Consider the following 144,179-nt stretch of genomic DNA (forward strand, 5'->3'; position numbering starts at 1 on the left):
TCTTTCCAAAGCTCCTTTCTTATATAACCAACTACCAATTGGATATTTCAAGCTATGTGCCCTGTAGGCATATTAAACTCAACATATCCAAATCAGAATTTATTATCTTTCCCTACAACCTATCCCTCTTCTGAACTTTCCTTCATCTATCAAGGGAGCCATCATCCTTTCAGTCTTCCAGGATTGCCTGGGAGGTTGGATTCTTTGGAGTCAATCTTTTTTTTTTAATGATAAATTTATTTTTTTATTTTTAGTTTACAACACTCAGTTCCACAAGTTTTGGGGTTCCAAATTTTCTCTCCCTCCCTCTCCCCCCTTCCCCCCCATACAGCACGTAATCCAATGTAGGTTCTACATATACCTTCGCATTGAACATATTTACATAATAATTCTTTGGAGTCAATCTTGATTCCTCACTCCATATATTATCCATTCAGTTGACATGTCTCCGTAATGCTACCTCCACAGCCTCTCACATCCCCCCATTTTTCCCAACTCACACGGCCACTACCCTTGTTTAGACCCTCGTCCCCTCTTACATTAGCCTCCTGATGGTTCTCTTCCCGCTCCAAATAATTCATCCTCCACACAGCAGCCAAAGTGTTATTCTTAAAGCCAAGGTCTGATCACAACACTCCCCCGCTCAAGAAAAGCCCACTGGCTCCCTAGGATCAGATACCAACTGTTTAGTTGGGTATTTAAAGACCTTCACAACCTGGCTCCAAAATACCTTTCCAGGCTTATTACATATTCGAGCATCTTAGTCTGCCCAAACAGGCAGTCTTGCCCCTCCTCGTGATTGTTGTCTTGTGCCTAGAATGTCATTAAGTCATTTTCCAGTGGTGTCCAACTCTTCTTCATGACCCCTTTTGGGGTTTTCTTGACAAAGATACTGGAGTGGTTTGCCATTTCCTTCTCCAGCTCATTTGACAGATGAGGAAACTGAGGTAAATGGGGTTAAGTGACTTGCCCAGCGTCACAGGGTTAGTGTCTAAGATCAGATTTGAACTCAGGAAGCGTTCAGGAATGACCTTCGCTTATTCTTGTACATGTATATTTCCCCCGACGGAGTGTAAATTCCTTGAGGACAGGATTATAATTTTAGAGCTAAAAGGGAACTCAGCGGCCATTAAGACCTTTGTATTTTGTCGTGTTATGCTCACGGACCAGCACACTGCTGGGCAGACACGTTTTATCGATTGATTAGCCTCCTAATTGGTCTCCCTGCATTGTTTCTCCCCTTTCAAATCCAGCCCCCACAAAGCTGGCAAATTGGTATTCCTAAAGCACAGGTCTGACCGTGTCACTGCCGAAGCTTCGGCGGCTCCCCTTGACTAGAGGACCAAATACCAACTCCTGTTTGGAATTTAAAGCTCTTCCTAACCTGGCTCCAGTCCAACGTATCAGGCTGATGCTTCAGCCAAAGCAGCTTGCTCGTTGCATACGTGTGTGTGAGAGTGCATGTACATGTATATACCTCTGTGTGCGTGTATATATAGTGCTTACACGCATGTATACCAGTGTACACACACACACACACACACACACACACACATGTTCCATCCTCTGTCTCCATGCTTTTGCAATGGCCATCCCTGGAGAGTTCTTCCTCCTCATCTCTTGGAACCCTCACCTCCCTTCAGGGCTCCTCCTTCAGTGTTTTTTGGAATTGTCCCAATTGTTAGTGTTCTATCCCCCTTCCCCATCACTCTGCATTTAATTTATATGTTGCATTTACTTATATAAATATAATGTATCACGTTTGTACAAATTCTTAACCTGGGGTCCAAACATAAAAAAAAAATCCACCATACATAAATGTGCATATGCATATTCAAATCTATCTATATATTTGAAATATATACTTTAAAGTATGTAATTTCAATCTAATCTAATAATAACTAACGATATAATCAGTCTCCTTTGTAACCCCATATATTTTATGTGTTTGAAAGCACTATCCTGAGAAAGGGTCCATAGGCTCCACCAGCTCACCAGAGGGGCCCATGATGAACAAAGGTCAGGCCCATGCCCTCCCAAAAATAGAAGCTGTAGAAAGGCAGGAGCTGTCTCACTTTTGCATTTCCACTATCTCTTAACCACACAGTAGATGTTTAGTGAAGACTTGTTGATTTCAAGCTCTCTAGGGCTCAAGTGGTCTGACTAGCCGTTGTGGTCCCCAAATTCATCATCTGCAACCAACCTGGTGCTCAGAGCATCCCTAAATTTAGCTGGGCTGGTCCTCAGCCAAGACATACTTGAAGGCTTTCTGGCTTAGTGGGATCTCCTTGTGCTGAGCTGGCTTAGCCTCAGAGAAGCCATTCACCCACATACCACAGCCACTGTCTTTCCTTCACATCTTTCCTCTAATCTTCCTTTCCCCTTTATCTCCTTCATGTCTGAAAGCTAACAGTATCGCCCAGGAGCACTAAAGGCTGCTTGGAGCTGAAGAGGCTGCTAACTCTCAGTCTATGGAAAATTACCTTTCATTAAAAAAGTGGCTTCTAGTCACTGCTCTGCAATCGCCTGAACTGTGACCTTGGGCCGTTGTTTACCGTTTCTGGCTCTATTCCCCCATTTCATGTGAGGAGTCACTAATTCTGGGTACCTGCTTCTCATCATCATCTTTTTATTGGGGGATGGGGGCATGGAGAGGTGATTTGGTCACTGTGGGTACTTCCTATTGTGGAAATTCCTTCCACTGAGGCATGTTCTCGGTTCTTATGGATGTCGTGAGGATAAAACAAGGCGCTAAATACCCAAGTGCTCTCAAAGGAAGAGAGCTCTAAAATGCAAAGATTATTACTCCTAGAGACAGATGGTATTCTCCCAGTAGGGAGGGTTGGATGATCTTGTGGAGGCCCAGGACAGTTTTTCTGCCAGGGCATTTGAGGCGAGTGACCAGTTGTACCTCATAAAATGTAAAAAGCTGATTAATCAGGACCAAAGGAAGTGGGAAGGCAGAACTCCAGGGGAAATGAAGGGCATGCAATGTCATCCTGGGTGTCTGACCATCATAGAAGACGCTGTGAATGCTGAACTAGGAATCAGAAATCCTGAATTCTAATTCTTGCTTTTCCACTGACCTAGAGAAAATTACTTAAATTTTCTGGGTCTCAGTTTCTTTATCTGCACAAGGGACACAACAAAGTCAACTCCTCTCTACCTTAAAGGGACTTTACAGCAAAGGACATTATGCAGTTTTCAATGATCGCCTTTTTGGTTATCACATATTTATCTGCTCCCAGGCTGGTTTTCCTAGATTTTGTTTCCCCACCAATACCCTGTAAGTCCACGGCTGTAATAATACTCAAGAAATTCACTCGATTCAACACTAATCATAATCAGAAAAGCTGGGGGGGAAGGGTGGGGGAATCTATACAACTCCCACAAGCAACCATCAGATTGAAGATTAACCATAGTGCCTTGGGTTCCCTTCCAGCCTAGAGAGGGCCACAGGTGAAGGCGTTTTTGATTTGCAAACCTGATGCATTGTCTCCATACCTCAGGGACTCGGCTGTGCAAAGTGAGATCTCTGACCCGGACTGCTTAGCATTTGAGGCCTGTTCCATGAAGAGTAAACAAACTTGGACCAAATTAAAGGTTTGATTTTCTGGTAGCAAGACAGAACCTTGCCACAATGGCCCACGGGTCACTGCTCTCCCAAGCAGACAATAAATGTTTTCTGTGATTGTGCTGATCAAGCCCCTGTGGTTCACAAAACTTGGTCCCCAAATCGGATCAGAGACTGAGTGAGAAGGGATCTTAGAAGCCATTGAGTCCAACCCCCTTTTAAAAAGGAGGACATGGAAAGTCAGAGAAGTTAAATTACTTGCCCAAGGATCACACAGCTAGTATCTGAAACCAAGTCCTCCTGACCCCCAAGTCCAGTGTTGGACTGCTCTAGATTTCTAGAGAAGTCTGGGAAAGAGAATCCAGATCAGTTCTCTCTTCTTCCTTCATTTGTGGACCATAAAATACCTTTTCCTTCCCATCACTCTGAACCAGCCCAGGCCACCATGTTCGTCTCTCTCACAGAATATAGCTGGTATTCCTTTTCCATTTTAATTAGATGCATGCTAGGAGCTGTCCTCCAGTAGCAGGGAGACATCATGCTGAGCCATCCACACTCTTGCCCGGTAACCCAGTGATCAACAGTGGGCATTTTTTCAAGCAGCCAGTTTTTCTTAGTGGTGAGCTAACTCATCTAGGTGGGAACCAAATCAAAGGCTGGAACCTTGTTAACAACATGCTCTCCCCATGTAGGATAACCCATCGGAGAAGCTAGGTTTGGAAAGGATCTTTCTCAGCAGAAAGAGAGCTGATTGATGCAAGCTTTCTGAATGAAGAGAGCTGAGGAAGAAGGAAAAAGGGGGAAGGTGGCAAAGAGCAAGATGGGAGCAGATGTACACTACAACTCTTCTTCTGAGGAGGTGGAGTTTAAAGGGAAAGGAGCCCTTTGGGACAAAACTACAGAAACACCCCTTCCCTGCCCAGGGAGGGAGATTAATGAAATCTGAACCAGGGCTTGAAAGGTTGGCCAGGGGGAGGTGAAGCCACCGCTCAGGAAGGAGGCTGGGCTCCCATCTGGAGAGCCAAGGGGCTGGGGCTGCTGAACAGATGGAGTCAGAGAGGCAGCTGGTGAAAATGCACTTTCATGTGTAAAGTTTGCTCTTTGGAGGATTGCGCTCTCCAACTTTGAAGACAGCACTGGGCGGGAGGCTCTCCTACACACACACACTCACAACAAAACTTCAGTTGGGGCAACATGCCAGGGCTTTTTGCAAGTGCCCCCTTCAGCAGGCAGAAGCTGGCACTGTGGCACCTTGGCAGAGGACTGTGTGACAGAGGGCTGTGAATCTTTAACAGCTATGGAGAACAGAGGAAGAGGAAGAATGAATCCTGCTGTTCTCCCTACCTCCCTACATCCCAGGAGAGTGGGGGTAAGAAGGTAGATTAAAAGCAGGAGAGAGCAAAAGAGGTAAGCAGGAAAAAGTACATTCACACACCTTCCCAACTCCCTTCCCACACAGGCTGGGTTTCCATTTTGGAAAGTCGTCTTCTCTCTTGGGGGAGAGAGGTGTCAGAAATATCAAATTCACAGCAAGTTCTGCAGCTATGGATGCATTTCACCCCTATCACAACAAAAGAAAATCCACGAGGAGACAACAGTTGCTTTTACTTTTGCTCACAACTTCTCGGACACCAGAAAGATAAATTATTGGAGAAGGAACTATCTGAAGTGGTTATTTTGAGACTCTCCCCAGAGATGTCTGACAGACAAGCCCCCGCCTAAAGAGAAGGGGCTGGCCAGATCCACTGAGCTCTCAAAATCCTACCCCTGCCCCCATTTTCACACTGCCAGCAAATCACTTGCCTGACCCAATCAGACCCAGATAGAGGAAGAAATCTGGGAAACTGATCAAAATCTCTCCCTTCTTTTTATTGAGGTAGGCTAGATTATTGCCCCCCTCCATCTCATCACAAACAAAAGTCATTACTCATTCCTGTTAAAAAAAAAAAGCAAAACTCAACAATATCACTGTTTTAGAACCTATGATTTCTTCCTTAAAAACAAAACAACAAAAAACCTAGAATCCCCTCCTCTCCCTTTGTTGAGTCCAGTTCTCAAGGAGATACTGAGATTCGAGAAAATAAGTTAAATGGCCTTGGAGTGAATCCCTGGATCTTCCTAGAGGGATGTCTTCTTGGAACCTTTGCCAAACTTGGCATCCAGGCCGAGACCTGTGGGAGAGGAAGAGAGAGAGAGAGGAAGAGAGGGGGAGAGGAGAGGGAGAGAGAGAGAGAGAGGAGGGGAGAGAGGGGGAGAGAGTGAGAGAGAGAGAGAAAGAGAGAAAGAGAGAGAGAGAGAGAGAGAGAGAGAGAGAAAGAGAGAGAGAGAGAGATATGAACTAATGAACTTAGCTTCCCCAAGGGAATTTGAAATGTCAGAGAAGATAGGCCTCAAGACCAGCCCTATAGATCTATACATGGTCAGGATGTGAAAAAAACTGGGTGAGGCTCAAAAGAAACCAGAGGCTTTAAATAAAATGGAACACACAACATGGTATCAAACCTTCCTTGGGAGCACAAGCTATGCTCAGGTGACAACTTAAAACAATCATAAAATACAGGCAAAATGTAGGAGGGTCAAAAGCTATTTGGTATCAGTTTTAAAGCTGTTTTGACTCAGACCATGGTAGGCTGAATTAATCAGGCATAAGAGGAAAATCAGTAACGAAATGTATTCCCCCCACTGGATGGGGTGGTACAGATCTGTAGTCTCTGCTGCTGGGGAGGCAGATTGGTGGACTGCTTGAGTCTGGGAGGCTAATGCAAATCAGATTTGGCACTAAGTCCAGCCCCAATGTGGTGAGCCCCTGGGCTCCTTGAGGAGACACGAACAGCCTAAGCTGGAAAAAACCAGAACAGGTTAAAGCTTCTGTGCCAATCAGTATTAGGATCAGGCCCATTAATGGCCAATGCATTTCCAACTAAGATGTGCCTTCGAAACAGAACCCATAATACTTAAGTTTAAGCCACTGCCAGAGCCCAGCGAGGAAAACTCACCCATGAACACCAGCACAGTGCCCACCCACTGCATGGAGCTAATGGGGTTAGCAAAGAGGATCACAGACGCCAAGATGGTGAAGAACTTGCGGGTTGTAGTAATGATGGAGCAGGTCAGAGGGCCGAAGTACACAACCGTCATGAAAATAAAGCTCTGGAGAGAGAAACATAGAGATAAGGTCAGGCCAAGGACAGGCATTTGATTCCAAGACTTAAGCCTTCCCCCCCCCAAAAAAAGGGAAAGAAAAGCAGTATGGAAGTTTATGGGTGACGTGACCATCCCTCCCCGGACAAGCTTCATTCTGGGGGACTCACCTGGCCCAGGGCACTGGTTAGGCCAAACAGAAGGATGTTGTAAAGGACGCTAGGATATCGCTCAGCAAAGCTAAGGAAGTCCCAGAATTCCCCGGTGAACAGGATTCCTGAGGGAGAGCAACAAGACACCAACGTTGATGTGAGGAAGGAGCCTGGATCCTCCCCCACAAATGTTCCCTTCATACATGTACCAGGAAGCCTGAACCCCTAGAGGGTCACTCATATCTCTGCAGAATTAGGATGGGGAAAGAAAGCATATGGAGAAAAAAAGAACTTCAAGGCTTGGAAATTATTCCTGTCCCACCACGCAACTTGCCCTGCTCTGTCTCTTGACTTTTCATGATTGGATAAATTAGAATCTCACACCTTGGCAGTTAACTAGTTAATCCCATTCAAGCAACCAGAGAGTAGAAACCAGTACGTAGAATTGGGTTAAATTTACATCTGCTTCTTGTTTCCCCTGGTAGTCTAGATACTTCTTGAAGGCAGGCTGTCTCCCCACTCAAGACTGTAATCTCCTCTCAAACTTCTGTCTTCTCTGGAAACCTTGCCTAGGGCTTTGCACACAGCAGGTACCCAATCAATGCCCGCTAACTCAATGTGCTGAATACAGATAACAAGCAGTGAAAATGTGATGGGAGTATAAGGGGTTTCTCCGTAATTCAGGGTCTCTGATATCCGACATCTTGAAGCCAAGGCTGGCTGATGAGCACGATGAAAGGTTGGCATTAGGAATGTGAATCTGTGGCTGACCTAGATCAGGAAAGCCTGCCATCCAGGGGTAAATGGTGGAAAGAGCGGAACTGGCTTCTTACCAGCTCCCAAGAGCAATGTGGACCAGAGGTTTATGTTCAGCATCATGTGGTTAGAGCCTGTTTGGTAATGAGCTCGCATGTGGTCCTGGGAGACACCTGTCAGTCCATCCAGTGTCAGGGACAGCAGCTGAGGAATGGAGGGAGCAGCATGAGGGGGATGGGTCAGGGAAGGCACAGCTCTCCCCCTCGGGACTTCTCTCAGAACGGCTGTCTTAAGGCAGAGGCCGTGGTTCACAGCATCACGGATTTAGAGCAGGGAGGGACCCAAGAGGTCACTGAGTCCAACCCCCTCATTTGACAATAAGGAAACTAAAGCCCAGGGCAGTTAGGTGACTTGCCCAGGTCCAGCTCTTCCTGGCTCCAAGTTCAGGGCCCTGTCCACCTTGCCAGGCTGCTTCAATAGAGGCCCCATCTCAGCTCTTTAGGTCATGCAAATCATGCTTCTTTCTTAGCCAACCTCCAGGGCAGTGGGGTGATCTGTGGGATGGGTGATTTAGCACTTTCCAGAGAAACAGGCAACCTCCCTCCCCACTAATGCTTAACCACTACACAAGGCTGACCAGGAGGGTTAGCTAGAGAACACCAACCCTGACTCAGAACATAACAGGCTTCTTCCTGTTTCTAGGGTTCTCGGAACCCAGGTGTGATTAATCTCAAAAGATATTCTTTTTCTCTCTCTCCAGTCCTTGGGCTTTGGGGATTTTACACCACAATCTCTAGTTATGTCCTGCTACAGGGTCCAGGAGTTAGCAGGAAGCTTCTTGACCCAGAGCTGACCACCCTTGGCTATAAACCTCCCACGCACCCTCTGGGGAAAGAGAGGCAGCTCAATACGAAGGCTTTCTCCAACAACCTCAGCAGGGTAAGGATCTGCTAGGGGAAAAGACAGTGAGTGTTTCAGAACAAAGAGGGTTACACATCCCCCCGTCGGTAACTTCATACCAGAAGGAGCTCTCCATAGCCAACCAAATGCTCTTCCGTTCCAACCCCCTTTTTGGGCTTGTACATGAAGAGGGCCACTCCAGCCACTATCAGGAGCACACAGAAGTATTTAGCCACCGGGTATTTCTTCTTCAGGAGGGTCACTCCAAGGAGCATTACTGCAGAGAGGAAGCAGGACCAGAGATTCAGCCACCTTCCCAGGAGACAGGAAGAAGCTGAAGATTTCATGGTAGAAAGGTGTTATCTAGAGGGAAGGGCACCAGGAAAATGAGGAGAAGGTCCTAGGGCTAGCATGGACAAAGGGCCTATTAAGTCATGAGGCAGAGCAGAGCAAAGGGCGTAACATGCTGGAGAGAAAGGGCAAAGGTGAAGTCAGTAAGAAGGTATAGCACAGGGTCTTGGAGGGAAGGGAGAAGCAAAGTACTGTAGTAGGTTGACTACTGGCAGCTGACAGGTATGTAATTCTAAATATTACATAAAAAGAAATATGTAATTCTAATAGAATTGATTATCTGAAGGAGGCCTCCAGCTTCTAGCCCCTAGCTCCCATTAGGAATGAACCTAGAATGCCAACTCATGACTATTCAAAACAACAGAAATATAAATCATGTGTGTCGGGGGCTGAGAGAAAAGAGAATATCTTGAATCTTAAATTGAGATTATATTTAATACAATCTAAAGGCAGAATCTCTTAAGTCTGAATATAATGATGAGTGGGACAGCAGAAGTCATGGGGCAGGGTGGAGTTAGATGACAGAACAGGAGGGAGATGGAGAGTTGGGATTATAAAAGACCTGAGATGTAGCTTCAAGCCACAGAGGGAATAAGAAGGAGGAAATGCAACATTACTTACCTGGAATAGGTTTACAGGATTTGCCAAGGACCTTTAAAAAAGGAGGGAAGGTACAAATGATCAAATTCTATCCCTGTATGACTTAGAGGCTGCCAACATTCCAGTTTTTTGCTCACTTTTCAATTGTTACTTCCCATCAAAATGTCCCTCTTTCACTGAGCCCAACCCCTGTAGCCTCATGTTAAGATTATTCTTTTGCAGTGCAGAGATGCACATCTAAGGAAAGAACTCTAGGTAAAAACCTAAGCATCTGCTCTGGGCTACCCCTCCAGCCCATTCCTTGGAGTTTCACCTGAGTTGGGTAGTTGACAAACTGTAATGCAGAGTTGCTGGAGACCATGGCACCCAGGTAAGAGAGAGAGCAGGCTGCATAAAGCCAGCTCCTGGTCCGATCCACCCTGGCAGTGTCAAAAAACTGGATCACTGGGAGAAGACAAAAAAACATACAAGAGAAGCCTGGGAGGGCTAGGACTGACCACAGGGCAGAAAGGCATGGACACTCTGAAAGAAATGTTTTTTCATTAAGACAGGAAGCTCCCAAAGGACAGGAACAGTTTCTACTCCCATTAAACTGTACACTTTCTAAGGGGCTATGTGTTCTCTTTTCTCTAAGTCTACTCTCAGGGCCTAGACACAGGCTATTTGTTTCCCAGAGGACATTCTGTCCAGATCACACTGGACAGTTAATCCTATAGTAGTAGTAGGGGTAAGGGTGGGGGAGGGAAGAGAGAGAAGATAGGGGTGGCTCTAAGGGGAAAAATCATTTAAACTCACTGGGCCAACAAATTCTGAAGTTGATAGAGAAGAATTAGAGCAAAGAAATACACAAACATCTTCAGCAATGGTGTGAAATACACAGGATGCCAACTCTCTTCCTTTCTTACTTCTGACATAAGGATTTGTCTAACAAACCTCATCGCAAGCGAATCAGCCAGTTCTAAAGCAGAATGAGAGGACTGAGAGACCACCCACGTGGCTCTAGGCCTTTAAACCTTATGGGGCCAGGCAAGGATGAGCCAGCACCCAGGGCCTGAATGTGGTCTCCCCCTGAAAAAGTACTCACAGATCTTGGCAAATACTGCATTGAACACACACTGGATGAAGACCAAGGTTAAGGCAAATGTGAACTTCTCTTGTTTGGCACCCTCCCCATATTTTCCCCTCGTGCTGAAAAGGAGACAGGAGGAAAAAAGGAAATAAGCATAATTACAGGCGCAGCTATTAATACCATGCTCAGAAGTTTGCAGTGCACTTTACAGACATCTCCTTGGCTCCTGACAACCAACCCCAAGGGGGACGCAGATGCTATCATTGTCAAAATTATTCACATTTCACAAATGAGGAAATTGAGACTTAGAGAGATCAAACACCTTGCTTATGGTCAGGTAGCTAGCAAGCCTGAAATGAAATTTGGCCTGGGTCTTCGTGACTCCAAAGTTTAGCACTCCAACAAGCCGCTTCTCCAGAAAAAACTGGGAGGACCCCAAGATGATCACTGGTCTTGGGCAGTGCTGGTACCAGGGAGAGAATCTTGGCCTCGAGAGTACGAAGATCTGAGTTCTAGTCTCCCTTTTGCCACTTACTCAAGCTATGACCTTAAAACAAAGGTGGGATGTGGGGTGAGTCTCCAGTAAATGCTTTACTTACTTCCCTACCTACCCCTACAGTGCAGAGAGCACCTGAACCTGGAGTCGGTAAGACCTGAGTTCAAATCGAGTCTCAGACACTTACTAAGGGCATGTCCTTGGGCAAGTCCCTTAACTGCTCCCAGCCTCAGTTTCCTCATCTGTAAAATGGGGGTATTAATACCTCCCAGGATTCTGGTGGGGGGTCGATAACACCTGCTAAGTGCTTTGCAAACCTCAACGCTATGTAAGGAGTAGCTATTAGTATTGTTATCAGCTGACTCCATGCACCCTCCCCGGCCCCACCCCCGCCCCCTCCTCTCAGGTGGGCCCGGCTGTCATTCCCTCCTGTCACAGAAAGTTTGGAGGGTCTGGACACGAGCCACGCCACCCACGTGGCCCCAAGTCCCGCGAAGGGCAGAGGCCAGGGATGAAGTGGTCGCGGGGACCCCGGGCTCGTGGAGCAGGGGCACCGGCGGGAAGCCCCACCCCCGAGAAGCCCCCCAGCTGGGATGTGGGTGGGGGGCAGAGCCTCCGAGGAATCTGGCCGGGCCTGAGAGCCCCGGGGGTCGGGGTCCGGGTCGGGGGCGCTCACATCTTCTCCTGCAGAATCCCATAATAGAAGTAGCAGATGAAGACGCCGAAAAAGCAGAGCGGCAGGCGCAGCCGATCGGGCACCAGGGCGCCGCTGGCGGCCATGAGGCGCGGGGCCGGGCCGGCGCGAGCCTCACTCAGAGACCCCAGGGATGACGGCGGCGACTGAGGGGGCAGCGGCAGCTCGAGCCGGACATCGCACACCGGCGACGCGGCCCTCATAGGGGCTGCCTGCGACTGCCGGCGCCGCAAGGACCCGCGGCTATCTTCGCAGCTGCCAGATCCGGGCGGAGGCGGAGGAAGGGCCTGCGGGCTCTCGCGGCATACTTCACCGAGAAGGACGCACCTCCGGGCCTTGACGTCTATCTCGATGGCGGGAGACGCCCAGAACTCCACGGAAGAGGCACAATCCTGGGTCTTTTCAACCAGGCGGTCTTCCGGACAGCCCCAACAAGAACCCTGCTGGGGACCTTGGGGAGCGGGGACGTTCTAAGGTGACGTAACTGGATGTGGAGGCCGCCGATTGGCCACACTCTTGAAAGGCTGCCGGAGGTAGGGGGCGGAGAATCGGGGAGATAAAGCCGACCGAAATAGCCTTCTTCCAGGCTTCCCCTGGATCCTAGCGCTGATCCTCTCCTATAGTTTTTGTGCTTTGGAACCCTATTGCGCCCTCTAGTGTCCACAACCTTACCACTCAGCCCCTTTGGATTCCGAATCCTTAGGCGAGGCAAGCGTTGAGATCTAGGGGGTACCCTTTCCTCCCCTGGCTTGGCAGTAGGCCTCCAACGGGGCAGAGCAGGGAGAGTAAAAAGAAAAAAGGATATGACTCCCCTAACTAGCCATACAACCTTTCACCTCTGGTCCTCAGTTTCCCCATCTGTAAAATGGGAATTAATAAAACCAGCCCTTCCTGCCACACAGGATTGTTATAAGGACCAGATGTGGTAAGGCATAGGAAAACACTTTGGTGACTGAGAAATGCCCTGCAGTTGCAAATATAATTATTACTCCAATCTCAAAGCACTTTTCCACCTATTTCCCCATAATCCCTGGGAGGAAGAGAAGAGGTGCAGAGTGAGGTTTAAATGACCTTAAGGATCATGAAACTGAGCCAGACTGTAAAGTCCAGTGCTTGCCTGTCTGGTTCCCATGACTGCCCAAGTGAGCTTTCAAAGGTTCCCTTTCCACTAGCCTCTTTGTAGAATCCTCCCCAAACAAGCTTCCCTTTGGGGACATTCAGGTCAAGGGTCAGAGAGAGCAGCCTTCGGGTCTCTATATTCTTGCAGAGCAACCCCACCCCCCAACCACACACATTTTCAGTTGATCTAAACCTCAGACAGCCTGATGGGCTGAGAGCCGCTGCAGCCCCAGTAAAGGTTTCTCCACTTGTAGCCGCCTCCTCCTTTGGCATCATCTCAACCAAAGGAAGGAAACACTGGGCAGCACCACACCCATGACTTTAGGCCTGACTTGCACTGAAGATTTAGAGCATCATGTCACTTTATTTTTCAAGAGCAAAGGGAGGCAGCCCATTCTTCCTGCTCCTCCCCATTCCCCACCAACCCCCCTTCAAGGGCCCTCTCTGCACTCATTTGCTATTTTGCTTGTTCACTCTCAATGAATTTGGCTTCCATCTTTGCAAACAGTCTCCCACAGATGAAATACAAATTACTGGAATAAGGGGCTGTTTATCCCCTCTAGCCCACCTAATTTGAAAGATAAGAGATGACAGAATTAAGAAGCCCTAGAGTGTGGGGAAATCTGCCTTCTCCCTCTGGCTGATTTTACAAATACAAGAAAGGAGGGAACTATTAGTGTATCTAGTCCAGGTGACCCCTTTTTACTTAATTGCACAGTAAAACTATTTCAATAAACTCCCATCCCACCAAGTTTTCCTGGACAGACCACATTTCAACATTGACCAACCTACCATTTGTCAGTCCACTAGCCCCAGAAGTCTATTCTTTGTTATGGCACCTTCCTAGACCTCAGCCTACTCCAGTATGGCTGACAGACATCTATCACTGTCTCTTTATGGAACTGCTTTCATGTATCTATTTGTTTTCTCTGGGCAAGAATTCTATGGGTCACAAATATTTGGGGCTAGTACTGTTTAAGCTCAAAGCTAAACTGGACTGGATCCAGTCCCTGCTTATGCCCTGGGCTTCCCAGCCTCTGCCCTGGTTGCTTTTCTATGCCTGGAATGTCATACCTCTCTGTACTTACTGAATGCCCATCTTTTAAAGCCTAATTGAAACACCCTCTCCTTTCTTACAGTTAACACTTTGTTCAGCACCTCTGTAAAGCTGTTATCTGGGAGTACTGTGCCCTCCCAGAATAAACGTCATGAGGCTAGGAATTGCTATATCTTATCTAAACCCTACCTCTCCCCTCCACCACGCCCCCCCCCACCAGCATTTGGCACATAGTTGGATCATAAAGCATTTCTTAAGTGCTTACTATGTGCCAGGTTTACTGTGCTAAGTGCTAGGAAATAAACAGTCCCTTACTTTCACGGGGCTTACATTCTAGCAGGGGAAAACAACAGAGAAGTGAGCTGGAAAGAGCAAGCTGAAAGGGACCTCAGAGGTGTGTTAGTGTAAGTCTCGTTTTACATATGGGGAAAGTGAGGCCCAGGGAAGTTACCTGACTTGCTCAAGGTCCCACAGTGGGGTAAGCATCAGAGACAGAATATGAACCTGGGACCTCTGCCTCCAGTGTATGCTTTTCCCACTGAACTACACTACCTTTTACTAACCCATAATTTCCAGCTTACCTTTTTGACAAAAATTATGAATGTGCAAACCTCTAAAGTATAATAAGCAGATTCTCTCAGAGTCGAAATTGTCCAGTCCTTCATGCCTCAAATGAATGGTGCCTCCCTCCATTAATGGTAGTGTGGGCTAAGAGACTAGTGAGTGCATTTCATGCCGTGTTCCCCAGTGTGATGGAAATGAGAGGATCATTTGCAGCAGAGGCGGGCTTCTGTGGGCCTAGTCATTTGTACACAGTTCCTGAATTTGAATGTGATGCTTGATGAGAAGGATGACAAAAGAACCTCTCTCTCTAGGATCCCCCAACCCTCCAGAAGAATCTACCAGGCCCATGGTCGATGGGAATATTTATTTATTTGGACTATTAACACCAAGATCTGCAAAAAACAAAAACAAAATCCACCTTTAAACACAGGACAAGGAAATCCCAACATTAACATTCCTCTTCAAATTCTCTGTGTAAGCTCTGCGGTACGGAAAATATACAAACTTCAAACAGCTGCAAAAATAGTGTCTTTGGGAGAAAATAGAGTTTCTACATCAATACAAGAAAAATAGGCATTTTTCAAATCCAACCTGAACCTGGGAGAGGCAAGAGGGTAGGCAGCAGCGTACATTCAGTCATCGCGCCTCGCCTCGAAGGGGAGGTGCCAGCTCTCCCTCCCCCCACCCTTCCACCTGCCTCCAGGGGTAGGCAGGCTGGACCTCAGCTCCCAACCATTTTCAGTCAGTATGAAGGCGAGATGAAAATGTCACCAGGAACACTCTCCATTCCCCTGTCTGCCCGCAGCTGGGCTGGTCCAGGCTTTGGGACTGCTTGGATCAGCTCCTCCAAGGAGAAGGGCGTGGATGAGGAAATACACATGAGGGATGGGGTGCAATGAGGGGAGGCAGTGAGTTTTCTCTCCTGGGCTTTTCTTCTCTGCAGGGGAAAGGGAAGGGATCCTTTCAAGGCCCCTTCCTCCCCCTCCCCTGAGGCAGGGCAAGCTTCCTTGACAGCTGAGAGGGACAAGTGTCTCCTATGGGGTCGTCTGTACTCACATGCTTGGGATGGAGGGGCCAAGGCCTCGATGGCCATTTCTCTTCCAAGGGGAATCAAGAATGAGGACACTGACTTGAAGAGTGGTGAGCTGCCCAGCCCAAGGGAGAAGGCAGGTTTCCTCCCCCTCCCAAGAGCTGGCACCCGACAGAAGCAGGAACCAGGGCATTTCAATGTGATAACAGGAAGAACCTCAAAGGCCAAGAGAGGATGGGATCCTTGGTCTCCATCCAGGGGTGGGGGGAGCCAGCCACAAAGGCACTGGTCTGCATGGTAAGGTGGGAGGGATTTGAGGAAAGACCTTCAAACTACCAGGGAACTCTGGAAAAGCACAGACTCCTCAGAGGGCGGAGTGCGCTGCCAGGGTTCGAAGGGTAGTGGGGGTGCTTTGGGAACATCAGGGTCCTTTCGGGGAGAGGTCAAGAAAGGACTTGGAGCTGTTGATGGACAGGGGGACCCTGGGGTGGTGGGGCAATTTCGGAAGAGGAAGCCCATACTGGGGAAGAGGGGCTTCACCAAACTGACAGGACAGAAGGCAGAGCCAGTCGGGTTGAAGTGAACTTTGTTCTTGTCAGGGCAGGAAGGCAGGAAGGTCAGGTCAGGACTAAGGGACCTAGAGGGCAGAGAAAGAAAAAGAATGAGAGAGACAGAAAGGCATGAACAAGCTGAGTGAAGCAACAACAAATAGAGAGTTTGGGGAGAAGGGAAGCTCATTTTTCTCTCTGAGCTGACTGGTGCCTTGGTAAAGATACAGAGACTTTAGGCCCTTCTGTTTTCCATCTTCCCAGAGGCATGACTGAAAAACAGGAAATAGACTCTGGGTAGGATCAGGAGGGAATAAAGTTGGACAGGAAGAAGAACTTCCTGAGAAAGTGAAAAATGGGGGCCTGGGACCATAAGTGATCCCCTCAGGTTCAGGAGGCCTGAAATCAGCGATATGGACAAATGCCCTCATCGAGGTCTGCTCATTCTAAAAATCATCTATAAAGGGTGAGGTACACACAGCCCCATCTGCATATTCTTCAGAATCCCCAAAGGGAACAAAGGAGAGGCACCTTGGGACAGTGGATAGGCTCTCTGTACCTAACCCCCGATTTGGAGCCATCCCATTGGCTACTTACAATACAACCTCTGTGCTCTGGGAAATGTCATCTTGGACAAGTTTCCTAATTTTTGAACTGTAGCTTCTTTACTCCCCCATAAGGGGAGAATCAGCTCTACTCTCTTGGCCTCCCAAGGATGGTGGAATGATGAAATGAACTCAGATGAGAAAATGTTAATTCAAGGAATGATTATGACAAGGGATGATTATGACAATGTACTTAAAATCCTCTGAGATCCTGAATGTGAAGCAACTGAGAAGGTTGGGAAGACTTTTCTTTGAGAAAGGAAAATCCAGGAGGGAAGAGTGAAGTTCTCACACCCTCCATAATTGGCTATTGTTCAAATTTCAGAATTATTCTTATTAATATCAATATGTACTCACATCTCTATAGCCCTTTGTGGTTTTCCAAAGTATTCTCTGAGATAAGGAAGAAGAACTGAGCAGGAGAGACAGGAAGGTCCCAGAGTCTGTGGGCTTGAGGGAGGGGAACAGGGAGTCTGTGGCAGAGGGGACTCCACTGTAAGCTTGCCATGATTCCTGCACCCTCTTATGTGACAGCCCAGGCAAGGGTCTTCTCAACAGAAAGGAGTTGGGAAAATTCCACTGGTAGGGTAGGGATGGGAGAATAAAAAAGGAGCAGCTGTATACATTGTAGTTAGGGGAGAGGAAGGTTAGACTAACAGAACTCAGTGCCAAGGTGTCAGTTATTACCAGCTCAAGTGTTTCTCTGAAATATATGGCCAGGTTTTTCAAGAGGAAAAGAATCAAGTAATTAGCAATTATAACTAAACAGGAGAGAAAGAAACAACGTGGAACTTCCTCAAGAAAGGAGTGATGAAATAACCAAAGGAAAGTGTAGAATCTTTGCCTTGAGAGATCTTGACTCATGGTTGAAATGGAGGCTTGCCTAGAAGCACAGAGTCAAACCAGATAACTTTGAGCTATCTTCTAATTCTGTGAGTCAATGAAAAGACCAAGAGAATCAACAATCCAGTATCCCAGTGGGAGATCTAGGTCTCTGTACAGAGTAACAGCTATATACAATTCCACACTCTAATGTTATTTTACTGAATTGTTTTCAGGGAATATACACTGAAAGAAAGTCAACTGGGAGTTTCTGTGCTGTATTGAAATAAAATTTATCAATAAGATTAAAAAAATTAACCCAAAAAGGACCTAAAACAATTTTCATATCTGCAGGAGCTAAAAGCCCCCAAGACATCAAGGGGCAGCCTATGCTAGAGGAATAATCAATCACTCAATCCCATCAGCCTGTAGGAGATGCCTCACAACAGGAAACAGCAAGGTCCTAGGGATAGTGGCTTTTGCTTCCAACCCGTCTTCAGACTTTATCCATTCCCCTATTATGATGTTCCTCCAGCTATTACCACATAGGAATATTATAAACTCTTCTTAGGAGAAAGTAAAACCTTTTAACAAAGAGAGAGAGTACCAAGTCCTAAATTCCTATGCTGGAGAGCTCTCTTCCCTTACTACAGTGGCCACCCTGAGCACCTCTACTTCTTATCTCTCACAAAAACTCTAAGTCCTAGCATTCATTATCTGCCCCGTCTCTCCCTGCCAGGGGTTAATTCCCCATTGGTCGCTGAATCACAAGGAAACAATGGAGAATAGTAGAACAGATCTGGAGCCATCCCACTCTGCTGCTACTCACTGGCCTCAGTTTTCTCATCTGTAAAATGACAGGCTTGCACTAGAAGACTCTTCCAGCTTTAGATCTAGGATTCTGGGAATCAAGAGTCAATGCTGGGGCGCCTGCTCCAAGGAACAATACAGGAGCCTGACAAGGCAGGACAAGCCCATCTCTCAATCCTCCTGGCTAAGAGAGGGATGCTACAGCACAGATCATCCACAAATTCCTAACTCAACTTTGGAACCTGCTGTGTTTATTTGTGACTAAGTTGGCTGCTTTGAGAAGTCATGAGACTTCAAATAACATGGGTAGGTGAAGAAGCATCCAGGAGGGGCTGGAAAGCTGTCTAACTCTGCCTCAACTCCTCCCTGCTAGGAATGAAAGGCTCCACTTTTTTGGCTGAGCAGAGCAAGCTTCTGTATTCCATACAACATCTTCACTGGGGATAGAAGACTAGAAGAAACAAGAATCTTTCCCTTTCAATGTCTACTGATTAACAGTAGACTTAACAGGTTTGTACAGACTAAAACATATTCAGAGAGGAATGACAAAGATTTCCATAAGTCAAGCAGTACAAAGAACAAAAAAATTGGCCACAGAAAAAAATGGCAACTTGGATGAAGTGAGGGCTCAACATGAGAACAGGTGCCAAGATGAGGCTGAGTGGGCTTCCTCTTCCACCTCCATCCCCACCCCCATCCCCACTCCCACCCCTAGTGTCTCTCCCTCCTTCCCTTTCACTTTGAACAACTCACGGAGCTTCTTCAAAGGCCCGGATTTTCTCACAGCCCTCTGGGGGCTCCCGCTTAAACACATAACTGTGGTTGGGCCGAGGGGATGAGGCAAAGGCCAGCACTGGAGATGGGCCCTCATCCTCGAGCAGAACTGTCCGGGGTGGAGAGGGTGCTGAAAGAGAGGAGGAATCGGGCCAGCCAGTCAGGCTTTGAGGGAAATGGCACAAATTCTCTTCTAACTCTTAGAAAGACGTAAGGGGGTAGAGAGATAAAGATGGCAAATCTGTACCCACGATAATGCCAATTTTGCCCAGCCCAAGGGGACCGTGCACTGGCAAACCTCTGCCTTCTTGTTACCACCCAAGACTGGCCTTGACTGCCAGTCTGACATCTTTTTTTCCTTTCAATAGCTCCTGACATCCACCCCCTCTTCTAGAAAGTATTCCTCAACTTCTCAGAAGCAACTTTTAACATAAAATCCATAATCCAACTTTAAACATAAAATTCTATCCAGTCTCCCCAGGCAATAAACATGGCTTACGCACCTACTGTGTGCCAGACTTTGCCTGGGGATGCAAAGAAAAGGCAAAAGGCAGTCCTTGCCCTTAAGAAGCTCACAGTCTAAGGGGGGAGACAACATGGAAACAACTAGGTGCAAACAAGCTATAGACAGCATAGACGGGAGACAGTCGACGGAGGGAAGGCACTAGTATTAAGGGAGATTGGGAAGACTTCTTGGAGTAGGTGGGACTTCAGCCAGGGCTTGAAGGAAGCCAGGGAAGCCAGGAGGCAGAGATGAGGAGGGAGAGCATTCCAGGCCTGGGGTCAGGAGACCCCAGCATCTTGTCTGAGGAACATGGAAGGAGGACAGCATACATGAGGAATGTTATAAAGGGCTTTGGACACCAAGCAGAGGATTTTTTTTTTTTTTGCTTTTTGGCAGGGCAATTGGGGTTAAGTGACTTGCCCAAGGTCACACAGCTAGTGCATGTGTCAAGTGTCTGACGCCAGATTTGAACCCAGGTCCTCCTGACTCCAGGGCCGGTGCTCTACTCACTGCGCCACCTAGCTGCCCCCCAAGCAGAGGATTTTATGTTGGATCCTGGGGGTGATAGGGAGGCAGTGAAATTTATTGAGGAAGGAATTGAGATAGTCAGACCTGAGCTTTAGGAAAATCACTTGGCAGCTGAGAGGAGGAGGGATCAGTGTGGGGAAAGACTTGCAGCAGGCAGGCCAAGCAGGGGGACATCACCACAGTCCAGGTGTGAGGAGATGAGGCCTGCGCCAGGGGGTGCCATTATCAGAGCAGAAAAGGAGTTGTACTCAAGAGACGTACAAAGGAAAAACTGACAGGCTTTGGCTACAAGTTGGATATGGGAGCTAAGAGAGAGTGGGGAATACAGAATGACTCCTATGTTTGGAGCCTGGGTAACTGGACAAGTGGTGGTGCCCTTGATGGTAACAAGGAAGTTTGGAAGGGGAGAGGATTTGGGAGAAAGACTGTCCAGCTATTCAGAATGCAAATACACCTATTTGTCTTATGTTTGTTAACTGCCTGTCTTCGCTATGTTTGTCCACATAGTATGTTGGACTGTATATTCCTAAAAATGTAGGATAGACACCGATTCTCTTTATGTAATAATCAGAATAAGTTGATGAGTCATAAATACCTTCTGATTGGTTGATAAGGCAGAAAGGCAAGGTTTTAAGCGAACTGGCAAGCAATGAAAGAGACTTCTGCCCCTCTAGCCTCTAGACCAGCTTTGCTGTTCCTTACCCTGTCTACTTACCCTTTTCCTTGGGGTTTGGGGTCAGTTCCTCAGTTGCACCTCGGAGTTCAAAACGGCTGGCTTGGCCAGCGGGTTGGGGGGATGCCAGAGGCAAAGAAGGGGAGAGGGAAAGGTTGCCCAGCTCCAAGGGAAGGAGGGAAGAATCTCTGTTGGTACCCTGAGCAGGGGCAGGGGCGCGGTGACCATCAGGGACATCTAGGATCTAGGAGACAGAGAAGCAATGAGAAAAACTTTCAGTTTATCAACCCAACTCAGCCACCAGCCTATTACAAAAACACTCTTGCCCTCAACACCTGAGTAATTTTAACATCTTGATAGCCCTTCCTCACTGCTACTATTTCAAATAGGATTTGGATCGTGTCGTTTCTGTTCAAACCCCTTTTTACTCCATTGTCCTCTTTCCCTGATATCTTAGCCTTATTTCTTACCATAGCCCACCATATACTCTCACCTCCAAGAAAACAAATCGCTTCTCCAACCCAAACCAAATTCTTCCTGGTTAGGGTAACTTCCTTTCCTCATATCTTTTTCTCACCTCCAAAAAATTCAACTTGCCACCAGGAAGCCTTCCCTGATTATAGCCGCCCTGATTCTGACTTGTTCAGAATTCATTTGCAATTGTTTTTGCATGTTGCTTTGTAAGCACTCTCCTTCCCTATTCCCATGCTAGGCGATAGAGGACCAAAACTCTGCCTCATGCCTTCCCTCACAGTCTGACCTGGTTTCCTGTTATCATTCCCCAGAGTAATTAAGTTTTAGTCAGGCGCCCAGGAGGGAATCGATCCCAATTTTGGACTGACAGTTAATGGCTCCTGAATGTCAAGGATCAGTTCATTGCTCTTTGAATTCGGATACTCCGGCTCTTCCCCACCCTTGGGCTCAAGCTTGCGGGGCTGGAGGATGCTGAAAAGAACAGAGATGCTACTCACTCTCAGAAGCTCCTCTTCACCTTGTTCCTTCACAAATACCTCCTCCAGTTCTTGGTTGAGTCCCTCCAGGCTTCGGTGCAGGCAGGGGCTAAGTCGAAGGACTGGGGAACCTGAGGGAAAACTGGGAGGGGAGGCCTGAGGGGGGAAGACAAATCAATCCAATGAGTTAAATAAAGAGGGTGTAGGTAAGGTTTCTTCGGCATCTGGACCTTCTGATTTTTCTGCCTGGCTGGGCATCAAAGCTTCTGAGAAGAGCCAGTGGTACAGCTGCCAACATCTGGTGATATGGAGGATGCTGCTGAAGGCCCTGTGTCCATTTGAAGTAGCTCAAGGGCCCAGAGAGGCCAAAGCCTTGTAGAAAGGGCAGCATCATTACCACCATTTTATAAGGAGAGATGAAAGTTCAAAACAAAGGCAAAGAACCTTTCCAAAATCACCCACCAAATCAGTGGCAGGACTAAAATCTCCATCTTGGTCACCTATTTGGCCACTAGCCCTCAACAAAGCCATGCAGTATGGTAGAAGCAGAATCTGGACCAAACCCAAAGCCAGGCCTAACTGTGACCATGCCCATAGGGAGAGAGAAGTGGGTCAGGAAGGGACCCTAATAGGCTAGCATTGGCACGTACCCTCAGTGTTCCCCGGACAGCATGGTCTCCTTGGATTGGGGAGCCCCGCTCCTTCTCTTTCCCATTGCGGCTCAGTTTTGTCCTCTGCAGCTGTTGCTTCAGCTTGCTGATCTGGCAGCCCAAAGTAGACCAGAGGAGAAAAGTAGGTCAGAGGTAGCAAGAAGAACCAAAGTATCCCTCCCACCCATGTGGTGACTCCTAGAAGAGGCCCACGAGGACTGGAATTGACTCCCATCTCTGCCCTGGGAGCTCTTTATGGCTGGGATCTTAGCTTTGTATTTGAGAGCTCTGCTAAAGTGTCAGTCAGATGGACTACAAGGACGGATTGAAGGGCCTTCAATCTCAACTAAATCAGCTCTTGTGAAGGGAAGTATTATTAACAACGATAATAAAACAGTAAACTGTCTATTCTCCCACATAATCTATTAACCAAAATATAAAAATTAACTCCACAGTTGCTTTACCGAGCATCCCAATAACCAGTTTTCAAAGAATGAGAACACCACCAAATACACCTGGCACTGACGTCATAACGAACAGAAGTGTTCTCTGACTAAGCAGGCAGTGTGGGGTTGTTACCACTGTGAACATCAATGATCAATTACCCAAGAAGCGCAAAAGTTCAGACTGAGCTTTCCAGCCAGCAGACTGCAGGACAACAGAGTCCTACACTCTGAAGGGCGTCAAATAATTCCTTTGCAGGAACGTGGCACTTTTCACTCCTCAAAGTATGATCACATCCAGTTCATTTTGGTCTTTGCTGTAGCCCTTTCCTGGGGTTAAATAGGGTAAAATGATTCTCTGTGTCCAACAGCTGGAGAACCTAAGGCCCAGAGAGGTGTCTAGTACAGTGGATAGAGGGCTGGATTTCAAGCTAAGAAAAAAATGGGTTCAAATCCTACCTCTGACATTTACTGTCATGGGCAAGACACTTAAACCTCTCAGGTCCTAGGTTCCCTCATCTGTAAAGTGAGGAGGCTGCATTCAACAGCCTCTGAGATTCCTTCCAGTTATAAATCTAGGATCCTAGGAGGCAGTGACTTAATAGGAGAGTCTGGGCTACAACTCCGGTTTTCCAAATTCCCAGTCCAAGGCTTTTTCACTAAATCATGTTGAGAAAGGGACAGGTTCTCTTTCTCAAGAAAGAATTCAGGAGATGTTTCTGGCTTCCACTATCCCTAATAGTTATGGATTGCAATTATCTGTCACAAATGTGTTATACTTGGACTGCTTTCCTTTTGTTCGCCCCCATTCTGCCCAGTACATACCCAGTTCCATACCCCAAAGTCTCCAAATTGTACTTACTCAGCAAATGAGTATTTATTTTAATATTAGCCCAAGCCAAATAGAATTCAGAGGCTAAATATAGTGCCCCAAAGCCATAGAATGCCCTCCCAAGTTCTTCTAAAATGATTATAGATCATTTATTATCTTGAGATCTCTGTACCATGACTTCCCTCCCTTTGTATAGGTGACCAAAGAGATTTTACTGTGATTGGCTCTTTTGAGTGAGGACAAATCCCTCACTTACCTTGAAAATTAAACACTGTTAATAGATAAAACCATGCCTTTCCATGTTTCTTGGACTTTTAAAGTATTTTCATCTCTATTATGCTGTATCCTCCACCTTAATAAAAAGGAGGAGCTTGCTAGTGCTTTGTTGGAGAGGGTGGAGCTGGCCCTAGAACCCTAGAATCCTAGCCTAAGGCTCTTTATTTAAATTCACTGCTTTTAGCTCCCAGGGGAGAGGGTGGGCCAGAGAAAACAGAGCTGGAAGTGCTTTTAGCTATTTCTTTTTAATACTAGATACACAGTTAAGTAATAAACACCATGGGGGCTTGTCAGTTCCCAGGGCCCTAATTCCTGCCTTTCTCCAGTGCTTAGTTCTATGAAGTATCATCTGGCTCCAGCTGCAAAGTCATAAAGGGAGAACAACTGGGACTCAAACTCTGTGCTTGGCTCCTGGAAAGCATTAGCTGCTTTGGACCAAGCCTATGCTTGGAAGGAGGGTCTGAACTCCTGGGTCCCATCCTGCCAGTGGGACAGGAGTCAGCTTGCAGAAGTTGGTAGGTGGCCTGGAGCAAGCTGACCAGAATGGGGGAACACACTGGAGATACATGATGAAGGCACGGCACCATGGGGCAAAGGCAGTGGGACAGAAGGGGCAGATCCCCTGGCCAGAGAGGAAAGGTGACCATTACCTCTTTTCTGTGGTCTGTGCTACCCCAGGAGGCAGAGCGCTTGTGGGTGCAGGAGCCGGTTTGCTCACCTTCCAGCTCATGCCAGGACAGGGGTGTCTGGAGGGAGAGAAATGTAGTGAGGTGGACCAGCTCCTATAGCAGACTATGGGGAAGAAGAAGAGGCAGAAAGCTCTTCAGCCTTGGGCATCAGGCAGGCCCTTGAAGCTGGCTTCAGGATCCACTGAATATCCTCCCACTTGAGTTCCCCCAGCCTATCCTTGGAACCTTCCCCATCTCCTTCCCAAGCCACCTCTGAGAAGCCTTTTCTGATTTATATCAGCCACCTCAGATCTTTGGGACTCTAAATCCTCTCCTGCACCAGAAGCTTCAGCAGTTTGCACTTAATACATCTGAACTTGCTAAGTGTACATTTTTATATGTTCCAATTCCCCAACTTGTCCAGGAACTCCTGATGATAGAGATAATTAGACTGTGGGTAGTTCCCTAACAGGAGGGGACCACGTATGGTCTTTTTTTCAGTTACTCCCGGGGTATACTGCCCCAAAAAAACACAGGAAATGCCTGTCAGCTACTTTGTCAAGCTCTGCTAATGAGTTCTGGGTACCACATATCCAGAGAAAAGCAACCAGGATGGTGGGGGAGCCTGAAGACATCCCATATAAGGATCTGGTAAAAGAACTGGGTGGGGATATATAGCATAAAGAAAAGGGACATTTGAAGAAAGGGGAAGACATGACAGCCAGAATCTGTAGGGCCTGTCGTGTAAAAGAGGTACCAGACTTGTTTTACTTGGCTCCAGAAAGGTGGAACCAGGAGACATAGCTAGAAGTTGAAAAGAAACAGATTTTAGCTCCCCATAGAGGAAAACTTCCCCAAAGCACTATCAGAATAGAAGTGGTTGCTTAGGAGGCAAGTTGCCTCTTACTTGAGGCAGGGGTCAGAGGACAACTTGCTGGTAATGCTACAACAGGGCCACAGTGCCTCATGCCCAGCCTTTTCTATCCCCAAAGGTCTGATGACAAGATTTTGGCTCTCTACATGGGCCCTCCACTTCCCATTTTAAAAGAAGGGTTCTAGTGTAGCCATATTTCCTCTCTAGTTTCTATGGACAAACTGCCAAAGACATGAGAGCCTGGGAACCACCTTCTTCTAGTACCTCTGCTAACCTCCCCCTAAGAAGTTGCTGCAAATTCAAAGAAAGGGAGAAAATAAAATAAAAACAAAACATCCCACAACCCAACAGCCACTGAGTCACTCAATGAAGACATTCAGACGCCATCCCCTGTGACCGCAGTCATGGCAGGTAGCCTTTTGAGGCAGAGCAAGAGAATGAAGATGGATCACAGCTTCATAGAGAAGGATCTTGCCTCCTCTCCTTTTCATTCCCCAGACATTCATCTATCAGGAAATCAATGAAACTTGTTTTGGAGAGGACACTTTCCCTAAAACATATGGGCATCCCCCTCACTGGTTAGTATCTAGAAGCTAAGGATGCTCCCCACCCCCACTGACCTGGAATTAACATAATGCAACAAATATTTTTTTGAAGCACCCACTACATAAAAGACATCGGTACAAAGATTTTAAAATGACAGCATTTGCCCTTAAGAAGCTAATACTCTTATGATGTGGGTATATGTGTGTGTGTGGAGGATGAGGCATGGACGGATGCATTTAGTACGAGATAATGTGAGGCAAAGGAATATACCAGAAAAGGAATTCTATGAAAGTCTGAAGAGGAGAGTTAACACCTCCAGTGGCTAGGAAAGGGAAAGGTTTAGGGTTCAGGGGAGAAGAAGATAGGGCTGGTATCAGAGAAGGCATGGCACCTGAGCTGGCCTTGTGAAGAGGTGGCAGATATCTTGAGTTTGGAGAGCAGCCAAAAGTCTAGTTCGGTAGAATGAAGAATGTGTTAAGGGAAATAATACTGTCTAAAAGAACGCTGGAAAGGTTAAGTCTGGCCCAGCCCTGTTGGGCTATGGAACTTATATTTTATCCTAGTAAACAATATCGATGTTTTTCAAGAAAGATAGTGACACAGTCAGAATTGTACCTTAGGAAAGACTGGCAACTGTGTGAAAAATGGGTTAGAGAGGACAGAGACCGTAAGAAATCAGTGGGACATTCTGGAGAAGATGCAGAATCCTGAAGTTGAGGTTAGACTTGAATACTTAGGGCTGGAAATGAGGCACATAGGACATAATCACCCTGACACTTCCAAGCTCATACCTAACGGCCCTGATGGCTGGACTTTTTGTAAATTAAAACCTTGGAACTCATCATGCCTCCCAAAGCTTCTTCCTCTCTAAACTAGGAAGCTCCTTTAAGGTGTCTACAATGTCTACAAATGGCACTTATGAAAGGAAGTGCTCCCTGAAAAGGCAGACTGGGCAGCCATTCTCTTTCCTGCACCCCTTTTATCCCTGCCGGTATGTGACTGTCCCTTCCCGAGGTCCAGGAAGTTGGCCCACTGACTATGGAGTAGGTCAGCAGGAACCTTGAAGCTTCCCCAATTCCCTTATACCTGGGAAGGTAGCAATGGCTGCAGTGCATGGCCTGGTGAACACCAGAGCTCCTCCGGGCAGCTGTTCCAATAGTAGCCCATTTTGTGCTCAATGTCTACTACCATCTATCCTTCTTCTTCTACTTTCTTTCCTGGTACATTATGTGAGAGAGAATGGAAGCAGACGTGAGTTATCAGTAAGAGTTCTGAAGTTCCAAAAATACAGAATCATCTCTTCCCTTAAGCACTTTTTTGACCCCTCTCTACTCTCTGCTTAGGAACTAATGATAGCTCCTAATGCCAACATACAATCTCTGTTCTTCCCACTCAAGATTCCTTCCTTTGTTCTTTTCCATCTCTTCTTATTCTTCCTCCCCTAGCGCACCTCACTTGGCTCTGATGGCTAATTTATTCCATCTCCCTTTTGTACCAACAGACTCGATGAGATCATTTTCCTGCTTTTGTTTCAATTTTATGTATATTTGCTCTTCTCCAGCTAAACAGGGAGCTTCGAGGGCAGAAGTTCTCTTTCCTGGATGGGGAATGATGTTCTTCAGGCTGTTACCTAGTTCATCTGGGTCTCATGCCAGTGTCCAACACAGGGAAGTAATGAACTGATTGTTAAAAGTACAACAAAATCACAGCTAGGAAAGAGATCCAATTCGGAGCCCTGACCGCCTGGCCACAACAGAAATTACCAGGCCTCCAGGCCTTCTCTGCTTCAGAGCACTGTGAGGAGATTCTTTCTGAACAGTCCTAAATCTGCTGGGGTTGGGGGAATAGCACAGCATGGCTAAAAAGATCTTCCTCATCAAGGGGGCCAGTGCACTAGAACAGACTTATTTTTAACACCAGAGCGCAGGGGAGAATTTGGCCTGATCACAAATGTGGCAATGTCTGGCAGTGTCGTCAGTGACTGCGTGCAGATGATGCTTAGATTATGCAAAGAAAGACGTGGGTCAGACATCAGAAGCCTTACTTGCAGGTTAAGAAATCCCAGAGGTGCAGCAGCTCAATAATTGTCTAGGGCATGCAGGAGTTTTGACTGGGAGAAGTCGGGGAGGAGGACGAGCCTCTCTGGGAATAACCCAGAAGGGACACAAAGAGGTTTGGGGAGGGGGGTGGCATCAATCAACCAATATTTATTAAGTGTCTACTATGTGCCAGGCACAGTGCTAGGTGCCGGAGAAACAAATACGAAGAACGAAACAATCCTCACTCTCAAGAAACTTGCATTCTAACCGGAAAGACCACAAAGGCATATACACTCTATTCTGGACTTGATGAGAGTTTTAGATGTCACGGGGGCACCCGGTTTGGAATGAGAAGATGTCTCCAAGACCCACTCAGATCTGTTTCCCTGTAACAGGTGCCTCGGTCACTGAGCGCATTTAGAGCCAGAAAGGACTTAAGAGATAATACAGTCCCACCCATTTATTTGACAGGGGAAAATAAGGCCCCAGAAAGGTTCTAGTGCCTTGTCCAAGGTCATGAAGGCAACACAAAGGGCCCTGTTCCTCACCTTGTTTATGATTAACTATGGCGGCAGAGTATGTCCTAGGTATAAAGCAGCAGTTGGGCCGGCTAGGGGCCAACACAGTTTGATGCAGAGCCAGGTGGCCCAATGAAAGTGGATAGTCTGAGAAGTCCGTGAGCCAGGAGTCTTCTCGAAAGTATTAAGGTACCCAGGACTCTTAAGTCCAGCATGTCACATGCCTAGATGTGCGCACGTGTGTGTGTGTGTGTGTGTGTGTGTGTGTGTGTGTGCGTGCACACTCGAGCACACGTGCATACACACCAATGCACGCTCTCGTAGGGAAGAGCAGAACTGGAACTGCCAAAAAGTCAAAAGGCAAGTTAATTAGACCAATAATGCTTTGGTTTTTTTCATCTGGCCCCACTGCCTTTATTGCCCCCTTATCAAAAGGCCGAATCCACAGAAGAGTTGTCAATGCTGCTGCAGCGCTAAGAAAGGGAGGGCCTTGTTATCTCTTTTCTTGGTTTCAAGCAATACAAAAAAAAAAAGATTAAAGCAACACTGGTTTGGGGGAAAGAGGTGCTATTAGGGTTGGGGCTGGGTGGAAAACAAGGTAAAAAGATGAACAAGGGAAGGAGCATTTCCTCAAGCAAGCCATATTGAACTTTGTACCTCTGGTCTTCCCCTCCCCTTGTGTTTGAGAAATGCCAGCTAGATCTGTTTGCAAGGGCCAAGTCAGTCCAGAAGCAGCCCAACTGTGGGGAACACATTCACATCCTCTAGAAACAACTGGAAAGAGGGGAGCAAGCCTGTGCGGGATGGGGAGGGGCAGGTACCCCGGTGTCTTGTCTACAAAAGAAGGTGGCCAACAGAGGAACTTTCTGAAATAGTTGTTTCAGCTGTGGTGAGACCGCTTCCTCTCTCTATAGAGTACAAGAAGACAAAATGCTTTGCACAGCAAGAAGGCAGAGGGGGTAACCACAGCCACTGGCATAGGCTGCTGCCCACCCTGCCCCTTCACCAGGCAGGACTAATCCACAATGGCTGGCTGGGCAGCTTCTCCTTAGCTAGTAACTGTTAGGAGGAAGGAGGGGCGAAGGGTGGAAAGAGATGACATGGTTACTGCAAAAGAGAAATCCTTGACAGACACTTCAAAGAAACCTCTACAGACCAGGACGGCAACAATGATGGTACAATTCTATCAGTCACTCAGCCAGTGATTCCCCACTTTATTATTTGTTTAGCCAAGATGTGTGGGGGAAGAAATGGATTTAGCTGCAGATTCACATGATGCAGGTATAAATCATCTAACACTCCTTTTATTAAATCTGTCTGCTCCCTGCTCAATGCTTGCCTTTTTCTGGTTTCTAGTGACCTCACTGCATCACATCCACATGTGAACAGCCTTCCAAGGCTCTACCAGCTGGACACAGTCCTTTGCCACGTGCCCTCATCTCCTGCTTCATCCCTACCTAGTCTGTCTGCTCCATCTAAGCAGACTTCTTAGAATCCCTCGTCCTCCTCATTTTCCTTTGCCCCAGTTGCCCCACAACTTTGGAACAATTCCTCTTTTTCCCCTCTCACCCTAACCTAACCCACTCTTCTAGGCGCACAATTTAAGGCAATCCCCTCCAAGAAACACTGACTCAATGCTATCCATTCCCCTGGCTAACACGCTTTACCCCCATGAACCTATCCAACCTGGTATCATTATTATCATGTAATTATTAACAATCACTTCATCCACATATGGTACTCTACTGTTTACAAAGTGCTTTATTCACAATCACCCTGGGACAGAGGTAGTGAAGGTATTATTCTCATTTTATAGATGAGCTAACAGGCTCAGAAAGTTTAAATGAGTTGCCTAAGGTTACATAGGTATCCTAATTCTAAAGACCAGACAGTCTCTGCTCTTAGGCAGTTTAAAGTCTAATAGGAGAGATGGAACCCATTTACATGAAAGCCAGTGTGGTAGTGGAAAGAGTGATGAATTCACTCTGCACCCCAAATGTCTAATAACATAGAACTTTGCTCCTGTGGGACCAGGCAGGAAATACCTGCTGACTGTTTTATTGTAGCCAAAGTCAGTGGAAAGTTTTTAACCCTGACTTCTGCTCTCAGAGCACGTCTTAGCTACATGATGTTGGCAGCTATGCATACAGCAAGGGCTCAGTAAATGCTTGCTGCCCGTATCAAGGTTGGGTCAGGCAGAACCCTTAGTTGCTTCAGAAAGTATCTACATTAATAGGGATGTGAAGAGGGCTGGGCAACCCAGGCCGTAGCCATTGCTTCAGGCCTCACTGCAAAGACATGTAGCAGCCAGGAAAGCAGAGGCAGATGTGTTCCAAGATACAGGGTACAGCTGCTTCCTCTTGGGTGGCAGAGGTAAGGCCCTATCCCAGTTACAACGAGTATAACAGATGACAAACTGTATTGGCATGGGTAGAAGTGACATGGTAGGGGGTGGCAGAGAGATTTGGGGTGGAGTGGTAATAGCCGCTAGATTGGTTTAAACAGTGTATCCTGGCATCATCCCCAAATTTTAACAGCCTTTGGCTTTCAAAGAGCCTCCAAAGGTTCATGGGCACTGCCTCCCCTACTCCATCCTTCTCCAAACGATTTCTTTTGGGGACCATGTCATTCAACAGTGATGTGAATGCACACCCATTTCTTGGGGAGAAACAATATTGATAGACACTGTTGCCACCTCTGATGGGTGTTCACATTCCAGTGCCAAACTCAAGCAAGCTAAGGCCGTTTGGTTAAAGGGAGATCCAAATTCTTTTCCTGAATGGAATGGGACCCTTTACTACAAAGAAATTCTGAAGAGGCCAGAAGTTCCATGGGTAGAGCAGATCTTCTGATTTAGAGACAGAAAGGCGGGGAATGGATGCCCATAGTTTCTGAATTCTCCTTTGCTGCTGCTGCTGCCACACAATATTTACAGGTTGCTACGAGTTCCTAGAGGTCTGGAGCCCATCCACAGGAAAGAAGAGAACCGTGTGGCCCTGGATCCGCCAAGCCTGAGGAGAGAGCATCTCTGACCTCTGCCTCACTGTGGCAGTGAGCCCGGGTCTGTTATATAAAAGATCTGGCCTACAGCTGCAGCTTGACCAAAAACACAGAGAGGCTGGAGCCCAGACCTTCAGACCCAGCCAAGGAAAATCTAACTCAGCCTTGAGCTGTAGAAGAAAGCTGCAGCTAAGGAAGGAGATGAGGGCTTCCTCGAAAGTCGGGAACAAAGGCTGAAAGGGTACAGATCAAAGTACAAGGAAACCTGTAGACTAAAACAAGATATTGCCCAGAGCTAACAGACTCTCTTGCCACTTAAAATCGCATTCTTCCTGAAAGACCTCTCTTGCTTGGGCAAAAGGAAATGTAGTATCTAGATTCCTGCCTGAACAATGTGGAAAATGCCCATGGATATGGGGTAATAGAAGGCACCCTTTTCTAAGGAGTGAGGAACAGCGGTGGCTTGAATCTCTGGACAAGGCCCTGTGACCTCGCAGTGTAGAGATCTGTCTCCAGGTCCCACCATCCTGCCTCACTGTTCTTCTCAAACACCTCCTGTGGTAAATCACTTTGTAGCCAATTCTCCTTGATGACGAGAGCCTGATTTCTCTACCTTCTCTGCTGCCCACCTTCTGGCTACACCCGATTCTTTGGATATATCCTCACTCATCTTCTCTGAACAAGAACACAAGCTTTTTGAGTTCCAAGCCCAATCTTATTTCCTTCATCCCAACGTGCGCAAGGTAGTGCTAGACATTCAAATACTTGCTAATGACTATTAGAAATATATCCTGTAAGAAAAAGTGAAAATTGGCATTATGTGCCCTGGAGAAGAGAGAGGGCTCTGGAGGGGTGTGAAGAAGGGATTTAAACCTATGAGGAAAGGGGTAGAGAAGGTGGTGACCAACTCCCAGGCTATTTCAATAAGGACAAAAAGGAATGGGTATAACTTGAGCAGGAAAGATTTCAGAGTGGCTATTGGGAAAAAATAACCCCAAGAAGCCCTGGCCCAAGTTGCATGCAGGCATACTTTGTTTTAGTGTTTCACTTTAATGCACTTTGCGGATATTGCCTTTTTTTTTTTTTTTTTTTAACAAATTGAAGGTTTGTGGAAACCCTGTTGAACAAGGCTATCAGTGCCATTTTTCCAACAGCATATGCTAACATTGTGTCTCTGTGTCTCATTTTGGTAACTCTTGAAATATTTCAAACTTTTTCATTATTATTATATGTTATGATGAACTGTGATCAGTGATCTTTGATGTTACTATTTGTTTTGGGGCATCATGAACTTCACCTATATAAGATAGTGGACTTAATCAATAAATGTCATGTGTGTTCTGACTGCTCCACCAACCAGCCATTCCCCTGTCTCTCTCCCTCTCCTTAGGCCTCCCTATTCCCTGAGACACAATACTGAAATTAGGCCAATTAATAACCCTATAATGGCCTCTAAGTGTCTAAATTAATGGAAGAGTCAATCAATGCAATAAACTTCATTGTTGTCTTATTTTAAGAAATTGCCACAACCACCCCAACCTTCATCAACTATCGCCCTGATCAGTCAGCAGCCATCAATATGGAGGCAAGCCCGATGGTGGGATTCAAATAAATTAACAACCAGTTCTCCACAGAACCAAGCCGAGGAGGAGGCACCACTGCTGTGGCAGACGCAGGACCCCCACCCCCACTCCCAACAACCAGTTCACCGAACTCAACCTAAGATTAGATACAGGTTCTACTGAACTGGTGCAAACTGGCTGAATCCCACCACTGGGCAAGACCCTCCACCAGCAAAAGGATTATGACTTGCTGAAGGTTTAGATGATGGTTAGCATTTTTTGGCAATAAAGTATTTTTAAATTAAGGTATGAACACAATACACAATACTACTGCACACTTAATAGACTACAGTCAAGTGTAAACATAACTTTTATATGCACTAGGAAACCAAGAAATTCCTGTGACTTGCTTTATTGCAACAGTCTCTTTATTGCAGTGGTGTGGAACCGAACCCTCAATATCTCTAAAGTATGCATATAGTATGTATTGATAATTTTAGTTGATAGATAACTCTCTGGGGAGGGTTATACTATCAATTAAATTCAACTAACAATAAGTGCCTAATGTAAGCAGACCACTGTGCTAGGCACAGACAGGGGAAGGGGAGATACAAAGTTTAGAAAGACAAGATACCTGCCTTCATGTATGAAGCTTACATAAGAGTTGGTCATATAGGGGGAGAGGGAGTCTAGTCTAGCTGGACCACAGAGTATATGGAAGATAAGTAGGATAAGATAAGGTAGTAGGGAAAGGTGGTAGAGGGCTAGTCCTGCAGGCTATATATTAAGGCGTTGAGATTGTGTTCTATAGAAGCTAAGGAACTTTTAAGAACTTGGAGGCTATAGGACCCTATCCGTGAATAAGGAAGATAATTCTGGCAGCATGAGGAAAGACAGGGAGCAGGAGGGAGGAAAATGGAGGCAGGAAGATCTGTTTCAGTAGCCCAGGTGTGATAGGGTCTGAACAAGGATGCATAGTAGCAGTAGATAAGAAAGGATATATTTAAGATAACTGACTATTATGAGAAAGGAGAGAGAAAAAAGAAGGAAAAAAACAAGGCTTCAAACATGAGACTGGGTAAATGGTATTTTCACAGACAGAAATAGAGGAGTCAATACGAGGTTTTGTGGGAAGATCTGTTTTGATCATGTTTAGTTTGACATGCTGACAGGACTGTCAGTTCCCTTGACCTTTTGGGTGTGGGTCTGGAACTCAGGAGAGAGGTCAGTGCTAAAGATAAAGACTTGGGAGTCATTTACTTAGAAGCAATAGTTGGAATTTTTGCAAGTCAATGAGGTTGCCAAAGTGGGGATAAGAAGAGGAGCGAATAAAAAGAGGAGAGATGACCTTGGGGAACATTTCCCTTAAGGAGACAGGAAGATGAGAAAATATCAAGTGATCACAGGGCTCCAGAGCTGACATGAACCGGAGGTCATCTAGTTCAACATGCTCATTTTGTAGAGGGCCAGAGATCACACAGGTATCAAGTGGAAGATCTGGGATTAGAACCTAGATCTTCTGACTCTGTCAAGAGAAGAAGGTAAAGAAGTTTGAAGGTATAGTGTCATAGCCCAAAGAGGCATGGATGATGTTCTCTGGAGGACATTTCTAGGTTTATTAATCAATAAGAATATTTTAGGATAATCAAAATCAAAGTGCTTGCCTTCTCAAGGATGAGGAGAGAAGGGAGAGAATTTGAAATTCAAAAGTTTAAAAAATGCTCGTTAAAAATTTTTACACATGATTGGGAAATGTTTAACAAAATAAATAATAGGAAAAATAGGACCTTTGATACTACAGATATAAAATCTATCACCTTCTCTACAACTAGAAGTCAATTCTCTATTCTCCATGAGCAAACTTTCAATTCCAGTCTGATTTCTCCCTTTTTCACACTCCCAGGTCACCATACCCCTTTCAGTTGGGGCATATTCAAGGAACACAATCTATTACTGTCCTAAACATATCATTAGGAAGGTAAATTTACTTTTAAAATAATCATAACTAATTCCAAAGGCAAAGCAAACTCAATTTGGGTATCCAAACAGGAATTATTCACAGTAAAATTTAAAATCCCAAGATGACTGTTATCTTCCACCATTTGGGTGGGTATTCAGGAAATGCAAATCATATTACTATTAATCTAGGTAGACAAAACATTACGTTTGAATATTATCCCAGTACATGGCAATTATATGAGCCATTGCTCTTTACTATTAGTGTGGATGAATTATGTTATTGATCAAATGCCCCTTAGCTGGATCACCATCTGAGTCCCACACCTGCTGGGGAAAATGAGGGAAAGCTCCATTACCTGGGTGGCCTTGTCATTGGTGTAGCAGGTGAAGGTGCCGTCAGCATCTTTAGGCCACTGGCCCAGTAGGTAGGAGCCAAGGATTGTGTCCAGGGAGAATGTGCGTCGGACTCGGGGAGGTCGGTGTCTACATATGGACTTCTCTGGGGCCACTGAACACGGGACACTGGCTAGAAGAGAGCACAGCCCACATACTGATGTCAGCACAGAGAAATCAAATGTAGTAACCACCCTCAGCCAGCCAGCTTCCCTAACTCTATAAGACCCTTATCACTTTTTCTTCCAGAATCATCTGTTATTTTTTACTATTTTGGATAAGCTGCTTTAAAAGTAAAGAAGGAAGAGGAGGAAGTAAGAAAGAGACACTTGAGCAAGGATGGGGACCCTTTTGTCATTAGCCATCATAGCATGGCTTTTGTTCTCAGCTCTCACCTCCCTCCCGAACCTTGGATGTGGAGCCTCTGGCTTCTCTGGTTCTGATAAGTAAATCCTCCTTGCCAGCCCCTCTCCAAAACCCTTTAATTTGTTGTTTTTCCCCATTAGGATGTAAGGTCTTATTATTTGCTTGCATTTGTATCCCCAGGCCTTAGTACAATGCCTGGCACAGAATAAACATTTAATAAAAGCTCAACCTGTCTAGAGAAGGCCAAGTCATTCCAAGGAGACCACATAATTATACATGCAGTGTTCCTGATATCGTGTCAAATCTCGTTTGTTTAGATGAAAAAAAGGTCTTCGGGTTCTGCCCAGACCTGTGTTTCTCTAAGAAAAGGGACTAGGCCTCTCCTACCCTTTAGATCTCTCAGTATCTAGAGTAGAAGGTCTTGAGTAGACTAAGTAGTCAATCTATATTACTGACAACTCATACTTTTCTCAGAATTCAATTCCAGGGAAGCAAGACAATCAAGATGAAAATAATAATGCCTACTTCAATTGTCTGGGGACGAAGAATACAAATTGGGTAATATCCATGACTTTGATTTCTTTCTGTCCTTTCAGGCAGACATATTGGGCAGTGAAATTGAAGCAGAGGGAAGCTGGGAGCCAATCGAATTAATTCATTTCAATAGAATATACAGTATGATGTATAGTGAAGGCAGAGGTTGAAAATAGTGGTAAATTTTTAATTTTCTGAAATCATCTAAGTTTCGATTATCCAAGCTATCCCAACAGTCATCAATAATTGAATCTTAGCTATAATATATTCATTAAAAGTGTAACAGAACAAAATGCTTTCACATTTACAAACAATTTGATGTCCCACAATCCAAGGCAATATTTAATCCTAGATGGATTTCTACCTGCCATCCAGAGTGGTAAAATGGAAGAGTAGTAGATCTAGCAACCGAAAAGGAAGAAATATGCACCAAATCTATAGTGATTAAAGCTAAGATAGAAATACCACACGAAGTAGAAGTCTTATGAAATATTCTCCCCTCCCAACTCCATTAACGCTCTGGGTATAGACAACACAAGCCACTGATTCTATTCAGCCAAGGAAAGTCACTGGTGCCACTGTTGGGAATTGGTGGGGAAGGGAGAGGATAAGACAACAAACCAGCTAGAGGGGAAAGGAATCAAAGGAGTTTCCATGACAGTGGAAAATTAGGGTCGGCCCCTTCTCCCAACAGTCTACTCTTGGCAGGGGATTGGGTGGGTTGGGGGCGGGGAGTGTTTCTGAAACAGTAGAAGTGGTGGGAGCCAAAGAGAGAAGAGGAAATTCATAGACAAGGTACTGAGAACTTAAAAAAAAATTAAAAATTAAAAAAAAATTTTTAAAGCAGGAGAAAAAAAGCCCATAAGAGAAAGGCTAGATTCAAAGCAAATGAATAGTAGTAAGAAAGAAATATGGTAAAAAAAAAAATTAATAAAAAAAATTTAAGGCCATAAAACGTTGAGCAAGTATGAAGGAAAATGAACTAAAAATCCCTAGCAAAAAAAGAATTTTGCAGGCTCCCCAGAGCAAGAAACTCCAAAAAAGCAAAAGGGCTAAAGTCATAAGCAAAATAATATGTGTTGCAAAGCTGAACTTAATCATTTATGAAAAAAGATGAACCTCCAATGAAAAGAGGCATTTCAGGCCTCCTTTGAGGCCTTCAAATTTATCACCCAATCTAAATGCTGGTAGCCTAGTGAACAGTCTCCCTCTCCACTTCTATACTCACACTAGGGGACTTCAGCATAAACGTTGATGTTCCTTCAAACCCCCTAACTTTCCATTTCCTCAGTCAACTCATTTCCCAAGACCTATTTTTCCTCTACTACTTTTCTGCTACTCACAGAAATGGTCTTGCACCACATACATGTACACACAAGTATGTTTCACTTCGATGTTCATCAATTCTAAAATTCCAGTATCCAATCGTAATCTTTTATCATTCCATCTCTCCCTATGCCTTTCAACCCCTAACCCTACTTTTCATCTTGACCATGACCTCCAAATCCTTCATTCCTCGGTACTTTCCCAAGTCATTACCCCTGCTCATCACTTCCCAATCTGGACCCCATGGTGGTGAGCCTGTTCACTCTACATTCTCCTCTGCTCTTGAATCCCTTGCCTTCTTGTCCTATCACCAACTGCACACCTTGCCAAACCCTAAATCTGAATTATCCCACCATCTGCCTTCTTTGCTCCTATTCTCATGTTCCTGAACAGAACTGGAGGAAGTCGCAAAACCATGAATAGATACACTAAAAATTTATGCTATCTAATATCATGTAAGCCCTCAATGCACCAAGGTAATCCTCCTATACCTCCTTAATTGACTGTTTAGCCCACTCACAAACAGCAGCTGTTCCAAACATTATTCTCTTCCCTCAAGCTTCCTATAGCAACCCCTCCCAGCTGACGACCTTCACAAAAAAATGGAGGCAATTCGCCAAAAACCCTTATTCCTCCCCTTCTCATCACACGGCATGTTAAAATCATTACCCAGTATCTCCTCCTTTACTTCAGTCTCTAATGAAGAGGTGGTCCTTCTTCTTTGCAAAGGTCAACCTCTATATATGGGCCCTTGGTGCTATCTTCTCCAGCAGACTGCTGCCATAATCATCCCCACTCAGTCTAATCTTCAATTGCTTCCTGTCTAATGCATCCTTCTCTGACTACAAACATGCCTATGTTTTCCCCACCCCTAAAACGACCCATCATGTATGCTACCATCCCTGCTAACTATTATCCTATCTCTCCTCCTCTCTCATTTAAACTCCTTAAAAAAAACTACTACACACTGAGCATCTCTAGTTCCCTTCCTCATATTCTCTTCTAAATCTTCTGAAATCTGACTTCTAACTTCATCATTCACCTTCAAATGTCCTCTCCAAAGTTACCAATGATATCTGAATAGCCAAATCTAATAGCCTTTTCTCAGTCCTCATCCTTGACACTTCTCTGCAGCCTCTGACACTATCAGTATACACCTGTATGTTCTCTCCTTCCTGGGTTTTTACAACACTTCTCCCTCCTAGGTTCTCTTACTAGTCTGACTGGCCCTCCTTAGTCTCCCTTACTGGATTTCCATCCATGTCATTCCCACTAACTGTGGATGTCCCCTAAGGCTCTTCCCTTTACCCTCTTTTATCTCTATAGTCTCTCCCTCGGAGATCTCATTGCTCCCATGGAATCAATTATCAGCTCCATGAAAATCCCAGATCTATATCCAGCCCTAGCCTCTCTTCTGAATTCCATGCCTATGGGGCATTTCAAACTGGGACCCATCATGAACTGTCAAGGGCACCAGGATCCTTCTAGTCACTCAGGGTTGTAACCTCTGAGTTACAAAGCTCATCTGAGTTGTAAAGCTCAACTTTTTGCTTGTCCATGTTCCATTATCTCCACTCTCACCCATCATTCGGGCCCTCATCATCTTGTCTCAACTACTGCAGTTGTCTTCTAAGTGGTTTCCTTGCCTCAACTTTCCTCCCCATTCCAATCTATCCTCACAACTTCCTAAGTGATTTTCCTAAAGCCCAGGTCTTAATTAAGGTCACTACCTTTCCCCATCCCCACGACTCCCTTCCCACACCCTGCCAACCAATAAACTCCAATGACTTCCTATCACCTCTAGGATCAAATATAAACTTTTTTCTTTGGTATTTAAAGCTCTCCTCAACCTGGCTCCTTTCTACCCTTCCCAGTTTTCTGACATTTTACCCTCCTCCTCCCCACCCAATCCATCCACACTGGTATATAGGCTGGTCCTCACACATGACACTCTCTAACCATGCCTCTGCCCTGGCTGTTTCCCTAATAACTTCCAACTCTTAGGATCTCTGCCTTCAAGACTCAGATCAACTGCAGGAGTCTTTTCCTGGTCCCCCCAAATCTGGTAGCTAAATGTTACTTCTCATGAAAGCCATAAGAAAAAAAGGATATACAGCCTATGAATCACAGAATAGAGTTCATAATAGACTAGATGTGACAGAAATAGGAGGATTCTAAACTTATTTTTAAAAAAAAAAAAGGCACCACAAGAGAATGCTACTTAAGCTAAGTGGTTTGGGGCAGACAGAGGGAGTGGAAAGATTTTTAACCACAGGTTTATCTGGGTGGAAGAGGAAGGGTAGATAATTAAATACACATATAAATAGGGAGAAAGAGAAATTAACAATTTAAGTAAATCTAAGCAACTTGGTAAATTTGTAGGGATAGACTAGCACCAAAGTGGTCTACTAATAGCAAAAACTAACTGTAAGGACAATGTACTGACTATAAAAAAGAACGGTATAGACAAAACAATATAAAAGAAATACAGGAAAATACAAAACTTAACTATCGCATCTTAAATGTAAATGGATTAAGTAGTCCAATAGAATGAAAGAGAATGGTAGAATGGATATGAAAACAAAATCTAGCAATTTGCTGCAAACGAGACAAACATGAAAACAAACATGCACAGAATAAGGAGGAGAGGCTACAACAAACTGTACTAGGAAAGAAGTTATAATCATCTTGTTGCTGAACAAAGCAAAACAAAGCTTCACAATGTCAAGGGAGAGAAGCAAGGAAACACCATCGTGCAATACAAATTCATTTTTAAAATTAGCCTAATAAATTTAGGAAAGTAAATCTGCTATTAATCGAAATGTATTATTCTAAAGATAATACTTTTAAAATTAGTGGCTCCTTAGCTTTATCAGAACCAATGGTCTCCTCCCTTGGTAAAGATAATTTAAGACTTGATTATATTAATTTTTGCTCACTCTCCCTATGAAACAGGAAGGGGCAGGAACTACTTCCACCATTTTATAGGCTAAGGATGTCATTAGTTTGCCCTCAGTTACAAAGCACACAAAAGCAGTTCCATCTCCTGGACCTTGGCTGTATTTCCTCCACACTGCCTCCTCGCATCACTTTCATTTTGAGTGTAGGTCAAAGGGTAGATCTGACTCTTTTAGGAGCTTTCACCTCCCAGAGCAGCTTATTAACAAAATATTGTCACCTCAGTCTCCTAGAATCATACAAACCCACACATAAGGCACAAAGTTCTGAAAGGCAAATTTATGTAAATTACATATCAAGGAGCAAAAAGGCAGGCAGAAGAGCAAGGCATAGAACACAGGGCAGAGGAGAGATCTGGATGTCATAATTCTCAAGTCTATTTCACCACAATCTGGAAGAAGCAGTTCTCAAAGAGAGAAAGGGGAGCTGCTTCCACCACCCCCTTGGGCTATGCTTCGTTGTTGTTCAGTCATTCAATTGTGTCCAACTCTTCATGACCCTATGGAAGATACATAACATGCCAGGTCCTTCTGTCCTCTACTATCTCTTGAAGTCTGTCCAAGTTCATGTTCATTGTTTCCAAGACACTATCTGTCCATCTCATCCTCTGCTGTTCCTTCTTTTCTTTTTGCCTTCAATCCTTCCCAACATCAGAGTCTTTCCCAATGAGTGCTGTCTTCTCACTATGCGGCCAAAGTATTTAAGCTTCAGATTTCAGTACTTGACCTTCCAGTGAACAGCCTGAATTAATTTCTCTAAGTATTGACTTATTTGATCTCTTTGCTGTTCAAGGGACTAGGACGCTTTATCTATGTGGGTTTTGTACCAGTCATACATCACTTCTGGTTCTATGCCGCCTTTTTCAATAACACACACTGGATACTTATTCTCTGTAATAGCTAATTTTCCATTCACTACACTCATGAAAGATGAGGAGTACTTACAATCCTGGAATACATGAAGATACAAGTACTTCCTAGTCCTTCCTTAGTGCTTTGTGACCAGCAATTGACTGGCATCTTTTCGCCTTCCTAGAGAGCAACACTAACAGTCAAAAGGCAGAGAACAAGGAAAAAAATCAGGATATTCCCCAGTCAGAATCACTGGCCTCTCTGACTGAATTCACCTAGAGAAAGAGTTCTGACCTGAGCAATCAGGCATAAATTCTGACTCCTTTGTCATCAAGAACTCATGGGTCTACCTAGTTTCTTCTGCTGAAAGATGGGGAAAGCTGGCTCCTGGTCCCTGACCTCTACAACAACCACCCTCCTCCTCTTGGTGCAGCCCATAGTCAGGTACAAGATGAAAGAATTACCTTTCTCTGTCACCTATTCTTTTGCCAGTTCCCCCCTTCCCTTCAAAGATTTTTGGCCCAGCTAGGCCCTTTTCAGGGTAATGCAAACAACAGTAATACCTCCTTTGGGTCTGAAGGAGAGGGGAAGAAGACTGGACTTTGTTGGGAAAAGCTCCTGCCTCATAGGGTTCAAATGAGGAGCAAATAAAAGCATGTTTGTGGAGTACTTTGCAAGCTTTAAATGCTATATGTGAATTATCATTGCTTATGTCCCCTAGCAAAAAGTGGAAATGGCAATTTATAACTCAGGCCATGATCCTTGTGGAAGTTATATGGAGTCCTAGTTCTGTTAGGAAGGCCATGCACTGAGGAAAGGCTGAAGTGAGGTGGACTGTCCTATTTATAGCATGGTAGCTATAGGTATTACGACTGTTATTATTGTCAAAAGGGAATCAGGACAACCTTTAATTCAAAAAGGGATCAGCAGGAGCTACAGAGCTACATCTAAGCATGCTCAGCCAACTGGATCTTGGCCCCAGTTAATTAACCTGAGTGGGTACAATATAAGCTTGGGGGTAGGTTGCCCCCTGTTTCTATCCCCTTGGGTTTGTCAGACTTCCCAAGGAAGATTTTGACAGAGTTGGGTGTTGGACACCACCCAGCAGAGTTTCTTGTCTTAGGAAGAGGAAGAAAAGCCACAAGAGGAAGTCACCACAGCTGTCTGTGGTTAAGAAGGCTACTAGATTCATTTAGGGAAGGGATTGGGTACGTTCTTTCAGATTTGGGATGGGGGAGGAGGACAATCAACATGAGGGGAAAGAAGCATGCACCACCAGAAATGAGATCATGGAACCATCAAGCCCAGGACCAGAGTTTTAGACCAGGATAGCCAGGACAGGCTGCAGGGGCTGAGGCTGGGCCATTGAATAAGGGTGGAGTGTCCTGTTTACAGCACCCTCATGGTGTTATCGGTCCATCGCAGGCACCAGCCTCTGAGGCTCTACCACCTGGCTGAGAACCCTGGCAAAAGGCCAGGCCACTTCACCCTTTAGCTGAGCAGTGGTGGGGGCTTTCAGTTCTTGGGCAATGGTAAAGAAAAAGGCACCAGAGATAAGAAGCCTCAGGTGCTATCTTCCAGGACCACTTGGCTCTGTCTCCCTACTGCTCCCCCTTGTACAGCTTCCTTGCTGGGGCAAAGAATAGTTCAAACATCTTGCTGTCTTGGAGAGATACTGTAAGGAAGGGAATACAAATGAACAAAGAATCACACAGAAAGACATGGATAGGCCAAAGCCATCGGATGTACAGAAGGCCAGCACCTTGCTCCATCCTCAGATAATGAGGATACTGAGGCCAGATTCAGCCAAACAAAGGTGAACCTCCAAACTAATCAAGCAAACCCAAGTGGTAAAGCCACTTGGCAGGTCTCAAAGGGGGCTCAGAGCAGCTCTTCCCTCTCTCTGCCATGACAAATTATTGCCACCCAACTTTGGGGGGGCAAATACCTTCTCAGGAGCCCCACCTGACTCCCCACTGGCTTCCTCCTAAAAATTCTATCAAGGTCCACATGGCCCTAGCCTTTACTCTTATACGGCTAATTCTCACTCTTTCACTCATTCCTGCCCTGGAGAGAGAGGGTGGAACAAGGGACATGAATAATGTTGGAAAGGGGAGAGTAAGAGCATAGAAGACACAGGAAGAGAAGAGAGCTCTATGGCTGCTGTTTTCAGCTAGACTAGTGATTCACTGATCAGGGATGGAGCCTGAAGCAGGAGTGGAAAACTAGCCCCTGGCCAACCTAATTTGGGCTATAACAACTAAAAAAATTTTTTTACTTCACCTTCATTTCTGAATATATCCCCCCATCCTTGTAACTAAAAAAGATAGGAGAAAAAACCCAAGCAGTTCAGCAAATATAACACATTAACTGAAGCTGACAGTATAGGCGATGGTATAGACTATTTCCCCACCTCTGCAAAGAAGGATGATAGGTACATATTCTTATTTCTTCTCTAGTACCAAGTATTAGTGTTAAGTTTTGGAGTTTGAGGTTGGTCTTTTGGAGGCATGGTTTTGATTTTTATAAAGAGATAAATTTTAATTTTTTCCCAGGGGGCTCACTTCACTCTACATCAATTCAAATAAGTCTCTCCATGCTTGTCTGAATTCTTCAAGTCCATTGTTTCTTATGGCAAATGTAAGGATTAAACTAGGTAATCTATAAGATTCATTCCAACTCTAAATCTATAAAGCTCGTCATCTTACCCACAACAATTTAGCCTAGACAATAAAAAGTGAATTATTTTATTTACTATTTATTTACTATCCTCAGAGCTTTACACAAATATCAGTTTACAAAGATTACAAAGTGGGTCTCCTTATGTTCCCCCTCATCCTGATAGCACCCTTAAAAATCAAATGGGAAAATTATGTTTAAAATGTCCATACCCTTCGACCCAAAGATGTACATACTTTAAGGACATCAAAGGAAAAAAAAGCACATATATATATAATATGTATATATATATATATATACACACACATACATGCACACACATAAATACATGTATATATATGCACATGTTTTGTGTGTATGTAGCCATAAAGACACATATACACACACACACACACACACACATATATATATATATACATACACACATAGCAGCACCATTTATAATAGCAAAGAAATGGAAAGAAAGTGGAGTTCATTGATTGGAAAATGGCTAAATAATATGATTACACATTAAAAAACATGACAAATGTGAAGAATCCTGAGAAACCTGGAAAGACTTGTATGAATCCATCATGCAGAACAAAGTAAGCATAACCAATAAAAAAAATCTATACAATAAATACAACCATTTAAAGGAAACAAGCAAGAAGAAAACGAAACTAAATGCAGGTGCATTTGTAATGACCAAGCTTGGCACTGGAGATGAGCTGAGAAAACATAGGTGCCTCCCCCTTAGCGGGGGCGGGCAATGTTGCATATTTTGTCAGATCTGGTTGGGGTGTGGGTTTGGTTTAGTTCAACTGTTTTTCTTTTTAAATCTTTGTTATAAAGGAACAAAGGTAAGGTGGGGGAAGGATATATTTGGAAATGAATGTGATATGGTGAGATATAAAACAAAAGGCATCAATTTAAAAATAGAAATCAAAATCAAAGGAGAAGATAAAGGAAAAGCCAAAAAGATTTTCCTCCTCTCACCTCGCTACCTGATTTCTCCTAGGCCTTGGGCACATGGCCCAGACACCTATCTTCAGAGCACAGCTTTGTCAAAAGACTGGAGGTGGCGGGGGGGGGGGGGTCCCCATGCTTTCCCACCTCCCTGCCTTTCCTCACACCGTCCCTTCCACCTTGAACGCTTGTCTTCCCTCCTCCCCATCCTTCAAGATCCAGCTCAAATGCTCAATCCCCAAAGAAGCCTTCCTTCCCTGATCCCTAGGCAGAAGCAATCTCTTCTTTCTCAGATTTCTTACAGCACTTTGCCTGCCTTACAAGCCTTTACTCCACGCTATGATCACTGCAAGTATGGATTGTTTTATTCATTGTCTTTGTATCTTTAGTGCCTGGGACTTAGTAGGTACTTAGTATTTGTTGACTGATCATCCTGTACAACCTGGATAAGGCACTTAGTATCTCTGAGCCTCAGTATCCTCATTTGTTAAATAAGAGGATTGGACTAGATCAGAAGTTCTCAAAGTGTCGTTCAGGGACCTCCGGCATCTCCAAGATCCTTTCAGGAAGTCCACAAGGGCAAAATTATTTTCATAATAATACTAGGATGGTAGATATCGTCCACATAAAGAAAAGCTCTTTGGTGGGGCAGGGTCCTCAATAATTTTAGAAGGGTCCTGAAACCAAAAAGTTTTGAGAATCATCAGACTAGATAATCTCTAATCCACAAATAGATAATTCCTTTCCTGGTCTAAACCCTATGATCTAATAATACTTATCTGTACTGTGTGTCACAGCAGCCTGTTGAACTGTAAGCTCCATGAGGGCAGGGATTGCCTTATTTATCTCTGTATCTCCAGTGCCTAGCACGATGCCTTGCACAGAGTAGATCCTTTAAAAACACACCATTTTGGCTGTCCAGAAAGGCATGTGCCTTTCCAAGACTTTTGCAGGACTGAGAAATAAAAGCAGCTAAAAACATCAGGGAAAGGAGAAGCCTAAAGAGGGCTGGGGGAAGGAGGGTGCAGTGAGGGTAGTTCTCTCCTGGAGAACACTCTTTTCCCCTAGACACTTGCAGCTGGCAGCTGTGATGGAGATGCAGGAGCGAGGGCATACCAGGGGGTGGGGTTTGTTCAGTGTCAGACTGCAGGGTCCTAACTAGGAATTTTAGTATCCAGAACAAAATCGGTGTGAGAGGAGAGGGAGCATTATTCCCCAGGGTTACCTTTGTTCACTCGGGACAAGGAACATTAGCTCTGGAAGGGATATTCTAACCAAAAAATGTAATAGAGGGGGACTGGGGGGGGAAGAGAGGGGAAAGGTCTGTCTACACACATCTCTTCCTTTCCCCCTGACACCTGTTGCAGCTACCCTGTTCCTTCATTACCTCACATGCTCTGCAAGTCAATGGAGTAAGTACCCTCAGGTACATATAAGGTATAGCAACAAAGGTCTTCAGAAGTATGCCTCGAAAATGTTGATGCCTGGAATAAAGCTCCTGTTGCCCTGCCCTAGTTTGGCTCTGGCAAACAGCAATTTGGAAGAGAGCAAGGAGTGATGCCTAGGGATTTGCAGCAAGCAAAGAACAATACCACCAGCAACTCTGTCTTTTGTTCTGTTTTATACAAATGCTGGGATAAACAAAACAGTAGGGGTTTCAAAGCCCTCATGGTCCAATTTGGGAGGGGGATGAGAGTTGAGGAGGAAGTGTGCTCTAGGGAAATTGTGTTTAAACTAAAGTCTCCAATTTGACCGTCTACTCTTAAGTGCTCCTTGAAAACAACACAAGGAGTCCTTATGTTTCAGATGAAAATACAAAGAGAGGCTTCAGACATTTCCTTCAGCAACCAGTAGTTACTGAACTCAAACATCATAGAGAGAAAATAATCAGAAGAAGGAGACAATTCCCTTTACCAAGAAGAGTTATAAATAGAGAAAGAGAACTCACATTTGTTGTATACTCACATGAAAAACTTCTCTGAAGGGTCTGAACTCATTACTAACACCATGTTATAGTTTATAGCTCAGGATAGGGAAGCCAAGTGAAAGAATTCCTGGCTTCACAGTCATTCCCCTGAATAAAGCTTGCCTCTGCAGGCAGCTGGAAAAGGGGCCCAAGGAGAGATCCATCTGGAAATGTCATTGTGGGAAATCGCTCAATATGAGGAACACTAGAGCATTTGAATCCTGCAGGGAGGATAGCATCAACTCCAAAGACAGTATGCATATTCAAACCGACATTTGCTCAATTCTCAAGAAGTTGCAGTCAGAAGAAAATGAAGTGGTGTGAACTTTTCACCTTTAATCTAAATTCTCTGCAGCATTTCAACATCCTCTCTCTCTGTGACTGTCTCTCTTTCCTTCCCTCCCTCTAGTGCTTGCTTGCTTGCTCTCTCTCTCTCTCTCTCTCTCTCTCTCTCTCTCTCTCTCTCTCTCCCCCTGAGAGAGTTTTCCTTTGGAAATTGCTGGACCTTTGCACTGATTACCATAAATAGCATAACAGAATGGTTTTTTAATTCTCTACCCCATAGGTATTTGCAAACAAGGGACTTAGGGTGGTCTATGGACCCAGAGAGCTCCCCGGCATAAATGTTCTAGTACTGTTCACTATTTGTCACTAACTGCTTCCTATCAAAGACATCAAAAAAAGTTTAAGTTGACTTTGGAGTCAATAAGTGGTGTGAGAATAGGCCCAGTGAAGGGAGATGATTATACTACCATCTTGGATTTCTGTTTTGTAGGTTAAAGCATTATCCCACACATTTTCATCTATTCTCATGTAGTACAGAGGAAAGAGACTGCTGTGGGAGGCAAGGCAACCCATAAAGTGGAAAGAACACTTGATGTAGAGTCATAGGACCTGGGTTTGAATCCTGATTCTGCCACTTACTGTGTGACCTCAGGCAAGTCACTTGACCTATTTGGGTCACAGTTTCCTCATGTAAAAAGAGAGAATTGTACTATATGCTCCCTGGTCCCATTTAGCTCTAAACAATCCATGAGTTACAGACATGGCTCAGGGAGAAGAAGTAAGTTCTGAGAGATCACACAATAGCTGAGATTCAGGTCTCCCTCTTCTGAATTGGTCTCTTTTGAAGAAGTCCTTGTCCTCTGTAGCCTCCCTTGAGAAAGAAGAGGAGTAAACCACATCCTGGGGACCACATGGAAAATGCCCAGGTCTCAAAGAATTCTAAACTGCTCAGGTATGTCTCAGGGGGAGAAGAAGCCAAACAAATCAGGCCATAGGGCTTCCTTTTCTGATCCAGAAGAATGTGGAATAAAGGGAAAGAAAACAAATATTCCTTTAGGATTGTAGGCAACTCACCCACATGTGAATTACTGGCTTTGTGGCCCAGTCTGGCTTCCCCTTGTGTCTCTCCCTCCACTCCCAAAGGAAACTTCTTGGCCACAGCGAGTCTAATATATGCTTATATAATGCAAACATGTACTATTAATTAGAATAAAACAGAATTGGGAAAAAAAACTTTTGGTAGTGTAATGCCACTGCTTTCTCTCCACTCTTAAAAAAAGTCACAATACAAACCCAACAGAAACTATTTTTAGATTATGCATCATATGGTATTGTTCATACCACTGCCCACTCTCATTAATGTGGATAATGCATAATTGCATTTCAGAAGGCACATATTCAAACCACTTCCCAGCTAGGATCTTTGAATATTTCTACCTTCAAAAGCTCTTGCTAACTTTGAGTGAATACAAGGTAAGCTCAAAGATTGAAAGATAGAAGGTACCTTAGAGGTTATGTAACACTACCCCTTCATTTTACAGATGAGGAAACTGAGGCCCAGAAAGCTAAACTGATTTGGCCAAAGTCATACAAATAGTAAGGTAGAGCTGGAATTTGGACCTGGGTCCTCGATAAATTCAACATTCTTGTTGTCAGACTATGATTTCTAATGGGGAAAAGGAGAATGAGAGAGAAAAGAACAGAACAGAGTGAATGAAGCTTCCCCCAGGTAGAGTCTTGAACACACAAAGAAGCAACAGCCCACGTGTGGGTTAGATAGTGACAGAATTTAAATGGAAAGGGTGGCGATACAAATTAAGACAAGGATCCTCATTTCCTACTTACCCTTACCCCAAGGACAGTAGCAAAACACTAAGTCCAAGAGAGGGTATGACTGTAGACAGAACTTTTAAGTAGTTATTATAGTTAAATGGACCTGCTATGCTATGTATTAGTTCTTCTCTTAAAGGGGATGTGGGGAGACTGATTAGAGGAGAGGGTCAAAAATGCACAAAGGAATAATAAATTACTCCCATGGGGAAAAGCTAAAAGAGTTGTGCTGCCTAGCTGGGGAAAGGGAGGAACAGCTAGAATGTGATCTTAATGCTGTCTTCTCAGGATCTGAAAAAAGGTTGTTTTTTGCTGTTTCATTTTTTTGAGGTGGCTGCTATGTCATTTCTTTTATAGGATGAAGCAACAGAAATGGGTTTCAATTAAAACCGGTAAGACTTGAGTTGGCTTTGAGAATTTTTCAACCATAAAGATTTCATATCAGAATGTGGGAGAATCAGACCCTGGAGGTATTCGAGAGAAATGGACAACTATGTGTCCTAGATGGTTAGACATTCACCTGACTGAATTGCCTCCATCGATCTTTCTAACTCTATAGTTCTAAGATGGTACTTAAAAGCAAAGAGAAGTGGTAGATAAAAAATGGCCACTGACAAATTCAAAACACTGAGCAGCTTCTCCTTTGGGAAACTAGGGCTCAAAAAGAAGGCCGAGGCATTATTTGAAGAAGGATTTAAAAAGATGAAAAACACCACATAAGGTCACAGAGAGAATTTGCCTACCGGAGTGTATCAGACAGCTGTGCCACGGTCTCTCCAATGGTGCCCTCCCCTCCCCCCCCAACAGGTGAGAAGCATAAATAGAGCTCAATTTACCTGTGGCTCACCACAAGCAGGGATCAGCAGGGGTCATATCACATGATCAGAAAGCTCTGCTCAGGCTAGGATTAAATACTGCATAGGCACCATAGCCCCAAGTACAATGTTTTATTCCCCTGCAACACCTCAGTAGGCTTGTGACTGTCAAAACACCAGGCTCTGAACAAGAACTCTGATTCATTTACCCAGGGGGAAGGTAGAGGGAGGGGAGAGAAGCATGTCTCACAGTGCTGCTAGAGTCATGTACCCACATAACTTTCTCTGTCCTCCCTCAGGGCATGTACATAACCTATTCTTCCTATATACATACTCTATCTTTGGCCCTTCCCCAGCCTCATTTCCTTAGCTAGACAATGAAGGGCCTAAAGTCCAACATCACCAGGCTACCTCCTCATTCTAACACTGTATGAATTGAGGCAGCTTCATTTCCTTCAAGGCCCTGCTTAAGATCTCCCTTCCTCTAAAGGAAGTCGTCATCTCTGATCACCACCACTTCTTGGTGCTTTTGTTTCCTCACTATACACTTTTATGCTGTTACATTCATTTACATTTGTCTCAGTTTCTGTACCTCTGTTCCTCATTCAATTGGGAACTCCATGAAGATGCTATACATTACACCTTTAACCTATATAGCTCTCAGAAGATGGGGCTATTCATAGAAGGTGGCCAATCAATAATGTTATTCAAATCGGTGCTTATCTTGTTCTAGTCTGTAGTTTCTATGTCCCATTCTATATCCCTGAGTTTCCATTCCCTTGCCCCCAATACTGTGGAATTGACCCAGGACGACCTCAAAGTAATTGCAAAATCTCATAGTCTGCTCCATCCATCCCCACATCTTAATTGATGCAAACATATAGAAGAACAAGAGTTATTCCTCAATAGATAAGCAGTCAAAGAATCTGTTTGGTCAGTATTCAGGGGAAGAAATACAGACAGTTAACAGGAATCATACGCTCCAGATCACCATAAGGGAAATGCAAACTAAAACACCTCTAAGGTTCCAGCTCAGACCCAAAGATGACAAAACACTAAAATGGTAAATGTTGGAGGGGCTGTGGAAAGAAAGGCAAACCTGGTCCAACTATTCTGGAGAATAATTTGGAATGATACTAACGAAGTCACTAAAGTCACTGTAGAAACCCTATAACCTAGCAATTTCATTAGTCTATACCCCAGGGAGGTCAAAGACAAAGGGAAAATTTAAAGTTTAGCAAAAAAGAACTGGAAGGAAAATAGGTGCCCATGTTTGGGGAATGGATGGACAAATCAGTATGAGTATAGTGGATTATTATTGATTATGCCATATGAGATGCTGAAAACAAAAGATTCACAGAAACTTGGAAAGATATATGAACTGTTGCAGAAGCAAGCAGAATCAGAACAAGTTACATGAAGACCATAATAACATAAGAAAAGCAATACTGAAAGACTTAAGAACTCTAATCAGGGCAATGACCACTCAGGACATCAGAGGACTGATGGGGAAGCATTTCTCCCACCTCTCTACCAAAAGGTGGTGGACTATAAGGTGAAGTATGCATTCCCAACATGGCCAACGATTGGATTTGTTTCGACTGACTGTATTTCTTTGTTACAAGGGAGAGTTGAGGGTGAGGAGAGTCAATGGTAAGGAACAGGAATATAAAAAAGAAAAGAACATTAATGAACCTTTTTATAATTCATAAGTTTTTTTCGGTAATATCCCAGGGTAGCTCCTATCCTGAATTCCTAGTTTTGCCAGTTATTCAGATATCTTGAGGGAGGCTCAAACATCATGTGGTTCCTCCAGGTTAAGTCCAGTCCAAGAAACAGTCCTGATCAGCCCCCTCAGGAAAGAATCTTTTCTTACAATTTGTGCTCCAGATCATCAATGGTATCTGAGCAGATGCTTGTCATTTTTGTCCTTCAACACCTGCAACCAGAGGAAAGGGAGGAGACAAAGCAAGGCGTGGCACCTCAGCATTAATGGAAGACATTTTCCACCATCTCCTGCTTCATAAGACAAGCTGTGGACCTGTCCTTCCTTAAATTAGAAGCCATGGCTAAGACTTCACCATCTTTCACACACCTGGTAAAACAAAAGCTTATATTCCTGAGAGCAACAGGGAATTAATCTGATCCAGCGAAATCATTTGGGATGTCAGTTTCTAAGACCTCCCACCCTTCCCCCACAGCCAGTCTCCAGCGCCAAGTCTCTGAGAGCCACTTGAGGGCAACTGCTCAGTTCACATGGCATACTTCAAACAGAGCGGTTTGCACAGCTGCTCCAACATAGGCCTTCAAGCTGCAATCAACAGGGGCCCAGCAGGGAATTGGGGTACTGGGCACCCTTTCATGGTTTTGTCACTTCTGAGAAGGATCAAAGAAAAGAATGAAGCAGCAATAACCTTTAACTTAAAACAAAAACAAAAACAAAACAAAAACAATGTACCACTTCCATGCATCAATACAAATTGTCTGCAAATTAAAAACTAAATGTTTGTGGCCTTCCTTGGTGTGGTCAATGGGAAAATACACCTAAGACTAAAGAGACTGGAATCTACTTTCATCCAGGATAACCCATGATAGGATTTCCTAAAGAAAAGATGCACAAAGTTGAAGCTTTGAAGAATAACTATTGTGAACATATAGAAAAGTGGGGCAGAGAAGGGAAGGAGAAGGGGAAAATAATGAAACTGCTACTTTTTAGAGCAAACGGCATGTTTGAGAAGTACAAAATGGTGCCTGACATGCTGCTTTGGGGACCAGATTGCAACGGCAATGCCCCTGTATACAGATGTCTAGCAATGGCTACCAGAAATGAAATCCATTGTCTTGTGTCCTGTGGCTAAGGCAGAGTTCTCACTAAAACCATGCTAGTCTTTCTATATGGAGAGAACTCTCTTGACCCACTACGTGCAGGACATACTGGCTTACATTTATAAGGCATTTTCTTGCTGCAAAGTACATTATGCAAATTAACTTATCTGATCCTTCCAACCCCCCCCCCCAAGTAGTAGATTAGGAAACTGAGGCTCAGAGAGGTTGTGCCTTGCCCATACACCCACTAAGTGGTAGTGCCAGAACCTGAACTCAGGTTTTCCCACTCATCTAGAGCTCTTCCCAGGACACCACAGTGTCCTTTTGGTCACAGTTATTTTTCTAGTAGCGGGAAAAGGGCTGTTACCCACAATCCCTTACCTGGTTTCCCTTATGTCCAAAGAAATACATTTGCAAGACAGTTGGCTGGGGTAGTTTGCAGCCAGAGGATGGAGTTTCTCTCTGCGTAAACCTGAGTCACCCAGCAAGACTAAGATCAGACCTACACACTTGGCCTCATTAACAGAATTTCCTTGACCAAATGATCTCCCAGGGACTTCTATGAGCACCACACCTTTAATTACTATTTCTCAGATCTCATTGTAATAAAATGCAAAGTGGTATTATTTCATAGTTTCCACACAAAGGCCCCTGTTGTGAACTTACGGAAAGACATGGATGAGAGTTTATGGGCCAGCATGGATGGGCTGTGATCTGCATTTCTGGAGCTTAAATCACAGAGTAATGGCCACAAAAGATCATTTAACCTCATCTTCCACATTAAGAAATCTACAATGCATCTCAAGAGGGAAACAGGGCAGTACAGAATGATTCTTGGAAGAGGAAGTCAATAAGGAAACTGGTTTCCCAAGAAGATACCTGGACATCCTGACAGCATTCCCTGAACTTCAGCTGACAGCTGCAAATCTCCCTGTGACTGAGCTGCTTCCAATGCTAGACCAAAAAGGTTCAAATCCAGTGCCAGGATCTGAGGCAAACTCTGTCCACGTCAAGGAGCAAAGACGAGGGTGGAAGGTGGCCTGCTGGGCTGAGAGGCAAGAGATCTGGGTTCAAGTCTTAGCTCCACCCTCTTTTGCTCAGATGAGTCACAATGTCTTTGTTTCTAGGTTGTTTTTTTTTCGGTTGCCCCATCTGGCAAATGGAAAGATTTAAGAGCCATTGTGATAATACATATTGACAAAATCCCATCAAAATGAACTCCACGAGCCCTTAAATTTGTTTTGTTGTACTAATGTTTGGTTATAATTAATTGCAGAAATCACCTGCCCAGTTTACTGGACTTGAAGATGAATCAAAGATGAAATTCAATCTTCCTGAATTGAGTTAGCAAGCGAAAAAGAAGTATTCTATAATACGGAAATGCAAGAATTGCCCTGCATACACATCTCACACCCACTTCTCCCCGTCCTGTACATCTGTGGACTGTTCTGTTCTGGTGGGAATTTAGATATATAGGTGGGTGGGATGATTAAGGGTGAAAGATGGGTATGAAACTAATGGGCCATTGCTACCCGATGGTCAGTCCAAACTTTTCTTTTCCTATCAACAAACACACCAAGAATACCATCAGGTCCCTTGGTTAAAGAAAAGCTAATCTACAGAGATTAGAGAAAGTACTTGTTCTATGAGCTTGCTTACTTTTTGGAATTTTTTTAAAGTCCTTCTCTGATACTTCACTGCAGATCTGGTCAGTTCTACCAAGCTACAGGGATCTTTTTTTCGTGTAGGCTCAGTGATGAGCTGCACATCTATCAGCCTAAGTTTGGAGGGGTTCATTAACAGAGTTAGCTACCAGATAATTTTTTTTTGTCCATAGTAACTTATGCAGAGAATTTACTAAAACATAAAGGGATTATGATCCACAGAAGTAGAAGGAAAAACGCACCATATAAAGAATATAAACTTCTTTCCATTCTTTGAAGAGGGGGAGGAGTATGGTTAAGGAATACTGTATATATAGTCAGACTTAGTTGTTGCAATACCTAGTTTTATTTATCTGCCTTTTAAATTTTTTATTCTTGATTGTAAGGGATGGCTCTCTGGGTGGGCAAAAGGGAAGGGACATTTTTGGAAAATGAAGGTGATGATAAATACTGAAAAAAGTGGCTACATAAATATGACTGAAAAAATATTCTATATTCATCCTACATTGGTAGTATGAGCTGTCTACACTAGAGCACCTATCATGGGAAGACCAGATACCCTCTGTGAAATAAACCAGGCAAATACAGAGGCGAAATTTCCTAGGGGCTCAAGTCACTGCCCCCCCCCACCTCCTAGGCAAATGTCTGAATGATCTCGAGTCATCTGTAGCCCAATAAGCCCAACCCTATCTCTGTAACCTAAAGCTAGCAAAGGGATTGTTGTCTGTCTGACCAGCTTACCACAAGGATATATGAAGGGGAAGTTGGGGGTGGGGAAGGCAGTACTGGGCCCTGCTGAGGCAAGAAGGAGATACGTACCAAGCTTCTTGCAGGAAAGGAGTCTAGGCCATACGGCGAGCACGCTGTTCTGTATCACTGTCCTCTACACCTGAAAAGTTAAGGAGCTATTCCTATTTAATGCCAAGTTTTGTCTGTTTTGATGTTTTTCCTCTAGGATTCTCAGTGTCTCCTATGGACATTCAGCAAACACTTCTGACTTTCTCCATTTTAGACCCCTTCTCCTTTTAATAAATCTCAAGCCAGATATGTAACAGCATCTGTCTCCTTGCTCCCCCTTCCACATAGGATGGCTAGTGAATCGCTCTATGATAGGAAATGAGTATCTAAATAAAACACAGGAAAGAGCTCAAGCAGCTCTCACATGGTCTCCTCATGTCACTCATATTCACTAAACATAGTTAACTCTCAGTTACTTGTATTCAGAGAGATCCTTGGCATTGGTCTCAAAATCACTTCTATTAGGCTTTAAAGCTTTATTAAGCAACCACTTGATGTACCTGTCCTCAAAATGCTTCCAATCTAGTTTGGGTGATAAGATATGTATACAAGTGACTTTCCCTTATTAAGTCTGTTTTGCTTCAGCTGTTCAAATGCATTTCTATTTGCTGACCACACAAGATGACTGGGACTACTAGACCTGAAGTACTAGAGGAAAGCCAGTTTGGACCACTGGACTACTAGAGTAGGCATCGAGAGCTAAGTCCTAATATTGGCTATACCACTTGTTAATAACTGTGCCTTTTAACATAATCTTTTTAGACCTCATAAGTACCATTTTACAGATAAGGAAACCAATATCTACCCTACCTGCTTCTTAGAATTATTGTGAGAATCAAGAGATTCTGCATGTGAAAATGCTTTAGAAGTATGGAGCACTATAGAAATGGAAGATATAACTCCAAATTGGTCATATTTTCAACTTTGCTGTAACATAGCTAAGTTTGTAGGTCTTCTAGAGGGTTGATTTATAGAGTTTTCCTGTAGAAGCAGCTGTTTTAGAAACACTGAACTACAAAATTATGGTTGTAGTGAGAAAGGTTCCAGGTGCTACCCTCTACATCTCAGACACATACACACCAATCTCTAAACCCAGACCATGTGCTATTTTGAGATCACTCCCCAAATGCTAAACATCCCCCACCCCTAAACACTGTGCCAAATCTGATTGGGATTGGCTTTCTGGCTCAGGTCTAAGCCTAAATGGAAGTTATGAGGCAGTGTTTCAAGCAGCATGCAGCTGTAGGGAAGGGCACATGTGTGTTATCAGCAGCGGTTCTATCAATATTGTGTAGGCGATCAAATATGCACAAAGTGAAGAAAGCTCTTAAGAGAAAGGGAGTATGTGGTAGGGGTGGGAAGGGAGGAGGTGGCTGAGAGAAGTGGCTTCTCTTCCAATCATATTTTCATTCTTGTCAAATGTTACACCCAGCCTGGCAGGCTTAGAAAACCACTTCAGTCATGCCACCATAGGCCTGGCTTCTGCCTTCACCTCTAGTGGAGACAACTGAAGGCAGGGCAATACCAAAGGGCAATGAGACACATCAGATGCAGGGAATGATTTCTACTTTTTATATTTTTGTGAGAGACAGAGAGACAGAGAGAGAGAGAGAGAGAGAGAGAGAGAGGGAGGGAGGGAGGGAGGGAGGAAGACAGAGAGACTAAGAGAGACAATAAGAGTTAGGATGGCAATGGATGACAGCAACAGCCTGGGCCCCTGGATACCCTGCTCAGTGACCTGATGTCACTAGACTATGCCTGCTGGGTTTTGAGAAAGGTATGCCACCCTGATCACAACCATGTTAACCTGGACAATTAAGCTGAATTCTGATTCCTGATTAGGGGTTATTTTAGGAAAGTCACCAGTTTAATTCTATCTCCTTTGCTTCCCTCAACCACACAGCTCCTAGTAAGAATTCAGTACTAACCTAACAGGAGCTAGAAGAAACACAGCCTCTTATTTGTTTCATTGCCTAAGTTTAACAGTCAGGTAGCTTTGCTGTTTTACAAGAGCAACTAAATCCCAAACATTTGTGGTTTCCATGGATTGACCTGGTTACTGCACAAGCTCCCACCCCTCCCCTCCATGAGCTTAGAACATGTAGGAAAAAGAACCTCTAGCCCGAGCAATGAAATCTATGGAAATGCCGTGGCTCAGAACTAGTTGGGTTTCAAGCCCAGAAGCCAGAATGAATAAAATAACATGCCAGTAATCTAGGTGATAAAAGTAAAACTAGCACTTGGGAAGGTAGAGAAAGATGTGTAAGGAGGGGCTAGGAAGTTGGGAGTGTGACTGGAAAAGGGGATCAGCACCCAGGGTGACTGGGGTAATGGTACCATGCTCTTCTTCCCCCTCCACCTCCCATTCAATCCACTGAACAGTAATAAGCACACTGCCCCAGCCTGCCCTCTACAAAAACATTAGAATTTGTTTAAACTGTGGGGTAAGCTCCTCTGCTCTTGCATTCAGAAGCGTGCTGGGCCTCCTTCAGAAAAGGGCAGGCTGCCCGCTGTCCCCAGCATGCAATCTGAAAGCAGGGCAGGCAAGAGAAGAGGGCTAAAGTTGAAGGAAAGCAGGGCCAACAGCTGGTCAGATAAGGCCAGAGCAATCACAATTGGTCTAGGGGAGGGTGTTGGTAGAGAAAACCATTTCAACCTTAGCTAAGGGGGACTGACTGCTAGCCAAACAAAACCCTGCTTCATGCATCTCCTCTGTACCTAGCCCCACTTGAGAACTAAGGTGACCAGGCAGGTATAGCAGAGAAAGTACTGGGATTGAGAGCTGGGAAGACTAGAGATGGAATCCTGCCCCGGGCACTTACTAGCTCTGTGATGCTATGAAAGGCACTTAATCTCTCAGCCTCAGTTTCTTCATCTGTAAAATGGTGTTAAAAATGGCACCTATCTCACAGAATCAAACGAGATAATGTAAACCCTTAAAGTGTTCCATGAGTGTTAGCTCTTATTATTCTTTAATGTGTCCCCTTGGCACGCACATGCTCAGTATGTACTTTATTTGTGCATTAGCTGTTGATTTGTTGATTCTTTTAAAAGCCTACGGTCTGTCTCCCTAGTTTTATCTTTGCTATTTAACTAAGAGATGCTACAATACCCACCTGCCATCTCTTCATTTATATTCAGGTACCAGATGATTCAGCTGGCAGGGCTGGCAGGCCAAATAGGCTGGGGCTATTAGAACCCAAAGCCTCCCCCTAACAAGCAAGTTTTCCCTAGACTTAGATATGTGGGAGAAGCATGATGGAGAGATGAGTGACAGCAAAGAGGCATCTCAAACCATCACAGCTGCCCTGCCAAATGCTGTCCATCAGCTAATAAGCCATATCTAAAAATAGGAGATAGGACTTCTAGGCAGCCAACAGGAAGAAAATTCCCATTCTCCTTAGGAAAAGCTTGCTGGTTCTCCTACTAGTGATCAACAAAAGCTCTTTGAAGATGTCTTTCTAGGCCTCCCCTTACCCCTTTTATTAGGCAGCTGAAAGCAAGAACAGCTAATCCACAAGCAGGCTGTCGAGTTGAAGGAGTTCCATCCATTTCCTCCCCATACCCATCCCAACCCCCATCCTCACCCTACCACCTCCCCAACACCTGTCAGCTCTCTGGTGCTCATGAGCAAACCATCAAACCTGTATGCTTGCCTAAGGGTGGGGAAAGAGTCTCTACAAGGCCTGGATTTCAGTTGCAGGGTCTCTAGGTGATTGATCAAGTTTTCTTATTATGAAATACCTTGTTAATGCTCCTTTAAATTAAAATCACCATTAATTTGCAGTGGTGTTCCCACACACAGAGAAAGTAAACTGAGGCTTAATGTAGGTCAAGGGATAAAAATTTTAATGACTGCAAAGCTGTCTATTCAATAATAATCCAAAAAGAAAAGGCTACAAATGTGGAAAGAAAAGGTACTAGGAAGTGTTAACAAGCAACAATTGTGTAGGTAAGAAGGGCTAGTGCCACGACTCATCTCCTGTTTCATATGACAATAGCAATTTTTAGTTCCTCTGGCATAGATAATCCATAAATTGTGGATAATCCAAAAATCTTTTGATTCGACTTTAGAATGTTTTCCATCTTACATATGAACAGAGTATAGTTAGTATTCTAGGAAATAGAAACTCTAAGTCAGACTGAGGATTCAAATCAGGGGGTTGAAAGCAGTTTGACTTTTTACACGCTGTCCTTGGCTCTAACATCTGTCTCCCACCAGACTAGAGAAAGAATGTCATCTTCCAGATACCTATGTAACCTATCCTGAGAAAAGTTGTTCTATCACCTGCTTGGCTCACATCTACTACAATAGGGGCTGGAAGGGGAATGGAAAGTTCTAGCTCTTTACTGCTTTACAAAATGAAGACAAAGTACAGAATTATACGTAGGAGGGGAAAATGCAAACAAAAACCTGAAAGCAAGACCCGACCCATAATGAGGGGGAAAAGTCAAGAACTGGTCCTGCCCCATCCTAAACAAAAAACCTGCTGCATCCTCTTGCTGTGTTGTATTCTTAGAGAAATATTAAGATTCTCAAAGAAGACACCCCATTCTCAGTGATGCCACTTGGATCAAGGGCTGAGACAAAAAAGCAACACCCCTATGCACCAAAACAATCCAAACCAGTGATGCCTTTGGGCATATTTTGGGAAAATACTAGTTGCCATTTAAGCTATGGGAGTTTTGTAATTCTTTCCTATACCTGGAGGCTAGGGAGACTAACATTCCCTTTCCCTACATTCTCTCACCACAAATCCTCACCCAAAGATCCTGTTACCCAAAATCTCCTGGCAGGCTGTCTGTAAGGCCTGGCATGCATCTCCTCCTCACCTTTGCCTCTTGGACTCTCTAGCTTCTTCGAGGGCTTAGTTTGTGTACCACCCACTACAAGAAGCCGTTCCTGATGTGATCCTCTAGTTGTTAGTACATTCTCTCTCCTTCCTCAAATTATCACGTATATACTTCTCTAAGTACATACTGAATCCAGGGCTGTTCTTTATTTGGTTTTTGTATCCCTGGTACCTAACTAACAAAGGGCCTTGAATATATTAGATGTTTAGTGCTTGTTGTCTTGGATTACTACTTCAGAATTTCACAGCCTGCATTCTTTCTGCTATCCAAATATGGAGTAACCATACAAAACACACACATATACACACACAGAGAGACACATACACCCCTCAAACAAGAGGACAAAGTGATTATGCAACGTAGTCCCAAATTCCAAAGGTGTTCTCACTGGCGATAATATTTAAAGGGTTGCACACTTCAGTAGTACCATTTCAGGCTACAGAGTGCTCTGTGTTACTAAAACTGTTTGGAGCAACAGATGAACAGAGACTGGCTGGGAATGCCTTGTTTTTAAATGCTCCCCTTACTACAGAAGCTGCCTCAATACCAGGCTTTGGAAGGGACAATTGGAGCTGTTCTGAAGGGAGACTTTAAATGCACCCCCAAGCCAAAATTACAACAGGGCAGTTTCCCAGAATAGAAAAACCATTTTCTATTACAAACAAGCTATTCCATGAACAGGTTCCAGTACCAGCAGCTAGAAGGATTTTACACTAGAGGTTCCTTTTCTTCAGACCTATGATCAATGCGTTTCAATAAGCAGCCACCCTCCTTTATGCAGTTCTCCAACACCTATGATGGGAGTTTTGAAGACAGTGCACAGAGGGTGACGAAATAATCATTATTGCTACTGATAATAACCATGCTACCTCATATTCAGATGATCAACCCAGGCAGCCCATCCAACTTCATATACAGTAATTCTTCCTATGAGGGAGCTGAGCCTTTAGGGCAGCTATCAATATAGTCAACTCAATTTTGTGCACATACAGACAAATGCTAATATAGGTAAATCCTATATTTGGCTAGCAGACTAGCCAAAAACAATTTCCTCGAAATGCACTTTATTATAGGATGGGGGAGGGAGGGTTAGGAAAAGAGGAGAAAGCAGGAAAAGAGGTAGAGTGAGAAGGAGACCAATTTATTAACATTGTTTCAATATGCCCTATAGACAAGACATACAAACACACACTATAACTGATACCTACAGGGATAATAAAAGTAACCCCTAAATGCTAGGAAAGAGTGGGGAGCTGAACTTTCATTGTGGATCATCCCTAAGCAGATGGAGAGCTAACTGAAAACAGATGCCCCCAATCCCCTAAAACTTGGCCGAGTGATTATATATGGTTGGCTTTTCACTAACCTCTACAGTAAAGTTTGGTAGTTTATTAAGTATATTAGTCACTGCTCTTTTATATCAAAATGATGGCTAGTTATCTTCCAAGTAAATTTTGGTGGGCAGAGGAAGTAAACAGAAAACACTGGCTACTCTGGAGCCCAGTAATCATTCACAGGATTGGTAGATTTGAGGAAAATTATTTACAAAGCTGAATTAAGTGTTATACTGATTTTGTCTTTATGGAAACTGAGGCATCAACTAGTGGTTTTACCCAGAATGAGTCAGGACTAGAATCTAGGTCAATTCACCTCTTGATCTAGCTTTGCCCATCATTAAAGCTCCTGGAGAAGCGTAAGAGTTAAGAGTTTCCAGATGGTATAAATGCACTAGAAGAAATGGAAAAAGGGGGTGGGAGGAAAAGATGGAAATCTGCTCCCTTAAATCCTCTATCTTGGGTCCACATTCCCAACTAGTAGCTTTTCTGCCTTTCCTGGAATTTGTCTTAATTTTCCTCTCTAGCCTGCCTAGTTTGGCCTTCTTCATAGCAGAGACTGGATTTCTAAAATAAAATGAGGCACTGAGGCTAACAAACCGATTTTTTTCTAAACTTTCCACATGACTTAAAGAAGACATCCCATACAGATGAATGGCAGCCAGAGGTAAATCCCCTTCTTTACATAATAACCTTTTTACAAGCTCTGATCTATCTAGTCAAGAACAGGACGGGGTGTGGGGCAGAAAGATAACTGCCCAGCCTGGAGTTAACGTTACATCACTTGGAGATGGGAGACTGAAATACTAACACTAAGGACACTTAATTGTTCTTGAAACCCAGTCTCAGGCTCACCTGGTTTTTAAACAGATGGGTTTCAAAACCCTGTTTAAAAATGTTCATTTTAAAAGACAGAGAGTAAGAGAGTGCAAGGGGAGGCCCTGAAATTCTGAAACCTGCAGTACTGGTTTCCTACCAACCTGAGTTTGCTCTTTGAAGCCTGAAAAGGCAATGGGGCTCCGGCCAACAGTGCTCTCAACTTGGCTGGGGGGAGGGCATGGGGAAAGGCAGTTTCCAAATGAAGGGGGTTTCCTTCTTTAACACAAATCCCACAGTCCTTCATTAAGTCATCTTTGTTGCTTCTTAATGTGAAAGTGGTAGTTTGAGCAGACACCGGGGGGACACATACTGGAATTCCCAATGTTTGGGAACTACAGGGGGAAGGGAAAATTATCTTCTCCCATCCCAAGGTAGAGCAGGCACATGTACAGAAAGCTTGGCTACCAAGTTTCAGAGGCCCTGGCCTTTGCTGTTGTTTCCTCCTCCCTTTTCCCTTTCCCAAGATTAATGGACAGGTTATCACAACAGCCACTAAGCAAACTCTTTAGAGAAAATCCTATCCTGCCATTTTGGAAGTCTCTTCCACTTCTGACTTCATGTTTTTAAAAACAAAAAATCCAATAAACCTCCCTGATCAAGAGCAGGGGTGATCAGCCCCGTCAGGAAACTTTACAAAAGTATACAACTTGTTCCAAATCATCTGTCAAGTTATGAGAGCTCTCTATTCTTTGTGTTTTCTCTAGGATCACAGGGCAACAGGAATTTTAACTGGTGAATACCAAGTAAAGAACCCAGGCACGGAAGTCCGTTCCCTCACCCCTATCCCACATTATCCACCATCTCTATTCCATTAAGGTCCAGTTACTGACCACTCCTCCAAAGGATATGCCAGAGGAAGTTGTATGAACAGTTGTTCTAAAAACATGTCTCCCAGCAGGTTTCCAACTACCATACGGGCCACACGTTTATTGGTTTCCAATTAAAATGACTAAGGTTCTAATACCTGCTATTCCACTAATTTCCTTGGGCTCTGAGTTTGGAGAAGCCAAAACATAACTAACAGGTTTAAGCTCTGTGGTTTGTTCTACAAATAGTAATGAGCATGAGTTAGTTTGGGTATTGCCTTTCTCTTTTCCATTGGATTCTGGACATATTTTTACGACTGGATTGCCATCTTGCTTGCAGATGTGATAAGTTTCTTCTCCATTCTAAGATTTGACGGTCACTGCTGAACATAATCCAACCTAGAGTATTTCTAGGAATAGAATATGTCTACTTCAGGGAACCTCTTAATTCCAACAGAGAATCTGGCTAGTACCTATACTACAGAGGGTTAGAACATGAAGTGTCAGAGGTGTAGCATTTAAAAATCTAGAGAAAATTGTTAATGCCTAGAGGACAAGGTTCACAACTGTATAGGCCCTGATATGCCATAAGTGTTCAATGATACTCAATCGATGAGGATCTCCACTCACATCTGGTAGGAATCAAATGCAAGGCAAATCACTTTCAACTCAAAGCTGATCACCTTGTGAAAGTGGATTTTTTTTTTCAGCCTTCCTAGCTGACTGCATTTGTGGGGCTAGTAACAGCTCTGGGTATGAAAGAAAAGTTGACTTATTACTATCTTGCCTTCTATAATTTCTTCCACCCCCACTTCTCCAATTTCTTCCCCAACTCATGCTATTCATGAGACACCACTTTGGGTGCTGTGCTCAACAGGAAAACCGAGTGGGCAAATATTTGCCACAGTGTATCAATAACAAAATCAGCATCCTCGATACTAAGAGTGAGAGGAGAGTGCCATGCAGAGGTTCCATCACACACACACACACACACACACACACACACACACACACACACATACAGTGAAAATTGGCAGCCACACTAGGCAGAGAGATCATCCTGGAATTAAAAACTTCTAGGCCAGACTCCACCTAGAAGAGGAAGAAGGGAATCAGAAGGAAAAACTTGGGGAGGGAGGTGAAAGCAGCTAAATAAATTAACCTAATCCAGCCATTTGGATGGAATTAACTCAGGGCTGCCCAGTGTCAGGAATGGGGAGGAAGTGGCATAAAAGGAAGCTCAGATGAAGTGGTAAGCAGGGGAACTGTAGTGAAGGAACTGGCTGGGCCAAACTGGAGTTTGGAGAACCCCCCCCCTCCCCGCTACCCACACACACACCGGTCCAGGGTGCTTTAATTACACGTCCCTCCCCCCATGCAAATCCCCGACCAAGCAACCAGACCTCTCCCCATCACTCACCCCTTCTCCAAACCCCGCTATCCTATGACCCCCCTGCGCCCCAATCCTCCAACACCCCCTCTCCTCACCCCACAGAGCCACTCTTCTTAATCAGGCTCCTCCACCTAACCAAGTCCCCGTGGTCACTGCGCCCCACCCCCCCACCACGCACGTCTTCTCTCCCCCTCCTCAAGTTTCCCCTCCCCCACTCCCGTCACGCGCCTCTCCCTCAACGGCTCTCCTCAGACCCCCGACTCCGGCCCCGGCCCCCCGGCCCGGGCTCACCTGCGCGGCCGCCCCCGTCCCGGCGCTGGTGCGGTGGCGGCTGCAGTTGGAAGGGGATGGTGGCCCTAAGCGGCTGCAGCCCGGCCCGGGGAGAGCCGACGGGGGCCGGGGGAGAACAGCCCCGCCGGAGCCCCCCGGCCCCTCCACGCCCCGGGCCCCAGGCCCCTCCGCCTCTGCCGCCCGCTGCGGCCCCCGCCATCAACCCGCCCGATTCGGCCCCGCAGCGAGCCCCACACCGTCCCCCGCCCCCGCCGCCACAGCTTATCAGTCCTGCGGGGCGGGGACCGGCCCCCTCCAGTCCCGGACTCTCATTGGCCCGTGCCCACCAGGCCCCGAACTCTGAACCCAATCGCGGCTCTCATATTCTTTGCCCAGAAGTGATTGGGCGAGACTTCCGTCCATCCTCACCCAAGACTCCGCCTTCCCTTCATATTGGCGCTTCTGGGAGGGGGCTGGTCTTTGGCTGCTGCCAATGAAAAGACGCAGAAAGGGGGAGCGTCACGCCCAGCCCCAGGTAGTATGCAAATGACTTGTGTGACATCAAGTGATGAAAGGAGCGGAGGAGGGCAGGATGGCCAGGTTCTATAGTGACATCATGACATCTTTGCAGGTGAATCTTGAGCATCCCAGTGAAGGCTGTAACATTAAAATATCCTAGTTGAGAAATTCTTCAGTTTTATCTAATGACATCATCTGAATCTGGGTTCTCTGTACTCTCTGGGATCTCACTCAGAAGTATGCAAAAATATTACATAGTTTTCATGTTATCTGCATGAAAATAACAATGAACTAAATCCACCCAGCCCCCCACCACACAGCCTGTTTTTCTCCAAATCTGCTCCAGCTCCTCCATTCCTCAACCTAAAGTTAAACATTAAAGAACCAGAATTTTATAGTTGGAAGAGACTTCAGTGGTTCTCTGGTCCAAGCCATACCTGAAAAGAAATTCCTACCATAAACATGACCCTGACAATTGGCAATTGGTCATCCTTACTCTGCTTTAAGTCCTTTGAGGAGGGGACATCCATTGTCTCCAGAAGCAACCCATTCCAATTTTGGACAGCTCTAATTATTAGGAAGTCTTCCTGGCATCAAGTCTGCATCTGCCTTTTTGAAACTTGCAACCACTTCTGGTCTATTTGGCCAAACAAAACAAGTCTTCCACATAGCTCTTCTTGAACATAACCATCATGCTGCCTCTGAAATTTTTCTTGAACATAACTATCATGTTGCCTCTGAAATTTCTCTAAACATCTCCACTTCCTTCAGATGATCCTCATGTATCATGGACTCAAGACCCAGCATCACTCTGGTTGTCCTCCAGCTTATTCAATATCCCTCTAAAATGCATTGTTGTACTATACAGAGCACAGTGAAGTTGATCTTTTGAACTCTGTTGAATTTCATCTCATTCAATTTGGTCCAATGCCCTAGTTTGTCAAGATATTTTTGGATACTGACTCTGTCCACTTTATATCACCAGCAAATTTGATAAGCACGCCATCTATCACTTTTATTCAAGTCATTGATAAAAATATAAAACAGCAGGAGATGACCAAGTACAGAGCCCTGGATCACCACACTAGAGACTACTTGTCAAAGTTGACATTGCACCATTAAAGACTACATTCTGAATCAAGCCATTCATCTAGTTCCAAATTCATTTAGTTTTATTGTTGTCTAGTCCACATCTGTGTGTGAAAGAGAAGTCCAGGGGAGTCATCGTTCCATTTGATGAGTTCTCCAGTTCAAAGGATGAGATTAAAAGGTATATTTGTGGGGAAAGAGCTAAGATGTTCCTCCCAGTGGAATATGGGCATGCCCACTGGTGCCTTACCAATAGGAAGCAGGAATGAGACTCAAGATGATTGGTTGACTGGAACTCAGAAGGACAGACTCTACTCAGAGAAGCCACCCCTGCAAATAAAAGTGTAGCGTGAGACTTGTTTGGCCCTTGTTTTCCCTCTCTGTCTTCCAATCCACTTTCAGAAGGTGGAGAAACTGGCTTTTCTTTATTTTTCCCTCCCTCCCCTGCCCCCACCAGAAGTAGTTAATGGAAATTTGTGGCAGAAGTACATGGCCCACTTCAAGTGCTTGCCGAGGTGGCCTGGAAAGATGGCCTAGACCTCAGATTCTCAGGCAACCTCTTACATCTCACCAAATGATTTTGCCACAAATTGTCATTGACTGTGCTTTTGGGTAGATTTCCACATTAGGTCCAATGCTCCTCCCTCCCCCTGAACAACAATAATCTGTACTATTGAGGAAACTGGGGCAAAGGAAATTAGGAGACATACCCAAGGTCACAACTCTTGCAAGTGGCAGAGCTTGGTTTTGAACCTAGGCTCCCCAGTGACAGATCCGGTGACCTCTCCACTGCATCATATATCTATTATACACCAAAAGAAATGAAGAAGATGACATGAAGACTGGCTACCCACGTTTGCCATGGAGGATACTGTGAAGGGTTTTTAATGGATCTGAAGTGACTCTTTCAAGGCTTGTCATTTGGAATATTTTTAAACTGACCAAGAAAATGAAGAATTTTTTTTTTCCAAGAAAGATGGAATAGCCTCATGACAGGCAATAAGGAATAAATTAGTTCTTCTCCCTTTTCCCTTAAGCTCTTTAAAATTTAAACTCAATTTTCTTTACCTTATTCTTATAGAGCTCCTTCATTCTGAACAGTGTGCAGTGCTTTCCTTGCTGTTCTTTTATTTATCCTTGTGATGGCTCTGGGGCAGTCTAAAAATGTGGAAATAAGCCCACAGAGGTCAATTGAAGTTTATATATTCCCAACCCAGGCTGGGATGAGACGTCATATGTTGCAAAATACAACTTCCCTTTCACTATTACATTTTGGGCTCTTAGTAAGTACTGAGCCAGGGCCAGAGGTGTTAGGAAACTCACCTAAAGTAGTAAATAGTAGAGCTGGAATTCAAATCCAGCTCCTCTGACCCCATATGTACTACCTTCCCCAGTGGAGTCACTAGATAAATAGAACATTGATAGCTTATGAGCAGGCCTTGACTTGGTGTGATCTGGGTGTGATAAGACCTTGGGCAATATATATCACATCACTGGACCTCAGTTTCTACATTTTAATATGACCAGGCCATCTCTACTTTGTCTGCTCCAGGGAGGTTTTTTTTTTGGGGGGGGGGGGGAGAAGGCAGGGCAATTGGGGTTAAGTGACTTGCCCAAGGTCACACAGTTAGTATGTCAAGTGTCTGAGGCTGGATTTGAACACATGTCCTCCTGACTTCAGGGCTGGTGCTCTACTCACTGCACCACCTAGCTGCTCCCCAGGGAGTTTTAAAAAAATAATAATAACATAGATAAAGCACTACAAAATTAAAAAAAAATTAGACAGACTCATGAAAGAAGCCCAGCCTTCTGCCCCAGAAGGAAGTTGAGCTGAGGATATTTGACTGGGCCTCCGGACGAATGGGTTTCAGATCTCTGTACCTCAGATTGGATGGAGGGCATCCAAGGCCTATGAAGTGGCATGAACAACCAGTCTATTCTGAACTCTCTTCACTTTTCCCCTTTATACTGTTTCACTTGGTGATGTCAGCTCCTATGGGTTCAGTTATTATCTCCTTGCAGACGATTTGTGGCTCTATGTGTCCATCCCTAGTTTTTCTCCTCAGCTGCAGTATCTGCATCACTAACTACCTTTTGGGCATCTTGAACTAATAGCCACTAGGCAGCTCAAACTCAACCTTTCCAAAACTGAACTCATTATCTTCCATTTCCAAAATGAAACCCTCTGCTAAACTTCACTCTTACTGTTACCACCAACCTCGCAATCACCCAGGTTCGAAAACTGTATCATTTTCCACTCACCCTCTCAGTCACCCCACATAGCAAATCTGCTGCCTCACCTTGCCATTTCTAACTCCACATCACTTCTCTCCTCTAACACAGATGCTGCCCTAGTCTGGTGCCTGGACCACTGTGATAGCCTCCTAAATGGTCTTCCTGTTTCAAGTCTCTCCCTGCTGCAATCCATCTTCCACCAAACTGTCAGAGTGATTTTCCTAAAGCATGGGTCTGAACTTACACATACCCCAACTCCAGCAGTTCCCTATTACCTCCAGGATCAAATATAAAGTCCTCTTTTTGTCATTTAAAACTCTTGACAACCCGGCCCCTTCCCACCTTTCCAGTCTTCTTTTTAATTCTTCCACGTTCTCTAGGATTCAACTAAGTAGTCCTACTTGTCCTAAACGTGACACTTCATCTTCCTTGTCCCCCCCACCCCACACCCTATCTCCATCATGATGCTTAGAATGCTCTCTCTCCTCTCTTGGTCTCCCCCAGTTGCTAGTCTTTTCCCTTCAAAAATTACCTACCATCTATTCTGATATATCTTGTATGTACCTAGTTATTTTCATATTCAATTAGATATTTCATATCCATAGTCAATATATTTTCATATGTTGCCTCCCCCATTACAATGTGAGTTCCTTGAGAGTAGGAATGATGTTTTTTGCCTTTTTTGTGTCATCAGTGCTTAGCGCAGTGCCTGGTACATAGTAAGTGCTTAATAAATGATTATTGGCTGGCTTGCTGACTGATACCATGAAAGAATTGGATCATGTCCAGATTAACATGGTTTCTCTTGATAAACTAAGGAGCTGGCAAAGGATGCAGAACTCTGCCACAGCTGGAGGAGCAAGGAAGAAGGCATAAAGGATAGGGGAGAAGAGGCCTCTCCCTCCTGGGTATCAAACTAGCCAGCTGCTCCTTACTCTCTTTCCTATCAATAGCCCTTGTCCCTGGTGTAAGTATAAAGAGAGGGTGACAAGGTTTTGCGAATACCAACAACTGTCCTCATTCTTCGTCAATAGAGTCAATGCTGAAGATGGAAGAAAGAAAATCAGACATCATCATGACAGACAAGCCATCTTTATCACTATCGTCATCCCCATTTTTGGGGTCCCATCATCATGACCACTATCATCAACTTTGTCAATTTCAACAAGTCATTAGGCCCTTGTCTGCATACAGCATGAAGCTGGGTGATATCCAAAATGAATGACCCAATTCCTGCCCACTTAGGTCTTTGAGATTGAGACAGACACAGAAACAAGGATGAAAATGGAAGGGTACTATGAAGAGCTGAACAATAAACCCTAAACATGCCAATATATAATTTGATCTGTATCCCATCTACTTTGTGTATCTGTATAGTAAAATGTCCAAATCCCAGGAATATGTCCCCATCTGTCCTCTGACACTGCCACAACTCTAGTGCAGGCTATCACCTTACGCCTTGATTACTGCAATAGCCTGCTTTTTTTTGGGGGGGGGTGTCCTTCCTGCCTCAAGTCTTCCCCACTCCAATCCATTCTCCATTCAGCCACTGAAGTGGTTTTCCTAAAACTCAAGTCTGATCATTTCATACACCCCCTCCCCCAAATCTCTAAACTCCTATTGCCTCTAGGAGCAAATAATAAAATATTCTGTTAGGAGCTCAGAGCCCTTCATAACCTAGCCTTCTCCTGTCTTTTAAGTCTTTTAACACCTTACCACCCCCCCCCCCCCCCCCCCCCCCCCACACACATACATAGTCTTGGCCTCCTGGCTGTTCTATGAACAAGACACTCCATCTCTTGGCTCTGAGCATTTTTTCTGTTTGTCTTCCATACTTGGAACGCTCTTCTTCCTTTGCTCCAACTAATGACCTCTCTGGCTCCCTTTAAGTCCCAACTAAAATTCCATCTTCCACAGGAAGCCTTCCCTAGACTCTCTTAATTCCAGTGCTTTCCCACTTTAAATTATTTCTTATTTATCCCGTAGATGGCTTGTTCTGTATATATTTCATGCATGTTGTCTCCTCCATTACATTGTAACTTCCCTGAGGGCAGGGACTGTCTTTTACCTCTATTTGTATCCCCAGTGCTTAGCACAGTGTTTGGCTCACAGAAGGCACTTAATAAAGGTTGATCTATTAATTGACTTCCCCCCACCCACCCACCCAACAGTGATTCTAGGTTAACTCTTCTTGTTAAGCACCTCTCTGTACTCAGGGAATGTAAATGATGAGCAGCATGGCATAGTCATTAGAGGCCTGGACTTGGAGTCATAAAGACATGGGAATAAATTCCATTTCTAATACTTTCTAGTTATAGAACCACAGGCAAGTAACTTAACCTTTGTGAGCCTCAGTTTGCTCATCAGGAAAATGGAAATATCAATATACCTGTAGCACCCACAGTATGTATCCAACAGAGTTGTTTCAAAGTTCAGATTGGATGAAATATGTAAAGTGCTTTGTTTTCTAGGTACATGTAAACTGGACTGTGAATTACTTATCCTATAAGTCTGAGTCATTGGGTGCAGCTACTGCTTACTGTCCCAGAAAGGCTTGGTTTTACAGACCAAAAGGCTACCAGAGAGAGACCCAGAAGTCAGTCACCAGCAAAGACAGTGAGTATAGCACTGGAAACTCTCTACAATGTTGGAGGTTTATGGTTCTAGTAGAATGTAAGCTCCTTGAAGGCGAGGGCTGATTTGTCTTAGTATCCCCAGGGATCGGTACAGACTCTTGCACATAGTAGGTGCTCAATGAATGTTTGTTGAATTGAATGGGTGGAAGGGGCCAAGATGGAAACATTTCTTCTCAGCCCTTGAATTAATGAGGTTGTGATCAATGCAATAAAGGGCAGCTTTTTCGTATGAAGGCATGCTCCATAGTCCTTCCAGGTTGTACACAAGGCCCTTCTCTATCAGCAGCCAACCTACTGGAATCAGCAAGCATAGTTTTACATCCTCATTTGTATCTAACCCAGTACCCAAATTCCAAATTCAGCAAAGAAAAAGAAACTGGTTCTGTTTTGGTTAGTTCTTTATTCCAGGAATTATCTCTGAATTTCCTAGTGAATCTTCAAATGTCTAAGTCTTTGGTTAGTTACCAAATGGATGAGGCTTCCTCCAGCTACCCCTGAACCCCATAATTTTTAAATAAAATGAAGGAGGTAATGAAAGACTTTCTCTACTCCTAGCTTTCCCCAGTCTGTCTCCTCTACCTAGTCTCTGTCTGAAATGCCAGGCTCTGCTCCTCAGGGAATGAAATCCTGAGGAAATGGGGTCAGAACTGAAGGAACTGAGCAAAGAACAGGGATGAGAGACCCATGGAACAAATGAGGTTAAGGGAACAGCATCTCTTACAACTCTGGACCGGCAGGTTATGGCTCCCTGCGCTGCTTCCTTTTACTCCCAAAGTAACCAGATGACGCACACTAGGGGGGACAGTTTTGAATTCTAACCTCCAGTTCCTTATGATATTTGTCTACCCCCCACTGACACATTTTTCTCTCTGCTTCTCACTGGGCTCTGTTCTTTTCTATCTTCCAACTCTCTCTCTCTCTCTCTCTCTCTCTCTCTCTCTCTCTCTCTCTCTCTCTTCTACTGTCAGTATCTATGTTTCTCAATGAGTCATACTTATTTGCTAAGCGACAGGCCCTTTTAAAATTAGTACCTCTTAGGCTACAGAGAGGAAGGATAGGGGTATGAGCCAGATAAAAGAAACTGACTTTTTCTGGTCAGTTCCTAGGATTAAACCTGGTCATTGTGAACCCAGAGACTTTGGGGAGACCTAGGACTATGAAATAAACTTTAAGATACCCAGACATAAAGCCAGGAACAAAAATTCATTACATATTCTCCTGAGATTACTTCCTTTATGCCTTTGTACGTACCATTTATTCTATCTTCAATATCTTCTTCCCGTTCTTTCACCTAATCTTTGCATGTACTCTGGACTACTTTCCTACACTTCTATTTGCACTCAAGCTGGGTCCCCAGAGAGTGGTTACTTTATTTCAGGGCTCAAGGTTATCCTTGAGGGGTTGGAGGTATCTCTCTAATGCTTATGAGAACTGGTATCCTTCTGGCCATCATCATCAGTGCTATCAATGAGTCAACCATACTTAATTAGCTTTTAGAAAGGGGTATTCATTATATTGGCATAGTTGGTTACAAAACCTTTCCCTGAAAGTCTTTGATGTACTCTTCCACAAGTATATATGGAGTCCAGGGGGAAGTGAACTCAAACTTAGAGACCACCTGTAGCAAAGTGGTAACTCACAGTTTCTAGAAATCATTTTGCTGGAATCCTTAAGGTACGATGTAGCCTTTTCTGTTGGGCTCTTCGGAGAGACTAAAATTTGCTTCCTCATCACATCCTATCTATCCTTAGCTCCCTATGAAGACAGTGCTCTCAGCTGTTCCAGGGACACTTCTGGGACACCAAGGGAAAAATCCAAATTCTTCGGATCCTTTGAAGTTTAAGAGGCTCCTAGAGGCTAGGTGAGGGGAAATAGGAGCCAAGTCCTTCAGCCAATCAGAGAAGATTTTCTATCACACCTATGGAGGTATCTAAGCCCTGTTCACATGTTTTAAAATTAATTTAATTTATTTAATATATTTAGTTTTCAGCATTGATTTTCACAAGAGTTTGAATTACAAATTTTCTCCTCATTTCTACCCTCCTCCCCCACTTCAAGATGGCTTATATTCTGGTTGCCCTGTTCCCCATTCAGCCCTCCCTTCTGTCACCCCACTCCCTTCCCATCCCCTTTTCCCTTCCTTTCTTTTAGGGCAAGATAAATTTCTATGCCCCATTGCCTGTGTATCTTATTTTCTAGTTGAATGCAAAAACTTTTTTTTTGTTTTTGAAAATCTGTTTTTAAAACTTTGAGTTCCAAATTCTCTGCCCTCTTCCCTTCCCACCCACCCTCCCTAAGAAGTCAAGCAATTCAACATAGGCCACATGCGTATCATTATGTATAACCCTTCCACAATACTCATGTTGTGAAAGACTAACTATATTTTGCTCCTTCCTAACCTATCCCCCTTTATCCAATTTTCTCCCTTGACCCTGTCCCTTTTCAAAAGTGTTTGTTTTTGATTACCTCCTCCCCCATCTGCCCTCCCTTCTGTCATCCCCCCTTTTTTATCTTCTTCCTCCTTCTTTCCTGTGGGGTAAGATACCCAATTGAGTGTGTATGGTATTCCCTCCTCAGGTCAAATCTTATGAGAGCAAGATTCACTCATTCCCCCTCACCTGCCCCCTCTTCCCTTCCTACAGAACTGCTTTTTCTTGCCACTTTTATGCGAGATAATTCACCCCATTCTATCTCTCCCTTTCTCCCTCTCTCAATATATTCCTCTCTCATCCCTTAATTTGATTTTATTTCTTGTAGATATCATCCCTTCATCTTCAACTCACCCTGTGCCCTCTCTCTCTCTCTCTCTCTCTCTCTCTCTCTCTCTCTCTCTCTCTCTATATATATATATATATATATATATATATATATATATACACATACATACACACACATATACATATGTATACATATACATGTATATATATATATATATATATGCATATTCCCTTCAGCTACCCTAATACTGAGATCTCATGAATCATACACATCATCTTTCCATGTAGGAATGTCAACAAAACAGTTCAACTTTAGTAACTCCCCTGCAATTTCTTTTACTTGTTCTTTTTCTTGATTACCTTGTCATGCTTCTCTTGATTCTTGTGTTTGAAAGTCAGATTTTCTATTCAGCTCTGGTCTTTTCACTGAGAAAACTTGAAAGTCCTCTATTTTATTGAAAATCCATATTTTGCCCTGGAGCATGATACTCAGTTTTGCTGGGTAGGTGATTCTTGGTTTTAATCCTAGCTCCATTGACCTCTGGAATATCATATTCCAAGCCCTTCGATCTCTTAATGTAGAAGCTGCTAGATCTTGTGTTATCCTGATTGTGTTTCCGCAATACTCAAATTGTTTCTTTCTGGCTGCTTGCAGTATTTTCTCCTTGATCTGGGAGCTCTGGAATTTGGCAAAAATATTCCTAGGAGTTTTCTTTTTGGGATCTATTTGAGGAGGTGATCTGTGGATTCTTTCAATTTCTATTTTGCCCTGTGGCTCTAAAATATCAGGGCAGTTCTCCTTGATAATTTCTTGAAAGATGTTATCTAGGCTCTTTTTTTTTGATTATGGCTTTCAGGTAGTCCAATAATTTTTAAATTCTCTCTCCTGGATCTATTTTCTAGGTCAGTGGTTTTTCCAATGAGGTATTTCACATTGTCTTCCACTTTTTCATTCCTTTGGTTCTGTTTTATAAGATCTTGATTTCTCATAAAGTCACTAGCTTCCACTTGCTCCAATCTAATTTTTAAGGTAGTATTTTCTTCAGTGGTCTTTTGGACCTCCTTTTCCATTTGGCTAATTCTGCCTTTCAAGGCATTCTTCTCCTCATTGGCTTTTTGGAGCTCTTTTGCCATTTGAGTTAGTCTAGCTTTTAAGGTGTTGTTTTCTTCAATATATTTTTCAGTATTTTTTTGGGTCTCCTTTAGCAAGTCATTGACTTGTTTTTCATGGTTTTCTCGCATCCTTCTCATTTCTCTTCCCAATTTTTCCTCTACTTCTCTAACTTGCTTTTCCAAATCCTTTTTGAGCTCTTCCATGGCCTGAGACCAGTTCATGTTTTTCTTGGAGGCTTTTGATATAGGCTCTTTGATTTTGTTGACTTCTTTTGGCTGTATATTTTGGTCTTCTTTGTCACCAAAGAAAGATTCCAAAGTCTGAGACTGAATCTGGGTGCATTTTCACTGCCTGGCCATGTTCCCAGCCAACCTACTTGACCCTTGAGTTTTTCAGCAGGGTATGACTGCTTGTAGAGTAAAGAGTACTATGTTCCAAGCTTGGAGGGATGCGCTGTTGATTTCAGAGCTATTACAGCCAGCTCTGTCACTCCTCCTTCCCCAAGAACTCCCAACCCGGACTGGCCTTAGATCTTCAGCAGGCTCTGCACTCCTGTTCTGATCTACCACTTAATTCCTCCCACCAGATGGGCCTGGGGCCAGAAGCAACTGCAGTTGTAGTTCTGTAGCTGCCCCACCTCTGCTGCCCCCAGGGTGGTGACTGAACTGCAAACTCTATCCCCCTGTCCCCAGCAGCTTTTCCCACTAACCTTCTCTGTTGTCTTTGGTGTTTGTGGGTTGAGAAGTCTGGTAACTGCTGCAGCTCACTGATTCAGGGCGCTAGGGTACGCTCAGCCTGGCTCCTGGTCTGGTTGGTCCACACCGCCCACGCTGGGCTCTGCTCCGCTCTGCTGTACTCTCAGCTCCGTGCACGAAAGACCTTGCCAGCAACCATCCAGGCTGTTCTGGGCTGGAGTCCTGCTTCCCTCTGATATTTTGTGGGTTCTGCAGTTCTAGAATTGGTTCAGAGCCATTTTTTATAGGTTTTTGAAGGGACTTGGCGGGGAGCTCACGCTAGTCCCTGCTTTCCAGCCGCCATCTTGGCCGCCCTGTTCACATTTAAGAATAATAGAGATATGTTCTCACTGGATGCATATATCAGGACTTGGAACTGTAATTATCTAAGCTGACCTCGCCCCACCTCTCTTTACACCTATCACTGATTTAAGAACCAGTTCAAAACTTAGCTCCTCTTGGAAACTTTTCTGAATGAACTCTAGTCAACTCTGATCCTTTCCTTGGCACTACCATACTTAGTTTGTAGCAAGTCATTTCACAGATTTAGAGCCAGAGGGGATTTTAGATGTCATCTAGTTCAACTCCCCCACACACACACACACCGCCACCCCCATCATTTTATAGTTGACAAAACTGAGGCCTAAAGAGGTGAAGTGATTTGTAGAAGGTCAAAGCAACATTCAAAGTCCACTTACTCCGAAGTTAGCTTCATCCTCAATTATTGTTTTGTTCCCAATTATTTTGTCATCATTCTCAAGTCATATCACACAGAGTTCTAGGCTTGGGATTCAGGAGGGTTCTGAGCTCCAGCCCCAGCATAAACTAGCTGTGTGACCTTGGGCTCAAGGAAACTCATCTGTTTCCTCATCTGTAAAATGGAGATGATAATGATGCCTTTGTTCAATTGTTTCAGTTGTATCTAACTCTTTGTGACCCCATTTGGGATTTTCTTGGCAAAGATACTGGAGTAGTTTGCCATTTCCTTCTCTGGCTCATTTGACAGATGAGGAAACTGAGGCAAACAGGCATAAGTGACTTGCCCAGGGTCACACAGCTAGTAAGTATCTGAGGCCAGATTTGAACTCAGAAAGATGAGACTTCCTAACTCCAGGCCAGACACTCTATCCACTGTGCTATCTAGCTGCCCCAATGTTGCCTATACCACATGACTGTTGTGAAGATTCACTTAGATAATATACATAAGGCACTAGATAAGTGTCAGCTATCATCATAATCTCCTCAACTCTTTGAGGATAGGAAACACCATGACTGCCATGAATTTTTTCATGTTTCCCAGAAACCTCAAGTGCATGGCCTTGCACAGAGCAGTAATTGAATAGGTATGATTTACCCAAACTTATCAACTTTTTCCTCCAACTGACATTTCTGTCTTATCTTGGAAGCAGAAGCCAAAATTCTCACTGGCTGTTGTGAGAATTTTTTTAAAAATGGAAAAATTATTTACCCAAGTGCTCAGCTCCTTGGGGAGGGGTCTCCGGCCAGCAGGAACCCCTATCAGGAACAATGAAGAGACAGGGAGACAGAGGTGGAGAAGTCTCTTTTATTTAAGGAAGCAGCAAGGCTTTCATAGGAGTTTTAGCCAATGCTAGCTCGGCACCTGCAAGGAGGCTTATTGCCAATCATGTAAAAGGTCTGGCGGTGTGTATGCCCTCGTGGATCCCCTGCGCACGATCTCATGCTCAGGTGTTGCTGAGAGTGTGGAGACCCGATCCAGCCTGTTTGCCCTTGATTGGGAATGGAGGCAGCTCTCTTTTCCCACAGGACCGGCTGTGAGCCTTCGACAGCACTTAACACCCAAGAAAGAATCCTCTTCCAACCCTTAACCCCTAGCCCAATTGGGTAGAAGATTGTTCCTGTTCTTTGGCTTTCTCCAACTCGAGATGGCTTCAGGGCTACGAGATGGCTTCAGGGCTACGAGATGACTACAGCCGCTAAATCATCTTTATGGAAAGATCCCTGATGACAGGGCTGGCCCTCTTCCTCTTCCTCTCCTATTGGCCTTGTGGTATTTAGAGCTGTGCTTTTTCTACAGCAAATGATTCCCAAGATTATATACGTGGCTGAGGTTAGTTAATAGACCCACTTCTGTTAGCCCCGCCATGGGGTTCTGAACTTAGAGGAGCTGGGTAATGGAGTGGGAAAGACAGGGCTTTTGTAGCAGGTTCATTAGGATGCTACAGATGGCATCTGAATCCACATGTAGACATATTCAGAAGAAAACTTGGGTGTAATTGAGGCAGCTAGGTTGTCCAGTCCATAGGACATAGGAGTTGGAGTCAGAATAACCTGATTTCAAAACCTGCCTCAGATATTTATTAGTTATATGACCAGAGGCAAGTCATTTAACCTCCCTGAGTCTCAGTTTCCTCATCTGTAAAATGGGGATGGTAAAAGCACCTACCTCCCAGGAATCAAATGACATTATAAATATATATGTATATATATGATGCTTTTCAAACCTTAAGGTGTTATAAGAATACCTAGCTATTATTATTATAATTATTATTATAATACATATGTGGGGTAGTCTACATTTTTCTAGGGTAGAAATACTGGGACAAGTCAACAAGTATTTATTAAGCATCCACTATATATCAGGCACTGTGCCAAACGTTAAGGATACAAAGAAAGGCAAAAGCATCCCCTGCTCTCAAGCAGCTACAACTAATGGAGGAGACAACATACAAACATCTCTGACACCGGCCTCTTCGCTATTTCTCCCATGAGACATTACATCTCCTGACTCTGGGCATTTTCACAGGCAGTCCCATGTCTGGAATGATTTCCCATCTTTGCCACTTGGCTTCTCTGGCTTCCTTCATGTCCCAGTTAAAACTTCACCTTCTACAGGAAGCCTTTCCCAGTCCACCTTAATTCTAATGCCTTCTCTCTGTAATTATTTGCTCTTCATCCTTTATATAGTTTATTTGTAAATAGTTATTTGTATGCCACCTCCCCCATTAGATTGTGGGCTTCTCAAGAACAGGAACTGTCCTTTACTTTTTTTGGTTCCCTTGTGCTTAGCACAGTGACTGGTATATAGGAGACATTTAATAAATATTTATTAACTGACTAGCAAAATGTACAAACAAAATATGCCCAAGATCAACAGGAAATAATCATCAGAGGGAAGCCACTAGCATTAAAGAGGATCAGGAAGTGCTTCTTGCAGAAGGTAGGCTTTTAATGGAGACCTGAAGAAAGCAAAGAGGCAGAGGGAAGGAGGGAGAGAAGTCCAGGCTTGGGGGACAGCTAGAAAAAATGCAGAGAATCAGGAGATGAAATGTCTCACTCTAGGAATACCAAGGAGGACAAAATTCTGTGTTAAGTAGGGTGGAAACCAGAAAAGTAGGAAAGGGTCATGTTATAAAGGGCTTTAAAATCCAAACAAAAGATTTTACGTTGATTCTGAGGGCAATAGAGAGCCACTAGAATTTATTGAATGGGAATTGACATGGTCCTGGTGTTGGTAAAATCACTTTCAAAGCTGACTGGAGGATGGACTGGGACAGGGGTGGGGAACTTGCGGCCTCGAGGCCACACATGGCCCTCTAGGTCCTCAAGTGCAGCAAAGAGCTGAGCTTTTGTGGCCTCGAGGTCACAGGTTCCCCACCCCTGGACTGGGGTGTTAGGAGACTCGAGGCAGGGAGGCCTTACAGAGAATGAAAGGATCCCTACTTGCAATGAGCTTACATTCCAATGGAAAATGAACTGCATTTGCTGACTGATGTAGGACTCTCTAGGCCTCCTAGCACCCCAGATGAAATCTTCTCCTCCAGCCTTATTTCATCCCCACATTCTGTGGTACCTGTTCTGGGCACTAGAATTATTGGTTATGGCTACAGATACAGCCATGACCCAGATCCTTTCATTTTCCTGATACTACAAGAGCTCCAACCAGTGCCCTGACCTCATAGAAATAGTGATCAGTGTGCTGAGTCAGGATTAAATAGAAACTTGGCAAATGAGTGAACATATGGTCAGAAATCCATGTACCTCTAAGAACAGGGTTGAAGTGATTGTATCTTGGACTTGTGGTAGGGCTGGATTCCTTCTTAGAGAATCCAGTTAGCTCCCATCGCCATTTAAATTTTTTCCATATTTATAAAAAAAAAGGAGGGGGGGTGGACTGGTGGAGTAGACATTTATTGACCTTGTAGCTATACTAGGTCAGCTTAGAAAAAGAGACAGCAACTCAAAGGTGCCCAGACTAGCCCTTTCCACTCTTTGTTCTAAGTTTTCTCTATTTGAATATTGAAGGTCAAAATTGGGACGGCAGTCACATTGCAATTTTTGGGACAGCCATTTATTCCTCTACCCCTGTTACATTGCTCCTGCTACCCCTCCGCTGCTGTAGCACCCTCAATTACCTCCATGTCCTGCAGTCTTATTTTCCTGAACAATTGCTTTCACACATATATGCATTCACCAGCTGTTTATTAAACCCCTACTACATTCTGAGCTCTGTTTCTAGGCACTAAGGAAGCTATCCAAAGATTAGATAGGATGAGTGCTTCGCCTTCTTGGAGTCTATGACCTAGTCATGGTTTTTGGTTGCTGTTTTTTTTTGTGTGTACAAAGATGGGGTGGTGGATAATAGATTTAGAGTCCTTAAAGGTCATCTAGTCCAATTCCCTAACTTAACAAGTGAGGAAACTTTAGTCTAAAGAGGTTAGGTGATCTGTTGGATGTCACAGGGCCTTAGTACTGGCCATTCCTCCTCCCTGGAATATACTCCCTCCTCACCTCCATCTAACAAGAAGCCTTCGAGACATAGCTCAATTTTCCTAACAATTTTTACCAAATAATGAATTCTTATCCCCAAATCTTAAGTATACAAGGTTATCATATTTATTTGCTGCTGTAAATTGTGTGTCTACTCTGTTCCATTGATCTACCTTTCTATTTCTTAGCCAGTACCAAATAGATTTGATAATTACTGCCTTATGATATAATCCAGAAAAGGAACTGATAAATAGAAGTGTGTATAAATTAATTTTACAAAGCCTACCTATTTGTGTCTAAAATGATAGCCATTTTTAGGGTGGGGGAGGGAGGGAGGAAAGGAAGAAAAAAAGGAATTTCCATGATAACTTTATTATATATCTAAAAGAAATATCAGGTTGTACATAATAAAGTTATACTTTCATGTGCAATCATTTTTATTTATTATACTGTGTTAAAGAAATGCTTGTTTTATTCCATAAAATAAAAATAAAATAAATAAAAATACATTTTTTTTAAAAAAGACACAGCTCAAGCATTATTTTCGACATGAAGCCTTTACTAATTTCCTCAAACTGCTACTGTTCCTCTCAAATGACATTGTATTTAACTACATGGTGTTGCTTTGTATTTTCCTTTATATTTATTCTGTATATACTTCTAGCCCCTTCCCCTCCTTTCCCTTTGAATATAAACTCTTCAAGAATAGGGTTTGCTTCATTCCATCTTTTTATTTGTATCTCTAGTGTCTGGCATATAATAATTACTTAATAAATGTGTGTTGATTGATAAATAAAGGAACCAAGATTTGAGCCTGACTCTAAATATGGCAGTCTATACCACAGACAGTATACCATTGGATCGCACTTCCCTCACACTCTGTCTCCTCCCAGCTCCTTCCCCTCCTCCCCTCCTCCCCCGAAACAAAAGAAAGAAAGAAGAAAAAGAAACCCTGAAGGTGTGTCTGCTCATAAATCTGTTCCTGGTCTCAAGGCAGAAGACTCTTGGAATTGTGTAAGACACACTCCTGAATGTAAGAATCACCCCTTAAGGCTCTGACTCTAGGGTGTCTGTTTAGCCTATGGCCTAATACAAGCTGGTCACAGCCCATGCATGGCCCTTTCCCCGAGATTATAAGTAAAATTTTAAACTCTTAGAATTTACAAAAGTCAAAGCAGACCTTAGAGACCAGCTAGTTCAGCTCCCTCATTTAACATGTAAGAAAACTAAGTGACTTTTTCAAGATCACACACTTTTACTATCACCCTCTGGGAAGCCATCACCTTTGAGGAGACACCTAGGACAGAGGGAAAATTGCTACAGAATATAGAGGAGTGTTGTGCTTTAAGAAACCCTCCCAGGGTCAGGGAGCCAGGGACCACTTAAGCAGCCTCTACTCTGTGCCAGGTAGAGTAAGGGAGCATTTTGTCTGTTGTCTGGAAGGAATGTATCAGGGTCAGAAGTAGCTAAGGGAGAAGACACAGAATTAGGTGGAAGGCGGTGGGTGAGGATTTTTCTGGAAGGGAAATTAAGTTTTAATTCCAAACCTAACACCCCATCCTGTTTAATAGAGTGAACGATCACTCCTCTCTCCTCTTTGCCTTCACCCTGCCTTGAGGTCTCCTTCCTCTCTGTCTCCCAGGGTAGGGATGGGGGGGCAGGGTGGGGAGGGTGGGAATAATAGGATGAGGGGAAAGTTGTGCTCTGCTTAGGCTGAGGTTAGGGGGTTGGTGGGGGAGGAGTGGGGAGCTTTGCACTGACTAGCTGGACTGTGTTCTCTACTGCCAAGAAATGCTGGCCCCATCACACACCCAGTCTGCCAGCTCCCCACTGGAAAGACTGACTGCTGGGTTTGGTTGGTAATTGTTGGGCACTCCTGTCTGCTGCCTGCTCTCTCCCTTCTTTGCTGTGAGTTTTGGGCCTTCTGCCTTGCAGAGACCCCCAGGATAGGGTTAAGGGAAGAGAAGCCATGTAGCATCTTCCAAGGTTTTAGTTTCTGTCTAGACTTCCTACTACTTGACACATAGTCATTTGTGAGGCTGGTGGTGGGAGTGGGGGGAAAAGGAACGCCTTGGCCATGTTCCTACAGACCCTCCACCCACTTGGAAACAGGCAAAAATGTCCATTGTTTAAACACCATTGAGTTCTCAGGCCCAGCTTGCCGACAAACCTAACCCTCAGTCCATTTGAGGCTCTGGGATCACAACTAATGGGATCCTAAGATCCCAAAGCACACAGCTTTGGGCCTCCATTTTCTCACCTATAAAATGAGAGAGTTGTACTGGATGACCTCTAAGGTGTCTTCCAGCTCTAAACCCCATGATTCCTCATTCTTGTGGGACAGAACCCTGGGCTAAGGTGAAGTCAAACAACCGAACCACTTCTACCCCCTGCTTCCGACCACACGACCCCTTATCTCCTGCTTTTCCGAGATAATTGAGGTTGCCTCTTGTGAGCTCCCTCATCTTCCCTACCCCATACCTCAAAATCAGCCTAAATAAAGATTTCCTATAACCTTTCTTTCCTCTTGTCACTGAGGAAGAGGTGACCTATCTTTTTGCTGAGGCTAAAGCTCTCTAGTTATGATCTTATTCTTATCCCTTTGTGTTTCATGATCATTCTAGATCTCTCTCATACTCATTAATTATAGTCCAATGACAACTTCCTGCTGGACATCCCCAGCTGGATATTCTGTTGGTATCTCAAACTCAATGTGTCCTAAACAGATCTCTTTATTTTCACCCAAAACCCACCCCTCCTACAGATTTTCTGATTTCTGTTGAGGACACCACCAATCTTCTAGTTAGCCAGGTTTGAAACTTCAGAGTCATTCTTGACTCTTCTCTCTCCCTCATTTCCCCCTGGAGCCAATCAGTTCCAAAGTCTTGAAGATTCTGCTTCTATATCTCTCCAATCCATTTCCATCTTATCATTCACGTGCTAATACCTTTATCACAAATTGTTTCTCACCCAAACTATTGCAATAGCCTCCTGATAGTTCTTGCTGCTTCTTCTAGTCTCTCTTTTTGATCCATCTTCCACATAGCTGCCAGGAAAATCTTCCCAAGGCTTACTTCTGACAATGTCACTCCCTACTCAGAAATCTTCAGTTGATTCCTATTTCCTCTAGCATAAAAAAAAAAAATATACCTAGGCCTAGCATTTAAAGCTATCTACAGTCTGACTCCCACCTACCTTTCCAGACTTATTTCGTATCGGCAAGAGATAAAGTCCCTTTGTCTTTGGTTATTTTTGCCCTTTACATGGTCTATGTTATCTCCAAAGAGGCTGGGGTGGGAGTAATACCCTAAGGCCCTACACACAGGCTAGACAAATTTTTCCTTAAAAGATATTAACTAAGGCTTCAACCATTGACTAGCTTTCTGGTGGCTGCAGTACAAAAGTCAGTATGTGAGAAGTCAGGAGCTCCTCCCTGAAGCTTCTGACAAGAGTACTGGATCATCTAATATAGAAGCAGGGATGTTTTTTCTCAACTGAAACAGTGCTGTATCTTTGCTGAATGCCCTTTCCCTGCTATGGCTAACTAGGCCTCCTTTTGTTAACTGTTGGATGAGCTGTGAATGCCTTATTTCATTCCAGTTCTAAACCTGAAGTACCAGACTGTCCTGGATCAGGCCCAGCCTACAATATTGGTAACGGTTCACACCACTGGATCAGAATTGCCTTAATGAAGTGAGGAAAGATTAGAGAGAGGGGATCTCTGGATAACCTCCATGCTTCTGTTAGAGTAGGCCATTGTCCTGGGGGGGCAATGGGATAAGAGAATAAACTGTTTGTGGGCATTCAACCACTTCAGACTGATGTAAGTATGTTTTTTTTTAGAACCATTTCCTGAAGATAATAAGTGCTGTAAACTGTTATTTGCAAATTTGCATAATTTTTGTTTTGGGGAATGATATTTATCTCCAGTCCCACCAGCTGTGGTATTTGGTATCTCTAAGAACTGTGTTGAAGAAACTGCTTGAGTTTTTTTATGAGGCATTTGGGAGGTCATTGGGAACTGTGCCACAAGGACATCATTGTGACTCTTTGCTGCAAGACGCTGAGGGGAGGCACTTGAAAATTTAATACTTGATCCTCCTTGGGAACTCACAGACCTTTCCAGAACTGGGAATATGGACAGATGGCTAAATGAACTTGATTTGCTGAGGTTAGGGGTAGGGAGGGAGGACCACATCACTTTTAAAAAGTTTAAAAGTATAAATAGCTTCTGCTCTCAGTCCTATAAACTATAACTTTTTTTTTCTCCTAGGACTTCCAGTGAAAGGAAGGTGAGGGATTCCCTCAGAGTGGACCCCAGAGTAGTCCTGGGCATAGGGAGACAGTGCTTAGACCTCAGCAGTGGTAGTATCTGGTACGGGGAAACAGTAGCAGCATTCAAAGTTGCACTGAGGCACCATGCATAGGGGAACAGTGCTTTGGCCTTGGCACAGGTGGGAATTGCCAGGCCCTGCCATAGGGAGGGCAGCATTTGTTCCTGGCAGAGGGGACAGAATGGAGGGGGGGGAGCCCAGTGACATCAGACAGTAGAGTAGGCAACAGTTATAGCAGAATGGGCCCCAACAGAGTGCTCACTGAAAGAGGCAGTGGCAAAGGCAAGCCCAGCACAGCCTTGGAATCTAGAATCAATAGGGCTCTAAAACCTAAAACGTAAAACCCAGTTATCATTGGACTGTTCTCCCAGAGTGGGCTTAGAGGACCAAAGGTGGTAGTGTTTGGAGGTGGCTTGCTTTCTAGTGACAGGGGAAAAGTAAAACTGTCTACCCAGCCCCTGTAGAAAATGAGTTCCTCAGAAGAAGCTGACAAATGGACAGAGTCCCCTATCACCACCATGGACCTCCCAAGGCAGAGGAGGGCCTGGGTAGGGTTGAGGACACTGAAGAGGCGGTGTTAGTGTGATTCTTGGTATTCATCCTGGCACTGGGATAGGGTAATGATCTCTTAGATACAGATGACCCTGACCTGTAATGAAGAATAATGATTGTTCCAGCAATGTCATCATTTGTACTGTGGTTCTGATGTTCTTGCTGCTGCTCTTCCTTATCATGGGATAAAGAATGTATGCACTGATGGCACAGGTGTGATGAGGAAGTAGTTCAGTGAGAATATCAGCTGGGAGTGTTGATGTCATGGTATGTTACCTCCTTCTTGAGTTGTCCTAGGAAGGAGTTTTCCTTCATTGTTGGCTTACAAGACCAACATTTTGATTAAATTTCTTGGACTTTTCATTTGGATTTTAATAGGTGTTTTTTTTAATTAGCTCTGCTAATGGTATAAGAATGATGATTAAGAGGAAGTATAGGATTATGCTGTTTGACTAATAATAATAAATGGCTGCTCAACGAGTTGGCCACTGGTTGAGGTGAGCATGAGTAGATTAGCCGTTAGCACTTGGTAATAATGATAGCTAGCACGTATATAGAGCTTTAAGGTTTACGAAGCACTTTACAAATATTAGCTCATTTTATCCTCACAATAACCATGGGAGGCAGGGGTTATTTTGGAGTTGAGGAAAACAGGTTAAGCGACTTGCCTAGGGTCACCTAGCTAGTAAGGATTTGAACTCTGGTCTTCCTGACTCTAGGCCTAATACTCTAACACTGTATCACTTTACATAGGGAGACCCATTGTGAGTGACCAAGAACTGACATCATCCACAACATGGACCAGATCATTAAGATATAGGACTCTGTCCTTCCGAAGTGGGGAGGCAAAGCCTTGAATTTCTAGTCTTCATTCTCCTCCATAGGAGGAGATTGGAAGTTGCTTAAAAATTATATTGAAACTGCTTGGGTCTTTTTATGTGGCATTTGAGACGTCACTGAGAACAGTGCCACAGGGACACTCTGGCACAAGGCTGTGAGAGGAGGCACCCCTGTTAGTTTCTCTGGGGACCATTATATTAATTTTTAAAATCTTTCTTATGACTATAGTAATCTAGTATTTGATAAACCCGAAGATCCAACCTTTTGGAACAAAAACTCATTATTTGACAAAAACGGCCGGGAAAACTAGAAAACAATATAGCAGAAACTAGGTATGGACCAACATCTCACAATGTATACCATCAGAAGGTCAAAATGGGTCCATGATTTATATACAAAGAGTGATACTGTAAGCAAATTAAGAGAGCATGGAATAATTTATCTATCCGATTTATGGATAAGGGAAGAACTTAAAAGATCTTTCTGCTAACTGATAGATAGTCTATGAATGTCTCATGGTCATATTTCATTCCAAATCCAAACCTGAAGTACTGGACCAGCCTGAATAAGGCTTAGATTACAACACAGACCTCATTTATTTCCCAAACTTGGTATTCCATTTCCCATCTACATGCCTTTGCACAAGATACTCCCCACAAGTGGAATGCACACCCTTCTCACCAGCATTTTTAAAGGCCCAGCTCAGGATCCGCCTCCCATGTGAGGCCTTTCCTGAAATTTCAGTTATTAATGCCCTCTTCCTCCTCAAATTACCTTGAATTTCCTTGTTTCTGTACATGTTATCTCCCTAACCCCCATTAGAAGGCAGCAGCCTGATTGATTTTCGATTGAAAAGTCTATTAATAAAACTTCCTTGTTTCCACTTACGTCAACTTAATACACATGTTCTTAACAATTGTGCTTGAGTTGTTCATGAAAATTTCATAGGACGTTAAAAAAAACTAGCCATCATCTTAAGTTATTTCCCTGTTAACTATTTTTACAACACATGCGTGTTAAGCAATTTTTTCTTTAAATCACAAAATCAAAAAACCTAAAAAAGTTAAATACGTGGGTTTTGGGTTTTCCTGCTGTTCTTGATATGCAGTGACTTTATGAATATCAAACAATTCATTTTTTACTGCATCTTTACTTGTACATTTGTTCTTAAGCTGCCTAAACCATTTAAATACAGATAAAATGAGTATAGCAAAAATAATGGAGGTATAATGTCACAAATAATGGAATGTGAACCGTTTCTACCCTTTTCCAGAGTAAATTGATTGGGTTAATACTTTTTCTTAAGGAATACTCTTGCAGCTGCAATCAGTTTACCTGTTGAGATTGCGTGTTCCACAGATACACATGGCACCACACCGATACAACAGTATCTATATGACATCTTTTTCTACCACAGCTATGAATGCTCCAACCCTAAAGTACCCACAATAAACTTACACCTATGGGTGCAACCAACTGTCCCTTTCCCTGCCTTCCCCCCACCCACCATGACAGGTCAATATATAGGCCGTTTTCTTTGCATGGAAACTGTTTTAACATTGGCTTGTGAATTTATGATATATCGAAAGTACTATGCCAAACACATAAAATGTGTATAAAAATGTGTATAAAAAATCCCCACATTGGCCACCTTAGATGAAAATAGATAACTCCCCAAATGCTAACTGATTCTACTTACCTCACATTAAACATAAAACCACAGCAATGGGGGGATTTAGCTGGTTCACACCTGTTTGGTAAAAACAGTACCTAATTTTAGGTTGAGTTCACAGAACTGGTTGTTAGCAGGAGCAGGGCCTGCTCCCCATATGTTAGTGGTGGCTGTGCCTTGGCTAGGTTCTGTGGAGAACCCATTGTTAATTTATTTGAATCCCACCACTGCATAATAGGATATGTTAGAAATCCAAATAAAAGTAACATAAACCTGTCATAAATCATAAATAAAAACTGTTTGTGGGACAACATGGATGACAAATGGTCTACCGTGTGCGTTTTAGAATGAGGCAGACAGAAGTTGGAAGGTTGGTAAGTTCTGCCCTCCTTCTCCTGCTTCAGCTTCACCTCCTTGGGGTCTGACGTCCACAATGTCAAGTTGTCTTGTGGTGATTGCATCATCAGTGTGCTGACTTTGTACAATTCTTCACTTAATATAATGTGTTCGGCAACGGTTTCATCAAAAGCTATCTTTGCAAGGGAGCAGGTTTTCTCTGGGGAGTTCAGGATCTCATGGCAAAATGAAGTTCAAGGCCAGACTCAACATGGCTGCATCTCCTTTTTGCTGATTTCAAATGCTTCTTGATACACTTGTTGTGATTGTTGCCTTCAACCTGGGTTAGCCCATCTGCTGAAATAGTTTATTGTGTTGTGGCCTCTGGGCATGCTCCAGCTTCTTGGAGCCACAGGTTCCAAGTTTGTTGAATCAAATGGACATCAAAGGTGGAAAGTCTTCCCCAAACACTCCTTACCCCACTCCAATGTTGACTGAGAGCAGGAAGAGTTTTCTACAACTCTGTCTTGAACAAGGTACCCACAGATAGGAAGATGAGCTGAAGCCATGCACTAGGTTCACACAAGACACAGAACTTGTATGAGTTGTTCAGACAGTACAAAGGTGAGGTTAAGATGAAATGTCTATTCAACAGTCACATAAAGAGATTCGTGTGCTGTGTTGTCAATTCACTCTTGTGTCTTACGTTGTGGAGAAATGAATGAAAGAATGAGAAAGCATTTGCTAAGTACTTACTATGTGCAAAGCACTATGTGAAAGAGGAAACAAATAGCTGTCTTAGACATTATTTACTTTGTAAGTTGAGCACTTTTCTAGAAAGGACCCTATTGATTCCTTTTTTGGGAGACCTTAGATGTGTACTAGAGCTAAGTTTTAAATGAATTTACCTGGGGCCATAGAGTGGGGACATAAAGAGCCAAATAACAGGAGGAAGAGCCTGATCTCTCTCTCTTTAGACTTCAGAGAGCCCTAGGAATGAACCTAGTCTGTGTGAGTCCAGACATAGAGCCCTTTAGGGGGAGAGGGAGCCTTGGGTCCCTGGATCTATCAATCTAGTCTGTTATAACAGGTAACCTCAGAGCAGAAGGCACCAGCCGCTGAGGGAACAGGAAAGGCCTCATGAAGAAAGCAGAATTTGAACAAGGTCTGGAAGGAAACTAGGGATTCCAAGAGGCAGATGTAAGGAGGGCAAGTACATTCCAGGCATGGGGGACAGCCAGCGAAAATACATGGAGACAGAAAGTGGAATGTCACATGTGAGCAAAAAGCAAGAAGGCCAGTTTTACTGGATTGTGGAGTACATTTACAAAGAGGAGAAATGTGCAATAAAGCTGGAAAGGTAAGATGGGACCAGGCTATGAAGGGCTTGAAATGCCAAAGAGAAGAGTTTATATATGATCTTAGAAGGAATAAGAAGCCATAAAAATTTATTAAGTCATAAGTCATATATGACATGGTCAGACCTGTACTCTAAGAACATCACTTTAGAAGTTGTATGGAGGAAGGATTGCAGTGGGGAGAGATCTGAGGAAGTGAGGCCATTTAGGAGGCTATTACAACAGTCAGGGCAAGAGGTGATGGGGACCTGATGCAGGGTTGTACATGTCTGAGTGGAGGGAAGGGGATGTAGGTGAGAAATGTTGTGGAGGTAGGAAATGAACAGATTTGGAAACTGCTTGGCTATATGTGGTAAGTGAGAATCTAGAATGATGCTGAAATTATATATCTAGGTGATTGGGAGGATGGTGGTACCCTTGACAGAAACAGGGAAGTATGGAAAATTGGTAGATTTTGGGAGGAAAGTTATTGAGTTCTGTTTTGGACATGTGGCATTTGAGATGCCTACAGGACATCCATTATAAAACGTCTAATAAGCAGTTGGTGATACAGAACTGGATTTAGGGAAATATCTAGGCTTAGCTATATAGATGTGGGAGTCATCTGCATAGAAATGATAATTAAACCCATCGGAACTGATGAGGTCACCAAGTAAGAGAATGTAAAGAAAAAAGAGAAGATCCAGAACAGAGCCTTCAGGTACACTCAGTTAGGGGATATGACATAGATGATCACCTGTCTAAAGAGACCATGAAGTGATCAGACAGGTAGCAGAACCAGGAAAAAGCAGTTTCATGAAAACCCAGAGAAGAGAGAGAATCCAGGAAAGAATGGTCACTAGTGTCAATTGTTTTACAGAGGTCAAGAAGGTTGAAGATTGAGTAAATTCCATTAGATTTGGCATTTAAAAGATCAATGGTAACTTTGGAGGGAGCGCTTTCAGTTGAGTGATGAAGTACGAATCCAGATTTGCAGAGAGTTTAGGAAAAAAGTGGAGGAGGAGTAGAGGCAACAAGACAGCTTTTTCAAGGAGTTTGGCTGAGAAAGGGACAAAAGATATATGGATCAATAGCCACAGAAATTGTAGGGTCTAGTGAGGGCTTTTTTTTTTAATGTGGGAGGGCTTTGGTTGCATTTGTAGGCAGCAGGGAATAAGCCAATAAGAGAGAGATTGAAGGTTAGGAGAGAGAGAGGAATAGGAGAGAGGGAATAGCAATCTGCTGGAAAATATGGCAGGTGAATGGGGTCAAGGGTACATGTAGAGGATTTGGCTTTGGGACTAGAGTAAAGGAGATAGGAAGGGATGATATTAATAGGTTGTGATACAAGAAAAAAGGGAGAGGAGGAGTCCCATGCTGAATGGTCTCAATTTTCTCATTAAAGTATGAAGCAAAATTCTCACATGAGAGGTAGGGGCAGAGGACACTGTGGGAGGGTTGAGGAGAGAAGAGAAAGTCTTATTCAACTGCTTTGGTGAATTGGAAGGAAAACCAATTAGGGAGGAGTAAAAGGATTGCTTTGCTGCAGTGAGGGCCTAAGTTGAGATCATATAGCATAAATTTGTAGTGGACTTGGTCAGCAGGTTTCATGACTTCCTCAAGTTCCATTTGATCCCACTTAAACAGGGGCAAGGGAGAGAAAAAATTGGAAAAATTTAGGTCTGGAGTTTGGTAAATCATGAGCAATGATGGGATAAAGGAACAGACAATAGTATAGAGTTGAATTGATTAACTGTAGAGCTGAACTGATTTTAAAAATTGAGATTGGAAGGTGAGCAGACTGTGTAGCCAGAGCAGGGGTGATGGCCAGGGAAAGTCATGAGGTGTTCAAGGATTAGACCTGAAGACATGAACGTGAAGAATAGGTATACAAGGAAGGCATAGAGAGATGTAATTATGTTTTGATTTGATAAAAGAATTTCAGAGTTCTTGATAATGAAAATGGAATACTTACAGATGATGGCAAGGTGAAGGGTAGCACTATCCCTGAGTGTAGATGAAGAGAAGTGTAGTAGTAGGGCAAGACACTTGAGTAGGCTGATGAACTGGAAGGTTACAGTATATTGAAGTCTCCTGGTCAAGTTGTCAAGTCAAATCAACAAGCATTTATTAAGCACCTACTATGTGCCAGACACTATGCTAAAAGCTGGATACAAAGAAGGGCAAAAATAATCTTTCCTCTCAAAGAACTCACAATCTAATGGAGAGAGACAACATGTAAACAATTATGTACAAACAAGTTAGATTTGGGATAAATTGGAGATAATCTCAGAGAGAAGGCACTAGCATTAAGGAGGACAAGAAAAGCTTCTTGCAGAAGGTGAGACTTTAGCGGAAATTTGAAGGAAGGCAGGGAAACTAGGTGGTGGAGGAGAGGAGGGGAAGAATTCCAGGCATAGAACACAGCTAGTGGAAATGTTCAGTCAAGAGACAGAGTGTCTTGAGCAAGGAATAGCTAAGATTCCAGTGCCATTGGATCACATAATATGTTGGGGTGAGGTATATGAAGACTGGGAAGGTAAAAAGGGAACTGAGCTATGAAAGGCTTTACAAACCAATTAGTGCATTTTATATTTGATAGTATAGTATGAGGGCAGATTTGGGATGGAAAGGAAGACTATGAGCTAGGCACTGATCTCATAGAGAAATGAGGGAGAATGGCCAGGGGACCAGTAGTTGATAGCCACAGGATCTGGATTGGGTGATAAATATAGAAAGAGTGAATTCAGTGGAGAGGTTGCTCAGTGATAGCAGCAGAGGGAGAGTCTGCAAGTATCAATTCGCCCATCTGTATGTATTTTGTCTTCACATTACAGCCATTTTGGCTACTGCCCAAACTGAAGGAAAACAATTAAGTAAAAGCATCATTTATAAAGATGGAGCCTGACAAAGTATACCATTTTCAGTCCTGGTAGTCCCCCACCTCTCTCCTGTGAGAAAAGATGTATCTTTTTTTATTTCTTCTCCAAGACTTTGACCAGTTTATCAATTATTCAGAGTTCAACTTCTTTTTTTACTTACATTATTGTAATAAATATGCATATTATTCTTTTGGTACTCTTTATTTCATTGCATCAGTTCATACAAATCATCTCATGTTTTTCTTAAATTCTCATATTCATAATTTTTTTACAACCTAATAATACCACAGTTCTTTTAGCCATTCCCCAAGTCAGGGCTGCCTACTTTGTTGCCATTTTTTTTTGCTACTACAAAGAAAGCTGATAGGATTTTTCGAGTTATGTATTGGACCTTTGTTTCTGGCTTTGAATTCTTTGGGGTATATGCCCAGTAGTGATATTTCTGGGTCAAAGGGTATAGAGAATTTACACACTTTTAAAAAACATAATTCTGAGTTAAAATCCAGAATGGTTGGAACACTTCATAGCATCACCAACAGCGCATCAGTGTGCCTACCTTCCTACAACATCTCCACCAACATTGACTGTTCACATCTTTTTTCATCTTTGCCAATTTGCCACACTAGATTAAACCAAAGATTTACCAAGCCTAATAGGCTATGTCTCAGAGAGGAATCAAAGGATATTTTATAGAGAAGCATGTTAGTGGAATAGTATGGTGAAGTAAAACCTCAGAATTATTTTAATTTGCATTTCTCCTTTATTAGGGCATGTTTTCATGTGATCATTTGTACTTTCGAGGCAGCATGGGAGGATGAAAAGAAAACTGGCCTTGAAGCCAGGAGGATCTGGGTTTACATCTCACTTCCCTCAAATACTAGCTGTCTGACTGAGCCTATCTCTTAACCTGTCAATGAGCTTGCCTCTAAACAATTCTCTGAGACTCTAAAGTTGCAGAGAAGGTGATGACCTACACTGGTGGAAGGAGTTACTTCTTCTTTTGAAAGCTATTTGTTCATATCCTTTTAATCATGTATTTATTAGGGAATGGCTCTTGATGTTATTTAATCATGTCAATTCCCTGTATGCATTGGGATATTGGACTTTTATAGTGATATTTGGTACAAGTATTTTTCCCATTTTATCATTTCTCTTCCAATTCTGTCTTTTAAAATTTTATTCATGAAAATGTTTTTTAATTTTACTTAGTAAAATTACCTATTTAATCTTTTATTATCTTCTCTAACCCTTGTTTAGTTAAGAATTCTCCTTCTTGCCATATTTATGAGACTTTGTACACAATCTCAATCTCCTGTAATTGTATTTTATGTTGTGACCTTTTCTAGTCATGTTATATATATTTTTAGATTATTGCAGTACATGGTATAAGTTGTTGGTCTGACTCTAACTCCTGCCAATCCATTTTCTAGTTTTCCTAGCAGTTCTTGTTAAAAGAGAATCTTTACCCCTAGTAATTTATATTCTTGGATGCATCAAACATTGGGCTACTTTTTTTTATTACTATTGCTTCTTGTTTATGTAGTGTTTTCTAGTGACCTACTTTTCTGTTTTTAACCAGTACCAAATAGCTGGAAACAACTTTTAAATGCTCCCACCCCTTGACCTAGGGGAATAAGTACCAGGGATGTATTGTTAAATACCAGTGATGTCCATGAAACAGCAATTAAAATTTCCCAGCTGTCAGGCTGGAAAGCCTTAATCTCACAGTACTGGTTGCCTTCTGAGATGCAATTACACTTATTTCTAAAAAACATGCAACATTTCTCGGATTTAATCTCTTTCTTTAGATGGATTGCACCCATAAGGGACCTGGGCTATTTGCTTAAGGTCCTCAAGAAGGAGAAGAGAAATGCCATATTAGATCAGATGCAGGATCTATTGAATCTAATAGTCTGTCTCAGAGTAAAACTAGGAGACATTTCATAGGAAAGCACATTAGCTTTCTTTCATGAAGATGATCTCAAAAGGCTAGGGAACAGGCCCCATATTTCCCTAACTCCTATATATTATGAAACCATTATCTATTCATTTATTTGCCCTTTTCTTTTTTTCGATGTTTAATAAATATTTATGGAATTAGATTAGATGACAAAAGGGAGACTTAGAGAATTCAAATGCCTTTGGATAATAAATTTAGACACAGAAGAAACCTTAGAGATCAAGTTCAACCCCCTTATTTTACAAAGGAAGAAACTGAAACCTAGAAAGATTGACCTCATAGGCTAAAAGGGTTCTTAGATATTTGCCCTATTCTTTAAAAAAAATTAATTGCTGCTCTTTTTTTGTACTATAGTCACTTTCTAATAACTCCTTCCTCTTCTACCCCCAAAGAACCCTCCCTTGTAACCAAGGAGTACTGTTAAGCAAAACACAACCACATCTTGGCCTGATAACTTTCTTTTCATATTTAGGGTTCATGACTTTTCTTCCTATGAGACGGAGGCATGTGTCACCCATCACTCCTGTGGGAGGGGAGTTGACACTGTCCACTGCGTTGGCCAGAGCTCTGCTATCTTTTAATACTGTCTTCTTTACGTTATTGCATCCTATGGCTAGGATGAATGGTATAAATCCTTCTCTTGGTTCTGCCCCCTTCCCTCTGTATCATCTAAACTCTTTTTCAACTTATTTTTGATATATTTTCTGCCTCTGCCACTCCTCAGGGCAATGAATTCTATGTATTTACCAATTGCCTAAAAACGATCTTCAAGCTCCAAGGAGCGTCCCAAGTTGCCCTGTTGTGAGCTCTGATAAACGAACCTATTTTTGCTTTAATGGTAGCCTTCATGATTTCATATACTGGGGTAATCTCTCAGTTTCACCTTTCCAGGTGGGAAAGTCCTAATCTTTTTAGCTTATGCCTATAAGACAGTCTTTTCCTTCCTTATCCTAATCAACTTAGTTGTCCTTCTCCGAACTTTTTCTATCTCTTGTTAAGCCTTTCCTGGTATGCAGGAACCAGAACTGCACGCTATATGTAGATGTGGATAGAACATGGCTGTGTACAATTCCAGGACTATGTTTTCTGTTTTAATTATAATATAAACAAAAAATAGAATATAAGCTCCTTGAGGACAGGGGCTTTTTTTTCCTATTTGTCTTCAAATCCCTCCACTATAGCCCAGTGTTTTCTATGGAGCAGGTCTTTAATATATAAATGTTTAATTAGAATTTATAATATTTTTCCAAATGATATCATTTCATCTTCACAATGTTGTCTATGCGCTCTATCATTCAACAAATATTTATTAAGCTCTTACTATGTGCCAGGTACTGCAGGTGCTTGAATATACCAGGTCAAAAACAAAGCAGTCAGCTAGGCAGCTGGATAGTACAGTGGATAGAGGGTCTGGAGTCAGGAAGACCTGAGTTCAAATTTAGCCTCAGACTCTAACTAGCTGTGTGACCTTGGGTATGTCACTTAACCTCTGTTTATCTCAGCTTTCTCACCTCCAACATGAGAATAATAATAACACCTATCTACCAGAGTTGTTGTGACAGTCAAATGCATTTAGCACACTATCTGGCACATAGTAGGTACTATATAAATACTAGATATTTTTGTTATTACAATTGTCTCTGTACTCAAGGGGATTATATTCTTTCAGGGAAGACAACATGTGCATGTTATGCAGACTAGGTAGAAGGTAGTTCAGGGAGGAAAGACACTAGCAGTTGTGGAGATCAGGAAAAACTTAGAAGGTAGTACTTGAGTTGAGTCTTGAAGGAAGCAAGTGATTTATGAGGTAGGGGTGAGGAGGGGCTGCATTCTAGGCATGGGTGATGATCTATACAAAAGCAAAGTGAAAGGGAGATGGATTATTCTTTTTTAGAGGGGGAAAGGCAGGGCAATTGGGGTTAAGTGACTTGCCCAAGGTCACACAGCTAAGTAAATGTCTGAGGTCACATTTGAACTCAGGTCCTCCTGACTCCAGGGCCAGTGCTCTACTCGCTGTGCCACCTAGCTGCCCGAGATAGATTATTTTGTATTTCTCAGTTGGGTAGACTGGAAGAAGGAAGGAAAGGGAGTAATAACGAAGTTGCAGTGGAGGTTGGAGTCAAGGGCTTTAAAAGCCAACCGAAGGAGCTTCTGTTTGATCCTAAAAGCAATAGGGAACCGTTGGAGTTTATTGAGTAGGGCGCATGACACGCTTGGTCAGACTTGAATTTTAGGGAAATCACTTTGGAATCTCACAGCTTGTGCCTGGCTGGCTTTAGGGAGGAACCACTAGATGACTCATTTGCTTTTCCTACATCCTCGAATCCTTGTGAGATAGGTTGATCCTCGTTGGTGGGGCAACAGGGAAGGGGTGGAGGGTGGGTGGGGTGCCTTGCCTGGGATATCAGCTTGGTAGTACCATTTGGAATAGATCCAGGACTATGGCTCTCATCCTCCGATAGCCCTATCACTTATTCCCCATTTTAAGAGATCTGGTCCCTCTGCACATCTATGTTCTCCACCCAATCTGGAGAGGAGACCCTTGGATAAGAGTTATGAGGCTGCCAATACCAAAGGTCCTGGCCAAGGTCTATGCCAAGTGCTTGCTGCACCCCTAAATGTTATTTTTGCATTGCCTGGAAGGGAAGATGTGTGTCAATATGACCCTATCAGAGAACAGGGATGGGTCTGAAAGCTCTGCATCTCTTCTGTCCTTTAGTTTTTGCCAAGATCCCTGGAAAAATGATGTATTAAGTAAGTTAAGTAAGGCTAACTTGGTATTGACATGACCAAGGGCAGAAAACTCCCTTTAGAGTCTGGCCTGGAGAAACCTAGATACCATCTCATTCAGGTACAACTCTTAAACTGACAGGAAAATAACTTTCATCCTCCATAATCCCACCCAGCCCATTAAGCTCAGCTAGTTAGAGCATGGTACTACAAAGACCAGGATAGTAGGTTAGATTGTAGTGCAGTTAAGTTAGTCACAGACAGAGAAAATGTGCATTGTCAGAGATTTCATCTTCAACCCTAGCCAGCTGATAGACAGATGCATCTCATTGATCACAAAGATGACCCATCCTCACTCTCTACTCCTGGGAAAACAACCCATAGCACCTGAGATGACCTACATCTTACTGATGCAGAATCAGTGAGGCTATCTTGCTTTTGTTGGGGCTGATGAACACAGAGAGGCTGATTCCCTATGACCTTCACCTTCTCCCTGGGTTTGTCAACTGCCTTGACTGCTTAGCAGAAGATTAGTCAGTCCACAGAGCCATAGGCAGAGGGGCAACAGGTTCTAACATGGTCTTAGTGTTATCTGACTTATTCTCATAATTAGAGTGGCCATTGACATTTCCTCCACTGTGTCCTTTCTCTCTTTCCTTCCCACTAAAAAGGATACTCTGACATTTCTACTCAGTACATAGTTCCCAGTGAGGCTAACTGGGGTAAGGAGCAGGAGGGGAAAGATGGGAGAGGAAGGGGAAATATCAAAGAAATAGAAAGCATAATCCCTGTCCTCTGGGTAACACTAACTAGAGATTAATGTCACCCCTGAGACTGCAGCCTAACTCTCTGTTCCTTCAGAATATTGCTCCCTGGGGAGTGGCAATAAAGGTATTTGACTTCATTGACAGAAAAAAAAATGAAGGCCGGATCATAAAAACAACTCCCTGGTCTTCCAGGTAAGTAAATTTTGGATACCAAGATCCTAGGGAAGAATTGTCTATTACAGCACATCCAGTTATTATAGAGAGGTCTCTGCTGCCATAACAACATGGCATGATGTAATGTAGCTACAGCTCTGGGTTGCTCTGGCCCCATTAAATATGGAAGAGAGTGTCTCTTTCATCATAAGATGTCTTTTGTGTTCAAGTTTACTGTTGTCTTCTCTGGGGAGCTGTGGGTCAATAGGATAGGGGAGTTGGGAAAAGGCAAGTTGGGAAATGTGTGTGTGTGTGTGTGTGTGTGTGTGTGTAGAGTGTTATCGAATCAGGATTCCACAGTGATTTTTTTAAAGCAGTTTTCAAAATGCAGTTATTTGGCTGTTTAGTTTTGGCAGTTATTTATAACCCCAGCTGCAGAGGCTGGAGAACTGTGGCCTGATCCTGTTGGGATCTGTCCAATGACTTCCTCTCATGGGGGTGGGGGGTGTCCTGAGAAAGAACAAAATTAACAACTGGCCAAGAAAGATAAGAGATACTTACTCCCAACCAAAGCAAGAACAAGAAAGGAGGGTCTATCAGCGATTCAACTAGCTATATGTTTTTAAGGGGGCAGTTTCTGGTTAAGTTTATTTATTATTGTCATCTGTGGCTGAAGAGGTGTCCTTTCACAAAGGGCTCCTTTTTTGGGCTCATGAAGATTAGGATCAGTACTGGGCAAGCTTGACATCAAAGGGAAGGGATCAGGCTTTTCTTATACTCTCTTTCCATTCAGCTTTTACCCTAGAATCCCTGGAAAATCTACAGAGCCTTAAAGCAAAAGCTGTTTTTTACTGGGTGATTGGCTCTTCTGAAAGACAGATATGAGGGAAGCGGAAAGGAATAGAGAGAAATACCTTTTTCTCCCAAGAGGTGAACAGTGATTCCCTCTCAAGAGTTTTTTTTCCCCTCCCCCATAGTTGGCTCTCTTCTTGAATCCAGAGCTCACACTCCTCAAAGTACACTCTTGTTTTAACCTGCACACTTTGCTATCTGTTACCTATCCATTACATTCTAGCCTCAATGGCTAGAAATGTCTATCTCAGGCTCACTGTTCTGTCATTTGTGCTCAGGAAAAGAAACACAAAACAGAAGACACAGCTAGATATTTGAGATGCAATCTCAGGCTCACCTAGGCAAGCATAGGTATTCACTGCCATGTGCATGCCACCACTTGTGCTGTTGCTGAGAAAGTACTGCTCTGAGGGGGAGAGGAAGAGAGCTAAGAATGATTTTTACATTTTTAAATGGTTGGAAAAAATCATAAGATGAATAATATTTCATGACACATGAAAATTATATGAAATTCAAATTTCATTGTCCATAAAGTTTTATTGAACACAGCTACACACTCATTCATTTTTGTATTATCTATGGCTGCTTTTGAGCTCTAAGAGCAGACTGGTATTGGGATTCTCATTGCACTACACATCACAGTGATGCAGTTACAACTTGACAGCATTTTGACTGTCATGTACATTGCCATATTGTGACATTTAAAAGAAAAAATTACCAGGACATATCCATCACATCAAAACAAGAAAAGAAAAGAAAAATAGATTTCGAATATTGAGCATTTAAGGCACAGTGGAGTATAGATTATTTTGTTATAGAACTAAATGGCAAAGCATTTGTGTTCATTATGCAAGGATACTATGGCTATGCCAGAAGGATACATTACCAGACTAAGCACTCATCATTCCCAACTCACAGGAAAGTAACAGCAGGAAAAAGTTAGAAAATTTAAAATGGAGTATCTCTTCACAGAAGAATTTCTTGACAAAAATTTTTTAAAAATGAAAATGAGGCTGCAATCAAAGTAAGTTTTTGAGTGGCTCATTTGTTAGCTAAGCAAAGAAAGCCTTTACTGATCATGATTTAATTAAATCATATTTTATTGCAGCAGCTGAAGAAATGAGTTCAGAAAAAACAAACTTGTTTAAAACTATTAGCCTTTCAGCTCAGTTAAAATACTATTCTTGTGGATTGATATCAGGATTTGGCAGTACCTATCTATGTGCAAAGACATTTTCAAAGATGAAATACATAAAATCTCATTACAGATCAGCATTAACAGATGAACATTTTGCTACCAATTTTGAAGACAGGGAACACTAACTTTAAATCTTAATTAAATGAAATGTTATTCCCCTCAAAAAAAATCCCATTCTTCTCATTAGTAGATTTGTATTACAAAAAAAAATTTACTTGACTTATTATATTTTGAATTTTATCAATAAAAATTGATGAAAGCTTGTTTTCTCTCTCGTTGTAGAAGTACCAGCTTCTATTTTGCCTGTTGGCCTAAAATAAGCCCAAGATATTTACTTTTAAATAGTTTATGGAAATATTTGGCCCTTTACAGAAAACATTTGCCAATCCATGATTTATATATAATGAGGGACTTGTGTAGATGACCTCTAAGTTCCCTTCCAGCTCAACATCTGTGATGTTATGATTCCCTGCCTCTGGGAAGATCCACTAATTAGTTTTTTTTTTTTAAGTGGTGGAGTCAAGTTCATTTTGACAAGGATCGGATGTAGTGATGTAGCATTCTAAGGTTCGCAAAGCACTTTACATGTGTTATCTCATTTAATTCTCACAACAACCTTGTGCCTCTAGTGAATTTTCATCATTATGAACTGAAAGGTGCTTGAGGGCAGCTCTAATCTCAACTTTGTATCTTTGCTAGAGCCTATTACTGACTTGTTCAAGTTCTTCGAGCAGATGTTTATTAAATGTTTATTACATTATGCAAAGATATTTATCTTTACTGTATTATATATGCACTTAAGTTGTTGTTGGAGTGACTAAAGGGTTGAGAATGAGGCAGGGTAAGTAGAATCAGGACAGGTGACTGCCTGAAGGAGTTAAGTTTTGAAAGAAAAGGAGAACTATAGCTGCATGGGGAAATATATTTTAGGCAAAGCACCCTGGGGAGAGAGATAGTAGTCAGCATGTTCCAGGCAAGTCAGACCACCGTCCCCACCTTGACTTGACCACCATCTTCTCTTGGATCCTGATGGAGATAGTCCAGGATCCCAACTCCAAACTGAGCCTTGGGAATGGCAATGCTCCCAGCTCTGTCCTCAGTCATTGTCCTGGAAGGCAACATCTGTGGAGAGGCAGTCTGGCAACTACTTCTGCAGGTGTTAATAGTCACAGCTACTGAAGAACAGAAAAGAAAATTCTTGCCACCAAAGTCTTTGGCACTGTCAAATGGCTCTGCATCAGAAATTGATATTTTATCAGTGGCAAGGACATTTAAGAAGAGGCATTGGCATCCATCTACTTTGCCTCTATACCCAAAGGACCATGGGACTTTTCCATCTGACTTGCAGCTGGAACCTTCTGTATGTGCTGTTTCTTCTATAAATCCTGGAGGTTGAGTCTTTAGCAGTGACAAGTAAGCTTGTGAACAGGCATTTACTAGTGCATATTACTATATGTGGAACTTTCTACTAATAACTAGTGGTGGTGATGATGGGGAATCAAAAGAAATAGAAAATGTAGTCCTTGACCAAGTAAAACTCACAGTATGGTTGGGGAAGGAGCATATCCCTGCATGAAGGTGATATCACAAAAGTTACAAAGTAACTGGTGTATAAATCAAATATATCACAATAATATGGATAAAATGTGTACATTCATATAAACAAATACATGGAGAACAATTTAAAAACTTGTTATTATGTGTCATTCAACCCCTTCAATTTTTTTTCAAAGAGCCCATGGCTCAGGGCACTGCCAAATGGGTTTCCTGACATTTCATGAAAGGTGTAATTTCTACTGACACTGTCTGAAGAGTCATCAGATTCTGTCTCTTCTTTGGGCTGTATCATTACTACCCCTTAAATTTTCCCTAGTATCCCTTCTTTGCAACACATCAGTCATTTAGAACAGGGGGTCAGCAAACTTCATCTCCAGGGCCAAATCCTGCCAAAAGGTAAAAACATTCTCAGCTTGCACGCTATACGAAAACAGGCCAGCTGGGTTTGGCCCAGGCAGTAGTCTGCAAACCTCTCCTAATTTAGGTTGCAAAAACAACACTGCTACCATTCATAAGGTTGGGTGGGTGAGTGTTCTCTCTATTGGTTCAGTTCAGTTTCACTAATCAATTCATTTTGACTTGGCTTAATACATTAATAGACATTTACAGAGTATTAATTTATCTTCCAATCCCAGTTTTTTTACCCTGATCCTTGAGATCTTTCCATCCTTCCTGGAAGAGCTCCAGGTCCTTCAAGTTCCAAGTGAAAATTTCTCTCTGGAGAAGCTTAGAAGCGGTTTTAGAGGCAGTTTATTTCCCTTGATCCCACCTGAACTCTACTTATTAAGCTTCTCTTCTGTAGAAGTTTTCTGCCTGCCTGGATAATATTTATCTCTTCTTTTGGCTGTTCCCTGTAACTAATACAAACCCTTGACAAATTCCAGCTGGTTTTCCTCCTTTTCTAGTTGCTCTAAAGCAGATACTATTACACTTGCCTTCTTCCTCTGTGTTTTCTAAATCTTTCCGTTTTTCTTTTTATGGGCCTCCATGGTCCACACATCCTAAAACCAGTCTCTCAAATAATTCTTATAAATTGCCTTATTGAAAACCTAAAGTTGTCATGATTATTCTTACCCTAGCCACATAAAACTAATCTGAAATCCACAAATATTTTGTGGAGGAGGAAAGTGGGAGTGCCATTTACCACTTAGCTAAAATTATAAATTTTAAACTACTCTCTGTTTCTGAATAGGCCAGCCTTCTCTCTTTGAAATTTCCTCCTACCACTTGCAAAATCCTCCAAGGGTCTCCTCCACATGAATTCAATTCAATTAAACAACTATTAAATGTTTATTCTGTGCAAAGCAGAATACTAAATAATAGAGATAATAAATAACAGTAACTAATAACAGGGGGACTAAAAAGAATTCAGATCCTCCTTTCAAAGAGCTTACAATCTAATAATGGGAGTAATACAGGTTTAGGGCTAGGGTAAATGTGATTAGTGCAACCTCTAAGCAAATTTCTAAGAAAAATGTAGGGAGGGAAAAATCACTGAGCTAGGGAGATGATGGGGGTGGACACTTCATGGAGAAAATGGTACTTGAGCTGGGGCTTGAAGGAAGGCAAAGATATTCAAAAGGCGAAGTTTGGGACGGGAAAGGATAGGAAGGAGAGTGGAGGAATCCATTCCAGATATAGATTAAATGCATAGACAAAGACAAGAGAAGGGTAGGGGAGCTGCATAGGGAAAATACACTATTTTGGTCAGATCTTAGATTATATGAAAGGAGGAGCATGAAATATCACTCATGAAATATAACTGGACCTTGTCAAGATTGCAACAATCATTTTTTAAAGGACCACTAGGTGCTAAACAAGAGCTAGGGTGGGCATGGGTTTAGATTAAAAACTCAATATGCAATGGGAGACAGAAAATTTTTGAGAGGAGAAGGCCAGATCAGTATGTGAGGAACATTAATTTGGCAATAGTTTTGAAGAGTTCAGGGTGTACCCCAAGAATGTTGGAGTACCACCGGAAATGATGGAGTAAAGCTGTGGGGGTTCTAGTATCCTGAAAGAAATTTACTCGGACAGTTCTTCAAGTTAAAGAAAGGCATCTATTGGGGGGATGCACCCAAGTGGATCTGCTCCTATAGGAGGCAGAACCATTTTCCAGGTTAGGAGTCTCATCTATAATAGTCTACATAGTTTGATGGGATGAGGGAAGGGGACCAAGAGAAGGGAGGAGGGGAAGTACAGCTTTGGAATGCCTGGAATATCAGGTAGTCCAGAGGTGCCTTTGTCATACAGATAACCAAGGAGAACAGGAAAGGGGAGGTGAACAATTGTTCTGGAATGTCAGGTAATTGGGGGTGCTTTGTGAAAGCACACAGACAAATCCATGGAGGGGAGCTTCAATGCACAGTCTTCTTTGATCACTTCTCTGGCTGGTCACATCCTGCATCTTATCTTATATTTCACATCTTGCATCCAGCTTGCTCCATCTGCCTCAAGCACTCTTTCCTACCTCATCAATTTGAAGGAGAAGGGATAAACTGATAGGGTAGATTACTTGGGAACTGATCACAGAATAGACTAGAAAGGGAAATAAGAAAAAAAAAACAATAGCTAATATATCACTAAGATTTGCAAAACCACACACACATATTATAAATTGTATATGAGATTTGATTTAAAGACATCTCATTTAAAATCCAAAAATCATTTCCTCTTCACTTTCCCAATTTACTAGCCAGATTGTGATCTCATAGGATTTAGAGCTAAAGTCATCTTGTAACACACAGAAAATCCTACCCCACGCAACTACAAATAAAACAATATTAATTTATTTTTTACCCTCTATCTTGTACCATTTTGTGTGTATGAGTCTGTCTGTCTGTCTATCTATCTATCTGTCTATCTCATCCTCTACTAAATTCTCCTCCAAAGCCTCATGGAGATGACCATTGAATTCTTGAAAGCCAGACTAATGGAGGATAAACTGGTTCCATCAAAGCTAGAAAGGTTCAGATTACAGAGGCAGATCCTGTCCTCTTAGACTGCCTACCTCCCTTCCAATTTGGCCTTAAGTACCTATTTGAGGCCTTTTCAGATCTCCCCAGACATAAGGGTCCCTCCCTGCCCCATTACTTTGAATTTGCCTTATATATACTTGGTATTTGTATGTGTATTGGAATCAATAAAATGTAAACTCCTCGAGGGAAAGGACTGTTGTAATTTTTGCTTTTAAATTCCCAGGACTACCAGAGTGTGAAAGTGGTGGGTCATATGACTGTAATTCCTGCCAAAGTCATTTGCTATGAGACTTTCTCCTTAGTGGAGAAGATGAATATCCTGATCTGCTTAGGGGTAGGGTGTTGTCAAAAGACAGAGAGAGCTTCAGTTCTCTGCTGTTCCCCTTCAACACTCTTCATGGCCACTCTCTGTTCTGGACATCAAGTTGCTTAGGGCATTCTTGGCTTTCTACTTTGAGAAGGAAGATGGAAGAGGCCAATCCTACTTCAGGTTGCCAAAGGAAAAGATGCTAGGAAGACAAGAGAGGAGCTGGCAGTCTCCATCCTGTCACTATCTCTGGCTTGCTACTCTAGAGGCTCTGGAGAGTTTCTCCTTTGGTGAGATTCAGGACCCTCTCTGTTGGTTGAACTGAGTTACCTGGGTCCCAATGGGAGACCTTAATTCTGTATTTTCTGGTATATATTCTCCTATGTATATACCTTCTCTGATTTTTGTTTTGATGTTGCCTTGGATAAATAGATTTCTTTTCTATTCGCTATATGTTTTCATTGTAGAATTGGTGTTAGTGGGAAAGGGGTCAAGCTTTGGATATAGAACTCGAAGTCCCCTTCCCCCTTAAAGTGACAAAGGGATCAGAAGTTAGATGGAACCCAATCATATCCCTTAGGCTAATAATATTTAAGGGAGTAATAAATGTAATTCTAGCCTGGGACCCCCAATCTCCGAGGAGAGCAGAGCGGCTACTGGCCCCAACCTGCTGCTCCCCTCCTGAAAGGAACTAGCCTCCCTTGGAGAAGGGTGTGTAGGAGAAGAAGTTAGAAATGTCTATTCTGACTCTCTTGAAGTGGCCTCAGCTTCCTGCATAAGGAAAATCACAAATCTTTTCAAGTATTGAATATATTTTAATTCCTTTATCAGAGTGTAACTGGCTTTAGGAGGGTAGACTTCTCACCTTTATATTAACTCCGCCGCCCCTCAACTGGCCATGACCTCAAAAAATGGTTGTTGAATGAATAGGAAGATTGTGAGACTTTCTGAATTTCACTGCTGGATATCTTCACAATTCCTATATCTTGTGTGTTTCTCCATAGATATGTGTCACTACTCCAAGAACAACATCTCCTTTAACATACTGGGAGAGCTCAGAAAACTAAGGCCTTTCTTTTGTTTGATTCCAGCCCTCATACCCCAACCCAGGTCAGGGTTCTGTACACAGAGCTTGAAATCATGCTGTTGCTTAATTTTTATTTTATTTTTTCGTTTTTAGTTTCATGTGAACACATTTCATTGAAGGCAGGGACTTTCATTTGTGTCATTGTATTCCTAGTGGCTAGTGCAGTGCCTGAGACTAGGAAGTGCTCAATCAATCTTTATAGATTGAGGGACATAATTGTAATCAGTTTGGATTCCTTTGTTTAAATTTGTCAATTAACAAGTAATTATTTTATTCTTCTTCTATCCCCTCTTCCATTGAAAAGAATAAAATTATAATAATTATAACAGCTGACATTTACATAGTGATTATTATTGTCCAGACACAAAGCTAAATGCTTTTCAATCATTATCTCTTTTGACCCTCACAATAACCCATTTTACAGATGAAGAAAAAAGGTTAACTTGCCCAGGTTCACAGTTAGTGTCTGAGGCCGTATTTCGAACTCGGGCCTTTCTGATTCTAGGCCCAGTGCTCTACAGACACAGTTAAACAAAACGGATTCCTACGTTAGCTAGGCCCAAGAATACACATCTCATTCTGCATCTTGACTCCATCGCCTTTCAGTCATGAAGCAGTTAGCCTATGTCCATCATTGGTTCTCTAGAATTGTGGTTGGCTTTTTGCATTGATCAGAGTTCTTAAGTGTTTCAAAGTTGTTTGACTTTAAGTGTTGTTCTGCTTACTTTATGTTGCATTGGTTCATAAAAGTTTTATCGTTTCTTTGAAACTATGCCTTTCCTCATTTCTTACAATACAGTAGTGATCAGTTACACTCCTATACCACAACGTTTGCCATTCCCTGATTAGTTTCCAGTTCTTTGCCACTACAAAAAGAGACCCTACATTTTTGTACATATGGACTCTTTTCTTCTTTTTCATGTGGGGGGCTAGGGGGGGTAATAGCCCCAGTGTTGTTATTGTATGCACAGTTTAGTGATTTTGGAGGTACTGTTTCAAATTGCTTTCAGAATTGTTTTTGAATGGCTGGCTGGACCAATTCAGAGCTCCACCAACAGCCCATTAATGTGCTTATTCCCTTTCCCACAAGCCCCTCCAACATAGCCAATTTCACCACTCTTTGTGAAGTGATTCTCAGTTGCTTTAATTTGCATTTCTCCAAGTATTAATGATTTGGAGCATTGCTTCATATGGATTTTGATAGCTTGGATTTCTTTCTTTGAGAATTGCTTTTTATCATTTATCGATTAGGAAATAACTTATTCTTATAAATTTAGATTCCTTTGCAAACCATAGGTTTTCAACGCAGCCTATCTTAGAAACGCCATATTTTATTTTTCAAAGTCAAGATATAAAAGGGTTAAATAAGGGATGGATGAGGGAGTGGGTGGAGGGAAGAGGGCTTCCTTCCTGCCTCCATTAAATTAATAAACCCAGGAGGTAAACTCTGCCCACGGTAAACATGAGAGGAACTTGAACTTCAACGGCAAATGTTTAAAGGTTCTTTTCCCCAAACAAAGATGGCTGACTATACAAGTCAAGCAAACCTTCTACTAACCAATCAAAGATGGCTACCCCATCTGACACCATTTGATGGAATTTTTGCCCAAGCCCAAGATGGCGGTAGCTGCCCTCAACAGCCACAGGGACAGTCGCGGGCCGCGGTTTGGGTCAACAGTGTCACATGACACATTCCTAGCCGGAAGTTGAGGGAAAGGCGCCGCTGGCTGAAGCGCCTGCGCATTAGGGTACAGACGCTGTGAGGCAGGAGGGGACTTAGGCTCGTCCTCAAGAGTTGAGACCGTTAAAAAGGCCGCCACGGAGCCCGCCGGAGCTAACGCTGCTGCTGCTGCTGCCCGGGTCGGAACCGCCGGGCCGCAGCCGGCGGCGATGCCGCGAAGGAAGGTGAGAGAAAACTGGGTACTTGGCGGGCTCTTGAGGACAGCTTGGTGCGCTGCATGAACTCTGGTCCCCCCCCCGTAGCGGCTGCATCCCCTCCTTCTGCACCACACAGTCCAGCTGTGGAGCTACTTTCCCCGCTCGAGTCCGGCAGGAAAATGCGGGCAAGACACGGGCCTCGGCCTTGGCTTGCACTATTCCCGTTTTCTGGTTGGTTAGAACTGGGGCCTTTCTGGATTTCAATTGGTCACTGGGATGCGGAGAGCCGCATTCATTGGCTGGCCACGCCGCCTGTTTGGGCCCAACGGTCACCTCCCCGCGTGCGGGGGCGGCTGCCGGTCCGGCCCTACTAGGCCCCGACTGGCTAGTGCTAGCGATCCCTCTTCTTCTGATTGGTTGATTCCGGCAGTCTGTCTCGCGGGGGCGGGTCGCTGGATTAGCTGCGTGGGGTTGCCTATTGGCTGGGAGAACTTCCTTGCCTCCTTTCCGTTTTGGGGATTAGTAGGGGGCGGGGCTTTTTGAGCCTTCATCCCTTCCCGGGTGGGAGACATAACAAAGCTGCGGGGTTTTGTGTTGGGGTGGGAATCTGCCCTCCTAGGAAAGTGCTCCGTCCTCCCCAAGGCTCTTGACAGCAGCCTAGTTGGGGGTGCTTGTTTACAGTATGGGGGGGGAAAGCAAAACTCCCCAAAACGATGGGTCACCTCTTTCATGGAAATAATTAACTACTAGAGTTAAAGTTTTAGCTCAGCTCCTTCATCATCATCATCATCATCACCACCATCGTTAGCATTTATCTAGCTTTAAGCCTTGTGAAGTACTTTACGAATATCTCATTTGATCCTTACTACAACCCTGGGAGGTAGATGCCATTATTTTCATGTTACAGATGAGGACTCTGAGGCAAACATAGGTAGAAAGACTTGTTCAGGGTCATATAGCTAGTTTGAGGCTGGATTTGAATTTAGGTTTTCCTGACTTCAGGCCTGGCACTCTCATCAGTGCACGTCACCACCTAACTTTATTCCACAGATGAAAAACCGAGACAGAGTAATTTGACCAAAGTCACACATCTAGATACTGGTCCAGAACTGCTTCACCATTACATCTGGGTGTGTTGCCTTGAAAACATTCTGGGCAGGTGATGGACTCTCCAACTTGTCTTTCCAGAAATTTTTTTACTAATAAATTTGAGTTTAAAAATGCTACCATCATAGTTTGAAGGGAAATTTGAGATGGTTATTGTTGTCAGCCTTCTAAATCATCCTTTGACTTGGTGGTAAGGTGGAAAAAGATAGCTTCTTAGGTATTCAGTTGTTGAGATCGTAGATCCATGTGAGTATATATTTGGTATGGGGGCAAATGTGGTGTTAGAGCTCTGTTAGTAAAACAGCAATCTACCTTGAAGAGCCTCTTGCTCATGAAGATATTTGGAAAATGGTAATTAATGGTTAAGGGAGGTAAAAAAAAGAAAGCTATATCTGTTGATGTGCTGTTTTGAGCACCTTTTAACCTTTATGTGGAGAAGCTTCAAGGGAGAGAGTGTAGGGAAGGCAAAGGAATTTCCCTATTTAATTTGGCTTGTGTTCTTTCCCTTGAAATGCTCTTCTACAGAGCATGGGCTCTCATATTTTTGAGTTAATGTCTGGTTCCTTTCAAATGTGACAGATGTTTAGAGAGAGTGAGAGATTCCATCATGACACTATAACATTGGGACTTAAACAAAAACTGTTTTTAGAGGCACAAGGGAAAGAACCTGGCACTAATTTCTCTTCTCAAACCTGACCCTGTGAGTTCTTGGTCACATCAATCCAGCCATTTGAGGTTAGTAGTTTTCATTTTCAGAATGTGGAACTGATGGTCAAGTTGCTCAGATTTTCCCAGGGGCTTCTTAAAACAGAGTTAATGATACTGCAACTACAGTTTATTTACTTTAGGACTAAATAAAGGTCCATGTATTGTTTAAATGAAATATACTAATTTCAGGGAAGTTGACTGTGGGCTGGTAAGAGTATTGCTTATACCCTGAGCTTTGATTTTTATATATAGTATCATGTACTGTTTTTACTTCTGTTATTAATACAAATCCAAAGAATAAGTGTTCCCTTGCTAATGTCTGGATCTGTGATCTTACAGAGGAATGCGGGCAGTAGTTCCGATGGAACCGAAGATTCCGATTTTTCTACAGATATTGAGCATACAGATAGTTCTGAAAGCGATGGGACATCCCGGCGATCTGCTCGAGTTACCCGCTCCTCAGCCAGGCTGAGTCAGAGTTCTCAAGGTAAAGAGCGTTGTTCTTCCTGACCACCTCCAGGAAGATGGGTGGCTAGCTGGTTATCATAGCGTTGGCCAGTGCTTAGGGAACTTCTTCCTTTACTTAGCAGGGATCACTGAGTGTGCTATAATGCAGTGGTAAGTTACTGTTTAAAAAATCAAGTCATTAAAAGTGGTACTTTTAGGGAAAGTGTTTTACTAATAGGTCCATCTGTCAAGGGACAATCTATAGCTGTCATCTCTGGTCTAATGTATAAAGTAGTTGATGGAAGAAACATTATTCACTTTTTGACTTGTTCACGACATCAGTGATTTTAGGCCAGTTTCCCTCTCTGCAAGATGGGTACCTAATAGATATATTCTTATAGAACTGGTATGAAATTGCAGTTTTATGTACAGAAGGGAGTAGACACACATAATTGTGAGTATGTGCACCTTTTGTGTGGTCAGCTCTGGTCATCTGTCCTTTTTGTCTTGACCTAGAACAGACTTGGCAAGGTTGGGTTGAGGCGGGAAGAAGGGGCAGATACTTCAGAGCACAAAAGTTAGAAGGTCTTTTGGTTTGGAGACTGTATTGTGCTTTGAGCAGTTTAGAGACAGTACCTTCTGATTTCATTAATCTGAATGTGCTATAGAAGTTACTAGGAAATATCTTCTCATCAGGCACAAGGATGGGTCTCAAGACTCTTCATAATTGCTACTTTTGACTTCGCTTTTGTGTTTTTGTTTCCAGCTGAAGTTTATTTCCTTCCTCCTCTGATTTGACTTGTTCTAAAAATGCACAGATCATAAAATGACATGGTGTTTTTGGAGAGGGCCATTGCTCTTGTTCAGGGCAGTTGGCAGTTCACCAGAAGCTGTGGATATTAAACAACAGCAGCAGTGACTATGAGATCAAGGCCTTTTTCTAGACTGTTTTGTCCCCGGGGGCCACATCATAGCTTTTCCCCTTGAAACATTGGGCTTTGCAGTTTTCCTTTCCCCTTACTTTGGAAAATTAGGGACCTGCAAAAGAATCGCAGCGTTTCCATCTCATATTTCTTTGGCAAGCTTAAAATATGTTTAACTCCTGGGTGTGTTTTTCTTCATGACAGGTTTAGACTTTCAGGGTTTTAGTGTCAAGTTGGAGACACATGGGATAATCTGGTTTTGAGTGCTCCAGGGCAGGTTTTACCATCCATCAGGGTTTAAGTGCTTTCGTACCTGTGGTGCTGTGTGAGACACTGTCTGAAGAAAATTAAATAGCTGTAGCCCTTGACGTCTGTAAATCCATTAGAATAATGATGTTTGAAAGTGTCCAAGAGGCCGACTGCGAGCATAGTTGACTTTGGTATGAGAAAATATTTGTGCATTGTAACTTATGTTGGTGTATTTATGTGGGGTGGGACCAGATGTTTTGGGGCCTATGGTTGTTTGTTTATCTTTTAATTAATAAGCATTTATTGCCTCAGCCATGACTTAGGTGTTGCATATACCAAGATAAAATGAAATAGTCCTTGCTTTCAAGGAGCTTTCATTCTGTTGAAGGAGACAACATGCAAAATGTATCTTTTTTTTTTTTTTAAATTAACAGGGTAGACCTCTCAAGGGAGGGGAGGACAGTTGGGAGAAATTAGGAAGAAAAGATAACATGTTGAAGGTGTTGCTTGAGCTGAGTCTTTTCATTTACTTACCTATTTGTTTTTTAACATTCATTTCAGTTCCAAATCCTCTTCTGCCCTCCGGCCTACATTTGTTTGTTGATCTGGGCCCAGCTAATCCTTGTGTAACTTGTTGAAAGAAATGGGACCTTCATCAGATTAATTTGGTTTTGGGTGGGAGGAACTATGGGTGTTTCTTTCTTGAATGATTTCTCTGATTAGTTTTGAATGGTTGCAGATTCTAGTCCAGTTCGGAACTTGCAGTCATTTGGCTCTGAAGAACCAGCCTATTCTACCAGAAGAGTGACACGTAGTCAACAGCAGCCCACGCCTGTAACACCCAAAAAGTACCCGCTCCGGCAGACCCGCTCGTCTGGCTCAGAAACTGAGCAAGTGGTTGATTTTTCAGATCGAGGTAAGTAGGAAAAGATATGGTTCAGGGCATTTGCAAAGGAATTGGTCATCTTTTCAAGGAGGGTTAAGTGTTATCCTTAAATGGGTAGCTGGGCATAGCATGATATTGACTATGGTAAGGAATATGGCTATTTACCTGGTATGCTGCTTGCCCCTCCTTGAGGGCAGTTTGGTTCTGGATAAGTTTGGGGCTCCAAAATGGCCATCCAGCTGATTCCAGTCTGAGAGATCTCAGGTTGTTTCATTGGCCATCTGGGGTTTGGGGGCCTTCCGTAGGATGGACTCATGAGTCTGGTACCAACTCAGTCTTCTAGAGTCCATTCAAATGAGGATAACTGTTTCGCTGCATGTCTGTGTTGGAACTTATGGATGAATGTTTTCCGTCAGCAGTAGGGCATGTCAGTTCATTGTGATAGTGACTCTTCTGTCTAACTCTGGAAGCCTTGGGAGTAAGTTGGACATTTGGGTTGATGCAGACCATGCCCTGTTTTCCCCCCACCAAGAAGTTCCCTGTAAACCAATCTTCCATTCCCGGTGGTTTCTGCTTGTAAAGGTAGTGGATTAAATTTATCTTCTTTCTTGTGCGTATTACACTGGAAGGAGAGAGTGGGCTGAAAATAGTTTTGTTTTTTTTTTAAATTTCTAACTTAAATGGTCTTTGGTTTTGTGGATGGGGAGGGAGCCAGATAAATAAAATGCCTAAGTTTCTAAAACTAAATTTTAGCCACTGGTTAAAACTGCTCACCAGAAAAAATGACCTTGGTTTCTTTTGCTTTTATTTTTCACTTTCCATCTTAATGATCAGTGAAATGGTCAAAGGCCCTTAATCAGTTGGGTGAAGTTACAGAATCAAAGAACTTGATAGTTCATAGACTGCCACTTTATCTGTACATCAGCATCTGCATAATTGAGTGTTGGTTTTAGTTAGGACATTGTGCTATAGAAACTCACCACTTGTTTTTCCATTAGATACTAAGAACACAGCAGATCATGATGAGTCTCCACCCCGAACTCCTACTGGCAATGCACCCTCCTCTGAGTCTGATATAGACATCTCCAGTCCCAATGTGTCCCATGATGAAAGTATTGCCAAGGACATGTCTATGAAGGATTCTGGCAGTGACTTGTCTCATCGCCCTAAGCGCCGCAGATTCCATGAAAGCTACAATTTCAATATGAAGTGCCCAACACCAGGCTGTAACTCTCTAGGTCAGTTCATACCAATTCCAGGTTTCCTTACGTCTTAACTCTTTTTTCTCTTCTTTGGGTAAAGATGAGCCAGATATTTTATATCCTGTCTTGATTCAAACTCTAGGACTTTTCAGTGGCCATATGCTGAGCAAACGAAGTTACGTTGGATGATTTACTGTAATGACTGTGTCTCTAGTGCTTAGCCAGTTGCCCACGTGATAGTGCTTTTTAAATCTGGTTTGAAAGGAAATTGGCTACCTTCAGTTTATGCAGGAATACTTTTCTACAAGCCTTTGTCCATAAGACATTTTGTGTCTCTGTAGTACACAAAATTTTTCATTGTGGCAATAGCATGAGTACCAGGAGGTGGTTCTCTAATGGAATCACCATCCCATTGCTACAGGTGAAAGGAGAATTAAGAAAAGCAGGTTCTTTTAAGAGTCAGCAAAGTCAGGAGAGAGCTGTGACTCCAGAGACAAAAAGAAATTTCATTTACTTGATTTTCCCTTTCAGGTTAAAATTTGACCTCAGGTTGTTTTGGGTCTTGCTATTTTTGTTTAGTTGAGTAAAAAGATAAAAGGACAGACTTATAAGATAATAGAAAGTTTCTGCGTATGTTTTCTTGCTTTGTAGAATTAGGAGTCAAGTCAAAGTCAAGAATTGACTTTATACCATCTGCTTAAGTGAACTGTCCCACAGATGCAGAAGGAAATAAGGAGCCTTACAGTTGCAGGTTATTAGGTACTTGGTTAAAACTTTGAAGTTGTCTGTGTGCTTGCGAATTTCTACTGCTTCTAAGAATGTAGTTGGAGAACTGTGGTTGGGGCATCAGAGTTTGACATTTCTAGCATAATAGCTACCATTTATAAAGTGCTTTCAGGTTTGCAAAGTGCTTTACATAGGTTATCTCACAACAATCCATTCAAATTCAGCCTTTGATTATATTCACCAGGTTCAGAGTATGAGTCACTGCTTTTTGAAGGCAGATAGATACAGAGGGTGTAGAAATTTGCCATGCTGCTTCAGTGTCTTGGCTTCAACTCCTTAGTTACCTTCTAACTCCAAATCTGTGACCCTTTTATCTGGTTTCTTGTTCTTAGTAGTCTGGTGCTTGATACTTTAGAATAATGGTTCTTAGATTTTTTTCAGAAATATACACCATTTTATTGAGGCAAAATCCCCCAGGACTATCTTTCCTACTTAGTTCCACTTGTTACTTAAAAAAACAAAACAAAACAATACCATTCACTGGAATGAATGGGAGGAATGATATTGCTTTTTTGGAAAATGCCAATGAGATGTTTTTAATTATCACAAGTAAGTTACTTCATGCAAGAAACCAAAGTGTAAATATTAACACATGACAAATAGTAATACTGTAAGAGATAATTCCATGGGTCACACTTAGAGGACTTATTTATAGGAAAGTGAGATAACCCTCTCTTTACCACACTTCAATGAAAAGAATTGCTCCCTAGGTCCTAAGAGTATTTAGGTTTGCATCCAATAATTTGAGGTTTTTTGAACCTACTGCTTCTGGCCAAATGTTCAGGTGAGGTCTTTTCATTTCACTGAATTAGGGATACATTTGAATTCACTGCTTAGTGGGGAGGGGACCCCGCAACTTTAGCTCCACATTTGATTCAGATTTACTGATGGTTTCAAATGGCTGCATTTACCTTTTAAGCATTTATTTGTGAGCTTCTTTGGTGCTGACCAAATGAAGCCCCTTCTTTTCCACTTCTCAGAGAGGCAAAGGTGTCTTTCCTTTCTACATAAGGCATCCTCTGTCCAGAATTCAAATTAAAATTGGTTTTCTCCACAGGGCACCTAACAGGGAAGCATGAAAGACACTTCTCCATATCTGGATGCCCACTCTATCACAATCTTTCAGCTGACGAATGCAAGGTAATTTGCTTCTCTTTTTATAGAGCATTCAAGTGAACTTCCACATCAAAGGGTACTGGGGAAGCCCTCCTTTCAATTTCATTTGCTTAGTAATTTGCCCATGGATGAACTGATTGGAATAATTCATGCATCAGATTGTACTCTAAAATGTGCCCTTTACCCTTCCTAGCTACCTACAATTGATGCTGAATTTTCTGAGAACATCCTTCTCAGGCTACGCATAGGTACTTGGTTAAAACTTTGAAGTTGTCTGTGTGCTTGGGAATTTCTGCCACTTCTAAGAATGTAGTTAGAGAACTGTGGTTGGGGCATCAGAGTTTGGCATTTCTACTATAATAGCTACCATTTATATAGTGCTTTCAGGTTTGCAAAGTGCTTTACATAGGTTATCTCACAACAGTCCCATAAACTGAAAACATTTGAAAACACTTAACTATCAGCTTGGGTCCTGAATGGGTTCCTTTTGAAGTATCTGGGTAGGTCAGCACAACTGATTAGATCATTGGCCTCTAACCAGGGAGCCGGAGGTCACTTCTTTGATCCCATTCTGAGGGAGTTAATTTCACAAAGAAAAATTCCAGTCATTGACCATGAACTACATCCTTAACTCTAACCTACTGTCTGACGCATTTTTGACCTTGGTTACAAGTAAAGGTATAAAATTTCTAGAAATTTTAAAGCCTTTTATTAAAGTGAAAACAAATTACGGAAAATTTAAAAATACATTTTTGTTTCCTCTATTGATTAAGTTTGTTAGTTTAGGGGCATTATGTGTGACTAACTACTTGTGCTTTAAAAGTTACCATCTTAACAGAATGGAAAGAAGGAGAGAAAGAAGGAAACAAGCATTTATTAAACACTTATTATATGCCAGGCACTGTGCAAAGCACTGGGGATACAAATATAAGCAAAAAGATTGTTCCTGTCCTCAAGGAGCTTACATTCTAATAATAGGAAACAGCACACAAAAGGGAGCCTAGGCAATGCGGGGTGGGAGCATGGTTCTGATGTACAGATGAACAGTCTTGGTCCTTTCACAAAATGGAGATTCCAGGAGTAGCTCACCAATGGGAGGGGAGGGTTGGGCCTTCCTTGGTGGGGGTGGGGTGTGGTAGTGGTAGATTGTTGGAGGGCAAGGAGACCTCTAGTGCTGAAGGAAATTCCACAATGAGCTAGCACCAGAAAGGGCGTGGTTGAGAAGTCAGGAACCGGACTCCTTCTGGGCAGGGAGTTTTATCTTTGTTTTGCTTAGTGCCTGATGTGAAGTAAGTGTTTAATAAATGCTTATTTACTGTTTTTTGAGTTTTTTAATAAAACAATACAGTTCTTTTCAGCTTCTTGGTAACTCATATTCATGGAGTGCCAGAGAAAACTTGAGTTTTAACTTCAAATCTGAAACTGGTTCTCCTAAATCTTTTGAGTGAGAAGGGCAATAAGCCCTTTGCTATTAATCTTGGCACACACATCAGTGTCTATTTCTCATTGAGGCCTAGTTAGAAGATGAGAATAAATTCATTGTCCTTTAGTTCAAAAGTTGACAAGAAGATGACCTCTACGAGTAAAGGAGGCATTGGGTCCTTCTTGTCTTGTGAAGATGTAGCATCCCCTTAGAGGCAGGCATGCACACTGTTGTGGTTGTTCAGTTGTTTTCAGTCATGTCAGATGCTTTGTGACCCCATTTGGGGTTCTCTTGGCAAAGATACTGGAGTGGTTTGCCATTTCCTTCTCCAGTTCATTTTACAGATGAGAAAACTGAGGCAAACAGGGTTAAGTGACTTGCCTAGGGTCACACAGTCAGTGTCTGAGGCCAGATTTGAACTCAGGAGGATGAGTCTTCCTGACTACAGGCCCAGTACTCTTATGTACTTCACCACTTAGCTCCCCCTCACCTTACCTGAAATCCAGCTCAGTCATGAAAGGCATCCTCATGATAACTAACATACCAATAAGTAGTCAGCCAGCCTGTTGGAAGACCTTCAAAGAGGGGGAAACCAGTACCTCTCAAGGCAGCCTATTCCCCTTTTGTACAGATCTAATTCTTACCAGTTTTTTTTTTCCAATATCCTAGCTTCCATTTGCCCATTTGCAGCTCCTACCCATGGCTTTTTTGTCTGCCTCCTGGGGCCCAACAGAACACGTCTAATACCTTCTCCACATTCTAACCTTCAAATACTTGAACACATTTGTCATGTTCCTCCTGAGTCTGCCCTTCTTTCTTCAGGCTAAACATGTCTGATGCCCTCAACTGTTCTTCATATGGCATAGCCCCAGGACCCTTTAAGACTTATAGTGATTTGATGCTGGAGATAATGTTACATGAAATCATAAGGGATGCAGAATAGTACAGTGGAATGACTCCTGAATTTAGACTCAGAGGACTTTGGTTTTAAATCCCTGCCATCCCACCCACTACTTGCCCAAAACTGGGCAAACATCTCTGAGCTTCAGTTTCCTCACCTATAAAATGAAAGGGTTGAATTAGATGATCGGAGGTCACTTGTGCTCTAAGTATTCTAGCCTTCCTATTGGGTAGTTTTACAAAATTATTTGGGGGACAGTAAAGGCTATTTAACAAAATAGAAAAATCTTCTCTGAAGCACTTTCTTCATTCTCCATTTCCTCCCTCCCTTCCTTGTTGTCTACCCTTTTCCCTGCCAATCTATTCCAGATATTTTTGGCTCTTCTATTGGAGGGGAAGTAAGAAAAGATTGTAAGAAAAGGTTTTCTCCTTGAATTTTCCTGGGGATACTTTTGCTCTTAATATCTATAGGCTATAGAGAAAGGGAATGGGTATATGCATATTGCTCAGCATTCCCTGTCCCAATCATGGGGGAAATGTAAGACAGGCTTAAGCAGGTAGCCACATTGCAAGTTCGTGGATCCTGGCTTTTGGATGGAAAGGGCGCTAGACCACAAGTCAGAGGACACTGATTTACTGTTGTCTTCCCAGTTAGCTGTGTGACTGCGCTCTAATCACTTTACCCCTTTGGTCTTCAGCTCCTCTGTCTGGAAAAGAAAAGAGGCATAGTAACACTTGCCCTACAGATTTCACAGGCATATGATAATGATAAAATGAGATAAGAGAGTTGAAAACACTTTGAAAGTAAAAGTGTTATGTAAATTCAGGGCCTATTATTAAAATTTGTTTCTATACGTCAGATGATTTGTAGTCTGAACTTTTTATAACGCCTACTCTCACAGTGTGCATAATGGTAGTCGGGGGTTTTTTTCCCTTCCAGGTAAGAGCACAGAGCAGGGATAAGCAGATAGAAGAGAGAATGCTCTCCCACAGGCAAGATGACAACAATAGGCATGCAACCAGGCACCAGGTGAGTGCCTTACTAGCGTAATGGCCACTCGTGATTTTGTGACACTTCCTAGGTCTCCTTTGGAGCTTAATATTTGCAGCTAGCTGTGGGCCTTGCCTACATTAGATGCAGTTTATATGTTTGATGAACAAGGTACTGCCCATGTCCATTGCTTCCTATGTGCTTATATTTGATTGGCTTCCAACCCTTTGCTACAGTTCTGTTTAAGAAATGTATAAACATTAGAAGGAGCTTTGTAAACTGTAAAGCACTGTATAAATGTCAGCTGTCAACTCTCTACCTCACAAGGCAGTTGTGAGAAAAACTGCAATTTTCTATAGGGAAAAAAACCCCCAAATGTTTATATATTTAGCTTGTGATTTTCCTTTGACTGGTAGGATCCATGAGGTAGGAACATAATTCCATTTTCTATAGTGGCTTAGAATTTAAAAGTACTTTATTTGATCTCATTATGGAGTAACTAATGCAGTAGTGTTGTCATCCTAGTTTTATAGACGAAAACAGAGATGGCAGACTTTTTCAGCAGACATTTATTACTCTCTATAGAGCTGGGAATACAGAGATGAAAAATGAGGACCTTGAAATTTTAGTAGTGGAGATGGGACCTACATGTAAATAACTAATACAAATCAGAAAGTGATTAAGAGTATAAGAAAATTAAAAAGCAGGGACAAAAGCAGGGGAGAGATGAATCACTTCTAACAGGGAACATCAAGGAAGGTTTCCCACAAGGCATGATATCTGAGGTATACTTTGAAGGAAGGGAAGGATATCCATAAGTAGAGATGATTGGGCTTCTGGGGGTGAGATGGGTAAGGATCTATGTGTGGGATTTGTTTCAGGCATGGGGTCAGGGTATGAAAAAGGTACAGAGGCTAAAGAGGGAAATATGTGATAGGGACAAATAACCCAGCATGAGTGAATGTAATGAAGGGTGCAGTGCAGGAGAGGTACTATGAAATAGAACTGAGGGAGTAGTTTTGAGATTGATTGGAGAAGTCCAGGCTAAAGAGTTGGTATTTTATTCACTAGGCCATAGAGAGATATGAAGCTTTTTGAACAAGAAAGTAAAATCTTCAGCGAGATTAAAATACATTAAATAAAATCAAAATGAAATACAGTTATCCTTTCCACATCACGACTTTCCCCGTTACAGTTTTGATGTATTGTGGGTCAGCATAAGAAATTAAATGGGAATTTTGGGACGTTTTGCAGAAGCTGCAGACGCAAAAAGGCTAGCAGACGACATAGAAAAGTTTAGAAACTCAAATACATAAGATATATGTATAGTATTGTGTAATATCAGCATGTTTTATCTTTTAACACTGTAATAATTCAGACTTCTTCTCTGATATAAAGGGAAGGCCAAAAAATTTTACGTAGATTTTTCAGATTGTGGCACCATCCCCCTATCCTCCATGATGTGGAAGGGATAACTACATTGGCGAGATTACTCTAGTAGTGACATAAATGATATAATGTTGAGGCAAGAGATTGGAGATAGGAAGACCAGTTAGATTGCTCTTACAATTAATTGGAGAAGTGATGATGATCTAAACTAGGTTGGATGAAACAGAAATACAAGCGATAATGTAGGTAGATTTGACAAGATTGGATGAAGGGTAGTAAAAGGGAGACAGAAGTCAAAGATGACCCCAAAGTTCTGAGGAATACTGCGATCAGTACAAAAGATATATGAAGTTAGGAGGGAATGTTTTGAATGGAAGATGGCATCTTTTGGACATACTGAGGTTAAGTTGTCACTGGGGCATTCAGCTGGAGATAACTATCAAGTGTTTAAAAAATCACAGCTGGAGACAGATTTGGGAGTCATCTTCATATTAAGTATGATAATTGAAATTGTGGGAGTGAATTAGATCCATCCAAAGGAGGGACTAGAGAGAAGAAGGAGAACAGAGACCACACTTATCAGAGAGGTAGCCAGAGAACCGGGAGCGAGTAATATTCAAGTCATGGGAAGAAATGGTGATTGTTTGATTGTAGCTGGGAAGGAAGTCCAGGATTGTTCTAAATGATAGTGGAGGAAGAATGAGAGGGTGTGTATGTGTGTGTTTGTGTATCTGTATATGTGTGCATCTGTGTATCTGTGTATGTGTGCATATATGTGTGTATGTATGTATATATATTTATGTGTGTATCTGTATGTGTGTATCTGTGTAAGTGCATATATGTGTGCATCTGTATATCTGTGGATGTGTACGTATGTGTGTGTACCTGTGTATGTGCATATATGTGTGTGCATCTGCGTATCTGCGCATGCGTGTCTGCATGCATGTATGTGTATATCTGTGTGTGCATCTGTATGTCTGTATGCATGTGTGTTTCACATATTATGCATGTAATGTATGTGTATATGTGTGTGTACATGTGTGTACCTACGTGTGTGCACGTGCACATATATGTGTTTCTGTATGTGTGTGCGTGTGTGTATCTGTATGTGTGCATATATATGTGCGCATCTGTATATCTGTGTATGTGTGCATATGTGTGTATGTATATATACGTGTGTATACGTGTGTGTACCTGTGTATGTGCATATATGTGTGCATCTGTATATCTGTGTATCTGTGCATACGTGTCTGTGTGTGCATAGATATGTGTGCATCTGTATATCTGTATGTATGCATATATGTGTGTATTTCATATATGTATATAGGCATGTGTATATATATGTGCATCTGTATATCTGTGCATGTGTATGTGCATATATATGTGTGCATCTGTATGTGTATGTGTGTATATATGTATGTGTATCTGTGTATGTGTGCATATATATGTGTGCACCTGTATATCTTTGTGTGTGTGTGTGTCTGTATGTGTGTACATATATGTGTGTCTGTCTGTATATCTGTGTATATGTGCATGTGTGTGTGTATATTTCTGTGCGTGTATGTGTGTGTACATACATGTGCACATGCACACCAGTTTAGAATTTTAAAATTTGCCACAGAGATCCACAAAGTTACTGCTCTATACACAGTTATCCCCTTAGTTGGATATCACCTCAGTGCATTCCATATAGTATAGTGCGATTCCAAATTTGAATTTGTTTAGCTTCATAGTTTCCTTCTGCTCCTTTCTAGGCACCAACAGAAAGGCAGCTTCGGTATAAGGAGAAGGTGGCTGAGCTCAGGAAGAAGAGGAACTCTGGACTGAGCAAAGAGCAAAAAGAGAAATATATGGTAAGATATTAAAGGCGTTATTTTACTAAAACTTTGTGAGCACATTTGATACCTTTGGGTCTAGGCATTCCTTGCTTTAATGTACTTTTTTGTTTGAAATTAACTAAAAGTGTGTGGATGTAATGTCACTGAAACTCAGTAGAAGTTACTATTATACCCAATACTAGGGCCGTTGATGGTGGGAAAGGAGGTAAGTGGGACATAATGCAAAAATGGTATTGGGGTCTTATGAATTGTGAGTGATCAACACAAGTCAGTTTTAGTATTTAAAAAAATCCTTTCTTGACCGTGTCATTCTCTTAAGCTGTCGTCCTGTCTCTTCCTTTCATAGCCAAACTCCTTAAAAACGTTGTCTCAACTCATTGCTATCACTCACTCTCACTCCTCAGAACCAGGCAGTCTTCTTTCTCACCTCATCATTCAACTGAACCAGCTCACTCCAAGTTACAGGGGTCTCATACCAAATCCTGTGGCTCTTCTCAGTCCTCATCCTTCTCGACCTCACTGCAGCTTTTGACGACGTCGACCACCTCTCCTCCCTAGGTTTCATGGCACTGCCTTCTCTTGGTTTTGCTCCTCAGTCTCCTTTGCTGGGTTGTCCATGTGCTCTAACCTCAAGTCTCTGCCTTAGGTGCCTTCTCTTTTTATCTCTGTACTTTCTTTTTTGGTAACTTCATCAGCTCCCATGAGTTCAATTATCTGTATGCAGATGATTTCCATGGTTGTATTTTCAGCCCTAGTTTCTCTCCTTAGCTCCCCTCCCATATCACTACCTGCTCATTGGACATAAATGTTCTGTGTATTCTAAGTAGCTCAAACTCAGCAATCCAAAACCGAATTTGTTATTTCCCTCCTCCCCCAAAGTTCTTCTGCCTCAGTTCCTCTTTTTGGTCAAGAGCACCACCATCCTCTGGTGATCAGGTTCATAACCTTGGAGTCTTCTTCACTCCCTCACTCTTCATCACTTAACATATTCCATTTGCTAAAACTTGATTCCAACTTTATAACATCTTGGTTATCTGTGCCTATTTGAATGGCTACTCTCAACTCTCACCTAGGCTGCTGCAGTAGCCTTCTAATTACTTTTCCTGTCTCAATTCTCTCTCTTTTTTCTAATTCATCTTTCACACAGCTGCCAGAGTGTTGTTCCTAAAGTAGAAGTCTGACCATGTCGTTACTGCTTGGTAAACACTCAAGTTGGCTTCCCATTAGCTTTAAGATCAAATACAAACACTACCCTTTGGCAGTTAAAACCCTTCACAGCATGGCTTCAACTTTATTGTCAGTTATTCCTTTTTATGTGCTGTTCAGTTTGGCTAGATTAGCTTTCTTTCTGTATCTCACACACACTCTTCTATCTCCTGTCTGAATCTTTGCACAGGTGTTCCCTCATGTTTGAGACACACTCCCTCCTCACCAGTGCTTTTTAGAATCCCTAGTTCCCTTCAGAGCTCAACTCATGAACTGTCTCTTATGTGAGGCCTTTCCTGATCTCTTCCCCACCCCACCCCCACCCCCCAGGGTTGCCTCTGAGTTTTGTCCTCTCCAGAATCACTCAGGGTGGGTGACTTTAAGATTGACATAGCTAGTTCATGCTGTTGAATGCCCTTGAAAAATCTGAAGTTAGATTCTTTATGACTCTGGCAAACTTGAGTTGAGAAGGTTTGTGGATCCAAGTACCAGGAGCCTGGAGGCATCATCCTGTCATCTGGTGTTTTCTAGGAGCACAGACAGACCTATGGAAGCACCCGGGAGCCCCTCCTGGAAAACCTGACCAGCGAGTATGACTTGGACCTTTTCCGAAGGGCACAAGCTCGAGCATCAGAGGATTTGGTGAGTCTTGTAACCCCCTAGGAAGTCAAACGGACACTAAGGGAAGGGAAGGGTACTTAGAAACATCCATGAAGAGTGATAAGAGGCCTACTTGATCCAGAGCAAAAATAGACTTTCATATTCTGAATTCCCTCCTGAGGCAAAGAAATACATTTCTTATTAAAATAAAAGTTTTGCTGACCACTGCTGAGTCTATTGTTGCCGCAGAATTATATATTTCCAAGGTACTGTATTGTTCGGATCATCAATTATTCCTTTCACAATTTAGTTTTGGTGCCCCCAGTAGAATTTTTAGCAGTTTTAAGAAAATTCTGATATTTTTATACTTTAAAAAGTAGGTATGTTCCAACAGTTGACTTTAATGTGAAGTAAATTCTCTTTTCCTGTTGTATTCATGGGGTTGAGGGACAGTGGGAGGAATTTCCTAATAGACTCTGCTGAAAACATAGAGAAGATAGCTTTGTGATAGCATCCACATTGCTGGGAAAGGCTTCCTCATTTGCCTTCTTGCTCACTTTTCAACACTTTGGCATCTGGCTTGGGGGTTACCTGCTATGATCCTAGAAGTAGAAGCATATCATAGGAGCATCCCCAGCTGCAGCTGTACAGTGGCCCTTCCACTGGAAGTGGAACTTCACATCCTTTCCCTGCTTCAGGATCTGATACTTTCATCTGTGTTTTCCATTTCCTCTCCTTTCTCCATCCCCTAAGCCTGGGGAACACTACAGTTTCCCCAACTCTAAGAATTGCATATCTAGAGCTAGAAGGGACCTTAGAGGTGAACTAGGCTGATTCCTTCGTTCCGCAGTAGAGGAAGTTGAGGCCCATAGAGGTGAAATTATTTTACTGAGGTTACATAGGCAGTAAAGAGCCTCTGGAGTCAGAAGACCTGAGTTCCAGTCACATCTCTGACATTTATTAGCTTTTCCATTTTGAGTAGTAAGTCACTTAAGCCTCCCTGAGCCTCAGTTTCCTCATCTATAAAATGAAGTCGTTGGATCAGATGGCCTCTGAGGTCCCTTCTAGCTCTAGAGCTTTGAGCCTATGAGTAAGTAGCAGAGCTACTCCAAGTGGCTCCAAAAGCCATCTCATTCGACTCTCATCACTTTGGTGTTGCTAGACCTAAGTCAGGCTGTGATAGTGATGCCTAGTGGTAAGTTATTCTGTCTAAAATGCTGTAAAATATCCACATGGGAAGGCGCCTTAGAGCATTTTCTAGATGAGGAAATAGAGGTCCAAAAAGGTTAAGTTATTTATGTAATGTCACATAGCTAGCTGGGAGCAAAGCAGGTATTCAAACCCAGATCATCTGATTGCCAGTCCAGGGCTCTTTCTACTGTATCATGGCTACTATACTCTTACTGTAGTCTAGCTGAAAATTACTTGGGAACTTAAATCCTTTCCCTGTTTTGTCCTTGTTTAAAATTTGACACATGAAGTTTATTCAGAATGATACATATACTTAGGGCTGTTCTTAAATACGGGGCAGTATGATTGACCTCTGGCCATAGTCCCAAAGCTTTTTCCTTCCCTCCCCTCCCCTTTTTTTTCAAATGGGGAAGGGACTCCTTTTGTTCTGCTAGTATCAAGTTTTTTATCTAATTCATCATCTCCATGTTAGGATCATCTTCTAGGACTGAAAGTTATCTCCTTGTAAAAATTAGTTTCTGAGCTCTGGAGTCTCTCCAAAATAAAGTAGAATCAAGGAAGGGTCTAGAGCTAGCTTATACCTTCTACTCTCCCATGTTTGCTAGATCTTGGACCTAGTTATTGGCCTGGAATTAGATCATAATGACACTAAAAGAATTATTTTAAAATACCATTTCTTCATCTGCTTACAAAAAGATTTCTCTAAATAACCTTGTATTAGCACCTTTCCTTTAATGACTGTATGATTATAGACAGTGTGTGTCATCAATAAGGAACATCACTGAGCCAATGGTAGTTCACTTTTTGTACTGTGATACTGTCAAGTACCCTCTTTCTATTCCATCTCAAACAAAAACATCTATCAAAACTCTTAAACCAATACATCAGAATAAGTTACAAAGATGTCTTGGATTGAAGAGGCAGAAAGAGGTGCTTGGGGGAGGAGGGGGTCCATTTCCCTTTCCCTGTTATGGAATAGGAGTATTTCTTTCTTGCTGGCTCACTGCAAAGAGATTGGGTCTTATAAATTGGGATTGTCACTAGTAGGAAAAAAAAAATGTATCATTCCAAATAGAAGCAATTTTGGAGGACCAAACCGTTGATTTTAATGTGATTTTACTTTGTATTAATAAGGTTGATTTAATAACTTGTCATTATAATGCCATGCCCATCAGAAGAAGGTAGGAAAGGAGGCATTTCTTTTAGGGAATTTTCTTTCTAGACGTCTGTCAGTTAATCCTTTAAATTTGCATTTCCCCAAATTAATTTTGGTGTGAAACACTTTTAGGCTTAAAATGTATTGAAAGAACTTAAAAACACTAGTTTGGAGTTGTGGAATATCCTTAGAATAAAGGGAGTCTTAAAAATTTTTAAAACAAAATACAGGAGATTAAGCTCATTTTTATGCCCCCAAATGACTGTATAAAAGTTTTGATATGTAACTTCATATTTAATATTTTGGAGAGGAAGATAATTCTAGCATTATAATTTTCTCATAGAGCCACTATTCTCAGCATGAAAAACACACGTATTTCTCAGATTATAATTTGGAAAAAAACCCTTGCTTTTACTAGATCCAAACAACAAGCTACATTTTGGATTATAGGCAGTCCTTGCCTTATATGTACTTATGTTCTTGTCATCTGATCTGTGAGGTCACAGGAAATATCCTTGCTTTCCTGCTGATTTTTTTCCCCCTTTCCCTTCTGTTGGCTAGTGCTTGGGACCTGCTTTTCCATCCCCCTAACACATGCATAGTAACTCCTGTATTTTTGTATCCTTGATCGCTACCTCAAACTGGGATCACATATGAGGTGTCAGAAAGGAGACAAAAGGAGTGGGGAGCCCTCCCAGGCATCTCCTGTTTCTGTCTTCCTCCCTAGCCTCCATCTTCCACTTGTATAGCTTCAAGGAATGTCAGTCAGCTAGCATATTTCAGCCCAGAGTTTACACCCCTCCTATGATGAAATACCTAGGTTAGCTTGAGTATGTTCTCTGTTTTATGCTGTTTCTCATTTCCCTTCGTTACTAGAAGTAAAATCCTTAAAGCTCTAAAAAGCCTTGCTCTTCTGGAACAGGAGTAGGTGAGAAGCTGGGGATGATTTTGTTTTGTGTTTGGACAAGTGGGAGAAAAGCCTTTTTTGAAAGATGGTACCAGTAGAGAGGGAAGCAGATAGGCCAGTGTCTGGTGTCCACAGGGGAAAAAAGGACTCCAGCCCAGGTTGGAGACAAGCTCTTGGATGTTTCCATTGCCAGAAGGGTCCTGCCTTTGATTCCTTGTCCTCAATTCCCTGCAGCCCCATCTCTCACCTCCCTCTCCTTTCCTCCTTTTTACTTTTTGTAGTGTGGAGGTAAGAGAGTCCTCCTTCCCCCATCTTGCAAGTTAAAAGACTAAGGCAGGAGTGGGAACCTGAGGCTTTGAGCCCGCATGTCAGTCTTCTGGGTCCTTGGGTGTGGCCTTTTGACGGAGTCCAAGTTTTACAGAACAAATCCTTTTTTCGAGGAGATTTCTGTGAAGTTTGGATTCAGTCAAAGGGCTGCACCAGAGGACCTAGAGGGCCATATATGGGCCTGAGGCCACAGGTATGCCCCTGGACTAGAGGCTTGGGTGGGGTAGCTACGAATGGGAAAGGGAAAGAAAGGATGTGAAGAGAAATACCTCTTCTCATTGCAGTGGGAGAGAAAAATACCTTTTTGGTAGCTGAAACTCTGAATGTATTTTTCTATAGAAAGGGTATTATACTTTGTTTTAAATACCAATGGTAACATAGTAATTTTAGGACCATACTATACTTTATGTACGTTTTACATTTTGACCGGTATGTTTCAATAGGAAAATGCCTTCTAAAATTGAATGCAATGAAACCTATATCAGCTTGCTTACCCTGGAGGGGGGTGGGGGGTAGGGAAGATGAATAGAATTTGGAACTTAGAACTTAAAAAACTGGAATGTAAAAAATTATTTTTATATGTAATTGGGGAAAAAATATTATTTAAAAAAAGTTTATACACTGACAAATTTACCTCTGGCCTTTTGGAACACAACCTTTTGCAAGATGGAGACCATTCCACATTCTGCCCTTTCCTAGGTCAAATTGTCTTTGGTATTCTTCCTTCATGATTCAGGGTTTTTATGAACCATCAAAGCTGTGCACATCCAGTGATGCCTTTCTATAGGGCCACTTATCCCTGAATGGAGTGTCCTCAGGTGTCTGTGTCCTTGTGAGTTGGAGCATCCCTGTGGTACTACAGGGGCTGTAAGTGTATAGGACCCGACTTTTCCCTTTAAAACGTCCCAAACTGCTGTGTGATGGTATGTTGGTGTTTTCCTTTCTCTTCTGTCATGATCATCCCTTGGTCATTCTCTTTTTTGTCAGTAGGTCTCTTTGTTACTGACCTAGTGACATTGATTGTCTGCATACTCCCATGGCCTACTACTTCTGTTCTCGATCGTGCACGTACCTTTTCTTATTGTAGAAGTTTTTTTATTTAAAATTTTGTTTTGATTTTTAGCGATTATTTTTTTCTTCTCCATCCTCTCCCTCATTGAACAAAAAAGACAAGAAAAATACCTTCATAACACATACATATAGTCTAGCAAAATAAATTTCTACACTGGTCACATCCAAAAATGTAAGTCTTCTTCTGCATGTTAAACCCATCACCTCTCTGGAAGGAGATGTGTGGCATGGTTATCTTTAGTCCTCGGACAGTAATTTACAAAGGAGTGGTCCATCTCTTTGAGTTTCAGTAACCTCCATATTGGGACTTCCCCATAAGGGTGAAGTCACAGGTCCAAACAGAAACAGACACACAGGCAATTTTTCTCTTTTCCAGTGTTGAATAATAAATCTTTAGTTGTTGGAGAAAAGGTGCTCATTTTCTTTTCTTTTTTTTCTTTTTTAAAATTTATTTAACATTTTTAGTTTTCAGTGTTGATTTTCACAAGAGTTTGAATTACAAACTTTCTCCCCATTTCTGCCCTCCCCCCCACTCCAAAATGGCATATATTCTGATTGCTCCGTTCCCCAGTCAGCCCTCCCTTCTGTCACCCCACTCCCCCCCATCCCCTTTTCCCTTACTTTCTTGTAGGGCAAGATAGATTTCTATGCCCCATTGCCTGTATATCATATTTCCTAGTTGCATGCGAAAACTTTTTTTTGAACATCTGCTTTTAAAACTTTGAGTTCCAAATTCTCTCCCCTTTTCCCTCCCCACCCACCCTCCCTAAGAAGGCAAGCAATTCAACATAGGCCACATGTGTATGATTATGTAAAACCCTTCCACAATACTCATGTTGTGAAAGACTAACTATATTTTGTTCCTTCCTATCCTGTCCCCCTTTATTCAGTTTTCTCCCTTGACCCTGTCCCTTTTCAAAAGTGTTTGCTTTTGATTGCCTCCTCCCCCTATCTGCCCTCCCTTCTATCGTCCCCTCCCCTCTCCGTTTTATCTCTCTCTTCCTTCTTTCCTGTGGGGTATGATACCCAATTGAGTGTGTATGTTATTCCCTCCTCAGGTCAAATCTGATGAGAGCAAGATTCACTCATTCATCCTCACCTGCCCCCTCTTCCCTTCCTACAGAACTGCTTTTTCTTGCCACTTTTATGTGAGATAATTTACCCCATTCTATCTCTCCCTTTCTCCTTGTCTCAATATGTTCCTTTCTCATCCCTTAATTTGATTTTATTTTTTTAGATATCATCCCTTCATATTTAACTCACTCTGTGCCCTCTGTCTATATATATATGTATATTCCCTTCAGCTACCCTAATACTGAGGTCTCATGAATTATACACATCTTTCCATGTAGGAATGTAAACAAAACAGTTCAACTTTAGTAAGTCCCTTATGATTTCTCTTTCTTGATTACCTTTTCACGCTTCTCTTGATTCTTGTGTTTGAAAGTCAAATTTTCTATTCAGCTCTGGTCTTTTCACTGAGAAAGCATGAAAATCTTCTATTTTATTGAAAGTCCATATTTTGCCTTGGAGCATGCTACTCGGTTTTGCTGGGTAAGTGATTCTTGGTTTTAATCCTAGCTCCATTGACCTCTGGAATATCATATTCCAAGCCCTTCAGTCCCTTAATGTAGAAACTGCTAGATCTTGTATTATCCTGATTGTGTTTCCACAATACTCAAATTGTTTCTTTCTGGCTGCTTGCAGTATTTTCTCCTTGATCTGGGAGCTCTGGAATTTGGCGACAATATTCCTAGGAGTTTTCTTTTTGGGATCTTTTTCAGGAGGAGATGGGTAGATTCTTTGAATTTCTGTTTTATCCTCTGGCTCTAGAATATCAGGGCAGTTATCCTTGATAATTTCTTGAAAGATGATATCTAGGCTCTTTTTTTGATCATGGCTTTCAGGTAGTCCAATAATTTTTAAATTATCTTTTCTGGATCTATTTTCTAGGTCAGCGGTTTTTCCAATGAGGTATTTCACATTGTCTTCCACTTTTTCATTCCTTTGGTTCTGTTTTATAAGATCTTGATTTCTCCTAAAGTCACTAGCTTCCACTTGCTCCAGTCTAATTTTTAAGGTAGTATTTTCTTCAGTGGTCTTTTGGACCTCTTTTTCCATTTGTCTAATTCTGCCCTTCAAGGCATTCTTCTCCTTCTTGGCTTTTTGGAGCTCTTTTCCCATTTGAGTTAGTCTATTTTTTTAAGGTGTTATTTTCTTCCATATTTTTTTGGGTCTCCTTCAGCAAGTCATTGACTTGTTTTTCATGGTTTTCTTGCGTCATTCTCATTTCTCTTCCCAGTTTTTCCTCTACTTCTCTAACTTGCTTTTCCAAATCCTTTTTGAGCTCTTCCATGGCCTGAGACCAGTTCATGTTTTTCTTGGAGGCTTTTGTTGTAGGCTCTTTGACTTTGTTGACTTCTTCTGGCTGAATGTTTTGGTCTTCTTTGTCACCAAAGAAGGATTCCAGAGTCTGAGACTGAATCTGGGTGTGTTTTTGCTGCCTGGCCATATTCCCAACCAACTAACTTGACCCTTGAGTTTTTCAGCAGGGTATGACTGCTGGTAGAGTAGAGAGTACTTCGTTCCAGGCTTGAGGGGTTGTCCTGTTGTTTTCAGAGCTATTTCTACACAGCAAGCTCTGCCTCACCAGTGCTCCTTCTCCCCCAAGAACCACCAACCCGGACCTTGACTCAGATCTGAGCAGGCTCTGCACTGTGGCTCTAATCCGCCACTTAATTCCTTCCACCAGGTGGGCCTGGGGCCGCAGGCAACTGCAGCTGTAGTTCTGTCCTCAGAGTTGCACCACCTCCACTGCCTCCAGGGTGGTGGCCAAACCGCAAACTCCTTTCACTCTGTCACTGCAGTTTTTTCTCACTAACCTTCTCTGTTGTCTTTGGTGTTTGTGGGTTGAGAAGTCTGGTAACTGCCACAGCTCACTGATTCAGGGTGCTAGGGCCTGTTCCACCCAGCTCGTGGTCTGGTTGGTCCGGGCGCAGCCCACGATAGACCTTACCCAGCAACCTTCCAGGCTGCCCTGGGCTGGAGCTCTGCTTCCCTTTGCTAGTTTGTGGGTTCTGCAGTTCTAGAATTTGTTTGGAGCCATTTTTTATAGGTGTTTGGAGGGTCCTGGGGGAGAGCCCTAGGCAAGTCCCTGCTTTCCAGCTGCCATCTTAGCTCCACCACAGGTGCTCATTTTCTAAGGCCCTACCCTCTAGGAGTGGAACTTCCATGGCTTCTCTTTTATTTCTTCCTTCACTTTCCTTTTTATATTGACCTTGACATACAGATAGATGGATAGACATAAGAGTTATTTTTATAGGCAGTTCTCAAGTAATTGGGGGGGTAATTTAACAACTAAGAATCCAGAGTCATTTTGGGTTTTAGATTGCAGTACAGGTGATCTTTTAGTCATTGAACTTCCTTTCATATTTCATTTTGGTTCATTTCATTTGGTTTACAATAATATAAGGACCTTTCATTCCAATGCCTAGGGAATGCCAGATTGAAACAAAATACTAGTGCAAAGATAATATAAGTGCAAAGATGATATCCACATTATATTTGCCATATCAGCCAATCTATCTCCACTTACGAACGCTGACTTGATATAGGCACAGGCACAGTGTTAAGTGTAGTTAGGTGGTTATGGGCTTTCTGAAGTTGATGATTATAATGACGTTGAATTTCAGTCATCTTCTGGCTTTTGTTTCCCTGCTTTATATAGGAGAAGTTGCGGCTTCAGGGCCAAATCACAGAGGGCAGCAACATGATTAAAACAATTGCCTTTGGCCGCTATGAGCTAGATACCTGGTACCACTCGCCCTACCCAGAAGAGTATGCACGCCTGGGACGGCTCTACATGTGCGAATTCTGTCTCAAATACATGAAGAGCCAAACAATACTTCGTCGACACATGGTAAGCCTTTTTATGGCCAGTCTAAACTTTGGTTGTGGTTTCCAGGGAATTTATTGTGGACTGCAGGTGCATTAGAAATTATTTATGTTAATAAGAGGTCTGGGCATTTGAAATCTACAGATAATATAATATGTTGCTAATAAGGCCTCAGAAATAGGTTAATTCCAACCCAGAAGTATGCAGTTTGTGACATAGCTGCCAATGAGTAGTACCTGAGGAAGCTGTTTACATTCTCATAATCTACAAATGTTTGTTTTCCTTTCCTTTTGCAGATCTGATTATTTTTCTTTTTTTCTCTACACACAGACACACACACACGCGCATGCACACACACACACTCACACACACATATACACACACACAGAGACGGCATTTAGCAGCTTTGCTTGGTCCAGTTAGTGGCACTCAGGTCTAAAGAGTTTTCATCCATAATTATGATAACTAATATGTTTATGGTTCTTTAAGGTTTGTAAAGCACTTCGCATATTATCTCACTTGTGTCCTCACAGCATCCCTGCTTGGTAGGTGTTATTATCCTCATCCTCCAGATGAGGAGACCAAGGATGTGAGGTTAAATGACTTGTCCAGAATATCTGATACACTTAATAAATACCTGAGGTAGGATTCCTGACTCCATGTCCAGTGTTCTGTTCACTAATCCACTTGGCAAGTGAAGGAAGGCATTGAACTTTAAGCATCTCTGTCCCCGCTTCTATTGTTTACACACAGATGAACATAAAAATTGGGTTAGATTGTGGCAAAACTGAAATCAGTGTGTGTTTTACTGTCCCCTGCCTCTTTTTATACATCTTCCTCCTTCAAAATAGGAAATGAGTTGGTGTCATTTATATTTTGATTGAATGTCACATGACTACATTAACTTAGGTATCTGTGTTTTTTTACTTCTCATCTCTAATTCCAGGATAGAATGTTGTGTCTTTTCAAAAAGAAATTTTAAAATGTTTTAATTGCTACATTTTGTTTCAACACATCTATCTCATCCTAATAATCTATCCCCAGTACTTGACCACAAAAAAACTTAAGACCATCTAATGTAGCGGTTGCAGTTAATAGCATGGTTACCCATGGTTACACTTCCTTTTACAGGAATTTCCAGCAACACAAAGAGTTGTGGGAGCTGTTGTCTGAAGAGTCTCTTCTTATTCCTGAAATTATACTATGCTTTTATCTTGTCCTGAAGATAAAACTGTTTTACATAATTAAAGTGTCTCGTGGGTGGGAGAAGGAGATTGAATAGGGTGGGTAATCCCCTCCTTTAACATATCTCATCTGCCCCTAAAATACTCTCAGATGCTGGAGAGCCAGCCTGCTTCTCATGATGTCCTCCCTTTAACTACTCTTCCTTGTGCCACCCCTCCTGGTTGGTACCCACACCTCCCCCCACCCCCCAAGCCCCTTCTTCAGTATGCTGATAGTATTATGGCCCTTTTTCTCTCCCTCTCTGGCTGTAGATAATCTCTAGCCTCATGGCTCAGTTCTTGGACTAGGGAGAAGGCTGCCAGTAGCCTACAGGGAAGATGATGTATGAGCAGACGTAACCTTGGGTTTTGGACAAGAATATTAGAATTGGAAAAAACGTTAAACATCATTTAGGCCAGCCCCCTCATTTTACAGCTGAGGAACTGAGGGATAAAGGTTGTGATTTTTCCCAGAGTCAAAACAGGTAGAAGAACTAAGAGCTGGAAACACTGAGACGAGAAGCCAGATGGTCTGTCCCCCAGTCTAGTGTTCCTTGCCCTATTCCATGCTATGTGAAAATAGGGGCACACTGCTTTGTTTTCCAGAAGGAATGCCTTTTCCTTTTAATAGCAAGCCCCTATAGTGTGTCTTAAAATGGGACTGAACTTTAAAAATTCTGTTCCTACTTAGACTTTTCAGATGATATCTATGGTACTCAAACCATGTTTTCAGTGGTATTGAATGTTGGACTCAGGATAAGAAAAGAGGGGGCTAGCGCCCCCTAGTGGTGAGGGACACTCCTGAGTATTTTCAAACTGGTTTCCAACTATAGGAATGTCAGCCTTTTCTGAGAGCCACAGAAGAACTTGCTTTTAGTTCTTGTGGCCAAGAAGGATTTTTTTCTTTTAATAATTACATAATTACATTATGACCTAGTTTCCTTATTGAAAAATTGGGAACCTGCCTCCTTGGGTGGGGATGGGAAGTTGCTGGTAAAGGTGATAGTGAAGTACTTGGCAGCTTTAAAGTGCCAGAGCTAAGCTGCTTATGCATTTCCTATTGGCAGGAGGGATCTTATATTATTTCGGGGGTACTTAGCTGGCATTTATGTAGTAGGTGATTTTAATCTCCTGTGATGAAACAGTGCCGGAAAAAATAGGAGTTTGTAATAACTTCAGAAGCTGTTACTTTAGAAGAAAGCTCTTTGTTTTGTGAGACAGTCAGTGTTCTCCCTAAGTGTATCTAGCTGCCTTCCAGTCATAAGTCTCACTCAGCCCAACTCATCAGCCTTAGTGTTCCCTTTAAACTTTGAGTGGCAGTGTACTTCTGATGTGAATTTCCTTTTCTTACAGGCAAAATGTGTATGGAAACATCCGCCAGGAGATGAGATCTATCGTAAGGGCTCCATCTCTGTGTTTGAGGTTGACGGCAAGAAGAACAAGGTAAAAAAGGAGGTGACTGACTCAAGAGCAGAGATGGTGTAATGCACCCCCAGAGAGAGAGGAGACTCTGACACTCTGACTCTTCCCAAGGTCCTACTTTAGTTATTTTAGAACATATTGGCAGTTACGGAAGTAGGCTGGGCTGGTTTAGTCAGGCTTCTCCAGTCTCCTTTCTTTCTCCTGCTTTATATCTTTAGCCTGAATACTTTCCCATTGCCCTCAAGGTTACCAAATGTTAGAGATCCTGAGCCCATTTTTTACTGTGTCTTTTTTCTTGTCTGAATCAACAAGCATTTGCTAAGTGTTCTTGTTGTGTGCTAGGTGCTAGAGATACAAAGCCAAAGATGAAACAGTTCTACTGTCACGGACCTTACAGTCTTTCAGGGGAGATATTTGCACGTAGAAGTGTGTACCGAACAGATCCAGTATTGTTAGGGAGAGAAGACACTGGCAATTGGCAGGTGGAAAGATTGAAAAAAGGCTTCCTCTAACAGATGGTGTCTGAGTTGTATCTTTAAGGAAGTGAGAGATTCTGTGAGGTTGAGGTAAGGGAGGAAGACATGCATTCCAGGCATGTGTGATGGCCAATGCAAAGGCTTGGAGATAGGAAACAGAGACAAAGCCAGTTTGGTTGGACTGTAGCGTATGGGAGGGGGAGTAATACATAGCAAAGCCAGAAAGCTAGGTTGGGAACAGGTTGTGGTGGGCTTTGAGAGCTAAACTGAAATTTATATGGAATTATAGAGGTAATAAGGAACCTCTGGAGTATATTGAGTAAGGGAGAGATGGGCTTAGTTCTGTGATTAAGAAGCATCACTTTGTTAGCAGTGAGAAGAATGAATTGGACTAGGAAGACTGGAGATAGGGAGGCCATTGCAGTAATCCAAGTGGAGGAATGAGAACCTGAACAAAGATGGTGGCCATGTGAGGAAAGAGAACCACTTGGATGCTAAAGATGTTGTAGAGGTAGAAATGGCGAGAGATTGCATATGTAGAGTGAGTGAGAAGTTAAGGTTAACATTGACTTTGGTCGAGGGGTGGTTTTGGTGAGGTAAAATATGAATTCTGTTCTGGCTACGTTGAGTGTGAGACGTAGAACCCAGGGATATCTAGTCTGAAATATCCTACGGGCAGTTGGGGATGTGGGACTAGAGCTCAGGAGAGAGTCTGGGGCTGGATATAAGGATCTCTTTAGTGATAGCATCCCTAGCTTGTGGCTCTCTCCTCCTCAGCATGTTGATCATGCTTCGGAACTTCCTCTCCTCCCCCAACAACAGCCACTTCCTAACCATGTGACCAGAATGCCCACCTTCCTGTTTATTAGGCATAACTGAAATGGTTGAATCTTAGCTTCAGTCTTAGAGCTGTTAGCCTAAGTCCCTCTTATCTCTCTCTGCTTTCAGATATATTGCCAAAACCTCTGCCTGCTGGCCAAGCTCTTTCTAGACCATAAGACGCTGTATTATGATGTAGAGCCCTTCCTCTTCTATGTCATGACAGAAGCTGACAACACTGGCTGTCACCTGATTGGGTACTTCTCCAAGGTTAGAAGTATTTGTGACTTGCTGTGAATTACGCGTCTAATTAATGGGAGGAGGTTTCTGATGTTAACCATGTATCAGTTACTAAATCTTGGAACTAAATCTTGTCACAGCTCTTCCTACAGAGACATACCAGAGGTTGTCTAGTAAAAATGTCCATTTCTTTATTAGAACCCCCACATTCCCTCATTTCAGGGTGTGCTTGCCAGGGTTACCTGCTTATGACTGGACCAGGGCTCCTGCTTGGTAACTAACAAGTGCATATCTTTGTGGGGTAGGAGTTGGTGGGGAGGGAACATTTGTTCAATCTTCACTCTCTCTGTGGTCTTAGCTTGGGAGCTGCCATCCAGCTCCTGAGCTGGACTGCCTTAAACTTATTTGTGACAGTGTCATTGTTTTCTTAGGGGACACAAACCAAATTCAGCCTTCAAACATCTGGATTTCTCAGCTCTGAGGGAAATCCAGGCTTCAGGGATTAGTGTCTATATTGCGCTCTCCCTAGTAGGCTGCCTCCTTTTGAAGCTACTCTTTAATGAGGGTTGCTGGCTGACTCATCAGTCTGCACGGCTACACCCCCACTCACTACACGATGCAAAAGGGCCAGAGTCAGCCCTTTTTTGATGATGGAGCTGAAGCCTTAAGTCTCGAAGCTCTGGAAACCCCTGGATTAATAGCTTGTGCCATCATGGAATGGGCTAGCCAACTAGCTGGGTAACTGTCGTTCCTCTTCCCTGGTGGCATGGTAGACTTGAGCCAACTTGCTGACTCCTTTAGTTCTAGACTCCTGTGATTGTCTGATCTGTTTTCTCTTGATTTCAGGAAAAGAATTCATTCCTCAATTACAATGTTTCCTGCATCCTCACCATGCCTCAGTACATGCGACAAGGCTATGGCAAGATGCTCATTGACTTCAGTAAGTGTGTGTGTGTGTGTGTGTGTGTGTGTGTGTGTGTGTGTGTGTGTGTTTGCTGGGATCATGGTAGTGCTGAAATGTCAGTCCTCATAGCACATATTGTGTTGAGATTTGGCCATGTTTAGAGGTGGGGAAGTGAGGTAAGATCAAAGGCTGGAGTAGACAGGCATCACAGGCTTTAAAGCTAGAAGGGACTTTGGAGATCATTTTTTCCAACACTCTCAGCTTCAGTACTATTTTCAGAATCTTTCCAGTGTGATGGAGACAGGATACATATAGGAGTGTTAAAGTAGGGCTGAGAGATTTTTATGGTGTCTGGTTATTTGGTGAACACAGAGGTAGGAAAGGCAGAATATTGTACGAAGAATATCTGCGTCACCTGTTCCTTGGGGACATTACCATGTAATCATCCTTCATTAGTATTCATGCTATGTAAACTTTTTTCAAGGTAGCTGATTAATGGGCTCTGGTATTTTAATAGTAAGAGGTAATGTTTATATAGTGCTTGACAGTTTGTAGAATGCTTTACGTCTATTATCTCATTGGGTACAACAACTCTGTGAGGTAGATACTGTTATCCCCATTTTATAGATTTGGAAACAAATCTAAGATCTGTTGATAGGAGAGGTTTTAGGTGACTTGTCCAGGGTCATGCAGCTAGTTGTGCTCCGGTGAGGTGAAAGTGACCTTTTTTTTTGCCTACTATAACTCTTTGTTAAATATACTATTTTAATATAACAGCATATAACTGTTGCCCATTGTATAACATATACGTGTTATACATGTATATAACAAATACATATTATATATGTATAACAATTGCCCATTGAGTGATGTTCTTCAATCAGAAATGTAAGTACCTATAATCGGCTAATCATGGCCTGATTATTTTACCTCTTTCCAAGTGGAACAGTCAGAAAGATGGTTCCTTGCTCCCCCATCCCACTGAGGGGTGGGGTTGACTGTATTTAGTCATAAATTTGTTTCATGGCACCATGTTGTCCCTTGGTGCCACCACTGGGGAATTCAGGTCTAGGGAGAGTCAGTCAATGCAGATTTTGCTTTCCTTGGCAGGTTATTTGCTTTCCAAAGTAGAAGAAAAGGTTGGCTCCCCAGAACGCCCACTGTCTGATTTGGGCCTCATCAGCTACCGGAGTTACTGGAAAGAAGTGCTGCTTCGATATTTGCATAATTTTCAAGGCAAAGAAATCTCTATAAAAGGTAGGCTTCTGGAATGTGTGGAGTTCTAAGGCAGCAGAGGTCAGTCACTGACAGCAGAGGTGTCCTAACCTTTATCTAACAGGCATGTGACCCTAGGAAGGTCATGAAGTCCTCTGTGCTTGAGTCTCACTTAAATAGAGGAAGGTGAGGTAAGCACTGCGCATCATGGGATCTTAGCTTTAGAACAGAGGGAGCTTTAGAGGCCATCCAGGCAAGCCTCCACCTAGACCCTGGCAGCTTCATAAACTTGTAAAGTTGTTAAGGGCCAACACTTTGAATTCCTTGTGAAGGTTGTTTGTTGCCCAAGCTGCTTTTCCACGTCTAGATGGCTAGCCACTTGTGCCAATCATCCTTTCAAAGCCTCCAAAAGACACATTTCTTTCTTCCTGTTGTTCAGATCTGCTAACACAGTGTTCTATAGCACTCGCTCGTATGAACTGTGTGCTAATTATGATGAGAAAATAGAGCATAGTAGCTTCCAGATAGTGCTGCTAAGGTGAGATACTTCACTTGTAACTCCCTCTTTCCTGTACCAGCTTTCAGAATTCACCTGAAGGCCACAACTTTCTGCTCTTTAGACATGTTGTCATTCAGTACAAAAGACATGATTCTGAATCTGGTTGAATTAGATTTGAAGTGTAAGGGAGGGAGAGATGGTGGTGATGATAGTGGTCCTCCTCTCTGGGTACTCATGTCCTTGATGGAACCTTGTGTTACAGAAATCAGCCAGGAGACTGCTGTGAACCCTGTGGACATCGTTAGTACCCTGCAGGCCCTTCAGATGCTCAAGTACTGGAAAGGGAAACACCTGGTTCTAAAGAGACAGGTAAGATTTTTTTTTTTTCACCTGCTTGGTAAAAAATTCCAGAGCAGTCTGTCTTGGGATTCAGTGAAACAAGGTATGAACAATAGTCAGATTTGTCCTTAGGAGAGACATAGAAATTTTTTTTTTGAGGGGGAAAGGCAGGGCAATTGGGGTTAAGTGACTTGCCCAAGGTCACACAGCTAGTTCAGTGTGTCAGGTGTCTGAGGCTGGATTTGAACTCAGGTGTTCCTGACTCCCGGGCTGGTGCGGTGTATTCCCAGCGCCACCTAGCTGCCCCTTAGAAATTCTTTCTGTTTCTTTAGCTTGCTGTAGTTCTTGACTTGTGCCTCTTCCTTAAGTTTTAAATTACAAGAGAGAATCTAATTCTACTTGTGGGACCTCTGGTTGAGTTTTCTCCTCGAGTTTTAAATAATCTTTGGAATGGGCAGTGGAGGGAGTGAGGAGACCCAGGTTCTTGTCCCACTTGCCTCTGTTAGTAAGGTTAGTAAGCTGTGTGACCCTGGGCAAGTCCCTTAACTGCTGTGAACCTCTTGACTTATTGATAAGGGGGGGATGATACTGTACAGAATTGTTGTGAGAATCAGATAAAGATGAGGGTTGTGAAAGCACTGTGCAAAGCACAAAGTCTGACCACATGTTGAGTATTGTGATCCTTTTAGAGGTGGTTTCTGAACTGAGGAGCCTGTGGGTGCTGTGTGCGGGGAAGCCCTCGGGTGACCCTGTGTCTTTCTGTTCTTACTTCTCTCAGGACTTAATTGATGAGTGGATAGCCAAAGAGGCAAAGAGATCCAACACCAATAAGACCATGGATCCCAGCTGTTTGAAATGGACCCCTCCGAAAGGAACTTAAACTGGCTGTGGATCCCTGAGCCAGCGAACCCCGCAGTACGAAGCCCCCTTGGGATCTGTCTGTCCATTTCTGTTGCTGTTGTGATTGGCATGTACAGTATCCTTTGGGAAGGCCATTCCCCCTTGGGACTGTCCTGGCTCCAACCCTTTGTGTAAAATGCAGACGCTGGTTCTGAGGAACTGTTGTTTCGGCCTCAGTGAGGTTGCCTGGAATGCATCTGTATTGGACTCGATTGAAGCTCCCACATAAGCACTGACCCAAGGACTCGCATGTGGTACTGTACCTGTTCAGTCACTGGTTCCCCCTCATGTTTCAAGTTGTGTTGTGTCCTTTAAACTGCCTGTAATAGTGCTCCTTCAGGTTGCTGAGCAGGATCGTTCTTGTTCCCTTTTGAACCTGGTTACTTCCACCTTCACCTTAACAGTTCCCTGGGTCTCTTTCAGCGGGTCAGGAGAGGGGGTGAAGATGCAGAGTGTGGGGGAGATGGCCACGGTTAAGCCACATTGCATTTTCACTCCGTTTCTGACCTTCTTTGCTCTTTTGTTGTGATTTGAAGACTTCTAACACACTTCCACCTCCCTCCCCTTTTAAGAAATCCCCATCAGGCTGACCAGGGCTGGGGGTTAGTTTAAGCATCAATGCAAGATGGAAATTGGGTTGGAGGAGAGGATGAGTTTAGCAGCGCATGGTGATTTTGTGCTCTAATTTGGGACCACTTCCAGGGAAGGTTACTTGTTTCAATGAAAGGGAGAGAACATTGGCCTCCCTGCCACAGTCATGGAAATTCCCTAGAACAAAGAGCAGAAACAGCGGCCTTTCCAGACCTTACCCTCTTCCGCACTGGGAATCCCCAAGACTATTTCCAGTGCTCATTTTTCACGTCATGTCTTAGCTTATTCTTTCTATTTCATACTTCTTTTCCCTTCCGGTACCATTCTGGCCCCGTACAGTCCTTTGCCCTTCTCTGTAGGGTCATAGCAAATACTGGTGGGAGCATGTGCAGAACATCCTTACTTTTTACACTGGTTGCATTCACCTTGTCCCAAGAACCACAGAGGAGGAGAAAACAACTTAACAGTCATTTGTGTGCTGCCGCCATTGTGGCCGTGCAAGTCAAAGTAATAGCAGCCTCCTCCAGCGTACAGCAAGTTTGCCTCTCTGGCGGCAGCACCTCATACCCTTTGAGAACAGAAGCGCTTGTACCCCTTCCCAGCCTCACTCCACTTCCCCTGCTCTTTCTGGTCTACAGTTCACTTCTGTTTTTGATGTTGTTAAAGTGATTCGGGGAGAGAATGAGACATTCTGGCTCACTTCTCGCCAGTCTCCATATGTGCTATCTCAGAGCAGCCTTTGATGTTTGACATGTCCCCCTTGCCAACTTGGTCTCCTACAATACTGTTGTCTTGATGTGGAGCCCTCACCACAACCCCTAACCTGTGGTCAGTCGTGCCTTGCTCCTGTCACTTCTATACACTATTTATAATCACCGTGGGTTTGTGGGGGCCTGGTTTCAAGCATGCTCAGTGGCGGCTCCCCTCCCTTTCCTCCCGGCCCCAAGCTTCCGTGTCACTGTAGAACGTCGATTACAGAAGCAAGCTGGCTGGGGATTTTCTCCTGAGGGGTATAGGCCTTTCTTATACAGAAGCTGAACCCTTTTCCACATGTGGTAGAATGTGCGGTTCTGTATCTATTTCTCAATAAAGCATGTTCTCTGCTCAAAAATCTTCTTTCTTTCTGAGGCTTTCATATGTGCTGGTTTGGGGTCACTAACGTGTGTTTTCTATTGAAGGTGATGGTTCTTGGTCCCCTGTTGGTAGAGTACGCACTTTTGGTTATTTTTCCAGTGGTAGAGGTTGTGCCAAGCCATGTGTATCCTCTCACCAACTTTCCACATCTGGAAGATGGCTGACAAGGGTGGAAGAGCCAAGTCTATGACCATGAAAATAGGTTCCCCCCCCACCCATGTGACTGGCTCCCATAGGAAATGAACCATGACTTGAGCACTATGTCCTGATGATCTTGAGATAAAACTTCTTGTGACCGGTGGGGTAAGATTGTTTTCAGTCCTTTGATTTCTGCCCTCTTCATTGAGATCCACTAGTTTAATCTGGTTGGAAATAGACAGGGTGAGTAGGTCCTCCCCATCCCACCACTTTGCTCATAGAAGCATAGATTTAGAGCTGAGTAGAACTTCAGGTCCTCTAGTCCAACCCCTCTCATTTTGTAGATGAGGAATCTCAAAGAGAAGTGACTAGCTCATGGTCACACCAGTAGCGAATGGCAGAATTGGGACTGGAACCTAGAACCTCTGACTCCAGGCCTCTCGAGCGCCTCATATCCCTCTGCCCATTGTATCTAGGATTGTTGGGAGGATCACATGAGATGACAATTGTGAAGTGCTTAGCACAGCGTCTGGCACAGAGTAAACGATATATACGTGTTAGGAGTTGTTATTATCAGCATTGCCTCCCTCTCCTGGAAAAGACAAAAAAGATGTTTCTAGCACTCCACCCTTTCCAACAGCATGGGCATTTTGCTGCTTCTTTAAATGTGTAGTTGATATGGGCCAGGAGGATTCTGTTGGTGCTGGGATGTGGGGAATGTGTGAAAAATAAGAGTCTTCCTACCATAGGCCTGTGTGCTGTACCTCTGGGCCTCTGGTATCGGTCCCTAAACAAGATTTTTCTGTTTGTCACTGCCTCTTTATAGGATGGCAGTTTCACCTCCTTTTGCTGTCTTCAAAGCTGGACACCATTTTTGCTTTTGCATGAGAGAATGACTCTTCCTCAAATAGAGAACCAGAAATTTGAATTTCACAGGTCACAGAATGTTAGAGCTGGAAGAGACTTAAAAAATTTTCTAGTCCAACTCCATTTGATAGATGAGAAAATAGATCTAGGGAAGGAAAATGCTTTTCTTAAGACATATAGCTAATGAAGGGTGAAATCAGGGCTCAGGTTTTCTGAGTCTTTGTGATTACAAGTTCAGAGCTTTTTCCAGGACACCAGAGTTCAAAAAAGATTTTTTAAGTTAGACCTGGGAGCAAAGTTGTCTGTTTCGGGAGGAAGGCATGCTGTTTGGATTTGGTGGTGGGTCTGTCCATTTGTCTTCTCCTCTATAACACCCCATTCTCCAAAACAGATCACTGATTTTTAGCTCTTAGACTTAATGGAACAAGAGAAAGTGATATATGCAGCAAGTAGGGGATCATATAGCCCTTGATGATTCATTCGCTCTCTCTCCCTCTCCCTTCCTTCCATTCCTTCCATCTCTTCCTCCCTCCATCCCTCCCTTCCCTTTCTCCTTTGCCTTTCCTCCCTTCCCCTTCCTTCCTTTCTTCCTTCCTACCTTCCTCTAATCTATTCATTTATTTATTTCCCTGGGCTAAGTTGCATTTTTTTGTTCTTAACCTTTTTTGTTTCATCAGTCCCTTTGGCAGACTGGTGAAGCCCTTGTACCCCTTCTTAGAATACCATTACATTCATAATTGGAGGAAATGGTCAATTTCAGAAATGAGACTAAAGATGTAATTTTTTCCCCCATCTAAGTTAATAGGCCCCTTGAAAAATCTATCCATGGACCTCTAAGGTAAAGAAACCCTGGACTAGGGCTACCTTGCCAGACTGGGAAGCAGGACGTCTCTGCCACCAGCGTTGTAATCTTGAATTTCCACGGATCATAGTTTTCCTAACTTTCATGACCTTTTGTTTGGTCATTGAAGCTAACATGGGGGAAAATAAGAGTGAGCTGTCTCAAAGGAGGAGGATGAGATGA

At 43.0% G+C, this 144,179-nt stretch overlaps 3 protein-coding genes across 5 annotated transcripts; 1 reads left to right on the plus strand and 2 right to left on the minus strand.

Annotated features, from left to right (window-relative positions):
* Nucleotides 1-5,159: 5,159 nt before the first annotated feature.
* Nucleotides 5,160-11,991, minus strand: SLC35B1 (solute carrier family 35 member B1). 2 transcript variants are annotated; one of them, XM_036757357.1, is made up of 9 exons: nt 11,716-11,991; nt 10,559-10,662; nt 9,788-9,918; nt 9,496-9,526; nt 8,643-8,800; nt 7,701-7,827; nt 6,886-6,992; nt 6,571-6,724; nt 5,160-5,745 (listed from the first exon to the last, which is right to left on the minus strand). In XM_036757357.1, the coding sequence occupies exons 1-9, from the start codon at nt 11,934-11,936 to the stop codon at nt 5,693-5,695; spliced, it is 1,086 nt and encodes a 361-aa protein (XP_036613252.1). In that variant the 5' UTR covers nt 11,937-11,991; the 3' UTR covers nt 5,160-5,692. The 2 variants fall into 2 exon arrangements, with proteins under 2 accessions (XP_036613252.1, XP_036613253.1); XM_036757358.1 differs by having other exon boundaries at nt 9,788-9,893; nt 11,716-11,843.
* Nucleotides 11,992-14,822: 2,831 nt separating this feature from the next.
* On the minus strand, nt 14,823-65,077 carry FAM117A (family with sequence similarity 117 member A). Its single transcript, XM_036758144.1, has 8 exons — nt 64,879-65,077; nt 35,442-35,611; nt 24,570-24,665; nt 22,369-22,479; nt 21,740-21,874; nt 20,811-21,012; nt 19,042-19,192; nt 14,823-16,140 (listed from the first exon to the last, which is right to left on the minus strand). Exons 1-8 carry the CDS (start codon nt 65,075-65,077, stop codon nt 15,831-15,833), a joined length of 1,374 nt encoding a protein of 457 aa, XP_036614039.1. The 3' UTR covers nt 14,823-15,830.
* A 42,846-nt stretch (nt 65,078-107,923) lies between these two features.
* Nucleotides 107,924-142,127, plus strand: KAT7 (lysine acetyltransferase 7). 2 transcript variants are annotated; one of them, XM_036755968.1, is made up of 15 exons: nt 107,933-108,097; nt 110,225-110,372; nt 112,244-112,420; nt 113,389-113,628; nt 115,436-115,518; nt 118,758-118,847; nt 121,952-122,050; nt 123,773-123,883; nt 132,221-132,412; nt 134,965-135,054; nt 136,458-136,598; nt 137,415-137,508; nt 138,583-138,729; nt 139,449-139,555; nt 140,304-142,127. In XM_036755968.1, exons 1-15 carry the CDS (start codon nt 108,083-108,085, stop codon nt 140,403-140,405), a joined length of 1,836 nt encoding a protein of 611 aa, XP_036611863.1. In that variant the 5' UTR covers nt 107,933-108,082; the 3' UTR covers nt 140,406-142,127. The 2 variants fall into 2 exon arrangements, with proteins under 2 accessions (XP_036611864.1, XP_036611863.1); XM_036755969.1 differs by lacking the exon at nt 118,758-118,847 and having other exon boundaries at nt 107,924-108,097.
* The last annotated feature ends 2,052 nt before the right edge of the window (nt 142,128-144,179 follow it).

Source organism: Trichosurus vulpecula, chromosome 4 (genome assembly GCF_011100635.1).
Source record: "Trichosurus vulpecula isolate mTriVul1 chromosome 4, mTriVul1.pri, whole genome shotgun sequence".
Classification (NCBI taxonomy): Eukaryota; Metazoa; Chordata; class Mammalia; order Diprotodontia; family Phalangeridae; genus Trichosurus; species Trichosurus vulpecula.

Coding starts and splice junctions, on each gene's coding strand:
- SLC35B1 (XM_036757357.1), bottom strand. CDS start 11,936: ATGAGGGCCGCGTCGCCGGTGTGCGATGTCCGGCTCGAGCTGCCGCTG. Junction 9,919..10,558: donor TGCAGTATTTGCCAAGATCT/GTGAGTACTTTT, acceptor GTCTTCTCCCAG/TGATCCAGTTTTTTGACACT. Junction 6,993..7,700: donor CACATTGCTCTTGGGAGCTG/GTAAGAAGCCAG, acceptor GCTCTCCCTCAG/GAATCCTGTTCACCGGGGAA.
- FAM117A (XM_036758144.1), bottom strand. CDS start 65,077: ATGGCGGGGGCCGCAGCGGGCGGCAGAGGCGGAGGGGCCTGGGGCCCG. Junction 22,480..24,569: donor GCACAGACCACAGAAAAGAG/GTAATGGTCACC, acceptor TTGGGCTGCCAG/ATCAGCAAGCTGAAGCAACA. Junction 21,013..21,739: donor GTGAAGAGGAGCTTCTGAGA/GTGAGTAGCATC, acceptor TCTGTCTCCTAG/ATCCTAGATGTCCCTGATGG.
- KAT7 (XM_036755968.1), top strand. Junction 113,629..115,435: donor ACCAGGCTGTAACTCTCTAG/GTCAGTTCATAC, acceptor TTTTCTCCACAG/GGCACCTAACAGGGAAGCAT. Junction 132,413..134,964: donor CAATACTTCGTCGACACATG/GTAAGCCTTTTT, acceptor CTTTTCTTACAG/GCAAAATGTGTATGGAAACA.